This window comes from Geotrypetes seraphini, chromosome 3 (genome assembly GCF_902459505.1).
Source record: "Geotrypetes seraphini chromosome 3, aGeoSer1.1, whole genome shotgun sequence".
In the NCBI taxonomy this organism is placed as follows: Eukaryota; Metazoa; Chordata; class Amphibia; order Gymnophiona; family Dermophiidae; genus Geotrypetes; species Geotrypetes seraphini.
The window spans coordinates 168,048,330-168,170,225 of NC_047086.1; the positions used below are offsets into that span (position 1 = coordinate 168,048,330).

General features: G+C 43.6%; 2 protein-coding genes across 3 annotated transcripts; both read right to left on the reverse strand.

Annotated features, from left to right (window-relative positions):
• Positions 1-46,916: 46,916 nt before the first annotated feature.
• FBXO5 (F-box protein 5) lies at positions 46,917-68,828 on the reverse strand. Its single transcript, XM_033939141.1, has 4 exons — positions 68,566-68,828; positions 58,433-59,153; positions 50,808-50,892; positions 46,917-47,554 (listed from the first exon to the last, which is right to left on the reverse strand). Exons 2-4 carry the CDS (start codon positions 59,113-59,115, stop codon positions 47,318-47,320), a joined length of 1,005 nt encoding a protein of 334 aa, XP_033795032.1. The 5' UTR covers positions 59,116-59,153; positions 68,566-68,828; the 3' UTR covers positions 46,917-47,317.
• A 10,563-nt stretch (positions 68,829-79,391) lies between these two features.
• MTRF1L (mitochondrial translational release factor 1 like) lies at positions 79,392-110,637 on the reverse strand. 2 transcript variants are annotated; one of them, XM_033939776.1, is made up of 7 exons: positions 110,272-110,637; positions 106,801-106,880; positions 102,692-102,875; positions 99,782-99,945; positions 93,178-93,295; positions 87,410-87,546; positions 79,392-81,305 (listed from the first exon to the last, which is right to left on the reverse strand). In XM_033939776.1, exons 1-7 carry the CDS (start codon positions 110,603-110,605, stop codon positions 81,102-81,104), a joined length of 1,221 nt encoding a protein of 406 aa, XP_033795667.1. In that variant the 5' UTR covers positions 110,606-110,637; the 3' UTR covers positions 79,392-81,101. The 2 variants fall into 2 exon arrangements, with proteins under 2 accessions (XP_033795667.1, XP_033795668.1); XM_033939777.1 differs by lacking the exon at positions 110,272-110,637 and adding an exon at positions 110,203-110,241.
• Between the last annotated feature and the right edge of the window lie 11,259 nt (positions 110,638-121,896).

Here is a 121,896-nt window from a genome sequence, read left to right on the forward strand (position 1 = left end):
CTTGCCATGCTCACGCCCTCACTTACCTGCACACACACACCTCGTACAAGAAGCTACTCTGGCCTGCTGCTCGCACCGACCTGGCTCCCGCTGAAATCACTTTTGGGTCACAGGGCTAGGAAGTGACGTCAGAGAGAAGGTCAGTGCCAACGCGAGCAGCAAGCATGAGAAGCTATTCATGCTGAAAATTTAAGGAGGCACGGGAGTGAGAACGTAGGGTGTAAGTGTGGCGAGGGGGGTGCAGAATGAGCAGGGGCACAGAGGAGGGCACAGGAGGGTGCCACCGCCCTGGGCATCTCCTACCCTCACTGTGCCACTGATCCACTGCACTAACCAGGAGGCTATTCTTCAATCCTGCTTTTTGATTTGTTAAGAATGCTTATAATTAGGGTTACCAAATTTTCCTTTCATAAAATCCAGACCCCTGGACCCGCCCCCAGTTCCACCCATCCCTGTCCCATTACGCCCAGCCCTGACCCAGGCCCAATCCTCGTTGTCTGCTCTCATCAGGCATGCGCGGATGCCTGCTCTCGCCGTGCATGTGCGGATGCCCTTCTGCCCGATGCAATTTCGAGGAATCTTTTCAAAACCCAGGCAAAGTGCCGGGTTTTGAAAAGCCGTCCGGATCCTTGAAAAGGAGGAGATATCCGGGGAAATCTGGACATCTGGTAACCCTTCTTATAATGAACAAAAGACAAAGAAAGGTACCGCAGACAAATGGAGGAAATATTTTTTCACTCAGAGAATAGTTAAGCTTTGGAATACATTGCCAGAGGTTATGGTAAGAGCGGATAGCACAGCTGGTTTTAAGAAAAGTTTGGACAAGTTTCTGGAGGAAAAGCCCATAGGCTGTTATTGAGAAAGACATGGAGGAAGCCACTGCTTGCCCTGGATCAGTAGCATGGAATGTTGCTACTCCTTGGGTTTTGTGACCTGGATTGGCCACCATGAGAACGGGCTACTGGGCTTGATGGACCATTGGTCTGACCCAATAAGGCTATTCTAATGTTCCTATGAACAAACTAGATTTTAGTCAGGTTATGGACAGGAATCCCACATTTTCTTTGATATTCATTGTTATTTATAATCAGTGGTCTCAAACTCAAACCCTTTGCAGGGCCACATTTTGGATTTGTAGGTACTTGGAGGGCCTCAGAAAAAATAGTTAATGTCTTATTAAAGAAATGACAATTTTGCATGAAGTGAAACTCTTTATAGTTTACTAGCTGATGCCCCGGCGTTGCACGGGTATTTAATTATAGCAATAACACTGTAAATGGATTCAAATAAAGATACTTTATAGTGGTGAAAGAAATTATTTTTTACAGCTTTATAAAAAGTACAATATTCAAATAATAATGTGAAATATTTGACAAAATGAATAAAATACAACTAACACAAAACTTGATTATAAACAACATTTTTAGTTTCACCTCCAGAAGCAAGAACATATACATTCTTGGGTGAACCCACCCTTGAGCAAGCAACATAGAGTTGTCCATGGGAAAAACAGGGGGATCTTAAATCCACTCCACAGTATGTAATAGTCTGTCCTTGTGATTTGTTGATTGTGATAGAGAATGCAAGTCTCACTGGAATTTGCAATCTCTTAAACTGAAAAGGAAGATCTGTTGGAATAAGTGGTATCCGCGGGATAAATACGGTTTCACCTTGTCCCTTTCCGGTTAAGATAGTCGCTTCAATTACATTGGACAGTAACCTCTTTACACAAAGCCTTGTGCCATTGCAAAGTTTTGGTGGGTCAAGGTTGCTAAATAAAATAACTGGAGATCCCACAGCTTTTTACATTTTTTCCATTGACATGAATGGGTGAAATATGATTTTATGTTTGTAGCTCCGCCCACGTGTGCAGGTGGGCCGCAAGACCCCCAGAACATATCACCCCAGGTAGTGAGGGATCTGCATATCAAGTTTCGTTCAAATCGATCCCACAGCTTTTTACATTTTTCCCATTGACTTGAATGGGTGAAATCAGATTTTCTGTTTGTAGCTCCGCCCATGTGTGCAGGTGGGCCGCGAGACCCCCAGAACATATCACCCCAGGTAGTGAGGGATCTGCATACCAAGTTTCATTCAAATCGGTCCCACAGCTTTTTACATTTTTTCCATTGACTTGAATGGGTGAAATCTGATTTTCTGTTTGTAGCTCTGCCCATGTGTGCAGGTGGGCCGCGAGACCCCCAGAACATATCACCCCAGGTAGTGAGGGATCTGCATACCAAGTTTCGTTCAAATCGGTCCCACAGCTTTTTACATTTTTTCCATTGACTTGAATGGGTGAAATCAGAATTTCTGTTTGTAGCTCCGCCCACGTGTGCAGGTGGGCCGCAAGACCCCCAGAACATATCACCCCAGGTAGTGAGGGATCTGCATACCAAGTTTCGTTCAAATCGGTCCCACAGCTTTTTACATTTTTTCCATTGACTTGAATGGATGAAATCTGATTTTCTGTTTGTAGCTCCGCCCACGTGTGCAGGTGGGCAGCGAGACCCCCAGAACATATCACCCCAGGTAGTGAGGGATCTGCATACCAAGTTTCGTTCAAATCGGTCCCACAGCTTTTTACATTTTTTCCATTGACTTGAATGGGTGAAATCAGATTTTCTGTTTGTAGCTCCGCCCATGTGTGTAGGTGGACCGCGAGACCCACAGAACATATCACCCCAGGTAGTGAGGGATCAGCATAGCAAGTTTCGTTCAAATCGGGCAAGCCATTTTTGCGTTGGCAGCTTTTTACATTTTTTCCATTGACATGGATGGGTGAAATCTGATTTTCTGTTTGTAGCTCCACCCATGTGTGCAGGTGGGCCACGAGACCCCCAGAACATATCATCCCAGGTAGTGAGGGATCTGCATACCAAGTTTCGTTCAAATCGGTCAAGCCGTTTTTGCATGATCGCGGCACATACACACATACACCCACACATACACACATACATACCTCCGATTTTATATATATAGATAAATCTTTCCTTTTGGTTAAGTGTTATTAATAATATTGTAATTTATAGCTAAAGAGACATATAATCAAGAAACTGTTTTATTTTACTTTTGTGATTATGATAAACATACCGAAGGCCTCAAAATAGTACCTGGCGGGCCGCATGTGGTCCCCGGGCCACGAGTTTGAGAGCACTGCTTATAATCATGTTACTGATTAAACTAACAGCAGTGATTTGCAAAGAGAGAAAATCAATAATTGTTATGGTTCGGATGGAAATCCCACAGCCAGACACATTCATGACCAGTTTGTAATCCTAAGATATTTACAACCAATTCATCCCTAAGGCTCAAGGCAGAGCAGCATAAAACCTCTGATCCTCTTGTGTGAAATGTATACTATCTGTCTATAAAGATATGACAAAAACCTTTTTGTGATGTTCATATCTTACCTTGGGAAGCTGAAGGCGAGGGGCAAGAGGCACATTAGCCAGCATGATACAGAATTATTCATTGTCATGAGATACTGTTTTATGGCTATCAAAGTGCTATAATTTATCCTATGTTCACAACATGCTTCAACATACTATGGAAACTACACACGCTAAAACCTTTCTTCGACTTCACATCATTCAGACTGCTAGTCCAATCCCTCATCCTAGGATCACTTGATTACTGCAATATCATCTATCAAGGATCCTACAAAAAAGCCCATCAAGAAACTGTGGATAATCCAAAACACGGCGGTGCGACTGATCTTTGGCATGAAAAAATCTGACCATATCACCCCTTATCTCAAGAAACTTCACTGGCTACCGACTGAGGCCAGAATCATATTCAAATTTGGCTGTCTATGCTACAAGACATTATTTGGCACAGCTCCCACCTACCTCCTGAGTCATTTCACTCATACAGGACAAACCCCGCTCCTCCCGCATAACACTACTATTCGCATTCCAAACACCAAGGGGTTGCCACTATAAGAAATTCCTTGACAGGACACTATCCTTTCAAGCAGGAATCTGGAACAACACCCTAAGCGGCCTTCTCCTAAACTCCCTGTCTTACCACTCATTCAGAAAAGCACTAAAATCCCATTTATTCGACAAATTCTCTTAATAGCCCAAGCCACCACATTGTGTCTTTTCATGCATACCCCTCACACTCCCCTCAGCTCATATGTTCCCTCCCCAAATTTTACATTGTTATACTGCAATATCCAACTGTATGCTCTCACTCTAAATTATTGCTGTAAACTTTATGCATACCAATTCTCACTGTAATCTCGATGTACCGTAATTTTTGGACCATAAGATGCACTTTTTCTACCAGTCAGCCAATCACTGAGCGGTGCGGGACCAGGCAGGAAGCGCAAAGGTTGGGCTCCTGCGTAGCACCACTCTGCTTCCAAAGAGAGCCGTCCCACAGGAGAGCACTGCAACTTTAAAAAGGTGCCGGGGCTCCTTTGAGCTGGCTCCTTTGGTTATGAGTGGCTTCTGACTGTCGGCTGTGGACGGTTTGCTTTGGCTGCTGGTGGCTTCGGGTGTGGGCAGATTCTGGCTGTGGACTGCGGGTGAGCTGCTTCAGGTGCGGGCTGCAGGCGGACTGCTTCAGGCTGTATAGCACCAGATGCACCAGACCATCAGACGCTCTCCCCTGTAGAGGAGGAATTTTTGTCCTTGATTTTTCCTCCTCTACAGGGGGGTGTCTTATGGACGGGTGCGTCTTATAGACCGAAAAATACGGTAATCCTCTATTATTGTACACTGTCTTGAACTGCAAAGATATGACGGGATATAAACAAAGCTAAATTTAAAAAAAAAAAAAAATATGTGAGGATGCTTCAGAGACATTGCTAACATTTATCTAAAACCTGGCAGCTTTCTTTTTAATGGAGTTCTTTGTTAAGTAATTTGTCTGTACACAAAAGTCCAATGACAATAAGCTGCTTAATTAGTGGCTCAGCTTGCCTGTAGTCACGTGGGCATCCCTCCTGCTGATTTTCGCTAGCAGGGGGGGGGGGGGAAATTCCTGGTGCCACATTTGTCGGGGGTCATTGGGGAAGGCCATTATTTTTTTTAATAGGGCAGATATTGTATGTGTGTAACTCTTTTTGAATTGACCAAATATTGGAACGGAGCAGACCCACATGGTCTTACTGATTCTCTTTAGTGCGCATAGCCCTTGGGAAGGACAATTTACAAAACAGACTAGACACATTACAATGAATTAATGTGCCTAGATTAGCCCTTCTGAAAACTGGTTTCCTCTAGGTGGCTGTAAGTATTCCAAGTGGTCATGTTTAGGTAAGGAGAGGAAAATAGCTTCCTTGCATTACCTTTTTAAAAAGTGCATACTGTCCTTTACACTTCTCAAGTACCTGCACAAAGTTGCACCATTGCTTTTCCTCTTACTGACACTGGAATGTGTTTAGGTTTAACTTACATCTATTACTCATGCTGTCCTGAACAGAGGAAAAAGATTATGGCCTTCAAAGATCAATCAAACAATGTACGAGTTAGTCCAATATAAAGATGTAGCATCATTTGTTTATTTCTATGTATTAAGTTTTGAAGTGTGGGGAAGCAGCAAGGCAGACGGTCCACTAGGGCTAGGCATGTGGGATCTCTCAGAGAGAGAAAGAGATAATGGTTACTGTGGATGGGCAGACTAGATGGGCCATTTGGCCTTTTCTGCTGTCATGTTTCTAGGTAGACCAAACGAGGATGATTCTAGGTAGACCAACGATGATGATTAAATTTACTGAATATGCTCCCAGGAGCAGCGCCCGACACATTTCGCCAGTGCGGCTTCTTCGGGGGGGGGGGGGGGCGAGGAGGGACGGAGACCTAAGTAACTGAAGTTAAAAACCAAATCAATTCAGTTAGTGGCATAAGATGGACATTAAACAGAATAGATGACAGTATGAATGTTTGTGGTACCCCCCATAGGTCAAAACCCAATGTGGTGATAAACTGCTGCCCAACAATATTGACTGTCAGAAAGGATTTGAACCAGACATATACTTTGCCACTAATACCTTTTTTCTATCGACCATGTTAGAATTGTGGTCTAGTGTCAAAGTAGCTTAGAACAGTGTTTCTCAATCTCAACTCCGTCCTGAAATACCCCCTTGCCAGTCAGGTTTTCAGGATATCCACAATGAATATGCATGAAAGAAATTTGCATACACTGCCTCCGTTATATGCAAATTTCTTTCATGCATATTCACTATGGATATCCTGAAAACCTGACTGGCAAGGGGGTACTCTAGGACCGAGTTGAGAAACACTAGCTTAGAAGGTTCTGCAGCACTAGCACTGAGGCAGACCTCTTGTCATGACTTCTCGGAGATCATTTAGGAAGGATATGAGGGCTATTTCCTTTCCATAACCAGGTCTGAACCTGAGTTGGCACTGATCCATCCAGTGTCTGCCTCCTAGCCAATTGCTGAGTTATAAACAAGTTTGATAATCTTGCCCTTCACAAAACAATTCACAGAGTGCGTGATGCTTTATCCAACGAGCACAGAATAGTGCCCTCGTAATTATGTCTAATAATAAGAATATAAGAATACAATACCAGCGAGTCTGGGGATTTTTCCCTTTATCTTGCCAAGTTATCAGTGATGAAAACAATATACGTGTAGGCTGTTCCCCTGCTAATATCCCTCCTCTTTCCCCAACTGGTGATTAATCCATTCTGTGCTTCCTACATTGTCATCTGTTTCAACAACATTAAATTTCAATTTGATGAGTGGCACAGGACATCTGGTCCTGCACAAATCAAATAAGCAGGCATTTGACAATGAAGTTGCTTGCTGCATGCCAAACAAGTGCCAGATTTTATTAGCTGTTTCTTAAACTGAAAGAAATTTATTTCGGTGGGGTTATTGGCTCATGGGCATCCGTAAATAATGACCTGTAAAAGGCGTTTTTTTTTCTCCATTGCAAAAGATAATCTTAGCTGCCCGGTTTATAAGATGTTCGCTCTTATTGGCTTTAGCAGTTAGTGCCAAGTATTTGGGGTCTAATATTCAAAAATGCTGACCATCGCAGCATTAATATTGCAGGGTTAGGTCCTTAAACATATGTGATGCATGAGCATCAAGTTTTCAGAATTCCCCTCCCCCCCCTGTGAAAATAAATCACTTGAATTTACGCTCAATGGGGCTGATATTCAGACAATGGGAGGCAGGCTGGCTAATGCCCATGGTCGGCTCTGACCGTAGATATTCAATTCTGGGCCATTTCTGGTGACCGGCAAGAAATATAGGTTATCTGGCTAAGTCAATATTCAGCACTGACAAGTTTATTGCAGTCAAAGTTTATAGGGTAGCTATTTATACAGTTTGATATGGGCACAACTCTTAGCTGCTGAGCGTTGAATTTTGCTAGTTATTGCATGATATAGTCGGTAAACTTTTAGCCGCCAGTTGAAAAAACTAGCTATCTCATGATGAATATTTATATTTAACCAGTTTAGCACTATTTAACCAGTCAGTGCCGTTTTTGGCCAGTTAAATAGTGCTGAATACCAGTCGGAATGAAATTAAACATTATACACTTCAGTGCAAGGACTTTATTTACTAATGTTTGTTAATATGTTAATGTAATTTAACATAAACCCCGTTATTTCCAGTGAGGTTTGTTTGCTACGCTCTTGAATTAATACACATTAATGCAGATTAATAAATAGAGCCCTTAGGAATCCTTTTACTAAGTGGCAGGAAACTTTAGCATGCTCAGGCATCCCGTGGTAAGTTTGAGATCAGCATGTGCTAACCATGCAAAAAAACAAACTTTTTTTTTTTTAGTTTTATAAAGAAAAGGCATGTGTGGGGATGGAGAGCACAGTATTAGCCCGTGAATCTTTACTACCTACAAAACAGGTATTTAGACGGACGTAATTTTAAATCGTGGTAAATTTGCAAAGAGGACAATTTAAAAGCATATGGTTCAAAGTTAGGAATCAATCTGTCTGGAAAATTGACCTGTGGGGTATATAAAGCTCTTGCAGACATGGGCCCTCTTTTACTAAGCCGCAGTAGAGGTTTCTACTAAGGCCTGGAACAATAAATGCTCCGATACTGCTCCGACGCTCATAGGAATTCAATGAGTGTCAGAACAGCTTTGGAGCATGTAGCACTCTGGGCCACAGTAGAAACCTCTACCATGGCTTAATAAAAGGGGGGGGGGGGGAGAGTGAGGTTATTTTCCAGCTAATACATTTTAGTTTCCTGTCAAATGGGATACTGGTTGGGATGAACTGTGTTTTGATTTAAGGACATCATTTTAAAGAAGGATTGAATGGCTTTTGCACATGTTAGTAGCAGGTTTACACATGTAAATGGCCCAGTATGTCTCAGTGGTAATCCTAGAAAAACTACTACCTATGTATATTACCGCAGCATGCGCAATATTTGGATTCATTAAAAATCTAGACATTAATATTTCTACATACTCTAAAGCACGTTATTGCACTATGAATGCTTTTCCTGATCGCAACAGGTATGGAGAACTTCTGATAAAGAGAAAATGATCCATGACTTGTCCAGGAATAGGCCATAGCATGCTTCAGAGTAGAGTCTTATTATAATCATCAGTCCCTCAGATAAGCAATTTCAATCACTTCTATGAGAAATGAGATGTCAATTTGGTTCAATTGAGAAAGCTTTATTTGATCAAGAATTTCCAGGCCTGCTCCCGTTCTTAAATGGCAAATATGTGATGCAATTAAAGGCTGAAATACTATTAGTAGCTTGAAATAAGTTAAACTATCCTACATACAGTAGCAAGGATAGGATGACAGTGATATAATTAAGGCTAGTTGTGGCCAAATTTTACTTTCAGGTACTGCAAAATATCTTGAGTAAGGCTATCAAAACTAATATAATAGCTATTAAGTGACCATCTGTCTCCATCCCTTTCTTTTTTTCCCTTACAGTCATAAACAGAATTAAAATGCTTTCTATGACAAAGGACAACCATAGAAATAAAGAAGAAATATTCAGAAAAAAAAAAAAATTGAAACAGAAACTAACCTATACACTAAATTGGAAAATTAATCAATGAGGATCAGACACTACAATGAGCCTTTTTTTTTTTCTTAACTTTCCTCTAGTTTTGTTCTTGCTCTTAACCTCACAAATTCTACTGAAGCAGATTAGATAGATACAATTCTCCACCAATAAAAATAACACTAAAGAAAGGGATAATACTATATATATATATATATAAAACATAGATATCAATTTGGAAAATACACTACCTGTTTAAAACTTAGATCTGGGTGATATTTAAGAGCAGAAAATTAGAGCATTTGAGAGGAACTAGAATTTTATTTTTATGGAGCAAAGTTTAATTACAAGATTACGCAGGCCATGCTGTAAATTTATAATTTAGGGATCTTTAAACAAGGGAAATTTGCCACAAGTTAAAATATTGTTAGAGAAACAGAATGATTAATTTAAGCTAGATTGAAAGCAATTCACTCTGATACAAGCCCTTGCTGGAAGAATTCTTCAGTTGCAGATTAGCTGGGAGCACATGGCATCTTGATTGTAGAGGAGAGATTACAGCACAGTGTGACCAGTGATGATCCCAAGAGGAGGAGCTTCAGTGAATCTCCCTTTTTATGGACTCTAGGGACTTGAAGTCCAGTCCAATCACCAGGTCAGGAACTCAGGAGCAATGTACAATCACAATGCAGGAGTTGTGGTCAATCATGACACAGGAGTTCAATTCAAACTTGTTCCTGTTCTAGTTGGATGATGTCATCTGGTTTACTTTCTGGTTGTGCAGAGCCTGACTGAATTTTGATAGGGTCTTTTTCTGAAAATGTCCAGTGGCTTTGTCTTGTCCCCACCTCTGATAGCTAAGTTTTAAATAGAGCATTGTTCTTTGAGTTTCAGGTCCCGAACTTCTGATTAGTAAGCATTGTCCATGTAGACTGGGGTAGTTAACGCTTCTGTACTTTCTTTTATGGTGATATGATGTAACACTGATACCAAACCCCAGCTGTCTTTTATATTCACTGAAACGGGGTACTTATCACCTTTAGAAGATAGAAGACCTGGGGTTTCTCAAAGGCCAGGTCAGAAAACACACTTTATTTCAAGCCATATTTTATAATAGCTAAATCCAGCAAAAATTAATCTTTTCGTGCTACAGATAGATATTTCAAAAAACAGATGCAAGGATGAAGGTAGTAAAAGATAATCAGTCATTTTTTGCTTTGAATAATTAAAATGTGTTTACTTTATGCATTTTTCACTGATTAACATATTTTGAACACTTTATAGAAGAGGGTTATTTTTTTTTTTTTTTGCCTATAATTGAATAAATACTGAGCAATATCAATTATAAACTCAGTCTAGGTTGTAAGGCTTTTTCTTTCATGAATATTAATTTGAGTCAATTTTCTTCTTATTGGCATCTTGAGTTGGAGTATTTATTAGTTGGGCATTAGGAGAATCTTGCCATGAAAGTGTTACCCCCATTGCTGAGGAGTCTACATTGGCTTTCAATTGTAGTGCAAGTCAAATTTAAAATTATTATTGTGAATTTTCTTGCATTAAAAGAAGGACATTAAAGTCCAATGCGGTGGTCCAGAAATCACAGACTAAAGCAAACCAAAAATAAGAATGAATGAAAAACCTAACATGACCATGTTTCACACCCATACAGCCGCATCAGAGTTAATAATGAAGCATAAACAGTAAACACAAACAAATATAACAATGTAAATATAGAATTCATAAAAGGATATAATAAATGATCAAATAATATGTACATAAAATTTTTTCATAAAACATTTCAAACACAAGAAAAACACAATTAAACATGGCAGCAACTGTCTACTAAAAGTTTCTACTATTAAAGACTTTCAGGTGGTTTAGAGGCGAGCAAGGACGTTTTCAATGACAGCATTAATATGGTCATAAACCAACCCCACAGGGGGTTATATCAAGATTCTGGGGCAGGCAAATACTTCAAAAATAACATATATGGTCAAAACCCCTCTTCAACACACTCCCATAGTGTTATATATGATCATCTCACTCTCAATCAATAGAGCCTCAGAAGCAGCTTAATTGATGGGAAAACTCACCCGATAGTTTTTAAAGGCCGCAAGTTTCCTCACCGGCTCAACTTAATAGCCTTGAGACATATTAATTTAAATATTTTCATCAATAAATATAAAGTGCTCATAATAGATTAAACTTATCTTTGAACTTGCCTTTAGATATAAGCCCCCATGCCGACATGCATGTTTCGCAATCTGTGTCAGGGCAGAGGTCAATAGATATTCCCCATGGCCATTTTGCATTTCTATGTATGAGCAGACATGGGGAAAATCCATTGACCTCTGCCCTGACACAGATTGCGAAACATGCATGTCAGCATGGGGGCTTATATCTAAAGACAAGTTAAAAGATAAGTTTAATCTATTATGAGCACTTTATATTTATTGATGAAAATATTTAAAGTAATATGTCTCAAGGCTACTAAGTTGAACCAGTGAGGAAGCTTGCGGCCTTTAAAAACTATTGGGTGATTTTTCCTGTCAATTAAGCCACTTCTGAGACTCTATTGATTGAGAGTGAGATGATCATATATAACACTATGAGAGTGTGCTGAAGAGGGGTTTTGGCTATATGTGTTATTTTTGAAGCATTAATATGGTCGTCATACAGAAATACCCTAAGGGAGTACTCATAGACCTTGGCGGTACTGCTGTGTGAATAATACTTTCACACACAGCATATATGCACCAAAATGGTCATCAGTCTCAAAAATTATTTATATCTATACTTTTAAACAACTTTTATTATAATTTAGTATAAATTAAATACTCATCTTAGTCAATGCGGCTGGACAGTGTTCTGACATAGGGCTATGTTTCGCCAAGAGGCTGTATCAAGGAAATCCCCCCTTAGTCTGCCGGTTCCATGTTTCCCGTGTTACTACATTCAATCTGAACACGAGAAACATGGAACCGGCAGACTAAGGGGGATTTCCTTGATACAGCCTCTTGGCGAAACATAGCTCTATGTTGATTACGATGAGCCGCCTTGATCAAGATAGCCGCGTTAATTAAGATGAGTATTTAATGTATAAAATCAGCCCCTAAGGGGTCCTTTTACTACGGTGCGCTAGCGTTTTTAGCGCGCGCTAAAGATTAGCGCACGCTAACCCCACGCTACACGAAAAATACTAACGCAAGCTCTATGGAGGCGTGTAACGTGTGCTAAAACCGCTAGCGCACCTTAGTAAAAGGAGCCCTAAGTGTTCATGTGCTAATGGCCATTTGCTGATGGGGAAATCAATGCCTAACCATTAAAAGGCAAAATGGAAAATGGGGCAATTTTACCGCCACACTGAATGTGGCCTCAGTGCATGGGAAAAACCTGCGCTGAGGATAGCACTGGCTACATCTTAGCATGTTTTAGTGAAAAGGTCCCTTAGATGGGTGCCAAGTTGCTGATTGGTGACAGTTGTTCTCTGCCTATTGGTATGGACATTCAGTTTCTGTTTTGTTGGGCGATTGAAGAATTGTTGACTGATTAATTATGTATGTTTTACTGGAAACCACATTGAACAAGCTGGTATCTGTCTAAGCAGTATACTGTATACATTTTTAAATAAAATAATTTTCACAACACAATTATTTAAAGGCAAATGAAGATTCTTTACTTGTGCTTTGGCTGTACTTTCTAATGAGCCTTGGGAAATCTGCTGTGAACTTCGTGAATGATGTATGCAAGGCGTGTGCAGGAATGCAGCTGCTAGCTAAATGGAAACCAATTTCTTTATTATTTGCACTCTGAAGGAAAGCAGACCTGGCATTTTCTACATTATCTTCAATAAAAATCTGTTTTCCCATATCATTAGCTTGTGATTATCTTCTGCTCTTCTTCTCCGCTAGCCTTCTATTTCACCCTAGACTGGTATGATGTTTATGAAGAGAAACAAGAAGAAATGAACTTCAGCATTAGAGATCTGAAAAAGTGTTACCTGAGATTATGATTCAAAACCCTGCCCCAAAAGAGAGATATTTTATATTAAGAATGAGGGGCCGCTGAAAAGTTCTCAGCCCAGCCAAGAAGAGAATGATATGGAGCCATGAAACCTGCAAGTTGTTCCGCACTTTTCTTGTTACTTATCGTTTCAATGATATGAAATGAAACAAAAAGTGTCAAGAAAAGTGTGGAATAACTTGTAAATTTCATGGTTCCACAGCGTTCTCTTTTTGGTTGGGCTGAGAACTTTTCAGCGGCCCCTTGCAGGGTGCTGTATTACAATCTTAAATCAGAAGAAATTAATCTGATAATTTCTTGTGGAGGGGGATCATTTTAGGGTCTTTTTAAATTTATATATTTTATTAGATTATTTCTGACCAGCCTCAGATTAAATATAATTTAATCATTTTACTACCAACTTTAAAATCAGAGTGAATTACAAAGGAACAAAGTTACATAAACACAATGGAGCTAATTCTATAAATGGGTGCTCCTGATTGTAAGCAGTGGTAGGTGTCTTACCATCATTTGGCAGCCAATCAGAGCGCACGTTTAAAAAAAAAACAAATAAAACCCCAACCCTGAGGCAGGCTGCCTACACTGTAGACCAGGGGTGTCAAAGTCTCTCCTCGAGGGCTGCAATCCAGTCGGGTTTTCAGGATTTCCCCAATGAATATGCATGAGATCTATTAGCATACAATGAAAGCAGTGCATGCAAATAGATCTCATGCATATTCGTTGGGGAAATCCTGAAAACCCGACTGGATTGCGGCCCTCGAGGAGGGACTTTGACACCCCTGCTGTAGACGCTTGTTGCAGTTGCAGAGAGACTCCTAGGGACACTTAAGCTAACCCAAGGCTGGGTGTGGGTGTAGTTTCTCCCAGAAGTGGCCTTGGGTGAGCTTAAGCAGCCCTAGGAGTCTCCCTAGGGCAGGGGTAGGCAATTCCGGTCCTCGAGAGCCGGAGTCAGGTCAGGTTTTCAGGATATCCACCATGAATATGTATGAGATGGATTTGCATGCACTGCCTCCTTGAGATTCAAATCTACCTCATGCATATTTATTGTGGATATCCTGAAAACCTGACCTGGCTCTGGCTCTCGAGGACTGGAATTGCCTACTTCTGCCCTAGGGCCATGACAGGCAACTTAAATATAGGTCAGCAAAATGCTGGCCTACATTTCAAAAACTAAAACTAGATGGGGCCAGCCAAAATGATTGCAGCAAGGGAATCCCTGACCAGCTGAGCTGGCCAGCCTTCCTGAAACCATAGCTTTGGGGAGTCTTGCCATCTCAGCTGATCAGGGGGAAAATACCCCTGCCGCGATCAGCTGAGTGGCTGCAGCAAGGGACCTCCCAACATGGGCAGGAGGGATGCCCACTCCTTCCTGCCAGAACCCCCAACCCTTCCTGTAAAGCCCCCTGGCAAGAGGAACCCCCAAAGCCCCTCCCTCCCAAGTCTCCCAGCAAGAGGGATACCCATTCCCTCTTGCCAGAATCTCCAACCCCCCAACCCGGTATTTTTTTGTTATTGGGGGAGATATTGTGTGTGTGTGTGTGTAACATATACACAACTTCTGTGCCATAAAAAATAAAAAAGCCCCAACAGCTGAGTGGCAGGAGGCTTCTTTGGGGCTTCCCCTGCCACTCAGCTGTTCAGGCTTTCCCAAACTGGCTCTGCGCATGTGTCAAAGTTGCTCTCATAGTGACTGGTCAGATAGGATTACGGCAAACCTCCATGCAAATCATTTGCATGGAAACTTGTTGGAACATCAATCGCTGTTCCAGTGTCGGCCAAAAATTTAGCCAACAGTGACACATACGGTCTTAACGACCATGTTTTGTGCATCTAGCCCTCAGTGCTTCCTGTCACAGCTACAATGTACTGTACTTGCAAATACTGGGCTGCAGCACAACAGCAATTCATATCATAAAAACACAGAAATACTGTATGACAGCAGATAAAGAAATGACAAATGGCTCATGCACACCATGACTATCTCCTCCTTTCCCTAGGAGATTATACATGCTTGTCCCATGCTTTCTTGAATTCAGATGCACTCCACTGGAAGGCTTTTCCACAAATGCCCTTTCTATTTTTTAAAAAAAGTTTTGATTAGATTTCTCCTGAATCTGAAACCTTTTAACTTCATCCTAAATCCTCTCGTTCCAGAGTTTTTCTTCAACTGAAATAAACTCACCTCCTGTATATTAATGCCACAGAGATACAGCATGTCTCTATTATATCCCCTTTCTTCTACATATTGAGGTTCTCAAACACTTTTAAGATGGAGACCACTGACCAATTTTGTAGCCACCTTCTAAACCAGGGATATCAAAATCCCTCCTTGAGGGCCGCAATCCAGTCGGGTTTTCAGGATTTCCCCAATGAATATGCATTGAAAGCGGTGCATGCACGTAGATCTCATGCATATTCATTGGGGAAATCCTGAAAACCCGACTGGATTGCGGCCCTCAAGGAGGGACTTTGAGACCCCTGTTCTAAACTGACTCTATCCTGTTTATATCTTTTTAAAGGTGCAGACTCCAGAATTGTACACATTATTCTAATTGGGATCTCACCTGAGACTTATACAAAGGCTCAATCGCCTGTCTTTTTCCTTCTGGCCATTCCTTTCCCTAGGCACCTGAGCATCCTGCTGGCTTTGCCCCTCGCCTTTTCTACTTGTTGAAGAATGAGATGTACCCACTTGAATCATTGTTCCTAATCCCTTCATCAGTTCCCCTCCTCCTGGAATGCACTTGTTTTAAGGGATTATCACACAGTCCCAACTTAGTTGTATCCATGGGCAGCGGAATGCTGTCCTGTTTGGGAAGGGCCCAGGAGCTCTGCCCTGGCCCCAGCGAAATCTTGCGGCATCTCTCCTGATTCACCCATCCATCTCCTCCTGGCCCTGTAGTTTTAAATTTTTGGGCAGCTGCTGCACAGTGTCAAGGAGCAGGCCTGCCCCCGGAAATAGAATGACGGGTTCCGGGGCAGGCCTGCTCATTAACGCTGCACAGTGGATGCCCAAAGATTTAAGGTAGAACTCAGGGACATGGAAGGGTGGGCGGGCACCAAATTTTTGAGAAGGCCATGGCCCCTGTGGCCTCCCCTATTCCAACAACTATGGTTGTACCGATCATCATTCTCAGGCATGAAGTCTCAACACTATAGTTGGGCTTCATGTATAAATTAGGATATGTACAAGCATAGGTGTAGCCAGAAGTCCATTTTGGTGTGGTGGGGGCAAATTTGGATTGAGGAAGCCAGGTGTGTTCTCTCTCCCCTCCCCCCCCACAGCCCACCACCACATTAAAACATACCTCTGCTGGCAGAGATGCCAAGCCCTGCCAACCGAAGAGGTCCTCTGCGTGAATCTCCGCAAGTGCTGCCAGAGCAGCACTCAAGTCAGCAGTGTACTTTAACCACACACGCTCAGTTCTGTTGCATGCGCAAGCATGAGAGAAACAGCATCAATGGCTGAAGCATGCCTGCTGATGTAAATGCTGATCAGACAGCACAGGAGACCTCTTCAGCTGATGGGGCTTGGCATCCCCACCAGCCATTAATAAAGAGAATGCCAGGGTCCTCGCTGACTCCCCACCCCAATGGCTATGCTACTATACAAGCAGATTTTCCTTGTAGCTCTAAAATCAAGTTTTAACAAATTAGTCCTTTTGCAGTGACAGAGGCTCTCTCTCACTACGAGTAAATACCAAATGCTAACCAGCTATGTGATCATCCTTTTGTGTTTTTGCTGCATATTGTTTGGAGTAAGCCTCAACCAAGCACAGTGCCTTTTATCAAGTGCATACTCAACCATGTAGACTGCTGAAAAGCCTAACACAGTTCAAGGCTGAGTAGCCCTAAGCTTCGGAATCACCCATTTGGGCACCTAAGGCAGTCCTGTTTAATCATGAAAAAAGCAATATTGCTTACCATTAACAGGTGTCTCTTGGACAGTGGAATTCACAAGGCACATAATCCCACTCACTTCTTTCTACAGCTTTTGGACCACCAAAGGAGTGGAGGAGTAGCCTAATGGTTAACACAGCAGACTGAGATCCTGGGGAATGGGGTTCAGTTCCCACTGCAGCTCTTTGTGACCCTGGGCAAGTCACATAACCATCCAATACACTTAGATTGTGAGCCCACTGGGAACAGAAAAAGTACCCGCTTATTAGTAAATGTAAAGTGCTTTGGTTGTGCCCATAGAAAGGTAGTTTATCAAATCCATTTACCTTTACCCTAGTTGAGGAGACTGTGGGGGAGCTTTACAATAAGTTCAGAGTCGCGGGAGAGCAATTTCATCTTGACACCACCTGATGATATCACCTACTTGTTTGCCAAGTTTCCAAGTTTGTTCTATACTTGATATACTGTTTATCAACTTGTACCCAGATGGTCTACAATACTAAAAAAAAATTTTTAAGAAGGTAATAAATAAATAAATATATATATATATGTGTTCAATAGACGAGACATGAGCACTGAAACAAGAGGATCAAGGGTTAGGCAAGAGTAAAATACATTGAGATAAAATAAATTAAAAAGAGTGGTAAGAGGGCAAAGAGAAAACAAAGGAGGAGGGGATGACATTTTTTAAAAGCAGAGTGTGTAGGTTAGATGAATCGCCCATTCTCATGTTAGAAATGTGCCCCTAAATAAGAAAGTTTTTAGGTTGGTCTTAAATTTGTCCAATCCGATATCCAATGGGAGAGCATTCCATAAGGTGGGGGCTCTGACAGAGAATATAGTATTACATGCAGTATCGTAAAATAGCTCCCTAAAGGATGGAATACTTAATAAGTTCTGATTGTTAGATCGTAGTGCTCATCAGTCCTGCTGTCTATGGCAAATACCTGTAACAGGTACAAAACTTAAGACTACAAGGGGGTGCTGAAAAGTTTTCAGCCCAACCAAGAAGAGAATGACATGGATATGGTTCAATCAATGACCTGAAACAATGTCAAAACATAGAATTTTGTTTCTGCAAATGGGCATTTAACGAAATAAGATAACACTCTTTTCAGCCACTGTGGCCAAATAACACTCAAAATTTAGAAAGTTGGTTGGTTGGGTTGAGAGCTTTTCAGCACCCCTCTCGTACCTCTCTATGCGTGCAATAGAGCAAAATTGGGACTAACCAGCCCCTGTGAACTGTTCTGGGTAAGGTAGCCAAATTCAATCATTAAAGAAATAATGAGTCACCCTAAACTTGAAACTATAATCTTTGAGCATTTATAGCTGACTTTTTGGTATTTGCAAACCAGCTCCAAGATAGTGCACAGGCCTGATTTCCAGTTTACTGGCACTAGCTTACGGAGACAGTCAGGAAAATTGCATCCTTTTTGATGCAAGTAATTCTGGTAAATCCCAGTTTATTTAGTTATCATTACATTCAAAATGTAAACATAAAAATAAATTTAGTTTAATTAAACTAGAGAGTTTTCCTTAAGAATATAAGAATTGCCGCTGCTGGGTCAGACCTGTGGTACATCGTGCCCAGCAGTCCGCTCCCACGGCAGCCCTTAGGTCAAAGACCAGTGCCCTAACTGAGTCTAGCTTTACCTGCGTACATTCTGGTTTAGCAGGAACTTGTCTAACTTTGGCTTGAATCCCTGGAGGGTGATTTCTCCTATAACAGCCTCCGGAAGAGCGTTCCAGTTTTCCATCTCTCTTCTTATTGTTATATCAACACCTGGTCTCCTTCAGGAAGAACTGTGTAATTGCAGTTGGTTAGAGAGAGCTAATGTCTATTCTCATTATTCAAAGAATTTGGAGATATATGCTAGTAATGTGAATGATTTTTAACATTAATTCACTCTGCATTATTTTTTGAGAGCAGCAGGTGTTTACAAAATAGTACTGTGGATGCAACAGATACGGTCTTTCCTAAATCAGTATCCTGAGACAACCATGAAAATCGATGTCTAAATGTAAATTGGAACACCTGTATGTAAATTGTGACATAAAATTTTTAAAAAGCTATCAAAGTAACATTAAGCATACAAGGTGCTTTACTATACAATCTATGTTATGAGTCATGCATTATCCATCAACTTCTCTAATGAGCTCTCCTAGGATATGGCTGCATTGGTTTATTTTGCCATCTAGTGTTCAGTAGGGGGAATTACAAGCACAGAATTCAAAATCAGAGCAAAGGTCTCAGATTTCAGCCTGGGAAAAGCATAAGCCTGGATTTCCAGAAGTAATGTGGGCCATAGACATGTATATGCAGGGTCACCATATGGCTCCAGAAACAGGAGGGTAGATTGAGACATCCAGATTTTACTTCCATTGGAAGTAAAACCCAGATGTCTGTCTGATCTCCTTACTTCCATTGCTTTCAATGGAAAATCTGGATGTCTCAATCTGTCCTTTTCAGCAGAAAGAGAAGTGAGAGAACAGAAACGGAAAGACATGTGAGCTATTTTGCCTGCATCAATCAGGGTCTTCTAAAGAAGCTGATTGCGAAACGCGTCAGGACCTGAGACCCATTTGTACTTATTCACACATTTACATGTAGCTAAATTTATTTATTTATTTTTTTACTTTTTGATGTGGTGAATTGACTTTTTTGTCTTTCCATTTAAATATATTATACAATTTGTTAAAAAGCACCTTATACACTCAGGCCCAGATTCTCTAAAAGTGCGTCCCGATTTTAAGCAGCTGTAGGCGTCCTACAGCTGTCTAATCAGCCAATCGGGATGCACGTTTTTTTAAAAAAAATGCTCCCCAGGCAGGCCTGAAGGCGCCTCCGGGAGCCTAGGGAGACCCGCAAGATGCCTAAGCTCGTCTAAGGGCCTTAGGCTGAACCTAGGCGGCCTTACGCGTCTCCCTAGTAGATGAGAAGCTTAAAAATGTAGGCCAGCAAAATGCTGGTCTACATTGTAAGTAAACGTGGCCGCTATACTTATCGCGGCAAGGGATCTCTCTGCCGCTATAAGTATAGGGGGCCGTGGCCCCTGACCGATCACTGGCAGGAGGGTGCCCAAACCCTCCTGCCCGAAGAGCACCCCCCCCCCCGACACTACCGACCGATCCCCCCCCCCGACAATATCGGTCGCTGGCAGGAGGGTGCCCAATCCCTCCTGCCCGAAGACGCACCCCCCCCCGGCGCTAACAACCCCCACTCCACCAAACCTGTTCTTACAGATGGGTCTTGCACGTCGAGCAAGCAGGCACGCCTCATCGAAATGAGGCGGGCCCGCCCCTTCCCGGCCCATCCCGCCGAAGCCTAAGGTCTGATTGGCCCAGGCTCTAGAAGCCTGGACCAATCAGGCCTTAGGAATAGCGGGTCCGCCCATCCCTACTAAGTCTAAGGTCTGATTGGTAGGGATGGGCGGACCCGCTATTCCTAAGGCCCGCTATTCCTAAGGCCTGATTGGTCCAGGCTTCTAGAGCCTGGGCCAATCAGACCTTAGGCTTCGGCGGGATGGGCCGGGAAGGGGCGGGCCCGCCTCATTTCGACGAGGTGTGCCTGCTTGCTCGACGTGCAAGACCCATCTGTAAGAACAGGTTTGGTGGAGTGGGGGTTGTTAGCGCCGGGGGGGGGGGGGTGCGTCTTCGGGCAGGAGGGATTGGGCACCCTCCTGCCAGCGACCGATATTGTCGGGGGGGATCGGTAATGTCGGGGGGGGGGGGGCGGTCGGTAGTGTCGGGGGGGGATGCGTCTTCGGGCAGGAGGGTTTGGGCACCCTCCTGCCAGTGATCGGTCAGGGGCCACGGCCCGCTATACTTATAGCGGCAGAGAGATCCCTCGCCGTGATAAGTGTAGCGGGCCGTGTCTAATCTAACCCGATTCTCTAACCCGCGTCTGTAACATGGACGCCGGTTACAGAATCGGGGTTTAGTTTAGGCCGATTCTGAATAGGACGCCTCTCCCGGGTGTCCTATACAGAATCAGGGCCTAGGTGTCTTGCGGGCCTCGCCTTCAATATAGGCGGCCTGCCTGGGGAGCATTTTTTTTTTTAAAACGTGCATCCCGATTGGCTGATTAGATAGCTGTAGGACGCCTACAGCTGCCTAAAATCGGGACGCACTTTTAGAGAATCTGGGCCTCATTGTTGTACAATGATTGAGAACTTGAGCCATTTTCAAAGGTGGGCTTTCTAGGTCACTGACAGGGTGACTTAGTAAATGCTGTGAATATTTTGATATATGCCCAGAGTGTATTCACTTGATCTCTTCTTTTTCTAGAGCCATATGGTAACCCGATGTACAGTATATGATAAAAACATCCAAATCAATATTTTGAAACAGAATAATGGTAAGCTCAACAGTTTATTAAGTGCAATGATATTGCCAGGGAAATGAAAAGTAGATCATTCTATAAAAAATGTAACTGGCAGTCTCTGTTAAGGAACACCGTGATCCTAGGAAGACAGATTCCTCTGAAACATGTTGATTGAAGAGTGGCTATGCCCCACTTCTTCTTCTTTTTTTTTTTTTTTCCAGAGTTCTCTTGCAAGTCTATGATTACTTTTCAGGGGAATCATTTTGCTTTTCTTGATCCTGTTTATTTGGGAAACATTTTTCCCAAAGAATCAGATGTGACAAAGATCTTAGGTGAGTGATGACATGTAAGGGAATACATTTTTGCATTCAGCAGTAAAATAGATTGCTTTCATATGAAGCAGCTATCCGGGACTCCGTTCTCCATGGACTATTTTTTTGCTTCCACGTCATATATGAATTTTAGAAAATAATTAAAAATCTTATTTGTATGATAGATTTTTATAATTGACAATTCCTTTTATAATTCGCTGACAGATGTCCAGTTTTTCTTAATTGACTGTTAACTGCATGGATCCATATGGTTTTGCGGTATATAAATGTTTTTGTTGTGTTATGTAAAATGTACCGATAGGTTGGAGGTTTTCTTCAATGTGCAAATTAACTTCATGTGCTCTCATTGTTGTGGACTTGTTTATTGATAATTCTTACAGTATTATCTATTGTTTTTGTTTCTATTTCTCGTATATTCCTGGTTTCTTATGAAACATTAATAAAGAATTATTTAAACAAAAACAAAGAAGAGTGGCCATGCCCAATTCAAAGTCAGTTAAAACTAATCCAGGAGAATCTACTCAGATTGTAGCAGGGTAGGCTTGCACAAGGATTTGCTAGAAAAGTCCTTGAGAATACATTGGCCCATATTCACTAAGCAAACCGATCATGTACCGATCAGTTTGCGAGCCCTTTGCGACCAAATTTCCCTCCAACCCCATTCACTAAAGCCTGTAGCGATCCTCCCATGCAAATTAACAAAACCCCATGCAAATTAGCCAAGCGACTGATTCACTAACAATTGCCTGGCTATTTTGAATCTGGTTTTACTATTAGCAAACCCAACTGCTGCAGACCTGTCAGTAACTGAGTTACCTTCAGGCCTGCAGGTTTTTTTTCGCAAGGGAATCTAAGATCAGCTATCATAAGTGGACTAAGTAGTGATTCTTGTGTGTATTTGCTCTATGCTGGTATTTGCTATCATATAGAAACATAGAAAGATAACGGCAGATAAGGGCTATAGCCCATCAAGTCTGCCCACTCTCTTGACCCACCCCTTGGAGTCAACTGACCCCTTTAATTATACTGCCACTTTACTTTACCCTAGTGACCCTATTCCTGGACTTGACCCCCGTAGGGATCCCACATAGGTATTCTTAAAGTCAGGGATACTGCTGGCCTTGATCACCTGCACTGGAAGCTTGTTCCACTGCTCAATCACTCTTTCTGTGAAGAAGTATTTCCTTGCGTCTCCACGAAACTTCCCCCCCCCCCCCCGAGTTTGAGCGGATGCCCTCTTGTGGTCGTGGGTCCTTTGAGAGGAAAGATGTCGTCTTCCACCTCGACGCGTCCCGTGATGTACTTAAATGTCTCAATCATGTCTCCCCTCTCCCTACGTTCTTCGAGAGTGTAGAGCCGCAATTTGTTCAGTCTTTCCTCGTACGAGAAGCCCCCGAGCCCTGAGACCATCCTGGTGGCCATCCGCTGAACTGATTCTATTCTGAGCACATCTTTACAGTAATGTGGTCTCCAGAATTGCACACAGTATTCCAGATGAGGTCTGACCATGGCTCTGTACAATGGCATTATGACTTCAGCCTTCCTGATGACGAAGCCTCTCTTGATACAACCTATCATCTGCCGTGCCTTCTCCACTTGAGTGGCAGATTTCATGTCTGCACTGATGATCACTCCTAAGTCTCGTTCTGCTGTAGTCCTGGTTAAAGTTTCTCCATTCAAGGTGTAAGCTCTGCATGGATTACCGCTTCCGAGGTGCATGACCTTACATTTTTTGGCGTTGAAGCCCAATTGCCAGGTTGAGGACCATCTTTCTAATGTACGCAGGTCCTGCGTCATCGTATCCTGAAGATTGCTGTCGCTTACTATGTTGCATAGTTTGGCGTCATCAGCGAATAGGGTTACCTTACCTTGAAGCCCTTGAGTCAGATCCCCAAAGAATATGTTGAAGAGGAGCGGGCCCAGGACTGAGCCCTGCAGCACTCCGCTGGTCACCTCCGATGTTTCAGAGAGGGTACCGTTAACCACCACCCTCTGAAGTCTGCCACTTAGCCAATCATTAACCCATGCAGTTAGTGTCTTTCCTAACCCCATCGATTCCATCTTGTTCAGCAGTCTGCGGTGTGGGACGCTGTCAAAAGCCTTGCTGAAGTCCAGGTACACGACGTCCAAGGACTCTCCTAAGTCCAGCCTTCTTGTAACCCAGTCAAAGAAGCTGATGAGATTGGATTGGCATGACCTACCCTTGGTGAATCCATGTTGACTGGGATCCCGGAGACTCCCTTCATTCAAGATTGTATCTAATTTATACTTAATTAGTGTTTCCATGAGTTTACACACTATTGAAGTAAGACTCACCGGTCTATAGTTTGCAGCCTCTGCCTTGCAACTCTTTTTATGCAGAGGGACGACGTTAGCTGCTTTCCAGTCCAAGGGAACTTCCCCGGTACTTAGTGAGAGATTGAAGAGCGTGGCCAACGGTTCCACCAGAACATCTCTCAATTCTCTGAGCACTCTCGGGTGTAAATTGTCTGGTCCCATAGCTTTGTTCACCTTGAGCCTTGTTAGTTCGTTGTAGACGTCACTTGGTGTGAACTCAAAATTCTGAAACGGGTCTTCTGCGTTTTGTTCTGCCTTTAACTGAGGTCCGTGTCCTGGTGCCTCGCAGGTGAATACTGAGCAGAAGTATTCATTTAGTAGTTCGGCTTTTTCGGAATCTGCTACTGCGTAGTTTCCGTCCGGACGTCTAAGGCGTACTATCCCGTCCGTGTTTCTTTTCCTATCACTAATATACCTGAAAAAGGATTTGTCCCCTTTCTTAATGTTTTTTGCCAGAGTTTCTTCCACTCGAAGTTTGGTCTCTCTAACTGCCGTTTTGACTGCTGCAGACTTGGTCTTATGTTCTACTTTAGCTTCTCCTTTCTAAGACCAAGTCTGCAGTGGTCAAAACAGCAGTTAGAGAGGCCAAACTTCGAGTGGAAGAAACTCTGGCAAAAAAACATTAAGAAAGGGGACAAATTTCAACTTTCTAGTGCAGAGAGCCGCACTGAATGGCCCGCACTGCTCCCGACGCTCATAGGAACTCTGTGAGTGGCAGGAGCAGTGTGGGCCATTCAGCACGGCTCCCCATGCTAGAAACTGCTAGTGAAGTTTAATAGAAGAGGCTCTAATTGATTCTTGTGTAAATGTGTATTTCCTGTGCTGGTATCTTTTTTGTCTTGCTGAATTGAATCATTCAAAAAAAATAAAAAATCAGACTCCAATTCAGGCTTGCTCTTGGTCTTTTTCTCTGTCTCAGACGGGGAGAATGGCAGGAAGAGAATAAAGATGCATTGCCAGGCCCTGAGGTGGGGGAAGACATAGTGACAGATAGACCCCTGGAACAAAGGGGAGACAGAAGAGTGGGTGGCAAATGTTAAACTTGGGGGCGTCTACTGTCTAGAGATAGAGAGATGGAAAGATTCTGGACCAAGGAGGGATGAAGGAAGGAGAGAGAGGCAGAAAAAGACCTGGAACAAAGGAGAACAAATGCTGGATTTAATTTTTTTTTTTTTTTTAGGGGGGGGGTCAGGACTATGGGAGGAGCAGACAGAGGGGGAGAGACCCTGACGAAGATGATAATAGAGCAGGGAGACCAGGAAGGATCCCTGGAACAAAGGTGGTGGTAGTTGGTTACAGTAGTGGCTATGGTACCACTACCTACAAGGTGGAAAAGGGAAATGACACTGGATCTTGGGAAAAATTGTATGAAAAATGACTTTATTTTCAATTTAGTGATCAAAATGTGTCAGTTTTGAGAATTTATATCAGTTGTCTATATTTTGCACTATATTTGTCTATTTTTCTGTAGTTGTTTCTGAGGTGACATTGCATATTTTAAAGTCATCTGCCTTGACCTCTTTGAAAAATAAAACAAATATTAATGATTAATATTTTCTCTGCATACAGTGTGTGTAAATGTGCTTTGTGTTTCTTTTAATTTTGTGGTTTACCATAATGAATTAATATTATATTGTGTGTAGTGTACATGAAAAATGAATGGAAGAAATTGCATTACAATTAGTACTATTATGATGGGGATGGGGGTCAGGGGTGGAGATACTCGGTTGAAAAACACTGGTCTATGAATGCTGCGGGGACGGTGACTGGGCGGTGAATGGGATGGCGGTGAAGGGAATGGCGGTGACAGGGCAGTGAAGAGGACGGTGGGCCGGGCACGGGGCCAGATTTTTTTCCCCGTGTCATTCTCTACGCTAGACCTTAACACCAGCATTGAGCTGGCGTTAGTTTTAGAAGCGTAGAATGCGGTAATTTCCTGCGTGCGCTAAAAATGCTAGCACACCTCAGTAAAAGGAGCCTTTAGTCTTGTTAACCATCCCATTTTTAATCATTCCTAACATCTCGTTTGCTTTTTTTTGGCCACCGCCACACATTAGGCGGAAGGTTTCATTGTACTGTCTATGATGGCACCCAGATCCTTTTCTCGGGCGCTAACCCCCAAGGTGGACCCTAGTATCCGGTAACTTTTACAGTTACTTCCAGGTCTCGATACAGAAATGCTTTTAAAAGTTTTCTGAACCTGGGCTATTGGTACCCCCACAATCCTGATCCTGAACTTGACCTGCCCACTACCTGTCCTCTTGATAGAACTGCAGTTTGTTACATTTTTATTTATTTTTAAGAACCAGGATAAAAGGGGCAGCAGCCCATTTAAAGATATAGGACCTCCTCAGCAAAGCAAATATCTGTGATAGCTGTTTAAGCTACAGCTGGAGTCCAGGCCACGTTTACAGTATTGTCAATAAGGATACAGCAAAGACGGACATTCAGACCTATGTGACCAGAAGTTCAGTTAGAGAAAAAAAGACAAGACAGAAGCTATACTCTAAACACACAAATCATGTTAAAGTAACTTTTTTTTTCCTCCCTGAGTTTGTAATGGAATTGGCTCTTGCACTGGCAAGGTTCTGTCTTGTATATACAGTATATGTTCCAAGATTGCCATCTTCTGGCTGGATAGTGCAGTTTTTATTTATTTAGGTGATATCTTTGAGAAAATAAAACAAATACAGCATTAACATGTACAGAGAGAAAAAAACAGTCAAATACAGATAATATTCTATTCTATTCGAGTACTTTATATACTGCCCTATATACTAAATTTAAGAGCAGTTTACATTCAGTTAAGACTGTATACAGTCAAACGCTAATAAAATCCCTGAACGTGGGTGATAGAGGGGCATTTTCAATACGACATCCAAATTCGAGTTAGGATGTTTTGCAGTAGGTACACAAAAATCCAGTAGCAAACATGACCAGTTTTGACACAGAAAAACATCTACCTTTTTGTTTTGAAAATGGTCAAATGGGCTTGTCCTCAGTGCACCTATCTTTTTGAAACATTTTTGGGAAAACACAACTCACATTCAAAAGAAAAACACACGAAACAAGCCATTGGGATGTAGGAGGGGCCAATATTTTTAGTAGACTGGCCACACAGACATCCCAGCAGAGTAATGGGGCACCTTAGGGGGGCATTGCAGTGAACGTCACATAAAAAGGCCCAGGTACACAACTCACCCTAACAACCCCCCCTCCCTCCAGTACCTTCTGTAGTTTGGCTGGCCAGAAGGATGCCTACTTCCTCCAAGCGCCCAGCCCGCCCTTCACAATGGCAGGCCTACCCCTTCCCGGTGCATCCTGTATGTGATGAAACTATATGCGAGGGAGGAGTTGCTGTTGAAATGCACAATCTAAGGAAGGACTTAGTCTATGTCTACTGGATATCTGTGTTTAACCTCCTTGGGGCTTAAGTGCCCCACTTATAAATTAATCTCTGCTCTTTATGCAACAGACTCAGGGAGGTATTATTACCCCGGGGTACATACACTTGCTGCAAAACCACAAAATTAAAATCTGTTTTCAATAAGCTGCTTGCATCCTGTGTTCAGTTAAAGGTCATTTTGAATGCAACTTAAATGTTCCACTATCCTCAACTTGATTGCTCTGCTTGTTTGCCCTATATAAAACTTCATGCAGGGACAGATCATACAGTATACTACATTGTTTGAATTACAATAAAAATGTCCCCTTAGGGCAAACTGGAGACCTGTACTGGGAATCTGGATGCTTGAAGATTGTTTCACATGTGCACAAAGTTCACAATGCCCACATGCAAATTGGCTCACACTCTGGGTGTTCTGCTCCTCTTGTATCCTTCTTTGAGATATTTCCCTCATGTTTTGCCCCCTTTTGTATGAAAATTTGGGGTATCGAGATACTACAGCTATCCTCTACTAGATTCATCAATGCAGCAATCACAACCTCTATCCTTGTTAAAACTGGATAAACAAACAAAATATCCAGGTGCCCCAGCACATTCAAGGCAATAAGCAGGCAAATGAACATAGTAAGCTTCAGGAATAGTGTCTGTTTACCAGAAAGATTTCTAATGCAAGACTCTATTCTTGAACCTATGGGACATATCAAAGCAGTCCCTCAAGTTTAGGGTTAAACAAATGAGACTAATAACAGAACAGATTATCTGAATGTAGAATCCTGTTTGGCCGCCATGTCCACCCTGTAAAACTTTGTGAACGTATGGAGAAGACAAAGTGGCCTCTCTACAGATTTCTTCTGCCAAAGATTCTGCCCATGAGGAAGCAACACTTCTAGTGGAATGCGCCTTCACAGATTATAAGCAGACGCTTTTCACTTCTGCTATTGACTGAGAAATGGTCATATGAATCCATCTGGAAATGGACGCTTTCGAGGCTGATCAGCCTTTACAGGAAGCTCCCGCCACTAAAAATGATCCAACAGTCAAAATTCATTTATAACCTCTAGCTATTGCAGTAAGTCTGAACACATGTAGCAATTTCAATATCCAAGCATTCTTTCTTTCTTTCTTGAGCCCGAGGGAGTGAAAGCAGGCAAGCGTACTTCTTGGTTGTTGAGGAAGCTAGAAACCACTTTTGGTAAGAAAGATGGGACTACGCCTGAATCTGAAATTTTGAGGATGGCTTCTCTGCATGACAAAGCCTATACTTCTGAAACTCATAGAGCTAAGGCAATTGCCACTAAAAAAAGAAAAAAAAAAAAACCCAAGCCACATCATCTCGATAGTAGTGTCCAACAGAGAAGCTTGCTAATGCCTGAAGGACCAAATTAAGACTCCATACAGGAAAAGGTTGTTGCATTGGAAGACAGGGGTGTAAGAGCCCTTCAAAAACCTATCCACATCTGGATGTGTGGCTACAGTGCTCTTATTAATCCTAGGCCAAAGATGCAAGAGCCCCGCAATCTGAATTTTCAGGGAGCCAATCACTAGGCCATTTTCTAGACCTTCCTCTAGGGAGGAAAGCACCAGAGATTGGTGGAAGCTTAGGACCTCACTCTTCTGAGTATTTCTAAGCTTGGAAGCACTTCCAAGCTTTCACACATGCTCCTATAGTTGCCTTCTTCCTACATCTTTAAAGGGTGGAGACCACTCAATTTGAATAACCTTTACACACTAGCACCACACACTCAAGAGCTATACCGTAAGGCCTTTGAGAAGGTAACCAGTGTCCCTGAACTGGTTGCCTTTTGTAATGTGACTCCCAGCCATATAGGCTGGCGTCCATAGTATCACCCACACAGAGATGCAAAGGAGAACTCAATCTGGTGAGAGACTGGGGCTCTAACTACTATGCTAGGCTACAACAAGTGTCCAAGGCAGCTGCTGCTGAAGCACATTACTCTGCAGGCACCATCAGGAGAGGAGAACATCCTGGAGTGGACAAGAGGGTGCCCTTGCCCAGGGGAACTACATCCATAGTCACAACCATTGATCTCAGCATTTGCAAATAATGCCAGGCCATTGGAGCAGTCTCGCTCCAAAACTCCCATATCTGATGCAGAAGCTTCTCTCTGCAGGCTTCTGGGAGGAACAGTTTTCTCTTGTGTCGAACTAGACTCTCAAATACTCAAGATCTGCGTCAGCTCCAGGTGGCTTTTCCACAAATTGAGAAAGACAGGCGAATGTGAGAGGATACCACCGAAGCAGCCTTTATGCATAAATTAGCTGCATCAATAAGTCTCGAGGACACAGCTATCCTGCATATTTTTAAAGCACCACACCACCTTCACTCAGTAGAGAGGTGCATTTAGTCACCTGCGCAACTAAAGAATCCACCCTAGAATGACCAAGAAGCTGCTGGCACTCCTGTGCCAGAGGATATAAGCAAGATACAGCTCTTGCTATCTTGAGCACCTTCTGGAGAGTCATACTGCTCCAAGACATGAATGCTCATATCAGGGTGCCAGGGGAAGGTAGCAGACTGCGAGCGCACACCAGAAAGCCAGGAAGTAGATGGAGCTGGCTGAGTGACTAAATTCAACTCCTGCAAAGACTCCAAAATAAGTTCTGGTAAAGCCATAGACTTAAATAAATGCAGAACTATGGTATCATCCCCAGGTTCCAAATATCCAGCGGGATCTGCAGATCCAGCACAGTCCATGAACTCCTATCCCAGGAATCACTGCACCTGTAAATAAGGTGTCTGCAAGCTGGTCATTACCATCAGGATTCCCCAGATCAGAATCAGGCAGTGCAAGAACAGAGGCTGATTGAGCCGAGGATGTGTCCATAGAAGCAATGCCACTGAGACACATTGAAGGTGGAGTGGGACTGTGCAGGGGAAGAACATCAGTTTTGAAACTCATTCCACAACTGTTTCATAAATTCAGAGAAAGCCTCTGGCTCATGGGGCATACCCTTTGATGACTTAACTTTGCATTTCTTAGGCTGTGGATGATCTGCAACCAGGCACACGGAACTAGCAGCTGTGCCCAAGCCCCAAAAATAATGAAGGCCGCTCCACAGGGCTAGCCGAGCGTTTTGTCAACTGCTTCAGCACTGGAAAAGGTTAAGCTGGACGCTGCCACCTTTCCTAGATGTGTCACATGGTGCAAGGATTCTCTTGAAGTGCTTAATTTGCACAATCCTGGCAAGAATTCATATTGGGTAAAAGAACACAGGGGTACATGTAGAAACTCTGAAAACTTTGAATTTCAAACCTTTCCCGATTCACTTCACAGGCTGAGACAGCCTTTACGCAATGTGCTGCAACCCTCAGCTCATTTACAGTAGCTGAAATCAGAAAAAAAAACCCCACTGCCTCATACTGGGAATACCTTTGCAATGCTGATCTTTGGGCTGCCAGTCAGACCCAATGCCTGACTGCACCTCCACATCTACGGCCTGATGGATGGGCGAAGGTGAGAAGATGCAGCTATCAACTTTCAAGACACCATAGAGTCTCCAACTGATGTCAAATAGCCTGTGTTTGAACCTTTGTTTGGTAACAGGAGAAAGAGGGATAGCTCCAAGCTCCTGTGAAGCAAATCCAGGGGTTGGTCTGTCAGCTGCAGACCAAAGTCTGTGATCTCCATGCAGGTAGAACGGAATAATTGCTCTGAACACCAGAAACCCCAACAATGGGACAAAAAGGAAAAAATAAACTGTAGAGAGCAGAACACACTCCTGTTTGTATGCATGTAGAAGGGAAAAATTGTAGGTGGAGCTAAGGAGCCCAGTGAAGTACAACAGAGACATAGAAAAAAAAATCCCAAATGGATTCCTTCTGCAGATGGTACACAGCAATAGGGACACTATGCATCTGTCTAGAATATCTCACTTATTGCACTGGGAAAAAAGCAGTTACTTACCGTAACAGGTGTTATCCAGGGACAGCAGGCAGATATTCTCTACATGTGGCTTTTCAAGCAAAACTTAATTGAAGATTTCAAATTTGCTGGTGCTGCACCACACATGTGTACACCTTCCTGCTCCACTAGAGGGCGCATCCCCTCCTCATGGTCTTCAGTTTTTAGCTAGCAAAGAAGCCAACCCCAGGGAGGTGGGAGGGTTGCGAGAATATCTGCCTGCTTTCCCTGGATAACACCTGTTACGGTAAGTAACTGTGCTTCATCCCAGGACAAGCAGGCAGCATATTCTTTACATGTGGATGACCTCCAAGCTAACCAAAAAAGGGACGGAGGGAAGTTGGTAATTTAGGAAAAAAAAAGCATTACACAAAACCGACTGGCCAAACCGGCCATCGCTCCTGGACAAAGTATCCAGACAGTAGTGTGAGGTGAAGGTATGAACCGAAGACCAAGTGGCAACCTTGCAGATCTCCTCAATCGGCGTGGACCCGAGGAAAGCGACAGAAGCCGCCATCGCTCAGACTTTGTTCTGTGACCCGACCATGTAGTGAGAGACCAGCCTGAGCGTAGCAGAAGGAAATACAATCAGCCAACCAGTTGGACAAGGTGCGCTTGGAAACAGGACGTCCCAACCGATTAGGATCAAGAGACAAGAAAAGTTGAGGAACCTTCCGATGAGACTGGGTTTGTTGGAGATAAAGCCAACGCCCGTTTACAGAATGTGGCTTAGGGAAGAACACCAGAAGGACAATGGACTGATTAAGGTGAAAATCAGACACCACCTTAGGCAAGAACTTGGGATGAGTGCGTAGAACTACCTTGTCATGATGAAAAACAGTAAAAGGTGGGTCCGCAACCAAAGCCTGCAGCTCACTAACCCTGTGAGCAGACGTGAGGGCAAGCAGGAAGATCACGTTCCAAGTAAGGAACTTCAGATGAGTTTTATCCATGGGCTCAAAGGGGGGTTTCATTAATTGAGCGAGAACCACATTGAGATACCAAACCACAGGGGGAGGCTTAAGAGGAGGATGAACATTCAAGAGACCCCGCATGAAACGAGAAACCAAGGGGTGGACAGAAAGCGACTTCCCATCAAGCTGCCGCTGGAAGGCAGCAATCGCACTAAGATGTACACAAACAGAATTGGTCTTGAGGCCAGACCTAGACAAATGAAGCAAATAATTCAAAACTGTTAAAGAAGCAGACGAGGGTTCCACCCGATTCGAAGCACACCACGTAGCGAATCTAGTCCACTTTGGGCATAATACTGTCTAGTGGAAGCTTTCTTAGAAGCTTCCAGAACATCCCTCACCAACTGGGACAACTCAAGGGAAGGAGTCAGGTGGAAAGGAACCAAGCCGTCAGATGCAGAGACTGCAGATTGGGATGCAACAGCGAACCCCGACTAAGACAGCAGAGAAGGAAACAGGCAGAAGCAGAGGATCCCTGATACCGAGTTGAAGAAGCAGGGAAAACCCACGGCTGTCGAGGCCGAGGAGCGATCAGAATCATGGTGGCGTGGGTCAACTTGGACAAGCGTCCTCAGAATCAACGGAAAGGGAGGAAATGTATACAGGGGAGAACACCCTGGAGCAGAAAAGAGGCAACTTGTGATTGAGGGGGCGAGGCGAAGAGATCTATCTGCGGAGTCCCCCACCGAAGAAGCACCTGACGCAGAGTTTGGGAATGGAGAGACCATTCGTGCGGCTGCAGGAGGCAACTTAACTTGTCCGCCAGGCAGTTGTGTTCGCCCTGGATGTAGACCGCACGAAGAAAGATGTTGTGGCGGAACGCCCAATTCCAAAGGCGAAGAGCCTCCTTGCAGAGAGACAGGGAACCCGTACCCCCTTTCTTGTTTACGTAATACATTGCCACCTGGTTGTCCGTGCGTACCAGGACCACCTGATCCCGAAGCAAATGGCGGAAGGCCGCCTTGGCATTGTAAATGGCCCGAAGCTCCAACAAGTTGATGTGGCAACGACGGTCCGCACTCGACCAAAGGCCCTGCGTACGCAGCCCGTCAAGATGTGCCCCCCAAGCATACACCGAGGAGTCCGTCGTCAGAACCCTGTGATGCGGAGGAGCGAGAAAGAGCAACCCTCTGGAAAGATTGGAAGAGTTGGTCCACCAACGGAGCGAGCGTGTTAAGGAAGGAGTCACCGCAATGAGATGAGAAGCAGGATTCCAATCCTGTCGCCACTGAGAGGCCAGAGTCCACTGAGGGACCCTCAGATGCAGCCTCACGAACAGCGTGACCTGCACGGTGGAGGCCAGGTGCCCCAAGAGGACCATCATCTACTTGGCCGAGACCAAAGCCCGCAGGGAAACCTGCCGGCTCATCCGCATGAGCATGGCCTGCCGAGAGGGAGGCAGGAACGACCGGAGGCGAACCATGTCCAGCACGGCCCCGATGAACTGTAGAGACTGAGAGGGACACAACTGGGAGTTTGGGAAGTTTACCTCGAACCCCAGACTTTGAAGGAATGTAATAGTCCGACGGGTCGCTGAAATGAACCCCTCCCTCGACGGGGCTTTGATCAGCCAGTCGTCGAGGTACGAGAAGACTTGGAGACCCTGGGACCGCAGCCACCACCACGAGATACTTCGTGAAGACTCAAGGGGAAGAAGCCAGCCCAAACGGGAGGACCCAGTATTGAAGATACAGGTCCCCCACCTGAAAGCGAAGGAACCGGCAACAAGCTGGATACACCGGAACGTGAGTGTAAGCTTCCTTCAGATCGAGGGAACATAACCAGTCCCCCTCGTCCAGCAAGGGATACAGAACGGGAAACGAGAGCATCCGGAACTTCCCCCGAACAAGAAATTTGTTCAGCTTCCTGAGGTCCAGGATAGGCCAGAGGTCCCTGGTCTTTTTGGGGACCAAGAAGTACCGGGAGTAAAAACCCTGCCCCTGCTGACAAGGGGGAACCTCCTCCACCGCTTGAAGGCGAAGGAGAGCCTGAGCCTCCAGAAGGAGCAAGGGAAGCTGCGCACGATTCAAAAGAGACCCACCGGGAGGACTGTCTGCGGAAACTCCCGGAAGTTCAGTGAATGCACCTCTCTAATAATGGTGAGGACCCAAGCGTCCGAGGTTATGCGGGTCCAACTTGGGTAGAAGGCCCCGAGACGGCCTCCGATAGGCAGAGGGACATCCAGCGTGGAGGGGGCCAGCCCCCATCCGCTCAGCCCGTCAAAAAGACGGCGCAAGCTTAGACAACCGCAAGGGGCTGATAGTTTGGGAGGAGCCTGCTGCTGCTGGCGGCGAGGAGGCGGGTGAGAAAAGGCCAGTGTAGACTTCTGCGGGTACCGCCGGGGCAGCAGCCGATAAGCCTTAGGAGGAGTGGGCTTTGGCCACACCAAAGAAGGGAAGGATTGCTCATGCTCCAAGAGGCGCTTGGTGGCTGCCTCGATCGAGTCGTCAAACAGTTCATTCCCCAAACAGGGAAGATTGGCCAGACGATCCTAGAGGTTAGGGTCCATGTCCACAATACAGAGCCACGCCAAACAGCGCATGGCTACCGCAAAGGCAGAGACCCGGGAGGACAGTTCAAAAGCATCGTAAGCCGCGTGGAACAGGTGCATACAAAGCTGCAAAAGCGAGTCCACCAGGCGCCCAAAATCCGCCTGACGGGAGGCGGGCAAAGTCACCCTGGAAGGTGGGTTAGGACTTGATCAGAACCTTAAGGTACGAGGTAAAGGTGAAGTTATAGTTCAAGACCTGATTGGCCATCATAGAATTTTGGTAGAGACGCGTGCCAAATTTGTCCATCCCCTCCCGGCCAGGCAGGATCGCCGCAGAGACCCTGGAGGGGTGAGACTTCTTCAGGGAAGATTCCACCAGCAAGGACTGGTGGGAAAGATGCGCCTTCTCAAACCCCGGGCAAAGGACGGTGCAGTACTTGACTCCATTTTGGATGGAATGGCCGGGACCGCATAGGGGGGTCTCAATTCCAGATGAAAGCCTGGCGCAGAACCGGATTCAATGGGAGCTGCAGGGACTCCTGAGGAGGACAAGGCTGGTCAACTCCTCCAAGAACTCCTTTGTGTATTTGGAGTCAGACTGGAGGTTGATGTGGAGCGCCTTCCCCATGTCCTGCACGAACTTCGTGAAAGAGGAGGGACGACTATCCAACCGACCCTCACGGGGGGTAGTCTAATGAGACCGAGGCGCTGCCGAGAAGGACGGAGAAGCCTCCCTAGAGTAATTGCGGAGGCCAGATCAGTGTCCCCCCTGCCCTGAGCCCCAGGACACTCCACTAAAGGAACGCGGCGGGGTCGAGGAACGCACGGCGCCACGAGGACGCCCGAAGCGAGGACCCCTGGGGTCCGAGGCCCCCTGCGCTGAGGAGACATGCCTCAGAAAAAAGGGGACCTACCAACCCGAAACTGAGGCCTCCTGGAACGGCAACATTGAACAACCGAGGGTTGGACCAAGGACAACTCTGAGGCACGGATAACCTCGGTAAAGCGAGCGCCCGGGGACCGGCCCCAGCCTCAGAGGGGTATCCCAGGGTCGCTTTGACAAGCGGCGAGACGGGATTCGAGGGCTCACGCTCTGAACGGCGCTTCGACTTCGGGCGGCCTGAAGGCAAGGAACACCTCGAGGTCCAAGGCGAAGAACAAGAGGAAGAACGCCTCGACCGCGCACCTTGCCCCGAGGGGCCTCGACGCGACACTCAGGCTGGTCCATCGCTCTGCAGAGGTCGATGCCGGAGTCAAGTTAGCCACACGCTCGATGAAAAGCTTCCAAGGATATCAAGGCCAAGAAGCATACCTGGTACTCCGGCGCTAGAAAGACCACAGCGCGGGCATGTCAGGCGCAGCAGTGCATTCCACCGAGGGCAGACCTCGAGGATGGAGTAATCCCTTGAGGCGGAAGCACGCTTGGACGTGCTTAGACTGTTTTGAGCGAGGCCGGAGGAAGAGCACTCTCACCATGGAACGGCCGGAGAGCTCAGAGGATGGCTTCCTCGCCAGCGCCAGAAAGAAGAGGGGGACGTACCCGACGCCAGGCCCTTGAGGCAGAGGCGGAGCTCTTCGAGGCCGCAGGCCTGCTTAGTCGGAGCCGAGGTCTTTGAGGCCGACATTGAGGCCGAGGCCGAAACCAGGGGCCTGCTCCACAGCAAAAACACTCAGCCATGCAGGCCCGTCGACGACGCAAGGCGCGTTTCTGGAAAGTGGCACACCGGGGGCAAGAATCGTAGGATGATCCGCCCCTAGGCACAAAATGCACCAATGATGCGGGTCTGTAATTGACAGAAGCCGGACCGCACTTGGGTGCACTTTTTAAACCACCGGTAAGGGGCCGGGACATAGATAAACACAGCTGCGGCAAAGGCAAACTGGGAACCCCCAGAATGCCGAACTATGATCGGTAATAGCACAAAACAACAAAAATAAAGAAAAACCACACAGCGACTTCCCGAGAAAAATAACCCAAAAGAAGCCGCGGTGCTAGAAAGGCACTAAACACGGAGAGAAAAAAACGACAGGGCTTTCTGGCTCCATGGAAAACTAAGAACTGAAGACCACGAGGAGGGGATGCGCCCTCTACTGGAGCGGGAAGGCACACAACAAGTTTGCTTGAAAAAGCTGTCGGCGTCGGGGCTACTGTGGATGACGTCACCCACATGTAGAGAATATGCTGCCTGCTTGTCCTGGGATAAAGGCAGTATATACAAATCCTATTCCATCCTATCCTCTTTTCCCTGTAACATGCAATGGGTACCAGAATGGAACTTGCAATGTCAAACCTGCGCTCTCCGATACAGAATTTTATAGTCAACTAAAAACACACACAAAGTACAAGTGTTTCAATAATTTATTATTTCATGTGGTGCAAAACAAATATTGCATACTGAAAAAGGTCAAAATTGAACATATTAAACATTTTATTACAGTACAAAAGACAGACGTTTTCAGAGATATTTACTAGGTATATACAAACACACACATCTTTTACAAAACACTTGAAAGAGTCCACAGTAATTTCTGCACACAAGCAACTCATTATTTAACAGTTTTCTACAAAGAAACTGACTCATTGTAGCCCATAAATGCTTTAATTTTTTGGAACATTAAGTGAAATGGAACCCAAAAATTGTTACAAAATTCTTAATATAAATTGTTCAAATATGACAAGTAGCAAGCAATTCAATCACAAAGGGCTCCTTTTACGAAGCTGCAACTAGCACCGGATTAGTGCGCACTGGCCGAAAATCTACCGTCTGCTCAAAAGATGGCGGTAGCAGCTAGCGCTTGCTATTCTGCGCGTTAAGGCCCTAGCGCGGCTTTTTAAAGGAATACCCAAAGTGTGCCAAAAGCTTAAAAAAAGGCCTTCTATCAGTTCAGAATTAGATCCATAAAGATGTTAACCATTTTCCTACAATAATTTTTGTTCAGATAAGCAGTCAAAAATAACAAAAAAAAATTTTTTTTTTAAAAAAAAGGTTTTCCCACCATGGCAATATAACTGAATAAAGATTTAAGTTTTCAGATATCCACTCTTAAAACATGCTCCATGGAGTAATTCAGAGAATGATGCAATAGCAAGGTTGGATTAAATATACTTAAAACATCTAACTTGCTTAGGACTGGCTGGAATCTTATTGTCTCGGGCACAATTTAGCATTAAATGATTTTTTGATGCAAAGCAACAGCGGCAAGTGTGCTGGTGGAAATTGCTTATCATTTTCCACAAGAAATCTGAAAATGAAGCTATGCAGATTTCAAGACACACAAATAGTTATATAAACTCCAGTAAAAACTGAATATGGTGCCTTAATGTTTCCCTTGAAGGAGGAAAAGGGCCCTCAGAAGCTGAGGGAGACAACGCTGCCCTGAAGCTGTGAAGGAGAGATCTGTCGGAAGTACTAGCTCCCCATCACACTTCTATCATTGGCCAATCAAAACACACCACCCTCCTGAAACAGAGCATCATGTCCAATACTGAAAAACAGTGACCTATAGAAATGGTTGTCAGACTGTGGGCCACCGGTCGGCTGCATTAAGTACAGATTGAATTAAGCACAGTATGTGGTAAAAGCAGGCCGGTTCCAAACGGGACACTACACAGATAAGCGCTTTTCTATTCCTTCAATAGCTAGTGCAACTGCAATATACAATTTGAAAAAAGTTTCAGTTTTTTTTATTTTTGGGATTGGCCAATGATAGAAGTGGGATGGGGAGCTAGTACTTCTGACAGATCTCTCCTTCACAGCTTCAGGACAGCGTATGTCTCCCTCAGCTTCTGAGGCCATTTTCCTCCTTCAAGGGGAAACATTAAGCAACCAAATTCAGTTTTTGCCTGGAGTTATAACTGTTTTGTTTATATACATTATACTCCAGCTCCTCCTAGAGGATTAAAATATTTCAAAGGCACAGCCACATCTGATTTTAAATATATTCAGACTTTTGAGAATGTGTATAACAGTTTAAAATTTTTTCCTCAATTAACCTTGTTGGGGGGGGAAGCTTCTTGGGGGGGGAAGCTTTTGAGAGTCTGTATTTATCAACATTTGTATTTTCTTTTATCTTTTATACACTTTTAACACATTAAACACATTTTTATGTAGTTTATCCATCTTTATGATATAATTTTGACCTTATGCTGACTGGTCAAAGGCTTTTGTGCATAGTGAGGATCTCACATGTTAATGAAATAATGTTTTGTTCAAATAGGTTTTAGGTTCCATTTCTCTTATTTTGGAATCAGAGGAGCAAGGGCTGTTCAGAATAATCCTGTTTTGGATTGTTTATATATTACTGTATATATTTTAATGTGACAGCAGCTTTCATTCTTATGTTGACAGAGGGGTTTACAAGTAAAACAGGCTATAAAAGGTAGAGGGCAAAAGCCCAAATTATAAATGCAAGTTTGTTAAAAGTATACTTTGGAAGGGATTTCTAGAAGAAGTACTTACTCTAAAAGCAAAGATTAAACTCCTAAAATTGTTTAAATCCAATTGAAAAAAAAAAAAAAACCCCACCCAAAAACAAATCTACTCGAGCAATTTTCTGGAAACAGTCTCTCACCATCAAAAGTATTTTAAAGTGGTTTGCAAATCGATAACACATTCAATTAAAAAATGGTAAAAACTGTTTCAAACAAATTCAGGTCCCGCTAACTTCTTTATGCCAAGAGAGAATTGATTTAAAAACACACATTCAACATGTTTAAAGATGTTACCGATGTCCACTTTAAAAAAAAATTAAAACTCCCCCAAACATTGCTTTTCCACTGTGTACTGGTCACTGTGCTTGCGTGAAAAGTGATCATAACCTCCTTAAGTTCTGTTTGCTTTTTCCTGCTTCCAGGAAGTGGTCCCAGCATGGTACCACGATTTAGTAAAGTTGGGTACTTGTACACATTTCTAGAGAAGTGATAGTCGCATAGACATCTAGTGCAAAAATCAAACCCACAACTCTCCCCGTACTACACACTGCTCTTTGAAGGTAAGAATTAAATTTTGCAGGGTAGCCACAATGACCGCAGAGACTTTGAGACTACTCATCATTCTTCAACGTTTTTGGCGACCTGTTAAGCAAATAAAATGGTAAATTTTAAAATGGAAGTAAAAACTAACCCACTGCTGGACACAAATTTAATCATACCCAAGACTATACTAATTGTGTGCACAAATATAGGGTTTAATACCCTGAAAATCATTTCAATCGATTCAAGGAGTAATTTTTGGAAGCTTAAACGTCACCCAAAAAAATTACAAAACGCATGCCACCATTTTGCCCAAAAGTATAGCATGACAAATTTGTACACCATTCCCATCCCCGTTGGATAACCATTCCATGTCATTCTTTAGGTTTTCCTCTCAACCTCAGTCCTTCATACACCATGCATATCTTAATGCAAGGCTTGAGGTTCAGTTGCTTTGCCCAGGCCAATTCATACAATGATCCTTCCTCCACTCCTTAAAGAATGACATGGGGATGGTTTCCCGTGGTGACGCGAGAACAGTGATAAAATTTTGTTACTGTGTCATTCTCTACCCAAAGAATAAGATCTATGCTTACATATGAAGTCAAATGCTTTTAAAATGTATTATAGTAAGGCACCAGCAAGCATTAAGCCTCCTTATGTAAAAAATACAAGTGAACATAATGCCAAGGAGTCCTATTGTCAGATCCTTTGGATGCCACTTCTAGTAACATACATGATATTTTTAAGACGGAGAGATTTGGATTTAGCTATTAAGGGAAGGAAATAGAGTCCTGCCAGACCAGTTCAGATGAGTAGGTATATCCCCCTGATCTAGCAATCTGACTTCAAATCCCCTTATAAAAAAAGAGCTAGTGCAGTTTTCAGCTCTTCAGTATCCTATGTCAAAGATAAAGAACCAAAAAGGCAAGTCTTATTTTAAGATTTTTAATTCAACTCTCAAAGCCAAAACCTGCAGTAGTTAGATCATCAGTTTCCATCATTGAGCAGGAACAAGATATCCATTCTTAAAAGTGTGGTATATGGAATTTTACAGAATACCCCGTTTCCTCCCTCGCATCCAGAGATCAAGTTGTTAACAGATCAATGAGATGCTCCCAAGAGGGACCCTTGAATAGCTAAGTCCATGACTAACCTTTTCCCAAATGGATGCTGAATTCCAGCAGTGGCTTGCTAAGACTAAAGTGGGTTCACTGGTGGCACAGGTTATGAAGCAAACGTCAATCTGTAGTGAAGGGGGGGGGGGGTGGTAGTCCTCAAGGACACACAGGACTGCAAGATTTACTAGATGCTTCCTTGAGGAAGTGCATGTACAGAATTTGGAAGTTTGCCGGAGTAACAGGCATGGCGGCAGATACCATATGGGTAGCGACATCTTCAAGGACCTGCCAATAATAAAAACAGAGCCCCACTGAATGGGATACAACCAAAAGAACAGGGAATTCTGGGACTTCCATGTCAAAAGACAGGTTAAGAGCCTTCCAAGAATTGGTTGTTCTGTTAGGTTTTTCCCTTTTGGATAATGCTATCTTCTCTCCGCTTCCGATTGTACATATCTAAGACATTGCCTTTTGCCCAGTCCCAGTTAGTGATGTGAAGGTTTTTGGAACCCTTCGGCCTACAAAGTTTTAATTGCAGAGATGCTATAGGAGACCTGATCCCTAACCTAAAGAGACCTTTGAGAAATGATTTAAGGACTCCACCTGGATTTTCCCCATAGGCTGCAATAGCCTTACTCACTATTAGTGCTGCCCGTATCAGGGAAAAAAAAAATTAGATTCGAGTCAACCTATTGAATCAAATTTTCAATTTGATTTTCCTGCCCAATTGGGTGTGTTTTCCAAACATCCTGGTGGTGCTATTTTATAGCCTCGTCACCACCCTATTGCCCACGATCCTATCCACAACTGGTGCAGTGTGTAAACAAAATACACTTCCCCCCTCCGTATTCATGAATTCCATAGCTAAGGATTTGCGGTTTTAAATAAAAAAAAGCATTTTCAATTTTCAGGCTATTTTAAGGCTCCCCCCCCTTAAGCCTTACCCGGTGGTCTAGCGGGTTTTCCGGTGGCAGGAGCAATCTATCCACGTTCCTGCCCCGTACAGATCGCTCACAGGAAATGGGCTCGAGATACTACGGGAGTTCAAGGCAGCCCATTTCCTGTGAGCGATCTGCACAGGGCAGGAGTGTGGGAAAATTGCTCACTACCTGAAAACCCGCTAAACCATCAGGTAAGGCTTAAGGGGGGGCTTTCAGGCTTAAAATAACCGGGGGAAGCAGGGGTTAGAGGTAGAACCGGAACAAATATTATTCACAGTTTTTTAAATATCGCAGGCTGGCTCTGCCCCTTGACCCCTATGAGTCCCATCTATGTGATTCGCTGAACCATGTCTCTGTAATAGCGACAATATCTAGATCTGCCTCTAACATCAGGGCTTGCAGATCATGAACATCAGTCTAAGCAACAAAGTTCATGATCTGCAAGCCCTGATAGTTAGAGGCAGATCTAGATATTGTCGCTATCACAGAGACATGGTTCAGTGAAATCACATGGATGGGATGCAAACATACCAGAAATATAATCTTTTTAGGAAGGAAAGAGATGGTCAAAAAGGTGGAGAGTAGCTCTCTATGTAAAGATCAATATCCAAGCGACTGAAATGCAAAGGGACCATGGGGAGAGGAAGAAGCGATATGGATTGCTCTGAAAAGAAAAGATGGAACTATCTATCTACGTGGGTGTAGTCTACAGACCTACCGACTCAAATCGCAGCAAATTGATAAGGATCCGATTGTGGATATCCAAAAGTTTGGAAGGAAAGAGGAGGGTTCTGCTGTTGGGAGATTTCAACCTGCCGGATGCAGACTGGAATGTTACCGTCTGCGGAATCAGAAAGAAGTAGGGAGATTGTGGATGCCTTTCAAGAGGCTCTTGCTCAGAAAAATGGTGACGGAACCCACAAGGAAAAAAGTGATATTGGATCTGGTCCTCACAAATGGAGAGAGTATCTCTAATGTTCGAGTGGGTGCTCACCTGGGAAGTACTGATCAAATGGTTTGGTTTGATATAACGGCTAAAGTGGAGAGCGACCGCACGATACTTAAAGTCCCTAAATTTCAAAACGTACGGACTTTAATGCAATGGAGAACACCTGAAGAAAGAGCTGTTAGGATGGGAGGACATAAGAGAAGTGGAAAGACAATGGTCTAAGCTGAAAGGAGCGATAAAAATGGCTACGGATCTTTATGTGAAGAAAATCAATAAAAAACAAGAGAAAAAGGAAGCCAATATGGTTCTCCAACCTAGTGGCTGAGAAAATAAAGGCGAAAGAGTTGGGCGTTCGTGAAAATATAAAAAACCAAGAAGAGGAGAGCAGAAAGGACTACAGGGTGAAACGAAAGAAGCCAAGAGAGATCGTCTGGCGAAAGCACAGGCAGAAGAACAAATGTCTAAAAATGTAAAAAAGGGAGATAAAAATTTTCCAGAATATATTAGTGAAAGGAGGAAGATGAAAAATGGAATTGCTAGGCTAAAAGATGCTGGGAGTACCAATATGTGGAGTGATGAGGAGAAAGCAATGTGCTAAACAAATACTTCTATTCTGTGTTCACAGAAGAAAATCCTGAAGAAGGACCGAGATTGTCTGGCAAAGTTACACGAGAAAATGGAGTAGATTCTGCGCCTTGAAAAACTGAAGGTGGACAAAGCAATGGGACCAGACGGGATCCATCCCAGGATACTAAGGGAGCTCAGAGAGGTATCTGGAGAGTCCTATAAAGACATTGTTCAACAAATCTCTGGAGACGGGAGTGATTCCTGGGGATTGGAGGAGAGCGGATGTGGTCCTATTCATAAAAAGTGGTCACAGGGATGAATCAGGAAACTACAGGCCAGTGAGCCTCACTTCAGTTGTTGGAAAAATAATGGAAGTGTTGCTGAAAAAAAGGATAGTGTACTTCCTTGAATCTAATGGGTTACAGGATCCGAGGCAACATGGCTTTACAAAAGGTAAATCGTGCCAAACGAACCTGATTGAATTTTTTGATTGGGTGACCAGAGAGCTGGATCGAGGACATATGCTAGATGTAATTTACTTGGATTTCAGCAAAGCCTTTGATACAGTTCCTCATAGGAGGCTGTTGAACAAACTTGAAGGGCTGAAGTTAGGACCCAAAGTGGTGAACTGGTCAGAAACTAGCTATCAGACAGACCCCAGAGGGTGGTGGTTAATGGAAGTCGCTCGAAGGAAGGAAAGGTGGGTAGTGGAGTCCTTCAGGGTTCGGTGCTGGGGCCAATCCTGTTCAATATGTTTGTGAGTGACATTGCTGAAGAGTTAGAAGGAAAAGTGTGCCTTTTTGCAGATAACCAAAATTTGTAACAGAGTAGACACCGAAGAGGGAGTGGAAAATATGAAAAAGGATCTGCAAAAGTTAGAGGAATGGTCTAATGCCTGGCAACTAAAATTCAATGCAAAGAAATGCATAGTAATGCATTTGGGGATTAATAATAGGAAGGAACCGTATATGCTGGGAGGAGAGAATCTGATATGCACGTACGGGGAGAGGGACCTTGGGGTGATAGTGTCCGAAGATCTAAAGGCGAAAAAACAGTGACAAGGCAGTGGCTGCTGCCAGAAGGATGCTGGACTGTATAAAGAGAGGCATAGTCAGTAGAAGGAAGGTGGTGTTGATGCCCCTGTACAGGTCATTGGTGAGGCCCCACTTGGAGTATTGTGTTCAGTTTTGGAGACCGTATCTGGCGAAAGACGTAAAACGACTTGAGGCGGTCCAGAGAAGGGCGACGAAAATGATAGGCTTGCGCCAGAAGATGTATGAGGAGAGACTGGAAGCCCTGAATATGTATACCCTAGAGGAAAGGAGAGACAGGGGAGATATGATTCAGACGTTCAAATACTTGAAGGGTATTAACGTAGAACAAAATCTTTTCCAGAAAAAGGAAAATGGTAAAACCAGAGGACACAATTTGAGGTTGAGGGGTGGCAGATTCAGGGGCAATATTAGGAAATTCTACTTTACGGAGAGGGTAGTGGATGCCTGGAATGCGTTTCTGAGAGAGGTGGTGGAGAGTAAAACTGACTGAATTCAAAGAAGCGTGGGATGAACACAGAGGATTTAGAATCGGAAAATATTAAATATTGAACTAAGGCCAGTACTGGGCAGACTTGCACAGTCTGTGTCTGTATATGGCCGTTTGGTGGAGGATGGGCTGGGGAGGGCTACAATGGCTGGGAGGGTGTAGATGGGCTGGAGTAAATCTGAACAGAGATCTCGGCATTTGGAACACAAGCACAGTACTGGGTAAAGCTTTGGATTCTTGCCCAGAAATAGCTAAGAAGAAAAAAATTAAAAAATTAAAAATTTAATCAGTTTGGGCAGACTGGATGGACCATTTGGGTCTTTAATTCTGCCGTCATCTACTATGTAATACAGAGGGGAAAGTGTAAACAAAAAAGACTTTTCCTCTCTTTGTTAAATCCTAGCTCACGTTCGTCGTCTAACACCATCTCTGGCATATTGTAATCACAAAACTGAAATTAAATTAATTTTCTACCTTCTGTTGTCTGGTCATTATTCAAATCAGGTTGGTCCCAGGGCTCTGGTTGGTCTCTGATAATTTGCTTGACAGGGTCTTCTGCACCATTTGTTTGTTTTCTTATCTCTCGGGTGCTAACCATCCATCTTCCATCTCTGTCCTCCTCCCCTTCCGTTTCCCCTTCCCTCCCCTGGAGGTCTGGCATCTTTACTTTTTTGGTCTCCATCTGTGCAGCTGCAATGGACCCCCACCATCCCCAGATCTACTATCGCTCCTTTTCTAGACTAATCCTTTCATGCAGCATCTCTCCCTCCTTCCCCATCACCCCAACATCCACCAGCTCTCCCTTTCCTCTGCCCAACTACCCTCCTATCCAATATCGCTATTTCCCCCTCCATACTATCCCTTGTATCCAACTTCTCTCCCCCCCATTGTTCATCATCTCCTCTGTTTCTAGACCCATTATTTCTTCCCACCTCCCCCCCCTGTCCGGTATATGCACGTCTACTTTTAACACCCCCCTTCCTTCATGTACTTCTACACCAGGGCCCTCCCGAAGGCCCTGAATCGGGCAGCACTAGTTGTCAGCAGTTAAGAGTGAACCTGCCTTCCAACTCCTCCCCTGTTCCATGCCCCTCATGCTCCATTTCCAGCTTATCCAAACTTCCTCCCACCAGCTTACCCTCTGGCCTCCCACTCATACCTTCAGATACCGGTAATTACAGCAGCCTGAGGAGAGAATCGCTGGTGCTGTAGTGATCCTTGCAGGCTATCACGGCCTACGAAGCATGTTTCCTCTGCCACCGGTCCAGTCCCTCCTCCGAGGTCAGGGGCAGGATCGCGGCAGAGAAAACGTGCTGCTGAGGATGACGGAACCCTGCAAGGATCACTATAACACCAGCGATCCTCTCCAGGCTGCCGTAATTACTGGTATCTGAAGGTAATGGCGGGAGCCAAGAGGGAAACCGGAGGACACTGCAGCACTTTCTGAATGACTCTCTCCCCTAAAGCAGGAGTGGCAGCGGATGGCCAGCAAGAGGCAGCGCTGCCGCATCCTGCTTAGGAGACCTGAAGGCATGGGGAGGAGGGGTTGGGCACCAAAATCGGCAAAGACGATTTTTTAAAAAATACGAATCGATTCACTTTGGGTGAATCGATTCAAATTGGAAATCAGGCAGCATTACTCACTATGACATGCTTCTGTGCTAGAACTGCATAGGGAAACCTCTTATCAGAGGGAAAAGAAGATTTCTGTCTTAGACAAGCCTGAAGTCCAGCAGATTGACTGTTTCTTCAGACTGCCATCCAGTTCCCAACTTGGAACTGGACCCTCAGACCCCTACTGAACCAGAGGATGTCATAGGGGGTGGGGAAGAATGCAGCAGGCCACAATCTTGAATAAAACCACCCAATTGGGTGATTTTTCCAAACATCCTGGTGGGTTTATTTTATAGCCTCGTCACCCCCTTGGCATCTCCTATCCACACTGGTGCTATGGTGTAAACAAAACAAAACAAAGACTGCTCAGTCTGTGCTCAAGCCAATGTGAACAGAACCTGGGATGAGCCACTCAAGCCCACTGCAAATGATGAGATTGCTCCTAAATACACAGACCCTGAGCTCTGAGAACTATTGATGTAAACTGGCCACACAGGAGTCATGCGAGGCATGTACCTGTGGACTAGACCTCAGCCCTGAGAGTCTGTATCTTCTTGCAGTCAGATACCCCAGGATGACCCAGATCTTCTGCAACACTGAAAGCCTCCGACCAGATAATTAAAAAAAAATACTACTAAACTCAAGCAGAACAGACAGGCTCCCTACTCCTCTCGTTTGTAACGGAGTAAGACTGAGGGGGCGGAGTTCTTCTCAGAGCAATGGGAGAGGAGAACATGAAAACAGTGGCCTCTACAACTCTTGCAGTTGGTAAGGGTTTTAACTCCCTGGTGAAGACTACCTGTCCAGTTGCACAAGCATGCTCAATACCAACAGTCCAGCATTTAGTTCATCTTCCAAACTCAGTCTTATCATTAAAAATACCTACATGGGAACCACCCCTTTGATCAGGACATTTCACTAGTTACTGCATGTGCTGACATAAGTTGTGAACCAACACATTAAAGCAAGCCTTGCCTCTGTAAATTCCGCATGGCGACTGCGAGGTGCAATTTCTTCCTTTAGATGGTTAGGTGCCTTGGTTGCCTTTTTGGATGAGCCTGGAACTGGACTGGCTGCTTTCTGAATGGAAGCCAAGTTTTTTCGGCGGAGCACATGTTCTCTCATGGCAACACAGGATGGTCTTGCTTCCAGGTCCTTTGTGGTGATTTTTTTTTTGGGGGGGGAAGAAAAGATATAAAGGAAAAGGAACACATACTATATTAAATAACTTCAAGGTATTAAGATCACACAAAAACTATGCATTTTGGAAGAAGTTAAAAAGCAGACTAGTTTTGTAACTAAAAATGCACATAAATGCTGGTGGTTTAGTGACTTATGCACATAGATCTTACAAAAAAAAAAAAAAAAAAACCCAGACACCAGACTAGTATTAAAGTACTTGCATATGTTTACAATTACACATCATGAATGTGGACATGCACATACATGGTGTTTGAGTGAATTCAGCATTCTATAGTTTAATGTTTATTAAAATTTGATATCCCGCAGAAGCTTACAACCATTCTCTGTGGCTAACAATTAAAACATATTCAAATAGAGGTTAGAAAGAACCTCCATGACATAAAGGGGAAAGACCTATGCAATCATACAAGAGGAACCCCCCCAACCCAATAAACTGTTATCTTAATAAATATGCTCATTTTGAGGAATAACAGACCCAAAGGCATATTGGAAAAAGTAAGTCTTTAATGGTGTCTTGAAAAGCTTTGAAATTCTGTATCAAGATTAATATTATTAGGAACTCTGTTCCAAGAACTTGGCGCAAGATTAAAAAAAAACCTTTACATCTGGTACATTTCCAATTTGTTCTTTTGGGTGATTGCAGAACTAATCTATTGTCTTGTAAGGACCTAAGCACTCGTGAAGGAACATATGGAATAGTTAAGGAGTTCAGATAAAGCCTTTCATATGCTTGAACCCAGTTATGTGTTAACATTTTAAATCGAATGATATGAAAATCGGTAACCAGTGATATTGCAAGAGTGTGACGTGATCAAATTTACTTATGTCCTAAGAACTTAATTGCAGTATTTTGCAAATGTTTTGAGGTCGAAGATCAACAGAAGAGATACCAGCATAGATAACATTGTAGTAATCACTCTTTGAAGTAAAGAACGCATGAATCAAAGTATGAAAGTTCTTATTATTAAACAGACGTCTTACAGCTCTTAAAGACTTCAAAGAGAAAAAAAAACCCACTTGATTTAAGTCTGAAACTTGATCAGTGAATGTTGAGAATCGACAATTAAGACCAGCTCCAGGACTCACCCAAATATTAAGTGGTCGTGCCTACATGTATATACTCTTCTGCATCCACATTGGTATTTTTATAAATTAGAAGGTACTTGCTTATCTCCAAGTGCCCATTTTAATAAAGTCACTCAATAGGCATGACTTAATTTATCCTCAAAAAGTACCTCTAAAATTGTTTAATATTAATGACAGCTAGTTTAATATTAATGAAAACTTTGCAAAAAACACACACAACTCTGTTGATGAAGATAACTCTGTTGTTCAATTACTCTATTGTCTAACTTAAGGGTTTTCATTTTGGGGTACCTTTTTATTTGGCTAATATCACTATTCCATATACTCCGTCTAGACCAGTGGTCTCAAACGCAAACCCTTTGCAGGGCCACATTTTGGATTTGTAGGTACTTGGAGGGCCTCAGAAAAAAAATAGTTAATGTCTTATTAAAGAAATGACAATTTTGCATGAGGTAAAACTCTTTATAGTTTTATAAATCTTTCCTTTTGGCTAAATCTTAATAATATTGTAATTTAAGCTAAAAGAGACATATGATCAAGAAACTGTTTTATTTTACTTTTGTGATTATGATAAACATACAGAGGGACCTCAAAATAGTACTTGGCGAGCCCCGTGTGGCCCCTGGGCTGCGAGTTTGAGACCACTGGTCTAGACAGTTGTGTTAAAATGGATTCACATACTGTAGATTAAGAAGAGAGAAGAACCAATGTGCTCACTATGAATCTACTCGAACAGCTGCATACTTTTTCTAAGCACCTATGCTTTGGAAAAGCTTACCTCCATATTTATGGTCTCAATTGCTTTAGCCTAAAATTTAAAGCATTACTTGAAGCTTATTTTTTTTCAAATCACATTTAAATGTTAACACGTCTTAGTAACATTATCTGACAGACTGGTTTGGCTGTCTGGGACTAAATGCATAGTTTTGAATTCTGTTTTTATTTGCAAATAGCTTGGAATATTTGGCCTTGTAATGAATTATTTTTTCTCTCTTTCCTAATATTTGGCATTCCTTATTAATTTAGCATTTTATATTTTATTGTAAGCCAATTTGACTTTTTGTAATGGTGGGATATCAGATATTTTAAACATCAGAACAAAACATTTTAAAATGTACGATAGAGTATTAGCTATCCTACAGCAATTCAGGGTTGTATGCTGTCTATCACAGACACACAATGCCAGAAACCTACCACCAGGTCTGAGGCAGTGTATAGTTTTAACAGTTTAGATCAGCCTCATCTCGTTCTCCTCTGCTCTACCAAATTTAAAATAAAAATCCCTATAGCATCCCTCCTCCCAACTTATAAAAACGGAAAAATTCCCCAATATCTAGTGATGCCTTTTCCCTCCGACCTCACTCCCTGATTTCTCAGGACCATGACTTAAATGAATCAGGAGAGATGCCCAAAGGAATTAAAAAAAAAAAAAAAAACCAATTTGGTGGGGAGGAGGTTCAAGAGAGGCTGTTGAGAACATTTTTTCTTAGTGTCATCCTTTCTGTTAGTGCCTGAGCTAATCACCACTCAGGCACCGACAGGCAAAGTACAGAAACAAAACAGGAGAGTAAACACCCCCCCCCCACTCCAAGTCAATATCAAGCAAACAGTGGAGATGTCCAAAGACACTGGCATGCTCGATTTAGTTCAATAACGCTGCTTTGATTCAATGACTTGACACACATATGTTTCGGTCAACAAGGCCTGCCTCAGGAGTCCTGTAGAATCTTACACTAGGTAATGCAGAGCACAATGTCATAAATGGGAGCATCAAAATATAAAAAAGGCAGGTGGCTGTTGCTCAGAGCAAGTGGACATTACCTAGTGTAAGATTCTACAGGACTCCTGAGGCAGGCCTTGTTGACCGAAACACATGCGTGTCAAGTCATTGAATCAATAAAGCAGAGTTATTCAATTAAATCGATCATGCCAGTGTCTCTGGACATCTCCACTGTTTGACAGATGGGAAAGGTGACCATTCACAATGAACTGTGGATTCCTGCCACAATTTTAAATACAGCAGATCTTTATTTTGCAGTAGAATTGGCTCTATGAGGCTTTTTGCCATCAACCCCTTGGTCAGAACAAAATAAAAAAACAAAAAACAAAACACACTTACAGATCTCAATGCAGTGCTGTACATCTGGAAAGCCCATCTGTCTTTTTCTATGATCTTCTTCCATGTTTTGCTTACTCTTGCGACACTGTTTTAAAAAGAAGCCAATTGCATAAGTTTTTACTCCTCTTTTAGCTGGACTTCAACTTGGTAGAGCTTCTTCTGAAGCACTTCTACATCTAAATCAGGAGCGGGTAACATTTATACAGAGGGCTGCATGAACGTCAATACTATTACTGGCAGGCTGCACACAGGAGATTAACAAATACACCATATAATACATTGCCAACAAAAAACTCAGGAGTCCTTTTACTAAGGCACGCTAACTGATTAGAACAGGGGTAGGGAACTCCGGGCCTCAAGAGCCGTATTACAGTTGGGTTTTCAGGATTTCCCCAATGAATATGCATGAGAACTGGAATACGGCTCTTGAGGACTGGAGTTCCCTACCCCTGATTAGAACGTCTTAGTAAAAGAGCCCCTCAATGAGATAACTGAATCAACAAGTTGTTAAAATGTTGCTTCCATGTACTCCTCTTTCCAAATAGTTGCTAACAGCATCAAACAATTCTTGTCCTACAGTACCAGTGATAACTTGTTAATGACATTTGTATGGGTTGTTTTCTGAGTATACTTCCTATAGTCTCATGGGCCACAAAGTTCAATGGCAGGCTGCACGTTACCCACTAGAGCCACCCAATTCAAAATCAATTCACTTCAGCTGAATTGATTTGAATCAATTCATACTTGGAAAAAACTGGAGTCACTGATTCAGTGCAGGCCTATAAGGGGGCGCTCCGAGGGCTGGCGTCGGGCCTTCCTCTCTGCTGGATCCTGCCTTTGTGGAAATAGGCAGGACCTGGCAGAAAGGAAGGTCCAACACCTGCAAGAGCAAGTTGTGAAGGCTGTGCTGCCGACTGTGGGTGTGGGTGTGTGACAAAAAGAACAAGCAAGGGAGGGAGGGGAGTTATCAAGCCTCGGGAGGATGGATGGTGCCGGATCTCGGGGGTGAGAGAGGAAAAAACCAATGCCTTACTACAGGGCAGGCAGAGAAGGGATGGCCTGGAGAGAAGATAGATTAGATACCGTATATACTCTAAATATAGGATGAGATTTTTGGGCCAAAAAAATGGCCCAAAAATGGGGGTCTCATCCTATATTCGTGTCATCCCCCAGTGACCACCCGACACCCTCCTGGACTTCCTGCAGGACTGCCATTAGGCAGAGGAATGAAGCTAAATCTACAAATGGAGGGAAAATAAAGGGATATGCTTGCCTTGGGATGAAGACACAGAGACAGAGAGAGATGGAAAGAGTGAAGAGGATAATTAAGCAGAAACCACAAAAGGTAGGAAAGTTTGTTGTTTTTTTTTTGTTGGCTGTATTATAGCTGTATTGACCTGAAGAATGAGGTTTTGGCCTCTGAAAGCTAACTCAAAAATGGATTAGTCCTCTGGGAAAATTTGCATTATGAATAATAACTAGAAAAGAAGAAGGAAGGTAAGGAAGGTAAAGGAAAGCAAACAGAAAATAGATGTTCTGTAACTGAAAAACTTTAAATTAAACTTCTTGAACTTAAAAAAAAAATGGATTAGTCCAATAAAATGGTATTTTCCATTTTTGTTTAATATCTACTAGTTAATTTGTAAAGTGGTGATAGTTGTCGTTTTTTTCGAAATTTACATCTGCTACCTTTATATTTTGCACAGTATTAGGCAACATGCTTTACTGTTTCTGTGGTGTTGCATCATATGCAAAGTCAAAAAACAAAAACAGCCAACCAATCCGCAGTAGTGATGTAAGGAAGAAACCAAAAAGGAAAACTACGAATAGATGCTCGTGATGCTGGATTTATTAAAGCATACAAAAATCTGCGACACTCTATACCAGCCCTGCGCAACATGCGGCTCGATATGGCTGTCACTGCGGCCCTTACGAGGTTGTAGGTCTCTCACTTCTGTGCCTCCCTCCAGTGAGTGTTTAGTTTCTGGCCGACTCCCTTGCTGCAGTTTTTCCATTCAAAGCCACAGGCGGTGGCTCCTCACCCAAACTGCACCTGCGTCGGAAGCCTTCTCTCCGACGTTGTGACTTCAGAGAGAACGCTTCCAACGCAGCTGAGGATTGTGCGAGGAGCTGCTTCCCGTGGCTTTGAGCGGAAAAACTGCAGCAAGAATGATGACTCTGTATATAAAGCCAAGCCAAGCCAAGCCAGCCGACCAAAAGCTAAACACCCACCGGTGGGAGGCACAGAAGGAAGACAAGGGAGAGGAGGATCAAGAGATGCCAAGTCCATGGGAGGGAGAGAAAGGAGATAACAGACCATGGAGGGGGAGGGATAGATGGTAGGGCATGGGGGGAGGGAAGGAGACAGATGCCAGATCATGGGAAAGGAAGGAAGGGAGAGAAAGGAAGGAGAGGAGATGAAAGATAATGGAGGGGGTAAGGGGAGTTGCAAGGAGAGGAGAGATGCCAGGGCATGGGGGAGGGAAGGGAAACTAAGGAGACAAATCCAGACCAGAGGGAGAGGAGGTGCCAGAGAGACATTGGTTAGGGGAGGGAAGGAGGACTGGAGAAGCTTGCAGAAGGAAGAGAGAAAGAAATGTAGGACTGGTGGAAAGGAAGGAGAAATGTTGGACTGGGGGGGCAGAAAGAAGGAAGGGATGGGAGATGGACTGCATGCGGTTGGAAGGAGGAAGGGAGAGAGAAATGTTATACTGGGGGGGGGGTGATGACTAAAGAAAGGGAGAGATACCAGACCATGGAATGGAAGGAGGGGAGTCAGGTAGTGCTATAGAAATAATAATAGTACTGGTAGTAGTAGAGTGAGAGGCCAGATTATGGGAAGGAGAGGAGAGAAATGCCAGACTGGGAAGGGGGAAGAAAGGAAGGATAGAGATGTTGGACTACTGGGGAGGGGGAAAGGAGAGATGTCAGACCATGGAAATTGGGAGGGAAGGAGAGAGAGACAGGAAGGGAAGGCAAGACATGAAAAAGTAGATTTTGAGAAGAAAGCAGAAAAATTGAATGTTAAGTTAATATAAAAAATGGATGCAGGGCAGACAGTGAAGGAGAGAAAAACAGTGGATAAGAAGGCCCTGGAAACAGTTAAAAGCACTTTTTGCCTTGCATCCATATTTGGCATTAACAGCACTTTTTGCCTTGCATCCATATTTGGCATTAACTTAACATTCAATTTTTCTGCTTCTCAAAATCTACTTTTCCATGTCTTCCCTTCCTATCTCTCTCCTTTCCTCCCTATTTCCAAAGTCTTGACATCTCTCCTTCCTTCCTTCCCCCTGGTTTGGCATCTGTCTCCTTCCCTTTCCCCCCATGCCCTTGCATCTCCCTCCTCCTCCATGATCTGGTATCTCCTTTCCTTCTTTCCTTTCCCTCCCTCGGACTTGGCATCTCTTGTTCCTCTCCTTTGTCTTCCTTCTCCATCTCTCCAATTGGGAGCAGCAGCATTTCTTTTCCCCTTCCCTCCTCTTCCCTGTGCAGCAGCAGCATTTCTGGCCAGCTCTCTTGCTGCAGTCGGTTGTTCTGTTCAAAGCCATAGGTGGCGGCTCCTCGTGATCTCAGAGAGGCTTCCGACGAAGGTGCGGATCGCGTGAGGAGTGGCCACGGCTTTGGACGGAACAACCAACTGCAGCAAGGGAGCACTATCATCGGGTTCAGACCGCGGGCCGCAAAATAGCACCTGGAGGGCCGCTTACGAGTTTGAGACTGCTGCTCTAGGGGCATGAGGTTTGCTGTTTGGAAGTTTTAGGTCGATGTCTGCCACACTGACCTTAAAGGGGAGCCTGCTTAAGAGTGGCTTTCAAAGCTGAAATCTTCTGCCCATTGCTGGATCCAAAGCATTCTGCAGGCAGACAGAGTAAACGGGCACCTTGCTCAAGACTCTAATAATTCATATGGGGGCATCCTCTCCCCATTACCAGCTGGGAGTAGACGTAATCAACAGGAATCTGATAGATTCTTATGACAGGTGCATGCCATGGAAGAGGCCGCTGATGTTACTAATTGCCAAGACTAAGTTTTCAAATTGGTGCTCAAGGCCTATATCCACACTGCAGTCCTGTACATTCTTTAACATTACTCCCCCTTCACAAGAGAAATAAATACGTTTGGTAACCTGTGCTATCAGAAAAGCCACCTACTGAATAGACAATTGTATTCTGCCATACCTGTTTGACATCTACACTCAGTCTGTGCTATGTATTACTTTCTGTTTGTCAGGAGGAGGGGGGTGTCTTTCTGCGGGGGAAGGGGGAGGTTATTGTTGGTAGTGGCCGTGGAGGACATAAGAGTCTAGTCCTCTGTGGTGGTTCGATCTTATTGTAAACCTTGTTTCCTGCTATTGTTGTTGCTGCTTTGGTCTGTTTCATAATAAGATTTAACCATAACTGAAATTCAGGAGCCATAGGGTAAAGCTTTGTCATCGTCTTAGCAACCCTTAGTGAGTCCTCTGGGTGTCTCCCAATGCTCCGTAATTAAGTGAGATCAGGATGCGAGGGGGAGAAAAAGTCAGAATCTGGGAAGCACTCATAACAGAGCCCTATGTATCAGATCCTTGTGGAGAATCCAGTTTTAATTCTCGCTGCATCTCAGTAATAAACTCAAACAAGGCTGTTGACCTAAACAGACTGCGTACCATCAGGTCCTCCCCCTGGTCAAGTGCTACTACTCCCTCTAGACTCACTGTCTCTGCCTGGGCCTCCACATCTCCCACAAGGGAAGATTCACTCTGGGACAGCAAAGACATAGATTCAAACTCCTAGTCCTTATCTGACTAGGACTTTGGATCCTGCCCGGGAACATCTTCTGAAGGGTGTGCATGTCAGGCAAAAACCCTTGTGCAGCTACCGGCACTTCTTCTGCTGAACCCTGTGAACCTTGACAATTTAATAGGCCTTCCACATTAAGCTTACAAACCTGAGGCCCTCTAATCAGGGTTTTACCCCTGAGGACCCCTTCAGGGTTTCCCATGGTCTCCTCTTGGGCCCCGTTTTGTGCATTCACCTACACTTCACCCAATTGCTATCCAAAGGTTCTGGAGGAGGTATTTTCCCAGACAAAAGGAGCCTATCTGTGATCCCCAGCCCTGAAGGTATCAGGATAAGCTAAGTCTAAGGTTCCCACCCCTCCCTCATGTGCCTCGCTGCACTCAGATGCTTCTCAGCCAACCATCCTGCACAATCTGGCATGACATGGGTCCCATCCCATGTGATTTTTTTTTTTTTTTTTGTAAAATGAAAAGGTTTTAAAGACGATGGAGGCTTTTAAACAAAAACTAGGAAATCCAAGATGGCCGCCATGCCAGCATGATCACACCAAAAACATCTCAGGAAAACCAAAATTCTGGTCAAAAAATTCTGGCGAGAGGTTTTTGGAGGTGGGGGACCTATCCAGCTCCAGAAATACTTAAAGCATGCAATTTCAGCCATCCCTCGGATTTTCCCATAGGCTACAATAGCCTTACTTACAGTCTGTGCTGTTAGCCTGCTTCAGCTATCACAGATGCTGGAATTGGAGAAGACACTGCTGCGATCTTCGGGATGCCAGTTGGACAGACCTCAACACCCACAGATCAACATGACAAGGGGGAGGGAAAATACAGCTGGCACCCACCAAAGCCCACCTGGACTGCCACAGGGGCAAACAGCTTGCACTCAAGCATCTGTTAAATTAGGTTGCCAGCTAGCCTCTAAGGGAACAGATCACTAACTCCACAAGCACTATTGCAGGTTAGCTAGACAGGTACCCCGAGGGTTTCCCTGCTAACTGCAGACTTATTTCCTAGAGTCTGCATCATCCTCCCAGGCAGATGTGTCCTAGGGTCACTGGGAACCTCTTGAGCATCTCAAAACCTCCCGATTCATATAAAAACCCAAAAAATAAGAAAAAATGATCAGAGCAGATCGAACACCATTCTCAACTCAATTGCTAAAGAAAAAACTGAAGATGCCACTACAGTCACTGGAGAAGAAGGCAGAGTTGAAAAATGTAAATTTCATCCTTCTGAAGCACAACTCAAGATTTGTGGGATATTACCTATAGTCAGGACTCCTAGATACATTGCACCAGAACAGCTATTACAATTTTAAAAACAAAAAATGTACCATATTTTTTGCTCCATAAGACGCACCTCCCCCTAAAAAAAAGTGTGGTTGGAAATAAGGGAGCGTCTTATGGAGCAAATATCGCCCCCACCCCAGTGGTACCTTTAAATTGTGGTGGTTGCTGGATGGCTGCCTCATTATGTCAGGGCCAGTGACGCACAAGCGTGCCACTGGTCCAGACAATGCGGTGGCAGCCATCCAATGACTACCACAATCAGGAAGTGGTGCACAATCAGGAAGTAGCCGGGACTGGCCCACAGCACCCCACAATCTGCTCATCAGGGAGGAAGAGAGGCAGCGCTCAGATCTGGAGAAGACAATGCCTGACTCAGGACCGGTTTTGGAGGGAGGATCCAGATTGGAGGAAACCACGACTGGTTTGTGATTGGTGCTGGCTCAGTTCCGACGTGGGCTCCCGCAGCTCCTTCCTTCCCTCTTTCAGCCTCTATAGCTAATGGCTAAGTCGGTAGCAGCCCCTGCCTTGCTCCTTCCCCTCTCTCTACCCAGAGAAGCTTAGCACTCCGTCAAATATTCCAGTAAAACAAGCTCTTTTGTCTATTTTTACTAAATAGACTTAGTAGATAAAGACAGACTGTTCACACTCTCCGAGGTAGGGAGAACGAGAGGGCGCTCTCTAAAGTTGAAAGGGGATAGATTCTGTACAAACGTAAGGAAGTTCTTCACCCAGAGAGTGGTGGAGAACTGGAACGCTCTTCTGGAGCGTGTTGTAGGGGAAAAACACCCTCCAGGGTTTCAAGACTAAGCTGGACAAGTTTCTGCTAAACTGGGACGTACATAGGTGAGGCTGGACTCATTTTAGAGCACCGTGTGAGCGGACTGCTGGGCACGACAGACCACTGGTCTGACCCAGCAGCGGCAATTCTTATGTTCTTAGTAGCCTTTGTAAGGTCCAACTTCATGTGTATTTTAAACAGATTTCAGTTAGCAAAATGATGTAGAAGGGAGGGGGGACAGGGTGCAGAGCCTGGTATATATTAGTACACAATTTGGTTCAGAATGTTTTTTTCCTCCTCTAAATTTAGGGTGCGTCTTATGGTCAGGTGCGTCTTATAGTGCAAAAATACGCTATATACATTTTGACTTGCCTAAAAGTCTAGGCCCTTTCACAAACTAAGGACTTAAATTACTGATCTTCAAAATACATAGTAAATTAAAGCAGATGGCTTTCCAGATTATGTAGAACTCACTGTGTGACCTTGAGATAAATCTCAAATATTTGAGACTATTTCTCTAAACAAAGTTTCAGAAATACAGTACTCCCATAGTTCAGCATTGGAGTCATGGCACCACCTCCCCTATATAAAGGCTAGAACAGGATCCTTTCAATATCTTCTCTATAACACATCAGCTACCCCATTTTTGTTCTCCGAGTAGTGTCTAACAGTTTAGAAAAGATTGCATGAACCAAAAAAACATTTAGATATGCCTACAGTACTAAGAAAAAAAAAAAGTCAGAATCTTCTTAACTGTAAATGGATTTACACTCACTTGATCAAGTCTTTGTCACCAAAATGTCTTAAAATTTTTGCCAAGAGGTGTCTGAACGATCTTTGGAAAAGTTCACCTAGAATATCTAGTCTGTCCAGACCCATTCGTCTGCCAATTAGATTGTGAAGTGGAAAGGTTTTTTTTACTGTGTCTACTATATTTCGACACACTTTTGAATTTCTCTTGGCACTCTTCTTCAAAGTAGAACAAACAACTTCTTCAAAACAGAGAACAGGTTGTAGAGACTTTTTTTCTATTTGCAATAGATCTTGGCTTTCTAATGAAAACCCTATTGGTGATTCACAAATTATTAGGTCACCATGCTGTTCAGATTCATAGACAGATTGTCGGTTTAGCATGGGAGAGAAGTATCCACTGTCTTCCTGGAGTTCACTGTCTTGCAAGTTCTGTACCTCACGGTCCCAGGCAGTAAGTCTTGGCGACATATTGTCATTTTCCTTATTATGTGTGGATCCATCTTCAGTTTTACAGTGCACATTTCCTATGTTTGTAATTTGCAAATTACTGTGTGGGGATGGTATCTGCTGTCCTTTCAAGCAGCCTTTGCACAACTCATCCTCATACTTTGGGGTACAGTGGTCTTTCAATTGCATTTTTGCTAATTCATGTTTTGACATCGATAAACTGGAACTGGCCTGTTTACATTCAAAGTGAGACTTCATTTTGGCAGCACAAAGAATTCTGTTTTACATATATGCCCCTGAATAGAAAAAAAAGAAAAATTAAATAGTTACATCAAAACCAGCAGAAATAACTATTACAACACTTGACCAGTGGTTCTCAAACCAGTCCTTGGGACAAACCCAGCAGTTAGGTTTTAAGGATATCCACAATGAATATGCTTGAAATAAGTGTGCATACAATAAAGGCAGAGTCTGGATATGCCTAATGTGACCATACGTCCCGTTTTTAGATCCCCTGTCCCGTTGTCCCCACGCACAGCTTTGGGACGCTGAAATGTCCCGTTTTCAGAGTGTCCCAAAGCTTTGCGTGGAGACAATGGGACAGGCGATCGCATAGCCTGGGCTCTTTCCCTGCTTCCCCGCCGATGCAGCAACAGGGCCAGGCGAGGCGAATGCAGCAACTTCACAATGGCTGGCCAGAAGCCTTCTCCCCGATGTCAGTTCTGATGTCGGAGAGGAAGCTCTGGGCCAGCCAAGCAATGATTGGCTGGCCCGGAACTTCCTTTCTGACGTCAGAATTGACGTTGGGGAGAAGACTTCTGGGTGGCCGTTGTGTAGTCGCTGCACTCGCCCTCGCCTGGCCCTGTTGCTGCATCGGCAGCGGGGAAGCAGGCACTGATAGGAAAGGTAACACTTAAGATTGATTCAGTCTGCATGGGCTTCCTAACACAACCCATACTCTGACCAATCACTCCCAACTTAACACACATCCCTGGTATCTAATGACCCACATCCCCTATCCTTTGTCTTTCCCAACATTTAAAATATGAATTTAGTTTTTATATAAATATCCTGTGTTTGGGGCAGTCATCCTTCCCATGTTTTACATTGGCAGGCCTAGTGCCCTTCAACCCTCCCTCAGGTCATAATTTCTGCCTTCAGCACTGCCATCTTGAAAAACGGCAGTGCCCAGCCCCAGGTGCATCCTGGTATGTGCTGGGGCAGTCTGCCATTTAAATGAAAGATTAGGTTCTTACCTGGATAATAATCTTTCAGTTAATCTACTATGGATTCCATATGTGTGCGATTTATCCCTTCCCATGAACTGACTTGCAGAGAGAATACTTACTGCTTTGAGCACCTCCCCTATAGAGGCGGAGCCCCAGTTCACACCTCAGTTTAGTCCCAAAGCAATCAAGCTCCACTGGAACAAAAAAGACAAGAGAAGGGGAATGGGGAAATGCCCCACAAACAAGCGATTCTGGTCTGCTCTGTAACTTTTATAAACAAGGGTTAGAAAAAAACCATAACATTTGAAACAACCACAGAGAAACAACCTGCTGTACGCAACTGACACTAACATTAAGGGAACCAGAGGCTGAGGAATACACTTATACATACTGGGTTTCTCAGCTTTTAGCCACAGGAGAAAAACTGCAGGCCTGGAACACAGAAATATCCAAGGCAGATCACAGGCGATACAGGAAACAGAAGATAGACCATATGGAATCCATAGTTGATTACCTGAAAGAAGAATATCCAGGTAAGAACCTAATTTTTCATTCAATTTCATCTACTCCGGATTCCTTACGTGTGGCGACATACCAAAGCAGTGGCTGACATCTAGGAAAGGGCAGAAGAGCCTGCCCGCAAGACCAAAGACCCATAAGCAGCATTCTCCAAGCCACTATGTAAAATTTGGAAAAGGTATGGAGAGTAGACCAAGTAGCTGTCCCAATAGACCTCTGCAGAAGGGATTGCCAGAGACTTCATCCAAGAAGAGACAAGGCTCCTGGTCGAGTGTGCTTTGCGAGAGACTGGTGGTTGATTTCCCACAGGCAATATACACTGAAGAGATCGCCATTTGAATCTATCTAGCAATGGAGACTTCAGACTTTGGCCTGCCAAGTCAGGAGTGGCTGGTAAGCACAAAGAGGTGGTCAGAAAAGTGAAAGTCATTTGTCCTTTCCAAGTACTGGAGCAAAGCTCTGAAGATGTCCAGTTTCTTCAAAACTATCTTGTTTGTCAGACCCTGTGGACTGAAAGGCAGGTAGATAAGCTTCCTAGTTGATGTGAAAATCCAACATCACCTTTGGAAGAAAGGAGGGCACAGCATGGAGACACCCTCATCTTTGATTGAGGAAAGGTTCTCTGCAGGAAAGTGCCTGCAGCTCCGAGATTAGTCACACTAAAACAATCACCACCAGAAACAGTGTGTTACTGCGAGGTCCAAAAGGGATGCCACCTTGAGGGGCTCAGCCTTAGAGAGACCTTTCAGAACAATGTTAAGGTTACAGGTTGGAAAGGGACATCACAGAGAAGGCCTTAAACAAAGAACTCACTGGCGGAATCTGGTTACATCAGAATGAGCTGTCTGAGAGGACCTGCAATTGTAAGTCAGGAAGCAAGAGAGACCAGCCACCTGCACCTTAAGAGAAGCTAGGCCTTTCTCCAGCCCAGCCTGAAGGAAAGCCAGAATGACTGAAATGGGTGCCCGACGCAGTTCCACCTGGTCATTAGCACACCACTGCTGAAAAGTCCATCAGAGCTTCGCATAAGCCCTTAGGGTAGAGGGCTTCTTTGCCTGAAGCATGTCGGAATATCCCTTACAAACTAGCTTTGAGCACTCAAGAGCTATGCTGTAAGACCAAACAGTTGTGGATTATCCATGGGGACTGGCCCCTGACTGAGAAGGCTGCAATGAAGAGGCAGCCAGCAACCTTTGTCCTGCTGAAGACCTACCAGGTCTGCATACCAAAGCTGGTGTGATCAATCTAGAGCCACTGGGATAACAGGGCTAAGATACAATTCGGCAGATGACCCTGCTCACTATGGGCCAAGGAGGTAAGATGTAAAGGAGACCGACCGGTGGTAAGGGTTGGACCAATGCATCCAATCTCAAGCTTCCCGGTTCCACTTTTCAACTGAATCATCTGGCCTTCACATCAAGTCCATTACTTGTCTGCCCCAGTGCTGCACAATCAGATCGAATGCCCTGTGCGAGAGTGACCATTCCTCCGGGTCCAGGAACTGTCAACTTAGAAAGTTGGCCTGATCATTTTCCACTCCGGCCACATGAGCTGCTGTAAAAACCTGAAGGAGAACTTCCACTCACCAAAAGAGCTTCCAGAAAGGGGCACACCTTGTGGCCCCCCTGCCTGTTCACATATGCTACTGCTTTGGCATTGTCAGAGAACACTCTTACAGCTTTTACCTCTAGGAAACTTTCTGAAGCATGCAGAGCTAGATGAATGGCTCTGAGCTTCAGATGATTTATGGATCACTTATTAGGGGGAGTCCACTGAGCGATTCCTGCTGAGGCTGGCATTGGTCTTTAGAATTATCCATTCTGAGATACGAAAAGGCAAGCCCTTCACAAGGGTACATCCTGAGGCTACCAGCGGAAGCTGAATCTCACAGTTCCAGTCCAGCTGCAGCTGAAGAAGATGTTTCTGAGGAGACCACCAGGACAGAAGAGAGTCCTGTAGATGTCACATGTGGGCTCTGGCCTAGGGAACAACTGCAGCATGGCTGCCATGAAGCCCAGCAGCTGAAGGTAATGCCAAGCAGTTGGAAATTGCATTTCCAAGAAGACCAGATCTGGGTCTGGAGCTTCCGTTTGCTTGGGAATTAACATGCAGCTGAAAGCCGTGTCAAAGAGAATGCCCAGGTACTCCAGTCGTTGGGTGGGTTCCAGATGGCTCTTCCTGAAGTTGACAATCCAGTCCAAACGCTGGAGCTGGTCCACTACTTGACACATTGCCAGTTCACATGCCTGTCTGGATGGGGCCCTGATTAACAGGTCATCTAGATAGGGATGAACCTGAATCCTCATGCGCTGAAGGTGAGCTACAACTACCACCGCCAAAACTTTGGTTTACATGAGGGAGGCTGTTACCAGACCAAACAAGAGAGCCGTAAACTGGAAATGCTGTTGAAGTACATGTAACTAGAGAATGACATGGGGGGAGGAGGAATTAATCCATCTCCGCAAGCTTAGTCCCTGTCCCATCCCCGCAGACTGTAATCCCATCCGCACAAGCCCTAATGTTCAGCATCTCCCTTCTCTATATCTCCTATACGTCCCTTTCTAGTATTTCCCCTGTGGCCATCTCTCTGCCTTCATCTCGCTATTCTATAATCCCCTCCCCCTATGTACAGGAGTGGGGGAAGAGAGATATCCAAGGTGCATCTCTCCTACTCCCTCTACTGCCACATCCAACATTTCTCCCTCTATCATCCCCTTGATCATGTGTAACATTTTTCACCATTGCCCACCAGCCTCATGCTCAACATTTTTCCTTATCATCCCTTTCCAGCACTATGCCACATCTCTCCCTCCATCACAATATCCAACATTTCTCCCCCTTGCATCCCTTTCAATCTGTCCCTCTCCACCACCATATCCAACATTTCTCTCTCTCATCCTTCTCTTCCTCATGTATATGCACCTCACTCCTCTCTATTCCCAACAATTTTCCTTTCTTCCTTTCCACATGTGCACCATCTCTTTCCCTCACTTACACACATGACCAACTCCATTTATATTCCCTCGTGTCCCAAGTTCATGTGTCCCCCTCTCTTCCTTCTCTGTCCCTCCTTCCAGCCTTTGTCCCAATGCACTCCTTACCCCCTTTCTCCCACATTATCGCCTCTCTCCCTTACTTGTTCTCTTCATGGCCGTCAAGCTGGACATGCCCCCCCTCTATTGTAAGAGCCGACATCAGAGGGGAGCCTTTCTGGTCAGCCGTGGATCCATTACCTCAACCATCCTCCTTCCAGTTTGGCTACTCCTTCTTGTCTTCAGCGGCAATTGTTTGCCGAGACAACGTGCAAGAGCCACTGCACACTGTCTTAGCAAACAAGTGCCATTGAAGATAAGGAGCAGCCAAGCTGGAAGGAGGAAGGTTGAGATAAATGGGATCCCCGCCTTACCAGAAAGGCTCCCCTCCGACGTCAACTCTGACAGCAGAGGGAAGCCCTCATGTCGGCTTCAGGCCTATTTATAAATTGAATCCCCAGCAGCAAACACATTGGGTGCAAAGGTAGAGGACTGTTCCACTCGCAATAGGGAGGGAGGGTGGCTGCTGGACTCGTGAGGGGGAGGGGGCTGCTGTTGCACCCACGATCAAGGGAAGTTGCTGATCTGGAGGAGAAGGAAGGGAGCAACTCAGCAGATCCTTTAAGGCAGGGCCAAGGTCATTCTCTATGGGACAACCTGCAGAAACCAGTTAATTGTTTCCCCCGTTCTGGCGGGTTACCTGTGACTAGCCGCGGGTAACAATCACCGTGTCATTCTCCATGTGGAACTGCAGATATTTTCTGTGGTCCAGAAATTGGGAACATGCAGATTTGCTTCTGTGATGTCCAGAGGCTAGAAACTCTCCTGGAGTCACAGCCACAATGACCGATTGGGCTGTCTCCATGTGGAAACGTGGGACCCTCAAATGCATTCACTGCCTCAAGATCTAAAATGGGTCTCCAGTCCTCTGTGACTTTCTTTGGCACGATGAAGTATCTGAGTATCTACCTGAGCCTGAGTCAGGTTCTATGGTCTGAATATCTAAAAGCCTCTGGAGAGTGGCTCAGTCCCTGATCATCTTCTCCAGCTGTCTGGCAGGAGAATCGAGGAACAGATCCATGGAAGGGTGATAAAACAATCTTGTGACCCTCTTGGATGATTTCCATTGGTCCGAGAAGATTTTCTCCCATTCTTCCAGAAATGCCAACAACCACCACCCAATATATGGGAGCAGGGCCAGCAGCCTGTGTCACTGAGTCTTTTTTAGAGGGGTTGAGGTAGGACCCAGTAGACTGCTGGCGCCTGGAATTACTAAAAAGCTGCCAGTAATCTTGAACAGACCTCTGTGCAAATAAACTCTGGTAGTACTGTCGAGAGCAGCGGGAGGGATGAAAAGTACCACCACTCCCACGAGGTGGCCGGAGAGGCCTGTTTTCCAGCAGGGATTTGGGGTGGAGATCCACCACACTGGCCATAAGATCAAGGTCCTTACCAACAATCATCTGCCCCTTAAAGGGCAGTCTGCTCAAGGTAGCCGTGGACTCAAGAGTCGCCCATCCATTGCTGGATCAAGCATCCTGCGAGCCAAAACTGCATAAGCAGACACCTTGCTCATGACTCTGATAAGGTTGTAGAAAGCATCTGCCATATAATACATATCTTTCCTTATGAGGGCAGGCGTCATCAGTCTCGAAAGGGTCCAGCGCAGCTTGGTGTGGTAGGCCCTCGCAGCAAGAAGTGACAGCCCTGATCCCCAGGGCCTCAAATTGTTTAAGCACCATGCCCACCCTGTGGTCCTGTTCAACCTTCAGCATAATACCGCCTTCACTTGGGAGAGCAGTACACTTAGTGAACTGAACAACTGCCAAATCTACCTTCGACTGGGTAAAGAGCTGCTGAACTCAGGCGCCATGGGATAAAGTTTAGCCACTGCCTTAGCAACCCACAATAACCACTCTGGGATCTCCCACTGTTCCTTGACCAGGGCAGTAATATCCAGATGAGCTGGAAAGGAGATTGGGTCGTTCATGCCACACGTGACTATGCATTTGGAAGTGGAAGGCTGTGTTCCAAATTTCAACTCTGACACCACATCAGAAATAGAGATGAACAGACAAAGACCCGAAATGATGGCAAACACAAAGATCATCCCTTTGGTTAAGAGCCAGGGAGGCCTCATGTCTGTAGGGCCAAAAAAGGAACCAGAGTCATCCAGGATTGAATCAGAATCCTGGGATAAATAGGCATGAAGTCCGACACGCAGGCATACCCCGTTGATATCCGAAAGGACACTGGAGTCAGGGGCTGGCTTGCTTCCACAAGAAGCAGACACTGGAGAAGACACTCCCTGGGTCAAAGGCTGCATGCCCTGTCCTTGATGTGTTAGAAAGGCTCACCTCATAAGATTTATGAATTCTAGAGAGAAGCCTGGTGCAGGGGAAGTAAATGATGCCTGCATGTCCTCCGGATGGGCACTCACAGGGTCTCCAGACACCACGCATCTCCACTTTGGATTAACACATGAAAAAGGTCTTAAACAATATTTTCTAACCATTTCTCGTACCTATAGCAGCTCACAGCTCTGGAGAACAAGGATGAGGCTCCCGCCCCTCCCTCACGTGCGTTATGGCATGCGGTATGGCATGAGGTACACGGATGCTCTTCCGTCAGTAACTTGATACAAATTCGACCGCGTCCTCACTCCCCGGGAAGTTCAGCCCAAGTGATAGGGAGCAAAATCCAGGGGAGGGGGGCCACACAGGGGTTAGGCAGATAGACTTCCAGCTTTTTTTTTTTTCAAAAGCCTCGATAAGCCACCACCAGTAAAATTGTGCCAAAAACAGCCCTTGGAGACTTTTTTTTAAGAGTACAAAAGCACAGAAATAGGGGCTTTGGAGGTGGGAGACCTGAACTAACTGTAGGAACCCTCAAAATTGTATAGGAACCCTCAAATTGTGATTTTCTGACCCATTCCGACCCATTCCAATTCTCCCATAGGGTTTTTTTTATTGTTGCCTCCTCCAGACCATGCAAGCTGGACAGATTTACCTCCAACCACCACCACCCCCTCCCCTGGGACCTTGGTATGCGGCAGGGCTGGGTATACACGCAGTCAGCGCCCTGATACCCTGAGGGTTCTTAATCAGGGCGCCCACAGAAGCCACTGAGGTGGTGAGCCGGCTCCCAGGGGAAAAAGACCCTGAGCCCCAGAAGAAAAACAAAGCAGGCTAGCTCGCAGGACCTCACGGCAGCCATTCAGATAATGGCTGTATATGGGGCAGGAGCGCAGGATGAGCGCTCCTGCCCCAGTTCACTGCTGGTCCACCAGGTATTTTAAAAAGTACGCTTTTTACCAAATTGAGGAAATAGAAGGGAGGTGAGAGTTGTTAAGAATCGGCTGGGACAGGAGGGATTCTTCCTGTCCCGGCCCACCAGGTCTTACTAGCAGACCTGGTGGAGGCCTACAACATGTCCAGGAGGGAGGCAGACAGGTGAGTGCTGACCCAAATATAAACTGAGACTCTCATTTTTTTCTTGGTTATATTCAACTATACAGTATATGGTAGGTCCAGCGTTCAGTTTGGGCTATGCTGCTCTGGTCAAGTTTTTCACTGTACCTGCACATTAGAAGCCCTCCATTTTTTCCCCTCAGTATTATAACGGCCTATTTCACTGCACTTAGTACCATGTCTTCTGCTTGAAATAATATGCATGCTCAACTCCTCTTTGCATTGCTCAGCTAGTAACATCCCATGGTAGCTTTCTGAATCCACCCTTCTGTGTCAGATCCCAAACTATTAAACCTCTTAGTGCTCAAACCTAGATAAAAGTACTTTAGGATAGGAAGCATGTTAGTAGTCGAACATACATGCAATATAATTCATGACTACTAAGAATATAAAAATGTATTAATTTAGCAACCACTTAAAAATAAAAGCATTAGACATGAAAAGCAGCATAGATTGCGTTATAAACTAGCCTCACTTTTTCACATCCTTTTGGGCGATTAGAGTTCACTTTTTAACAGGCATATCGGGATAACTTAAAACATATACCCATAAAAGAATAAACATAAAAGAATTAACAGTGCTGTGGTGTAGTCACAAACAAATATATAGTTATCATTCAGATGTATTATATACACAAATGTTAAATCATTTCAGTTCCATGATTTTCGGTTTAAACTCGGAATATCCGAGTTTGTACATTTCCAAAACACCATGCTCTTTCACTACCCACCTCCTATGACCTACTCTCAAAGATTATAACTACAAACTCGGCTGGATAGCTGGCTATCTTTACATTGCCGCCCCCGCCATTTGTGCAGGCCATACGCTCACAGACTGTTCCCCTCATTTAGGCAGACTGAATAAGGCGCCCTATAAGCTCCCGCCAAGCAGCACCCGGAAAGTGAAGAAAACCTTCTCAGGACATTCGCCTTATACCGCAGCAGAAAGAGAAAAATAAACCGTGAAGTAAACCGACTCCCTCTCGCCTAAGAGGATGAAGAACCACAGCTCCCTCCCAAAGCCATTTTCCAGCTCCCGATCTAGCCATTCTTTTCCTATATCCGAGACGCGGGGATTTCAGCAGCTACTATAGTTTGGGGGCACGGATAGAAGGGTTCCTTACACACATCATGGCTACTTTTGGCGGGTCCTTAAAACCCGGGGTCAAGGTGTTAAAGTTTCCAAAAAACGGGTTAAAGGACACCGATGTAAGTTAAAGTTACTCGTTTTGGGATGAGGCGGGGGGGGGGGGGGGCACAAAGCCCCTGCCACATTACTGGATTACGAATCCCTCTGGAACTTGCAAAAAGTGCCATCTCTGCAATCTCTCTCTTATCATGCAGGTACTTTCTTCCCTCCCCCCCCCTCCCTCACTAATCTACTTGATTATAGTAGACAAATTTAAGTCTGGTTTCCCAATCATATCACGATTTCCCTTTTAGACTACAGAGCACTTACTTTCTTCAAGCAGCAGCACTGGTAAAGTTTCCCGGCAACTCCTCGGATTGAAACATTGACTTATATTTTTTCTTTGTGAACTACTATGCTTCCCACACCGCCTTTCGTTAAAAACTTCCCCTTGTTTCGCTCTTCCTTTTCAGGTCGATGAATATTACAGCACATAATAGCCACAGTTATCCACAGACAACCATTTTTTTACAAGACTGACTCAAGCAAAGGGCGCCAGCTGAGGGCTTTTTAAAACACTTTGAATTTCGTATCCAAATTTCTTCCAGCCAATCCTGAACCAGCTGCCGGCCTGAAGTCACCAAGAGAAAAATATCAACCAATCAGCGGCCAGCGTGCCACTACCTACGTCTACAGCCGCCGCTCCGTGCCTGGCGCAACTGGAAGGGGGAGGGGTGCGCAGCGCGCTAGAGGGGAAGCTCGGTGCAAGCCACAAGCGAGGTGTAATTTTATTTCTACAGTCGGTAAATATAGCAGTAGTATATTTTGGGTAGTTCTGAACAAGCGAGTTGAAAGACCAGATGTTGCGTTTTTCAAGCACACAAGGCTAAAAGGGAGCTCCATGGGGGTTTTTTTTAATTATTTTTTTTTTTTTTGCTAAGGTCAATAGGACTTTGCGACTATGGGTACAATTTGAGGAAGGTGGCAAACCTGATAAATGTCATAATATTGACCGGGGGAAGGGCAATTCAGCATGAGTAATCGCAATAACGGAGGTGCCCCCCTCCACCATGCTCTACTCCAAACTTGCTTAGTGTCGGTCGCTACAGTCATTTCTCCTTTCTAAAATATTCTTTGTAATTTAAACCTTTAAACGCGCGTTATTCCGATCACCCTTCCTCTTTTTTTAAATCTTGAGCAGAGCCACTGTTAAGACATCCCGCCACATTTTCTCCAGCCTTGCGCCAAAGCTTACCAATAGCAGCTGAGAACTCCCTATTTTTCCTATACCGCAGGGTTAGTAGAGCTAGAAGATTTCGCTTGCTTTTCACACAGGAATTTGCATACACCTTTATCTCAAAATAGAAAAATTAGGAGGAAAGAAAATGTGGCAAAAAAACCCCCCACAAAAAACAGCCTAGCAGAGATATAGGAGGTATTAAATTCCTATGGTTCTTTCAAGTGCTCACATTTAAACCCATTGTCATACTAAAATAACATTCATTAGTAACATGAAAGTGGTAGTGCTTTATAGAGAACCAATTTAGGGAGAAAGATACAGTGTATAGTGAATGCAAAGAAAAATGCAGAGAAGGGTATGATAATGTCATTATAATAAGAGAAAGTAGGCCTAACACTTATGTCCCTACTGAAGCCTGGGTCAAAGGTGTTAAGATTTTTGAATCAATCAAGCTGACATATGCCTTTAAATTTCTAGATACAATGGTATGGAAGGTAGAGTTATATGGTCATTTTTCTCAATGGAGGATGGTAAATAGCAGAGTGCTATTTAACATATTTATAAATAATCTGGAAACCGGAAAGACAAGTAAGGTGATTAAAGGCCCCTTTTACAAAGCTGCAGTAGGAATTCTCTCAGAGCCAATGCACTAAAACTGATAGGAATTGAATGGGCCACAGGAGAATCACTATTGTGGCTTTGTAAAAGGGGCCCTAAATTTGTGGATGGCACTAAACTATTAAAAGTTATTAAAACATGCAGACTGTAAAAACTTGCAGGAAGTTAGAAGACAGGGCATCCAAATGGCAGATGAAACAATGTGGACAAATACGCAGTGATGTACATTGGGAAGAATCAGGGCTAGCTTAGGCTGTGGTACCCTGGATCATTTTTTTTTTTTTTTTGTGGCCCCTGCCCCCTTTCCTCTAGGATCAAATACAATTCAATAATTGAAATGTTTCTCTCAACCCAGTCCCAAGAATATAATTTGGCATTCTGGTTTTCAGGATATCCATGAATGTACATGAAAGGTTTGCATATAACAAAGGCAATGAATGCAAACCTTTCATTCGTGATAGATAAGAGTCCCAAGCCCTAAGTGAGGAAAAGATCAGAATGAAATCCCTCCTCCCCCCCCGTTTCTCAACTTCACTCTGCATAGCAGCATCTATCCCTCTGCTCTGTAAAAATCTCCCTCACAATCTGCCACAGCATCCCATTCATACATCCTCCACTCAGATATTCAGTTTTCATCTTTTATCGTACAGTGCAGAACAGCCACTGCACCAACTCAAAAATCAAAGAAGGCAAGGTATGCTGGGATTGGACCAGAGTTTCTAGGGCGACAAACACATTATTCCTGACCTGTGTGTAGTCAATCCTTTCTCATGAGAACTCTTCTACAGAGCCTCATGTCTCCTCTCCAGTTCCTCAGTTGTCTCGCTACAAGCAAGATGGTAGGAACTTGTCATTTCTGCTCATGTATTTTTCTATTAAATTCAGTTTTTACTTATCATTTGCAAGGCTTTTCAGTGCTGTAAGGATCCTAAATTAGGGGGGGGGGGCATCTCTGGCTGTGGGAGAGCACAGACTCTGAGGTAGAGGGTCTGCTTCTAAGGGGCAGACCTCTTTGCAGTACACTCACTTGGATAGACTGCATTAAAAGCTCAGGGACCAAGGCTTGCCCCAGTTTCATCCACAGTGGGTTTGAGTGCAGGCTGAATGTCTCCGTGGTGGTTTTTCCAGGATCGGGGCCAACTGCTTTCCTTCCCCCGTTTGCGTGCACGAGGTATGGTGGGGGTTGAGATCTTTGGCCAGTTCACTGTGCCTGAGTGGCAATCTGAAGACACAAGCAGTCCAGATTCCAGGCTTGTTGAGACAGAAGTTCTCCCTATAAGCTGTTTGCAGCGCTCAGCACACAGTGGAAACTGAGAACCATAAGATCATATTTTGACATAAACTCATTTCGATTGCTAGTGCACGCTTTGGTTTTGAGCCAACTTCACTATTGCAACATCATGCATCTTGATGGAGCACAAACAAATCTGCAGAAACTGCCATTATTTAGAATGCAGTGGTTCATTTGATCTATAATCTGAAGTAGTATGATCATATTAGACCTTAATATCTTCAATTGCATTGGCTACCGATTGATGCGCGGATTAAGTTTGGATGTTTCTGTTTTACAGTATTGGCAGGCTTAATCCCAGAATATCTCTTGGAATCATTTACATTTAATAATTCCAAACATTCCAAGTAATCACACGTACTATTCTCTTTTCCATCTGCTAAGGGTTGTAAATTTTAAAAAATTTCAACGTCTGCTGTCCTTTCAAGCGGCACTATGGGTTAAGGATTTGAATTTCTTAATTATGTTGGCTGATTCTTATCCACAATTTCAACATGCTTTAAAAACGTATCTTTTTACTGAACTCTTTGAAAATTAGGCATGCTCAGCCTTTCTTGCTCATCTTTTGAACTCGTAACCTTTTGTGGACTGCATAGAACTTAGCAGTAATTGCGGTATAAAAGTGAGTTTTTATATTATGTTAAAATCACTGCCTTGGCTGCCATCTTGGATTTCCCAATTTGAAAATAAAAGCCTCTATCTGCCTCAAAACACCTCGATTTTGCTTATAAACAGGTATGATGAACTCAAACCAGGATACCTTAGATTCAAGCCAAATTTGTGATGGATAGTTGACTGACTGTCCCACATGCCACACGGTGCATGAAGGGGGTGGGAGCCGCTGGCTTAGCCTCCTCTAGTTTATTGGGGGAGGGGGGTTAGTGCCAGCTTAAAAACAGGTATGATGAACTCAGGCCAGGATACCTTAGATTCAAGCCAAATTTGTGATAGCTGACTGATTGTCCGCATCCCACATGCCATGCGGTGCGTGAAGGGGGGTGGGAGCCACTGGCTTAGCCTCCTCTAGTTCCTTGTTGGAGGAGGGGGGGGGGTTAGTTCCAGATGATGCCTGGGCCAGGGAAAAAGTCCAGGTTTGAGCCAAGGAGCAGTGCAAGTGCATCCATGGCACTGCCGCAAAACCCCAGAAAGGAGCTTAGCGTTCACAGGGGCCATCTGGATGTCCTGGACAGGGGTTTCCTCCCTTAATTCATCAATATGATATTTGAAGTGTACATGATTAATAAGGGCCGCATCGAATTCTTGGGGATCATGGCCATGCTGGCATTGGGGATTCCTCACCCACAAAGAGTGCATCTACCCAGCAACAGTGCCATGTACAGGACAGGGAGGTCCAGTCTGAGGATGAAGAGGGCTCTATTTCAATGCCTTTACTTTCTCAGTCAGGGTCCTTGTAGTAGGAGATGCTGCTTCATATCTAGTGTGCCCAGATCTGGTGGAGGCTCCTGAACTCGGAGAGGACCCGACTGTGCTGTTCAAATTTTTTGTGCTTTTGGAGGTGATCACAGAATCCCTCCAAGAATTAAAGATAGAAACTCCACAGTCCTCTATACAATGCTTATGAGCAGCATAAAATCACAGACCTGCTCTCCCTCTCAAGATATTACAAAAATGCTCACGGACCATTGGGATGTCTTGGAGAGGCCCCTTTGGGTAGCCAAAGCTATGGCAACTCTACCCGATGAATGCTTTCTTGGAATTCCTCTAACCCTAATACCACCAGATCCTCCCACAAATTAAAACTATCCTTCCCCTCGCTAAAAGGCATTTCACACACTGGAAAGCTAGGGACCTCCCTTCTCTTTAAAATCACTGAGCTTTGGAACAACCTTACCTCCCCTCTTTGGAACTTGAGCTCTCTCCCAGTTTTCCGCAAACATCTGAAAACCTGGCTTTTCTCAAATATGTAAGTCTCCCTCCAACTTAGGAATCAAGGATACTCTTATATCTTGGCATCCCAAGTCCCCAAATTTTCTTCACACTTTTATCTTTAACCCTCTATTGTAGTTCCTATTTCTTCTAATGTAAACCGCGCCGAGCTCTACGAATGTGGAGATGATGCGGTATACAAACCTAAGGATTAGATTAGATTTTAACCAGCTCTTTGTTCCACTGAAAGTAGATTCCCTGGTGGTGCAGATTATTAAGTGTACCTCCCTTCCCAGTGAAGGCAGCCTGGTATTAAAAGATACCCAGGACCACAGGCTGGATTTTGTTCATAAGAAGCTCTTCGAGGTCACGGCCTCAGATTTAAAAGTAGCGTCTTTTGTCGCCTGGGTTTACTACTTCAAATTGTGCTGTAACTCGGAGGCAATTTCTGGGTGTGACCACCAGTTTCTCATGTCTGGAGTGGATTATGTAGCTGATGCTCTTTATGATCTTTTCAGAGTCATGGGCAAAATCTCTGCTTATTCCAGTTCTGCCTGCAGAATGCTATGGATCAGAGAGTGGTGGTGGTGGGGGAATTCTTCTTCCAAAGTGACCGTGAGTAAATTCCCATTTAAGAGACATTTACTCTTTGGGAAAGGTCTGGATGATCTTATGGCCAAGTGTGCAGGATCGCAAGCGAACGTTTTTACCAGACAGACCTCGAGCCCCTGCGGTTGGGTCGCAATAATTTCGGACCATCAAATGATTTTGCCAGTTCTGAGGCTTTTCGGGTAAGAGATCTTTTCAAGGCTCCAAAGATTTGGAGGGGCCAGGTGCTCCAATTTTCAGGATCCCACTCCACCACAACTACCAAGAAGCAGTTATGACACCAAGCCATAAGCCGAGTCTCCATGCATTGGCGGGAGGTTATCAGCCTTTTGGGAAGAATTGGCAGATATCACTACATACCACTGGGTGCTAGACAATATATAGGAGGAGCACAATATATGGTGATTTAGTGTAGGATGGGTTGGGGAGGGCAATGGGAACTCCACTAACTTGGAACATGAGGAAATTACTGGCCAAACTTTATGGTAGGGATCCTGCAAATAATGGGATGGTTGGACAGGCTGGAATGAGCTTGGACGGCAACTCCAGCAGTTGGAACCTAGAACAATACCAGGTGAATTTTATGGTCTATGGCCCAGAAATATCAAAGAAAAAAGGCAAGTTAATTTAATCATGAATTTATAATGTGCTTAACTAATGGACAGACTGCTTGGATCGTGCAGGTCTTTATCTGCCATCATTTACTATGTTACAAGCTTGAGTTCTTTCGTCCCCTCCCGGACCTTTTTCTGGACTCACTGGCTGGGAAGCCATAGAAAGCAGTCAAAGTCTGACCAACAGTGCAGTGGCTGCTGGATCTGGAAGCCATAAAGCCTGTACCAGAGGAAGATTTGGGCTCCAGCCAATACTCTATATACTTCATGATGCCCAAAAAAGACTCAGAAGACTGGATGCCGATTCTAAATCTCAAAGTGGTAAATGCGGCCCTCAAGATACCCCATTGCTGGATGTGGTCAGTGATTGTTTTAGTGGTGCTAGAGGAATTTCTCACCTCACTGGATCTGATGGAGGCCTATGCACATTCCCATTTTTCCAGAGTAAAGGAAGTTTTTATGCTACCCTTTGGGCTGGCTACAGTGCCATGGACCTTCACCAAGGTGATAGTTGTAGTTGAAGCACATCTGCGCAGAGTAAGTATACAAGTACAGTACATCCATATATGGATGATTGGCTGATAAAAGCCAGTCCGAATCAGAAGGTATGCTAGCTGTTCAGTGATTCAGATGCTGCAGAAGCTGGGCTGGGTGGTCAACTTTCTGAAAAGCCACCTGGAGCTGATAAAGATCTTGGAATATTTGGGAGTGTGGTTCAACACAAGGGAGAACAAGGTGTTCCTCCCGGAAGCCCACAGAGAGAAGCTTCAATGTCAGATATGGGAGTTTTGGATCGAGACAGCTCCAACGGCCTAGCATTATTTGCAGGTGCTGTGATCAATTGTTGCGACCATGGGCATGGTCCCCTGGGCAAAGGCACACTTGCGTCTGCTCAAAAATGCACTCCTCTCCCACTGGTACCTGCAGCAGATACCTTGGACAGTGGAAACACATCGCAGTCTAGCCTGATAGTTGGAGCTTCAGTACCTCAACATAGGAGTTCCCCTTCACATCGCTGCATGGGTCACCCTGATGACAGATTCTAGTCTATACGGCTGGGGTGCATACTGCGAAAGGCGACAGGTACAGGGACACTGGTCCCCTTCTCACAGGAAGTAGTCAATCAACCGTTTGTAACTTCAAGCTATCCGCCTGGTGCTTTAGGCATTCAGGAGCATGCTGCAAAGCGGTTTGAGTTTTCTCAGACAACACAACAGCGGTAGCCTATGTCAACCACCAGGACGGCACCAAGAATGCTTGGAAGCACAGATGCTGTTTCAATGGGTGAAGGCCCAGCACTTGGTAGCACATGTGGCAGCCATGGACAATGTGCAAGTGGATTTTCTCAGTTGGAAGACCCTGGATCCTGGGGCATGGTCACTGTCACAGGAAACGTTCATCTGCATCGTGAGTTGGGGGTGGCACCCAACATTCAATCTGATGGCATCAGTGGCCAACAAGGTGGATCAGTTCCTTGTCTGAAGATACGAGCCAGGAAGTGAAGATCTGGAAGCACTGGTGTAACATTGACCAACAGCAGGACTTCTTTACGTCTTCCCTCCATGATAGGCAGACTACAGCACAGGATTATGACACACCAAGAGCTGATGATTCTTGTAGCACTAGATTAGCCAAGACGACTATGGTATGCAGACCTAGTCTTCCCTTTCATCAGCGATTGCTCACACAAGGTCCAATTGGTCTTACGTCATGGCTCTTGCACGCACAGCGCTAATACGTTATGGCTATTTGGACGGAGATGTAGGAAGAAAATGACTCTAGGTGCACATGCAAAAGCCTGGAAGTGCTTCCACTTTTGGTGCACTCAGAGGAGGACCTGAGCTCAACACTAATATTGATGGTGCTTGCTGCCTTGCAGGAAGGTATAAAAAGCCTAGCGGTTGGCACCCCGAACGTTTGGATTGCGGGGATCTCATGTTTTGGGCCTAAGGTTAATGAGAGCACCATAGCCGTACATCCAGATCTGGGCAGGTTTTTGAAGGGCGCGTTATGTCTCTGTCCTTAGGTGCATCAGCCTTTTCCGGCATGGAGTCTTAATCTGGTCCTATGAACCTCTAGAGCAGAGGTGCCAAATTTGGCCTGTGAGAAAATACCGTTCTTTCCCTTCCTCCATCTCATTGTCCACCATCTCTCTCCCGCGTTCCCAGTCTCACCTTTAAAGCAGCCTGCAGAGGATTGCTGGTCGGCTATAACGATCTTAGCAGGCTGCCGTAGCCTCCACAGCATGTTCCTGTACGTCAGAGAAGGGGTGGGAACATGGCAGAGGAAACATGCTGCAGAGGCTGACGGTAGCCTGCTAGGATTGCTATAGCTGACCGGCATTCCTCTGGAGGCTGCTTTGAAGGTGAGATCAGGAAGCCGGAAGATGCTAGAAAGAAGGGGGCAAAACATGCAGGCCATCGGGGGGCAGGCCCTGATGTAGAATTACATGGAGGGAGGGAGGGAAGGAGGGGTCCAAAGACACGTGCATATGCTGGACTGAGGATGGGGGAGGGGAAGAAATAATGGGTCTAAAACAGAGGAGAGATGGTGGACAATGGGATGGAGGGAGTGAAGGAATAGAAAGGAAAAGAAGCTGGACACAAGGGATGGTGTGGGGGTGATAGCGATATTGGATAGGAGGGTAGTTGAGAAGAGAAAGGGAGAGCTGGTGGACACTGGGGAAGGAGGGAGAGATGCTCAATGAAAGGGTAGTTGAGAAAAAGAGAGATGGTGGGTTCCATCGCTGCAGCTGTGGGGATGGAGCCGAAATAAAAGAAAGATGTCAGACCTCCGGGGGAGGGAAGAGAAACGGAAGGGGAGGACAGAGATGGAAGATAGATGGTTAGCATGGAGAAAGAAGGAAATGACAAATGGGCAGGAGGCCCTGGCATGCGAGTTATCAGAAGACAACCAGAGCCTGGGACCATGATTTGAATAATGACTAAACAATAAAAAGTAGAAAAAATAATTTGTGATTACAATATGTCAGATTTGAAATGTGTATCCTGCCAGAGCTGGTGTTCGACAGCAAGCATGAACTAGGACCTAAAAGAGAGAGGAAAAGTCTATTTATTTTGTTTACATCACACAGCCGGCATGGGGTTGGAGAGGTTGTAACCCTATACTTCTAAGACTAAGAGGTCCTTTTATTAAGGTGTGCATTTAGCGTGTGCTAATCTTTAGCACATGCTAAATCGGTTAGCGTACCTTAATTAAAGGCCCCCTAAGTAGCTTAATAAAAAAATGTGGCCTGCAACTTAGCTTATGTGTTAAATTTCGGCCCCTTATGTAATTGAATTTGTCACCCTTGCTCTAGAGCAGGGGTAGGGAACTCCGGTCCTCGAGAGCCGTATTTTCAGGATTTCCCCAATGAATATGCATGAGATCTATTTGCATGCACTGCTTTCAATGCATATACATTGGGGAAACCCTGAAAACCCAACTGGAATACGGCTCTCGAGGACTGGAGTTCCCTAGCCCTGCTCTAGAGCAATGTTCTCTGATGGATCTTACAATCCAGTGGTTCCCAAACCTGTCCTGGGGGACCCCCAGCCAGTCAGGTTTTCAAGATATCCCTAATGAATATGCATGAGAGAGATTTGCATATAATGGAAGTGACAGGTATGCAAATCTCTCTCATGCATATTCATTAGGGATATCTTGAAAACCTGACTGGCTGGGGGTCCCCCAGGACAGTTTTGGGAACCACTGTTACAATCAAAAGTGTTTTTGCTGGCAATTACAGCAGCCTGACGAATGTCAGAACTGCAGTCATCATCATGCAGATCCCTTCCTCAGGATTTTGGATTCAGGCATGGTCCTGCATATAGTCATCTTTCTTACTGAAAGTAGTTTCCAGCTTCCATATCAACCAAGAAGTGTGCTTGCCTGCCTTAATTCCCTTGGGATCGAGGAAGAGTGATAAGATGCTGAAACTTTTGGATGGGTGCAGAGTTTAACTGCAGTATCTAGAAATTATGAACAAATTTTACCTATGGGATCATCTTTTTGTATCTGCGGGGGGCTGCCCATAAAGGACGACCAGCCTAAAAAATACCATTTCACGATGGATCTGTATGATCATTTCTTCAGCCTATATCAGAAGTGGAAAGTGTCTTCCTATATCTGTCAAGGCACACTCCACTAGAATGTGGCTTCCTCGTGAGTGGGATCTTCAGTGATAACCCCGTAAGAAATCTAAAGGATGGCCACACGGTCCTCTCTAAATACATTCATGAAGTTTTACAGAATGGACTTAGCAGACAGAAAGGACTCCACATTTGGATAATCTGTCCTGCCCTAAACTCGCGGCACTGCTTTGATACATCACACATGTTAGGAATAAAGTGTCTGTCGCACTAGAAGACAAGATTAGGTTATTATCTTGGTAATCTTCTTTCTAGTCTAATCTTATTCCTGAAGCTCGCCCTTCAGTGGACCATTTCCCTATTGCTTTCCACAGATAGAGGGAGAGTAAGCTGTCATTAGCTCCTGTTGCATGCCCCACAAAGGGTGAAAACCCACTGAGGACTACCAAGTACTGGACTCATTGCTAGAGGAACTCAAGACCTCCACCTCCAACTGAGTTGATCCCAGTGAAGGAGAGAAATCAGCTCCAAAGGATTACTGCTTGGAGTACCCTTAGATTCTTTATAGGAACCTGTACCCATAGCCTTCCTGGGAGCAGCCTACTTGGAGTTGCTGCATTAGGTCACGTGACTGTTCCATCAGCCAAAGATAGAGACCTACTGAGGAGCTGAAAGTAGTACAATCCCCCTAAAAGGAGAGTGAAGACAGATTTGAGCTTTTTTTCTGTCTCCATCTGCTGGTAGGGGGATGTAACTCAGTCATCTGGCATGAATAATAAGGTGTGTTTTCTCAAATTCTTTTCATATCATGTTGTGCAGATGTCTTTATTAAATTGTTCAACAAACACATTTAAGGCTTGATATTCAGCAAGCAGTGATCAGTGTTTTGCTGACTGTTGCCAGCATTATACCTGAAAATTCAATGTCGGGTCCTCTTTGGGCTCCAGCACTGAATTTCTAGGTATGTAGAGCTGGCAAAAACATAGCTGGTTAAGTACAATATTTGGCTATGAACTACACAAATATAGGACTGTGTTTTATGCAGTCCTATTTATGTCTTTATTTTATCCATTTAAGTGCTGAAAATATATTCTTAACTGGCTACGTGCCGACTCTTTCCCAGAACACCCCAAAATAGCTGGTTTCAGGTTGGGCACTATTTGGGTAAGTAGCACTGAAAATACCCAGTTAACACTAGACAGACAATTAACAGCCACGAGTCACTCCTGGTTATTTAAATTGTTTTGAATACTAGGCCCTTAATTTCTATACACATATTATATTGTTACTCAAGTTTTATTGATTTTATTTATTTATATACCACTTATATCCAATTAGTGTTGCACAATTTTCTCATTTCTTCTATTTTTTCCCTGTTTTGTTTTTCTCTTAACTCAAAACTTCCAGGGAATTATCATTTCTAGATTTATGTGTCTTGATATAACTGAAATTCTTCAATTATCTGTTTGGTGAACATGTGTCACATTTACTGCTTACTGAAAAATTGCAGGATGAAAAAAAGGTTTAGAGAAGTAAAAAAACAAAACAAATTACTTGCCTTGGCTTGAGCTGTGTCCCAGATGAATTCACTTGCTAAAGAAAACATTATCGTACCTTTTCTCATATAATGTCTCTGTAGAAAGTTTTTTATGTTGATGTTTCATATCAGAACAAAAATCAGACTGAGCTCTGCTGAAATTAAAGGGGTTCTGGCATAAAAATGTCCCTTTGGAATAGCAAAAATGCTGGTACAATCAAAGTAAGATGTCCACAGATATTAAAAAAGAGAAAAAAGCCTAGGAAAAAATATTTAACTGCATGAAGGAGATACACACAATTCTAATATGTATAAACTACTGAAATTAAGTTGATGCTATTTTTAATAAATTTCTATAGCAGATTGTTTAGCACAAACATGTGTGTTTTCATAGTTAATTTCTCATGTTCATTTCCCAAAACTGCTATAACAGTTCATTTCCACAAAGGCCGGCTGTTAAATTTAAAATTTTTTTTACTTGTACCAAAATATTAATTCTTCAAAAAAGACTTGACATATAGTAATCATTTCTTAATTGCAATGGTCTTACAATTGTTTCATAGCTGTCTTGCTGGGAAGTTCTTGCTCAAGATTCTCTTTAACTTTCTGTACTCCAGAAATGTCAGCATCTCTTAGTGGCCTCTATGTGTTGTCCTAGGGCTAGAGTAATATTGCAGTCAACAAATCTCTGAAGATTCCAGTTGCAAAAAATGAGTATCTGTTGATTATAATCTTGCAGCTACTAAGGATTTAAAAAAAAAAAAAAAAGCTTTAAACATCTACTAACAGCAGGCATTCCTTAATAGCACTGGGCCTTTAAATATTTCTTCCAGACTTGAAAAATACATGTATAAATTATTAAATCCTGTGTGTTGTAACCATCAGCTATTTTCTGCCACAATTCTGGTGGATTTTTTTCTCCTTTCTTAGATAAAATGTGTGTATTTCAACAAGTTCCCCAAACACAAGAGGTCAGAAATCAGTCTGCATTTTCTGAAAGAACTTCTATTAGAGATTCATAATCTGCACACTCTTTCAAACACTGTATTAATTCATGTAGTAACTCTTCCCCATACATGAATCGGTTAATGTCGTGCAAGGAGAAGCCAATTCTGTGGTCAGTGATCCGGCCCTGAGGAAAGTTGTACGTCCTGATCTTCTCAGATCTTCCTTTGCTTCCAATCTGTCAAACATGCAATAAAAATGGTGATTTACAACACTGAAGAATTACAAACTCTTGCAAATTCACAAAATGCCAAATGGCCATCCTTGACTTGAGATAAGGGAAGATTAGGTTCGTACCTCAATAATCTTTTAGTAGAAAGGCATACGAGTCATGAACCAATGGGTTATTCACCTCTAATTGTGAGTTGTGTAGAAGGCATCATGTAATTTTTTTCAGCTCCACCTCCTGTAACTCTGGGCTGTGTTGTAGCTCCTCAGTTTGTATAAGAGGAGGACTAAAAAAAAAAAAAGATGGGCATGGGGAAACTCCCTGCCAAAGCCAATCTGCCCTGCTCTTAACAAATGCAATCCACGAAAGCAATGTCAATAGGAACATAACAGAAAATAAGGTGGAACAGAATTATCCACCAACCTGAGTGCAACCAATACCAACACTGATGTAGTTCTCACAAGCTCTCATTTTTGTTTTAGCAATAGAGTTATCTCATTACTCTTTAGAACTGTTTGACAACAGCAGGATAAACATCTCAAAATGCATACATGTCTGAGACAGTTAAGTAGACTGCACTGAAACTTGAAAGGGTGGGCCCTCAAGACTCCTATGCCTTTCTACTAGAAAGATGATTATCGATACTGTAAAAGGCATAGGAGTCTTGACCAAGTGGGACGTATCAAAGCAGAGACCCCTGAGTCTAAGATAGGGTAGAAGAGGCTGCTGCTAGCACTAAGGACCCAAAAGTAGCATCCAGATGTGCCACTATATCCACCATATAAAACTTTGTTAAATTATGGAGGATGGTACATGTAGCTGCCCTACAAACCTCCTTGGGTGGCACTGTCCAGGACTCCACCCATGAAGAAGCTATACTCTTTGTAGAGTGTGCTATCAAAGAAATCAGTGATTGCTTACCAAACTCTATATACACTGAAGAAACATCCATGCACTTTTATCTTGAAATGGAAGCCAACTTTGTCCTTTTTAACCCATGGCATGGATTGCGGGCAGTTGGACTTTCCGATTTATGTGGAAGGCCAAGAGTAAATCTGAGGAAAGGCTCTCCGCATGACAGCCTGGAGCGCCGAGACCCTTCTCACTGAGGAAATAGCTACTACAAAAGCCATCTTAACAGTAAGATCCATCAGCAACACCTCTTGTAAGGGCTCACAAGACAATGTTAAGAGTCCACGTCAGGAACAGCTGTGACACAGGAGGATGCAGCCACAATGCTCCCTACAAAAATCTGGCTACATTAGGATGGGAAGCCAAAGAAATTATCTCCACTTGAGCCCTAATGCACAAGTGGCCTACCACCTGCACTTTAAGGGAATCAATTGCCAGGCCATCATCAAGCCTATCCTGAAGAAAAGCTAGGGCTATCATTAATCCATGCTTACATATATGTTCTGTTATGTTCTGTCATTTTGTTCTTTATAATAATCTCTACCATTTTTACTGGCACCAACGTCAGACTCACCGGTCAATAATTTTCTGGATCACCTCTGGAACTCTTTTAAAAAATTGGTATCAAATTGGCCACCCTCTAGTCTTCCTGTATTATGCTGGTATTTAAATAAAAATTACAAATGACTAACAGCTCTGCAACTTCATTTTTCAATTCTATCAGCACGCTGGGATGTATACCATCCGGTCCAGGTGATTTGCTACTGTTCAGTTTGTCAAATTGACCCATTACATCATCCAGTGTTACAGAGATTTGTACAAGTTTCTCTGATTCATCAGAATTGAATACAATTTCTGGCACCAGTATCTCCCCCACATCTTCCTCAGTGAAGACCAAGGCAAATAATTCATTTAATCTCTCCACTATGTACATTTTCCCCGAGAGCCCCTTTTATCCCTTGGTTGTTTAGCGGCCTGAGTCTCTTCCCTCCCCTGGTGCATTCCTGAAGGGTGAAGGCCCACCATTTTGGTGTGGTGAGCCTACCAGCTGCAGGAGTATGCATCCCTCCAGCTGAACTTTCACCTTAAAAAGGTACAAGGGTGTGGAGGACTCAGTAGCAGGAGGGAGTGGGCATCCCTTCTACCAGGGGATTTGTCAGGGGGCTTGGAGGTGGCAGCATGAAGGAATGGGCATCTCTTGCCATGGACATTCGCAAGGGGCTTCTGGGGTGGTGACAAGAGGGAGTAGACATCCCTGCTGTCACAGACATTTGCAGGAGGGTTCGGGGCTGGTGGCAGGAGGTAGCGAGCTGCTGACTTTGCGGTTAAAGTTCTTTTTTCCCTGCTGCAGCCATCAGCTGATTGCAACAGGGAGATATCCTTGCTGCAATCAGCTCTGCATCTGTGTCTATTTGAAATGTAGGCTGCCATTTTGTTACTTCTGGGTGAAACCATGTCCACGCCCAGCCTTAGGTGAGCTTAAGTGTCCCGATGCGTCTCTCTGCACCCATGCAGACTCCTACGGTGCATCCCAATTGGCTAGTTAGACAGCAGTAGGATGCTTACCGCTGCCTACAATCGAGATGCTGTTTATAGAATTTGCCCCAAAGTATATATGTCATTCAATTCAGCTAAGTTAATTTCATGTGCTGAAGGTGATACCAAGAACAATGAATTCATGATATCAGAAACCTATTGGTTTGCTCACAGTTCCATTCGCCAGTTGAAATACAAGAGACTATTCGAATACATTAAAAGTTGGCGAAGAACCACTTAAGATTTTGAAGTTGTCAGACACTCTTTGGCTGTCTTTAGTCCCTGCATTGAGTCCTTAATCAATATGTCGAACTGAAGCATCATTTTCAGACCGTCAAAGACGAGCTGCGTGACATCACTGATCTACTGTATCAGATGTTCAGTTTAGCAAAGACTAAACTTTATTTGCTGTTTTTACGTCCCCATATTACAGGAACTGAATAGCATGACAAATTATTCAAGTCGGACAAAACGAGTCCTGTTAAGTTGCTGACTGAACTTTAACTAGGTGTCAAAACATGATTCAACGAATTGTGCAACCAACCACATTTACGTTGTGGGGAGCAACAATGGCTTTTGATCTAGAAAACAGATCTAACCTTCTAACCCTAGCAGCTATTAATTTTTGGCATTGAATTCCGCTTACTGTTGCACGATTCTAAAATTGAGCGCTTTTCGGAAGAGCAAATAAAGGAGCACTGTTGTGATTTTTTGTTGGAATTCCTAAGGGAACTGCATCAAAAATTGCCAGCAAATGTCTTCCTTGGGGCAAAGAAGCCTTAGCCTTAACCTTCAAAATTGTCATTTTGTACAATGGGAATTTTTGAGATCTGTAGTAGTGCTGCCCGATTCAGGAAAAAAAAAATTTGATTCGATTCAGCCTATTGAATTGATTTTTCGATGTGATTTTCCTGCCCAATTGGGTGTTTTTTTCAAACATCCTGGTGGGTTTATTTTATAGCCTTTTCACCCCCTTTGCCTTCTCCTAACTACACTGGCACTGTCGTGTAAATGAAATAAACAAAAAAGACTTTTCCTCTCTCTTAAATCCTAGCTCACGTTTACGGTCTAACACCAGCTCTGGCAGGATACACATTTCAAATCCGACATATTATAATCACAAAACAGAAAATAAAATGATTTTTTTCTACCTTTTGTTGTCTGGTCATTATTCAAATCTTGTTGGTCCCAGGCTCTGGCTGTCTTCTGACAACTTGCTTGCCAGGGCCTCCTTCTTTCTTCTTTCTCCATGGTTACCATCCATCTTCTATCTCTGTCCTCCCTTCCGTTTCCCTTCCCTCCCCCGGAGGTCTGGCATCTTTCCTTTTTTCGTCTCCATCCACAGATCCACCTTTCATCCAGCATCTCTCCTTCCTTCCCCACCATCCCACAGTCCCCACCATCTCTCTTTCTTTTCCCAACTACCCTCCTATCCAGTATCTCTATCCCCCCTCCACAATCATCCCTTGTGTCTAACTTCTCTCCCTTTCTGTTCCTTCCCTCCCTAAATCCCATTGTCCATCTCTCTCCCTCTCCTCTGTTTAGACCCATTATTTCTTCCCCCACAAAGTCCGGCATATGCACGTCTCTTTGAACCCACTTTCCTCCCTCTGTGTACTTCTACACCAGGGCCCCCCTCCCCTGAAGGTCTGTCCCCCCCCTCCCGAATGCCTGCCTGTTCCCCCTGAAGGCCTGCACCCCACCCCTGAAAGCCTGCACCACAATCCCTAAGGCCTGCACCCCCCCCCCCCCGGAAGGCCTGCATGTTCCCCCTGGCCTTCCGCACATTCATTTACCTAATATCAGCAGCCTGCAAAGAAGATCGCCAGTGCTAGCGATCTTAGCAAGCTGCCATAAGTCTTCGGAGCTGTTTCCTCTGCCGCAGTCCCGCCCTTCTTCTGACATTAGAGGCAGGATCGTGGCAGAGGAAACAGCTCCGAAGGCCTATGGCAGCTTGGAAAGATCGCTAGCACCGGCGATCTTCTCTGCAGGCTGCTGATATTAGGTAAATGAATGCGCGGGAGGCCAGGGGGAAAGTCGGACAGCAGCGGGAGGCCAGGGGGGAAGCCAGACACCAGAACTTCCCGACTGACCCACCCCCTCGCCCTCTAAAGCAGGTGTGGCAGCAGCCGGCCAGCAAGGTTATCTAGGTGGTTTACAATCAGGTAATCAAGCATTTTCCCTACCTGTCCCGGTGGTCTCACAATCTATCTAATGTACCTGGGGCAATGGAGGATTGAGCGACTTGCCCAGGGTCACAAGGAGCAGCATGGGATTTGAACCCACAACCTCAGGGTTATGAGGCTATAGCTCTAACCACTACTTAGTGTTTCCTAGTTAGGAGGCAGTAAGTGGTCAAACACTAACTGCACATTAACACACTGCACTTCCTCTGGAGTGGTAGGTAGTGCCTACTCTTCAATAGATGCGATAAGGAAGAGCTCCTTTTCATACACTGGACCCACTGAACAGAACAAGCTGCCTCTGGCTCTTAATCATTAAGCAGACATTCACACTTAAGAAACTGTTAAAGCACCATTTGTTTTGCTTGATGAAAGCAACTTTGAGTTACTTGCTTTCAGAATTGATTTGTTTCTCTTGTGGAAGCTGCTGTGTGCAAGTGTTCGTTTTTAATTGTGTGTGTTTTTTGAAATCTCCCTAGGTTTAAGGCAGAATAGAAATAATAAACTATAAACTTGCTGCATGCTAAGTGCCAAACACTGTCTGTGCCTCCTCTGCACCCAAGCCCCAAATTGTCCCTTAATGTGACTAACAGTAAAAAAATATTGCTTAAGTTAACACGTTTGTGTGTTACTTGTTAATATGTGCTAACCTGTGCATTAATAGCCTAACATGATTTAATAAAAGGGCCCCCATACAACTGAAACTACAATCTTCAGGTTATCCTGCCCAATCCTACCTCTGGATATGCTAAACTAAACTAAAACTTAACCTTATATACCGGATCTTCAACCAAAGGAAGATCGACGTGATTAACAATAAATTTTTTTAAAAAGTAAACTGAAATACAAGAGTTAGCGAATAAAATGTTTTTAGAAATGGCCAGAAGTATGCATCTTTCAAAACATATCTATATTTAGCTGTGGTGAGGAAAAAGCAATATTTTGCATGTGTAAAAATGCTACTCAACTACATAATCACTTTATGAAATTGTCCACAATATTTAATGTAAGAACCTATCAATCCCTTCCACAAATCGATGCTGGAACAAAAGTATGTTCAAAACCCACCTCCTAAATGTTTTCCCCACTTGCTTTGTTTTCTTAAGTACTATCTATTTCTAACAATTCAACTTCCTAACTTATGGATCGTTTTATGTGCTAATTCACAGCAAATTTGAGTTTTAAGAATGGGACCCATTAACAAAATTTTGTTTGACTTGATGATTAGTATTACCCTTTATTTTCTCTATGAGTGTTGAACACATCCAGGAGGGGGGGGAAGGGAGGGGGGTGGTAATATATACTTATTATTATATTTGAATGTAATGAGTGCTGTTTTTTGAAATATTTGTTCATTATCTGTTGCACTTTATGTTGGCTTGAAAAGGAATAAAGAATATAAAGAGAAAAAAAAAAAAAGAATGGAAGGTTCTCCTGGTCATTAATATGACAGCACTAAATTATATGTATAAGGATTCTTACCTGTATCTTTCTAGCATTCTCTCTTCTGCTCGTTTCTTCTTCAAGTTTGATGCTGTACAGTCTGGCATGTAGAATCTTCAGAGCCTTCTCCCTGTTCTTAAGCTGTGATCTCTCTTGTTGACACTCAGATACTACACCTGATTATCATGCCAAAGAACATTACATTGGTTTTAAAATTTATAGCACTAAAGCAGTCCTCCAATACAAGATTGCACATCAGACCCATGCATAAAATACTGTGCCTCTGCCAGGTATTTGTGACCTGAATTGGTCACTGTTGGAAAAAGGACACTGAGTGAGATTGAAAGATTAGGTTCTTACCTTTGCTAATCTTTTTGTGTAAATTCACACACTATTCCTGGACTAGTGGGTTATTTTCCTATGGTCGCCAGACAGCTTTGTAGGGAGTCTCATTATATAGAGTCTTGAGCTCCTCCCCTCTTACCTCAGGACTGCCCCTCAGGAATCCAGTTCATGACAAAAGCACCCAGAAATACCTGTAGAGGACAGGCAAAAGAGAGGGATATGGGGATACTCCCCGACAAATAAGTCAAATCTGCTCATCACATGAAATCAGAACAATCATGAATAGAAACAGGTAAACATTAAAACATTAGGAACCTAAACACCACAAAAAACCCCCAGAGAGACAGCCTGCACTGACAGAAGGGGGTGCCAGGATAAGGGACCCCCAAGACAGAGTGCTAAGCACATGCAAATGGAACTCTTACAAAAGCTGGTCAAAAACTCAGAAAACCAGCTTACTAGTACTTGCAAAGGCATACATTCAGCAAATCAGCAACTCCCAGGCGGATTCCAGGAAAAGAGTTGATTTGCAAGAAAGAAGATTAGTAAAGGTAAGAACCTACTCTTTCGTTCTTGTACAATTCCACTCTATTCCTGGACTAGTGGGACGTAACAGAGCAGCCAAAAACGGAGGAACCAAAAGCAGTATCCTGCTTGGCTGCCACCTCGATCTGGAAAAAAAAAAAAAAAAAGGTGAAAGTATGCAAGGAAGAACAGATAGCAGCTCTGCAAATCTCTTCTAATGAGATTGCCGAGGACTCAGTCCAAGAGGAAGAAATGCCTCCAGTAGAAGGAGCCCACACCAAAATGGGAGGCTTCTTACTGGTCGCTATGTAAGCAGAGGAAATAGCCTATAAAATTAATTTTGAAATGGTGGCCTTGGAAGCCAGCTTGCCCCAGTGGGCAGGACCCACCAGGACAAACAGGTGGACAGAAAGACAAACTCATTTGTGACCTCCAGATACCACAAATGAGCCTGCGCACATCCATGGACCGCAACATCCAGTCCTGCTCCCTCGAACTGGATGGAGGAAAGGAAGGCGAAGCCAGACATCCTAAGTAACATGGAAGGCAAAGCTCACCTTTGAAAGAAAGGAGGGAGCAGTGTGCAGAGCCACTCCGGAATCCGAGATATGCAGAAAGGATCCAGACAGGAAAGAGTCTGAAGTTCAGAAAGCCCAAGGATGGAGGTAAGGGCTATAATGGGTAAAACAACCCATGAAAATGCTGTCAACCAGCAGAAGACAGGCATAAACCACTGAATAGCCAAAGAAAGCTAGTTTGAATAAGGAACTGGAAAACTGCTATTAAGTAGTCTGTAAGGTTCCAGACCCAAAATAGGATAGACGCATGCTATGTCAGTGTAACATCCACAAGAGTAGCCCTAGGTCCTTAAGAAACTAGCAGCTACCTGCCAGTTTCAGGGAAGATGGACTTATGCTACTATAAGGTTTGCCACCCAAAAACCAGACATCAAAGTACTCAGAATAAAGCCACCATCATACAGAGCAGAGGAAGGCAGCAGTCCAAAACAAAGGGAATGGAAATCATGCAACTGAAAAAGGGATACAAACCCCTGACCTTGTGAGCCAGAGACTGGAAACTTACAGCTAATCCACAGTGACCACTCCACCATACCACAAAAGCTCAGTTCTATGAGAGATGTACACCACTGGACCTACAGGACATCTTACACCAGCATGGGATCAGCACTATTGAAGAACAACAACTACACAAAGCAACCTAAAATTTATAGACACTAACCAAATAAATTGAGGCAAATACAGCCACTACAGCTCTACTTGGAATGTTGCTAATGATCAAGCAGCCTGGGCAGACTTCTAAGACACCTGCTGCCTAAGAAGACAGGCCAAAATATATAGAGCTGACAGAGGCCAGAATAGCCAGACTAAAGACAGAAGAAAAGCACTGGAACTGTGTTAGCACTGAGAGAAGGGACTTGAGCAGAGACATTTTATTTTTCCCCCCTTTTAAACATTTTGGAGTGGCAGCATTAAGCATAAGTGGAAAAGGGTAAAGGTAAAGAGTAGTATAGCGCTTTTTCTGTGTGGTTTACACAATCAAAGCAGTTTACATATTTTAGACAGGTACTTATTTTGTTATCTGGGGCAATGAAGTGTTAAAGTGACTTGCTCAGAGAAATAATGAGCTGCAGTGGGAATCAAACTCGTAACCTCAGGGTGCTGAGGCAGCTGCTCTAACCACTAGGCCACTCCAAGACAGACAATATATGCCACATTTGAAAGGTGGCTGACCATTAGAACATAAGAATACAATCTTCTCAGGCAGTTGCCACCAAAATGAAAGAAAAGGATAGAAGGATGGAGCGACAGCCATATTAGCAAGAGCATTTAGCTCTCAAAAAGGGGCTCTGTATGAGGAGGCTACGAGTTGTTGTTTTTTTTTTTTATATATATTTTATTGAGCAAATCAAGAAAAAACACAGAACACAACAAAAGGCAGCCGGGCCAAAAGAGCAATAATACACCACGGCTTTTTTAACTACAGATATGAGCCCTAGACTTTTAGGAGATAGAGAGATACTGTTCTGATAAGCCGCGGCAGGCAACATTCTCAGCACAGGAAATAAAGTAATAAAATTACCTTTGTAACAGCAAAATAACTAGAAACCATATACAGGCAGTCCCTGAGTTACAGATGCCCGACTTAAGTACGACTCATACTTAAGAACGTGGCTGCAGCTTCATTTGATTTCACTGAGCAGCATTTCTAGTGGCATAGACTCCTACACTTCTCCTGTAGCAGATTCAGGAAAAATGCATGGCCACATTAAAAACAGTGATTGTGCATGCTGTACCTTAGAGGGAACACTGGGTAGGGACAGTTGTCCCTTTTATGAGCTGGGAGCAGAGGTAAGCAGCAAGAATCTTAAAATCTGCAAGTTCTGAGTTACATACAAATCCAACTTAAAAACAGCTTTAAAAACATAACTCGTTCTTAACCCGGGGACTGCCTGTACTTGCTTTGAACCATATGTTCTACCAGAAATCCTCCTGAATGCACAAAATGTCAGCCTCGGAACACTTCCCAAAGTCACCACACCAGACAGGAGTGGAGCTGGAAGGTGGAGGGATGAGGGAATCAGTAACCACCAGTGTTGCCCAAGCTGAGGAATGAGGGACCCAGGTATCATCCATTTCCAACAGGATTCTCTAGATAACCAGCTATAACCCCCTGCTCAACTGACACCTAGATAAACCTGGTCAGGAGCTGCAAGCCAAGCACCCGACAGAAGCTGTACAATCCTTCCACTATCTGCTAGGAGACAGATAATAGTGAACATTTCAGGCTGCATGATATCTTTAAGGGTAGAGTACATGAAACTATTTTGTTTCTCTGTCTCCTTAACTCATTGGACTTAACTCGTTAGTCTGGACTGGCCTGGTATAGATGAAAAGGAATAGATACTTAAATACTCAAAAGATATTAATAAACATTTTTTTTCAGAGATGGGGAAACTGTAGAACTAGAGGACATGAATTGTAATTGAAAAGAGGACATGAATTGTAATTGAAAAGAGGTAAATTTAAAGGAAATATTTTTCACAAAAGAGTGGTAGAGGGTCTGGAATGCCCTCCCAATGGAGCTGATGGAGATAAAAACCATGACGGAATTCAATAGGGCATAGGGTAAGAATAGAAGATCCCTATATAGCAAAAGGATAGAATCAAATGTAAAGCATCAATTACTTCACTTTATAAAGCGTGGAGTGGTATAACCTGCAAGGAGTAGAAGATACAAGCCCAAACAAGGACATATTTTTTTAGAATTGTTAAGTCACATTGAACTATTAAAGACTAATGTAGGTTATAAGTGTTAATAAATATAAATGCACGTAAGAGCAGGTACGATTTTACAATAACCACCATACTGCTCTTTATCTACCATCATTTTCAATGTTACTGTATTTAAAAGAAATTGGAGAAAATATATATGTTCCTCATTGCATAATTACATTCTAGAATTAATTGTCCGAGGATGTAGTAAAAAGTTCTTAGCCTAGCTCATATTAAACAAAGGTTCCAACAAGCTCCTAGAGAAAATGTCTAGAAAGTCCAGTATATGTTCAGTGCTGCACTTTGTAGCCTTCCGATTTCATACTTGGCCTAATGTAAATTTTTCATAAAACATAGAAGTACTGAGTGCTGTGTTCAAAAGTATCTCATGATAGCCAGCCATTTTGTTTTACTGGTAAAGCTTTTTTGTTAAATGTAATTTGGTTTATTTTTCAAAAACCCTGCTTATAAAACTAATCACCAAGATTTTCCTATTCTTTGAACTCGGAAGGAAGGAAGGAGGAGAGCCTCCTGTTTAGTTTAATTACAACCTGTATGTTAGATAATTTATAAATGTACAAGCGATATATCAAATAGGGGAATGCGTGGCGCAGTGGTTAAAGCTACAGCCTCAGCACCCTGAGGTTGTGGGTTCAAACCTACGCTGCTCCTTGTGACCCTGGGCAAGTCACTTAATCCCCTCCCCCCCATTGCCCCAGGTACATTAGATAGATTGTGAACCTGCCAGGACAGACAGGGAAAAATGCTCAAGTACCTGATTAAATTCATGCAAACTGTTCTGAGCTTCCCTGGGAGAACGGTATAGAAAACTGAATAAATAAATAAAATATAATAAATACATTACAGTCTAATCATACAAAGAGGATAATTGGGGTAGGGAATTAGAAGATGTGATAAAACAGACATGGGTACTTTACAAGTGGAGTGGCCTAGTGGACCAAACTGCTGCCCCAGCACCGCTCCCTGTGACCCTGGGCAAGTCACTTAACCCTCCACTGCCCCAGTGTGAGCCCGTTGGGATAGATAGGGAAAATACTAGTTTGTGAACTACTCAAAATGGCCGTGTTGACGGGCAGTATATCAAATAAAAAATAAAATTAGAAACTATTGCAATGCGATTGTCCACCCTAGATCAAAATACTACAGAGTGGATCACTGACCATTAACTGAATACTTCCAGAGCAATGTATTAAGTTAGATGTGAATTAGAGAATGACAGGGGGACAAATTTTTTCCTGTCCCTGCAGGAACTCATTTTCCCGTCCTGTCCCCACCCCATTCCCGCAAGCTCCGTCCTCATCTGTACAAGCCTCAAAATCATAAGGGTTCGAGGCTTCTATGGTTAAAGCAGAGCTTGTAGGAATGGGGCAGGGACAGGAAAAGAACTTGCGTGTCATTCTCTAATGTGAATATAAAGAGGAATGGGGGATGACTGCAGCTATATTAGACAAGGAACATACCAAAGTGATTTCTACATATGAGGGAAATCTAGGGGCCTTCTTTGCCAACTCTACAGTAAAATGTGAGCATCCTGAACTGAAAACTGAAGCCTCACTGCTGCCTACTGCATTGTGTACAAACAACAAAGGAAGAATAAAAGCGAGAGGGTAGGGTAGGTGTTACCTGTTGGAATGTGAGTGATCCGCACTGCACTATCTGTGGTATTCACATGCTGGCCTCCAGCTCCACTAGCTTTTTTGGTTTCAATTCGCAAGTCACTGGGGTTAATTTTTAAATTAATCTAGCAAAGATAAAAAAATGAAATGATAGAAAGCAGACTAAAAGTAAAGAAAAATAAGACGGTCAATATCAATAGTAGATTAGCATGTGTCCCACTTTATGGGCACATTTTTATCAGTCAGTGTCTAGCCCAAAATATGAAAAATCCTAGGTAATACAGAAGGCAATTATATAAAATATTTTCTTCTTGTAAACCATGTTTTACATGTGATAAATTACTTCAATTACACAAACACCCCCCTAATTCTATAATCTTACATTTAGGCACTAAAGGCCATTTGTGTGCTAAGATTATAGAATACTAGAACTTATGCATATGAATGTAACATTCATACATGTGACAACTGGCAGCTAAGTGATATTCTACAAGCTTAGCATGCAACCCCCATAAGCACACAAAGGCAAGGGGGGGCGTACATGTGGACAGAACATGGAGGGGGGTCCAACCTATGCAGTCCAGTGCGCTTCTCTCCTTTCCCTCCTCCCCACAGTCCAGCATCTCTTTTTACTGTCCCCTTCTCTTCAGAGAGAAAGCTTCCAGGTCAGCTAGAGGCGAGTCTGCCTTGAAAGAACCGATGCCGGAGAACTGCAGCAGCAATGTGCGAGATAGGGAGAAGGGGAAGACACCTGACTGCGGGGAGGAAAGAAAGGAGAGACACCAGACCATAGGAGGTGGGAAAGGGGACACAAGCGCATGGGGAGAGCGGAAGAGAGGATAAATATGTTGCACTACCAGCCTACCCCTTCCCCTCTAAATTGGAGTTGATACAGGAAGTGAGGGCAGAGATGGCACAAGATGACAAGCAGTGACTTTCCTCTGAATCACCAACTTAGAGAGACGGTAAGAAAAATGTACAAATATGCACATCAGGATGTGAAACTCACTAAGCGATAAATATCTGATAATGGAGAGCATTATAGAACAAGGTGTTTTTAGACAGATGGGAAGATTATGTATCTTACCCTGTTAATCTTTCTAGGAGATAGGAGCATCGGTCTTTAACCACTGGGTTTATGCACTTTCACCGGCAGGATGTATAGAGAGCCTCATTTGCAATTTTTCACTCTAACTCCCTTCTTCCTGGGCTGTCCTATACTCCTCAATTTGTATCAAAGTGGTCAGCCCTGGAGAGGGAGAGGTAAATAGACTCCCCCCCCAAAAAAAAAAAAATACAAGTCTGTTCTGCTTATTACATAACAATAACATTAATAATGAACACTTTATAACCCATCTCGAGGCAAAACATAGGCCACCTACTTGAGTGCAAGCTGCACTAACAGTCAAGGGGTTCTATTGAGTAGCTCCTGTTTTTATTGAGATAGGTGAACTCTTATCTCTGCTCTTGCTAGAAGCCAAGGGAAGAATCAAACTGTCTGGTACTATAAACAAGTCTGAGACAGAAAGGCAGGCTAGGAATCATCTGACAGGGTGGGCATCAAGACTGACGTTCCCATCTACTAGAAAGAAAATTAACAAAATAGGTACATAATCTTCCCTTCTAGTTCAATAGGAACGTCAGACTTGAACCATTGGGACGTATCAAAGCAGTCTCTGAAATCTAAGGTGGGACAGATGACTGCACTGATAGCTCCGAAGCTCAGACAGCACTGACGCTCCAAAAGTGGTCTCCAATCTTGCCGCTACATCCACCCTATAAAATTTTGTAAAAGTATGGAGAGAGGACCAAGTGGCTGCTCTACAAATCTCTTCTGTGGACACTACTTGGGACTTCACCCAGGAGAAAGCTAAACTCCTAGTGGAGTGGGCCTTCAGGGAAGTCAGAGGTATCTTATCGCTCTTGATATAAGCTGATGAAATAACCTTTCAAATCTATCTGGAAATGGTCACTTTCAAATTAAGATGTCCCTGGTTGCTATTGCCCAATAATACAAAGCGATGATCTGACAGCTGAAACTCATTAGTCACTTCTAGGTAATGCAGCAATACTCTACGCATGTCTAGCAGCTTCATGATCCTATCCAACTTCTTGGATCCAGAAGGCATAAACACTGGTAACCGGACTTCCTGGTTGACATGAAAGCTGGATATTACTGTATGCAGTACTATTCCTGTCTCCAAAATGCTGAGGAAAAGTTCTAAGTTCTGATACTCGTCATGCATATTTGATGGCCTGAAAAAAAAGCTGCTTTCACTGTTAACATCCATTATTCTTGTTCCTCAGTTACCATCAGATCGAAAGTTGGATGATCACATCGAAGAACAATGGACTGGAACGCTGCTGAACATAACGTCAATTCTCCTGAGTCTAAGGTCTGCCTGCTGAGATAATCGGCATGAACATTGTCCACTACCGCTACATGTACTGCAAAAATAAGTCTGTAGGTGTAGTTATGCCCAAGGAACAATAAGTTGGCTTCTAGGCTCAGCTGCACACTCTTGGTGCCTTCTTGGTGACTGACATAAGCCACCAATGTTGCATTGTCTGAGAAAACTCATACCGCCTGTCCTTCCAGACTCTTCTCCAGCATCCCATGCTTCTCTCTAGTCCTGAACTTCTCCTGTATAAGCTCATTTTAGGTCTGCAGACACATCTGCTCAAGAGTATTAATGTCCATTATGACAGAAACATGGAGTTTCTCACTGTCCTCTCTAGGAGGCTTACATCTTTATACTCATCTTCACTGTCCTCTTCCTCTGCCTCCTTTCATAAGATCATAAGAATAGCTTTTCTGGGTCAGACCAAAGGACCATCAAGCCCAGTAGTCCATTCTCACGGTGGCCAATCCAGGTCACTAGTACCTGGCCAAAACCCAAAGAGAACCAATATTCCATGCTACCAATCCAGGGCAAGCTGTGGCTTGCCCCATGTCTTTCTCAATAACAGACTGGATTTTTCCTCCAGGAAATTGTCCAAGCCCTTTTTAAAACCAGCTACACTATCTTCTCTTACCACAACCTCTAGCAATGTGTTCCAGAGCTTAACTATTCTCGGAATGAAAAAATATTTCCTCCTATTGGATTTACAAGTATTTCCCCGTAACTTCATCAACCCCGACCAGCCCATCGGCCCCACAGCCTCACCCACAACCAGCCCACCCCAGGTCGGGCCAGGCGGCCATGCCCGGCGTACCTTATTAATCGTTGGCAGCAGGAGGGGTGCCCGGTCCCTCTTGCTCTTTAGGCCTCCCCATGCACATCTTCAGGAGCAGGAGGAAAAGCAAAGTCCTCCTGCTACTCCTAAGGCCGCTACGCCATAGCGGCCTTAGGCCACGCCCAAGCGCATCATCTAATGTGCGGGGAGGGGGGCCTAAGGCCCTGACTGCATCGGGGCATGGCCTAAGGCCGCACTCGGCGAAGGAGGCATGGAGCAGGAGGGACTGAGCACCCCTCCTGCTCCCAACAATATTAAGGTACGGGGAGGAAGGTGGGCCTTTCCTAGTCTTCCTACTGGCCTCAGAGGAGGCCTGGAGCAGGAGGGGCTGAGCACCCCTCCTGCTCCCAACGATTTTGAAAGCGGGTGGGCTGGGCCAGTCAGCAGGCCTGCCTAGGTTAAAGTATAGGGAGGGAGGTTGGCTGGGCATCCCTCCTGCCTTTTGTGGGGCATCACAGGCGGGGGGGGGGGAATCGACTTAGGGTGGGTGGCATGTGTCTGCCCCGACTTTTTTTAAAAAAAATTTTTTTTACTTTAGGCCGGGAGCCCGGCTTAGATTTTTTTTTTTTCTTTTGTTAACGTTAGAAGCCTGTGGTTTTAACCTGCTTAAAAGCCCACAAGTTAAAACCACAGGCTTGCACTGCGGGGAAGGATGGGAGTCGAGGCAGGCAGGCAATCAGGGCAGGCAGGCAGGCATTCGGGAGAGTCAGAGCTGCAGGAGGTTTTTGGACTGTGACTTGTTTTTTGCTTTTTTCAACGGGGTGGCGGGCAGGAGAAGAGTCGGAAAGATGTTTTCGACTGCTCCCCAGCAATCACTTCTTGGGTTGATCAGCCAGCCCAGTCGGTTTTAAATTATTGGTTGATGTATCGTGTCGTTGTCCAATTTTCATGCGTTTCTCCTCATTTGCAGGCACGGATTTGAAGTGGATTGCAGGAGAGGTAAGCGAATCAGGCCCGAGGGAAATTTGCTCATTAAGGGGGTCTCAAATCGATCGGTTTGCTTAGTGAATCTAGCCCCTTAACTCTCTACTTAGCACAGAACTAGAACTGTCCACAGGTGAGAGACTAAAGATAGAAAATTCCTCCAAACTACTGGAAGTTACACTAGACTTGAACTTAACCTTCAACACACATATCAACTCTCTGGTGAAAAAATTCCTCTTTAAGATGAGACAACTTAGGTCAATAAGATCAGTCCTGACCCAGGCCAGTTTCAGGACAGTAGCACAATCTGTCCTATTACCATACCTGGACTATTGTAACTCATATGTTGATATACTGGAAAAGAACTCAAGAGACTACAACTAAGGGGAAGTTAAGCATGAAGCTCTCGATCCCTCTTCACGTACTGCGTAGCACGTGACGCAAAAGCGTTCCTCCAGCATTCATCCAGCGCAAAACTGGGATGAATTAGGGATAAAAGAGCCAGATAACTCTATTCCTGCCAGTTCTGAAGCAAAACAAGGTGATTTAAAGGATATGGAGAACTTAAAAAAATTTTTTTTTTTGAGAAATCCAAGATGGATACGGCGCAGCATTTTAGCACCAAAAAAACGCTAAAAATGGTTTAACTAAAAGTAAAACCAGGATTTTAGAGGTGAGAGACCCTTTAGAATGTAGCAGAAACCCACAAAAACAGGTTTTTCATACCCCACCCCCCATTTTGCCCATAGGCTGTAACAGCCTTACTTACTCTTGACATGTGCTCTGTAGGTGCTCCAGCCTGCCTCAGCTCTTAAGAAGCACTAAATGCTCCAATGCTCATAGGAAAAAAGTTTCTAGCAACTGAAAAAATACAGTCTCCAAATGTACCACTCTGAGGCAGGAAGTGTCTAAATTACAGGCTGGTTCAGGAGCTCCCTCATGCTCAAAATTCCCTCATATGCAGCAATGAATATAAATTCACAAATAATTTTTTAAGAAAAAAGAAGGGTAAAGCAACCCTGATGGTGCCAAATTATTATTTTAGGGTAGGGACTTGGACTCCTCCAGGCATACCCCAAGGAAAGGACACCCTGAATTCCTCTCTGTTTGCAAAAAGTTCAACTGGGTGATCAGTCTGCCAACTTCTCTCACCAGCCCAGTCCTTAGCTGCATGGAATGCTCATCACAATTTGCTGTATACAGAAAATACTAATGTGCAGTGCCTTTTATAGTGCAGAGCTTGCAGCTCACAGAGTTCTGTCTTCATCTGATGGCCGATGAGCATAATCTATATTGGACTGATCAGGTTAGGATGAAAAAAAAAAAAAAATGTGCAAGTTTTCTTATATGCCTAACAAAATCCTTTTTAGGATACAATTCTCTTAGTCTTGCCTAGGGTTACCAGAGGTCCTGATTTCCCCAGACATGTCCTCCTTTTCAAAACCCAGCACGAGAGCAGGCAGCGGGGGAGGGGGGTGGAACTGGGCGGGCATGTGGGTGGGTCTTGATTTTACTAAAGTAAAATCTGGTAATCCTAGTCTTGCCTCCTCCAGTCCAAATACCTCAGTCGGTACTCTCCTTTCTGTATCTTCCCAGCTCTTTCACTTCCCTCTCCACAATCTTTCTCAATGAAACAAACCCACTTTAACTCTCTCTGATTACCACTGTTTTTACCTTCTCTCCTTGCAGCCAGCACTGTCAAAGTGCTCCTTCCCAGTTCACCCAATTGGCCAGTCAAGAAGATGCTTGCTAAATAAACAACTGATTGGTTACAGAATATGAAGGACAGGCCAGAAATAAGTCAACTGCATGGAACCACCTTCTGCAGTTTTCCATGTCCTCCCATACCCCAAAAGAGGACACCAATATCTCACCCGACTGGGAAAAAATCCAGTCAAGCAGCTTTTCCAAATCTTGGCAATTACAAAAAAATATTTCAGACACATGGCATCTGCCTTAGAAATAACAACAGAACAGTAAACACTGCTGTCAAAAATAGATTCTGTTTGAAGGTTGGTTGAATGCTGCATTTGGAGTTTGAGTCATATGTCTTAAAGCAGTGTTTCCAAGTCGGTCCTGGAGTAATCCCTTGCCAGTCAGTTTTCCATGATATCCGCAATGAGTATCCATGGAACTGATTTGCATACACCACTTCCCTATTTGCAGATCTCCTTCATGCATATTGTAGATATCTTGAAAACCTGACTGGCAAAGGGGTACTCCAGGATTGACTTAAGGGTAGCAGAGAAGAGAGAGCTCTGGAAGAAGTAGGAGAGGGGGGTTCAAAATAAATATACATAGGTATAAATTTATTCCGCTGTCTTTAATTGTTGCTTATTTTAAATAAAAATATAAAAATAAATATGTAAAAGAACAGACAATTAAAATTTTCTCAGTCAGAGTCCCAAAAATTCAGAGTTGTGGTTTACAAACTGAATATAGTGCCTTACCTCATTGGGTTGGGGAAGTATTGCTACAGTCATTGTACTGGTGTGAACACGGCCTTGCTTTTCAGTTTTTGGCACTCGCTGAACACGATGAACTCCCCCCTCATATTTCAAGTTCTTATAGGCTTCCAAGCCTGCTATACTAGCAGCAGCTCGCCGCAAACCACCTATGTACAAAATGACCCAAAGGAAAATTTTCACCTGTAATATTTTTTTAATTAGTATAATGCAAACACTGTTTGGAAATAACTACATCAGAAAAAAAAAGTCCTATATCAGGGAAGGGACGGATGGAAAGAAGGGAGGTCCCACCCCCAACCACATACAAATTAGAAACATCTAGCAGACATGCAGAGAGCTATTGGGGCGCCTATTAGAAGCATATTATATAAAATGAAAAGTAGGTACCTACTTTTCTTTATTCAAAAGTACCATAACTGGGTATATATAAAGGGACATTTTCAATATGACATCTAAATCAGCGTTTAGACGTTTTGCGGAACATGCACGCAAATCCAGCAGCAAACATGACCATTTTCAAAATTGCAAAACAACTATCTTGTTTTTCCAAAAATGGATGTCTGTGCTTTTGCATCTATCTTTCTGGCTGTCAGCATTTTGATGACCTCTGCCAATTTTATCCCCCGATATTCAATTCTGTGCCTTGTCCGAGCACTGGAACTGAATATCTGGGCATATGCGGCCAGATAAAATTTATCTGGTTCAGTGCTTAACCGGTTAAAGCGAACCACAAGAAGACAGAACTGTGTTTTATGTGATCCTGTTTATACCGTTATCTGATCCGGTTAAGTGCTGAAGATTGGCACTTCACCACATGTGCTGACTCTTGCCACCAGACCAACCACAAAATAGCCAGTTACAGCTTAAGCGGAGAGTGCTGCTGAATATCTATGGTTAGCCCTGGACAAGCGATTTAAACAACCAGGAGCTGTTTCTGGCCATTTAAATTATTTTGAAAATCAACTCTATGTGCATACTTGCCATGCAAACATTAATGCCTTCTTTAAAGAATTACCCCCAAGGTACATACAGATGCATATTTTATAAAGGACTTGAGCATGCAAGTTTCCAAGTTTCCAAGTTTATTAGGATTTTATATACCGCCTATCAAGGTTATCTAAGTGGTTTTACAATCAGGTACTCAAGCATTTTCCCTATCTGTCCCGGCGGGCTCACAATCTATCTAACGTACCTGGGGCTATGGAGGATTAAGTGACTTGCCCAGGGTCACAAGGAGCAGCGCGGGATTTGAACCTACAACCTCAGGGTGCTGAGGCTGTAGCTTCATCCACCGGGCCACACACTCCTCCTCCACCGTGCCACACACTCCTCCTGCAGAACTATGTTTGTTATACAGGTGTTATATAATTGCCAAGAGGCATATACATGTTAAAAGCACGCATACACAAACTATCCTCTGCTGAACATAAGAAGGAAGAATTATCAAGTGTGTATGTGTTTATCTAAAAAAGGAAGGACAGCATATAAAGGCTGCAAAGTGAGAATTAGTGCAACAGCTGTGGGCCATAAAGGATGCAGCTTCAAGGATACAGGCCCTGAACCAAGTCCTAGGGACCTGTTTTTAATAAATCAGGTCTACCCCATCTTCTGGAAGTATATTGGTGATGTCAATGGAATAGTTCAGTATCTCTACCCACTGAGAGTCATTGATAATTTCAACCAGCTACTTCACTTTCTAACTTTTGCTTTCCTGATTGCTTGTCTGTGGCAATCCTTCCTCCAACAAAGATGTCAGGTTGGAGCCAAGAACTCTTTTTTTTAAAAAATTAAATTTAATTAAATTTACAATAGAAGTACAAAATGAATCTTAACCTATAAGAAATAAATAACAGTAATAAAAGCAAGCGGCTGCATTCTTAGTTGTTACATAGCTCAAATTATGATAAAAATTAAATATCAAAGTAAACTCTATAGTATATGAAGTTCACAAATGTTATAAAAGGGTAATATTGTCTAATGGGCTGATCTAGATTGGGAACAATATGTATCTAGAACACTCCAACCTCTAAGAAATGACGATATATGACTGTGCTTTAATGCAATGATTTCTTCATATTTTCTATAGGCACATAATGTATTCTATCATTCTTGGTAGGAAATTCTTGAATTGTTTTTCCAATAAGTGACAATAATATATATGCAAGGCTAAAGCAATCATAAAATCAAATAATCTAGAATAGGCTGGCTTTAAATCAAGATTAGGATCGGACATCGAAGTATAAGTGTTCTATAAGTTAAAGGACTAGTTATAGTAAACACATTAGAAATGATATCCCAAATTCGAGACCAATATTGCAATAAGTTGTTACAAGAAAAGATCATATGTGATAATGATCCAGGTGAAGTATTGCAGTACCAAGATCAAGTAGTTCACATGAAAGTTTTGCAAGTTTTGAAGAGTCCAATAAGATTTATGTAAAATAAAATATGAAGATTGTAAAATAGCTGCGGATAAGGAAGGTTGAATAGATTTAGTCTGAAAGTTTTTCCATTCTGGGGTGGCGAGTTTTATTCCAGTACTGGGGTTGTGATTTGTGTATTCCAGTACTGATTAATCATAGATGGTTTCTTAGAGGATTGAAAAATTGTATATACAATGCATGCTGATTTTGTTGATTGTAGAAGCGCAGAGCAAATAGAGGTTATATGAGGATAGTTAGAAACATCTGTCGTATTATTTGGAAAATTACCTTTACAATGAATTAACATATTGCAAAGTTGACACTTGTCCAGTGTTTAAACCACAAGAACTCTTTTACTTTGGAACATATTACAAAGCTCAATGTATATTTGACTCACTTGCTACCCAGTGTCTGCTTGAATTCATCTTTCACATCCAACTTTAAATCATGCTAATTCCGATTTACTGACCTTGTTCACTGGGAAAATATTCCAGGATCTCGAAGTTCCAATTTCTGTAAGCAGCATATCGTTCATACATGGTGAACATTTCTGCAGTGAAGAGCATGGCTTCCTGTCCTCCCACTCCAGCAGTCAACTCCATGATCAAATCACTGTCATCAGCTTCATCAGGAGGGATCAAAAGTGAGATGATCTAGGCATGCACAAAATGACAAAGTGGAGGCTTTATACAGACCCTGCATAACTAAAATATGGCATTCTTATGCATTATGATGGCCATTATATAAATAGGCGCCTCCTTTTAGGCACTTCAATGCCCGACAGCCTATTCTATAAGAATACCTGGACAACCAGACTCCATTATGGAATTTGAGCATAAATGGGCATCAATGTACCTTACATTTAGGTACCTGCAGCTATACCATATATATGCATAACTTGCAGCATCTTGTAAGTTATGCACCAAACTGGGAGCCTTACCTACGTTCCTCCCAAGTATACAGTATACCCAACGTTAAGTTTTGTGCTATAGCACTTATATGTACTTTTACAGAATAGCACTTAGAAAACATAGAAAACTGATGGCAGATAAAGGCCAAATAGCCCATCCAGTCTGCCCATCTGCAGCATCAACTAAGAGATTCCACGTGTCTGCCCCATATTTTCTTGAATTCAGACTCAGTCCTTGTCTCCACCACCTCTACTGGGAAGCCATTCCATGAATCTACCACCTTTTCTGTAAAAAAGTATTTCCTTAGATTACTCCTGAGCCTATCACCTCTTAACCATCCTATGCCTTGTCATTCCAGAGCTTACTTTCAAATGAAAGAGAAATGCCTCATGCCACGTAGGTCTCTATCTTATCTTCCCTCCAAAGTCAGTTCAGACCTTATAGTCAGCCCTGACACACAGGAAAGCAGTAAACAGTACTTCCACACCTTAGGAATAAGCAACCATATATCAGAAAGTAGTTGAAGCCACCCAGAGCTGCCTATTAGAGAATAACACAGGGAAAAAAATCTGTCCCCGTCACCGGACCACCATCCCCTTCACCGCCCCATCCACGCTTCCCTCTGGCACCCCTCACGAGGTCCGTGCATCTCCCTCCCTCCCCCTTACCTTCATGGCGCGTTTTAAGGTTTCAGTGTTGTTAAAAACCACCGGAGTGTTCATGCACTCGTGTGCATGTGTGGGCGGAAGCTTCTCTTCTGACGCAACCAGAAGTTGCATCAGAGGAGAAGTTTCCGCCCACACACGCATGCAACTGCATGAACACTCCGGCAGCTTTCAACAAGACTGAAACCTTAAAGCACAGCGAAAGTAAGGGGGAGGGAGGGAGATAGATAGATTTGGGTGGGTAGGTAGGAAGGAGGGAGGGGGCCACGCATGATCAGTGACCACGTGCGTTCCCTCCCTTAACTGCAGGGACAAGGATATTCACCGCTCCACGGGGTGGTGGATGGCCTAATCCCCGGACCTGCAGTGAGCACCATTCCCCCCTCCACCGTTTTGGCGGGTTACCCACAGCTACTCGCGGCTAGCTGCGGGTAACATCCACCGTGCCATTCTCTACTGCCTATCCCCAATCTGAGCCTAAGCAGAGCCCTGTTAGGAGAGAAGAGGAAAATCCCAAGCGTGACCACCGAGAGAGCCAGAGAGAGCTGAAGCCCGTTTCCCCCTCAGCTAGGTTTGGATGTGGCCCTACCAAACTTAAGCCTTGCAGAAGCTAAGGAGAGAAGTGCAGGAGCAGTGGCTGAAAAGAGCTCTCCAGACTAAGAGACGGTCACCAGAAGAGGACCCAATGGAATGGCAGGGTCCTGAAGAACCCTAGACTCCGGAGCCATGCTTAGGTGAAAGCACGGAGATTGCTGAGCCAGAGCCAGTTCCTACCCTTACAGAGGAAATGGAGATAAACTTCTGCACGGTTGGCAAGTAACCATTTTGGGGGGGGGTTCTTTGAAGTTAAGGTCTGAAGCCTGTGTTCTTATTTTGCATTGTGCAAACCTTTACTGTTTAAAGACCTATGGCTACTGGCTATGTTCCAACTAGCTGATAGCAAAGAAACTGCTGGAACTGTTTTCTTTTTGGGGGGCATTGCTGGGGAGTATATGAAGTTGGGGTGTGTATGCTGTGTCATCCGGGTGTGGGATATTTCTTTTGTGGGATTCTTTTTCTTGTATGTTATCTGAAGAAGAAGTTATTGATAGGCTACACAACAAACTTTAAGCCCTGCAATTAGCTCTGTGGAGGAAATACCTGCCAATGCTGGTGAGAGGCAGACCATAGAGACTATTAAACAGATTTACCTTGTTGATAAGTTTGTTTGTTAGTGTATACAAGGGCCTTGGTGAAGAGGACTTGGTTTGGACTACTGAAGTCCAGGCACCTTGCTGGCCCTAAGCACAGTTCTAGTGTTTGGACTTTTCTTTTGTGAATTATTTTGTTTTACTGATAATTTGTTCCTGGGCCTGCTTGGAGAGTGAAAGCAGCCCAGAAAGAGCTGAATTCTGTGGGACTTACAAAAGCCTGGCTGAATGGATAGATAGCCAGAGTGGTAGTTTTTTTCTTGTTTCCTGCTGGCATTAATAATGAGGCCTGCTTAAAATAAACTGGCCTGAAAGCCGAGCTTGTCACCCTTGGAAAGGGGATAGAATAAAACTGAAATTATCCTTTAAAAGCCAGAACTGTTTGGGAGTTGTTTTTCTTTACTATTTGAATTTTGTAATGGACCTGATTGATATAGTTTTGGCTATTCTCACCCTGAAGGGACCCATTCTCCTTCTAGAGTGGCATGCATACGTAGGCTTATCACCCATCCCGGCACTACGGCTACCCCAGCGGAGGCCGGGTGGGTGACAACATTGAGATCTTTAAGTCATATGCCTTAGTCACAGCATATGCCTTATGACGAAGACCACTGACCATTTTAGTACCGTGTTTCCCCAAAACTAAGACAGTGGCTTATATTAATGTTGGGTCCAAAAAACGCACTAGGTCTTATTTCCGGGGTAAGTACATGATCATCTTTCCCTTCCTCTCCTTCACCCCAATTCTTCCTCTTTCCTTTCTCACCCCCAAATGTGCAGCATCTTTCCTCCCCTCCTTCCCATCCCCCTGTGCAGCAGAACCCTTGCCCAGCTTCTATCCTTCCCTCCCTCCCATCCCTTGTGCAGCATAACCCTAGAGCACCCCACCCCCGCCACGCAGCCCCCTGACCCTTCATCCTTCTCTCCCGTCCGAACCCTGCCAACGGCAAGCGAGCCCTATATACCTTCATCCAAATCAGTGTCGGGCCGGCAGCACTCTAAACAGGCTGCTTCAGCCTTGTCCGCCGAGGAATTCCCTCTGCCGCATTACTGATGGCATTGCGTGTACCATTAGCACTGGAAACCGGCTGCTACTGTCAATGCTATATTCTGATCTGATGTGGAGCTTTGTGCATCTGCACATGCTCAAAACCTGCCAGCTCCTGCCCCCTCCGAGATTCTAACCCTATCCCCCCCATGCAGTTTCCCCCCATGCAGTTTTCCCACTTACTCCTATCTCCCTTCCTCAAAGTGCAGCTTGCGATCTTCAGGCCACTGGCAGCTTAAATAGACTGCCTTCAGCAGCCCCAGAAGCTTTGCTTCAACTTCCTGTCACCACAAAGGCAGGATGCTACAGCAGACAGATAGCTTCTGGGTTGTTGAAGGCAGTCTGTTTAAGCTGCCGGCAGCCCCAAAGATTGTAAGCTGGGGAAGGGAAAGAGGTTTCCCACTGGGGGAAAGGAAGGTAAGGTGCCGGACTGACAGCTCATTTGCCTGTTCCTCTGCAGCACCCCTGGGTGCCATGGCACACAGTTTGGGAAATATTGTTTTAGACTATTATTTTAGGTCTGGGGTATAAAAATATTTTAAAGGTGCTTTACTTTTAGAAATGCTTTATTTTGCTTTTAGTTTGCTTTATTATTTTGGCCCATTTCTGCAAATATAAGAAACATTCTAACCTGAAAAAGCCAGAAAATATGGCATATCCAAAATTTCCAATTCCTTGCATTATAGAAAAGGTATTGCTGCTTATAGTGGGCACAGCAGCAACAAATCCACACTTGTTTTTTCCCCAATATGTAATATGCTTACTTGCTCTTTCAGTTTGATCATCTCTTCTTGGCAAGATACTTTTTCATCTTCTGCAAGTTTTCTTAAATCCTCACTTTCATCTAAAGGAACATGAACCATCCAATATGTTAACACATGATTAAGAAAACATCTATATTAATACCTCCTAAGGACTGAATTTTATATACTGCGCCTAAAAAATCAGCACTGAACATAGCACTATTCTATAAATCACACTTAAAGATGGGCACGGTTTATAGAATAGCACTTACACCCAAGAACCACAAATAAATTTAGGCGCGGACATTTGCACCAACAAAAATGTGCAAGTGCCTGCGTCTAAATTTAGGTATATATATATATATATTTAATATTTCACTGCCTTCCACGCTTTGTCCCACCCCCATCCCAAAGCCAGCCTGCCTGCCTGTCTACCTCTCTCCCTCCCTCCATGGCCAAAGCCAGCCTGCTTGCCTGCCTACCTCCTTCCCTCCCTGCCCCGCAAGAAAAACAAACAAACAAAAACCTCTACCCTCCTTCCTTTCCCCCTGCTCATTACCGCTCTAATGCTGCTGCTAAAGCCAACAGGATGTCTTCTTTCCCACGTCAATTCTGACGTCAGAAAGACTTCCTGTCAGCTTTAGCAGCAGTGGCAGGGCAATAAGAGAAGGGAACCCAGGGAAAGGGACAGGAAATGATCGCCTGCTCCATTGTCCCCGAGCACAACTTCAGGACAGGAGGGCTGAAAACGGACCTATGGTCACTTTAATTTTGCCGGCCCTGCACAGACCCGCAGAAATTTCATGCGGACCGGTGGTTGAAGAACAGTGAAATAGTCCATCTGCAGTATCCACTATCTCCTCCTCTCCCTAAGAGATCCCACATGCCTGTCCCATACTTTCTTGAATTCAGACACAGTCTTTGTCTCTATCACCTCTACTGGGAGACTATTCCACACATCTACCACCCTGTCTGTAAAAAAGTATTTCCTTAGATTATTCCTGAGCCTATCACCTCAACTTCATCCTTTGCCTTCTCATTCTGGAGCTTCCTTTCAAATTAAAGAGACTCGTCTCATGCATATTTATGCTATGTAGGTATTTAAACATCTCTATCATATCGCCCCTTCTCCCACCTTTCCTCCACAGTATACATAGAGATCTTTAAATCTATCCTCATATGTCATATGACAAAGGCCAACAACCATATTATTAGCCTTCCTCTGGACCAATTCCATCCTGTTTATATCTTTTTGAAGGTGCAGTCATCAGAATTGTACGCAATATTCTAAATGAGTCTTATACAGGGACATCAATACCTCCTTTTCCTACTGGCCATTCCTCTCCCTATGCACCTATGCATCCTTTTACCATTCACCTTAACCTTTTCAATCCGTTTGACCCCCTTAAGATTATAATACACTATTACACCCAAGTTCCGCTCCTCTTTCGTGTATAATTCATGTACAAAAGTTTTTCATTCCCTAAACTGTACTGTTCCCTCAGGTTGTTGAAGCCCAAATGCATGACCTTACATTTTTTAGCATTAAATCTTAAGCTGCCAAATTTCAAACCATTCTTCAAGCTTCGCTAGGTCCTTCTTCATGTCATTCACACCATCAGAGGTGTCTACTCTATTGCAGATTTTGGTATCATCCGCAAAGAGGCAAATCTTACCTGACAGCCCTTCAGCAATATCGCTTACAAAATTATTAAAAAGAACAGGCCCAAGAACTGAACCTTGGGGCCCACCACTGGTAACATCCCTTTCCTCATAGTGATCTCCATGGATTATTACCCTCTGTTGCCTTCAACTTAACCAGTTTCTGACCCAGCTTCAGATAAAGCTACTTAGTATTCAACCAATATTAAGTAACAGTTTCTAACCACATTACCAAATTGCTATGAATAGCCAGCCATATTATGAGGATATTGTAGGACCATGAGCAACCTCTATATTTATCTCAAACTACTTTAAGTTTTAAACCATAATCTTATCTACATGAGGTAGAACATATTCAGACTTATAGAGGTATGTTCTGATAAGGTTGAATTTTAACCATAGTCTTATGGACCACCCTAAATTGGTTCCCATATATTAATGAAAGATCCCAAGCTCTGCACACCATTCTGTTTTTTCACCAATTCTGTGGCTGGTTGGAGGAGGCAAGTCCTTCAGTGATTACCCCACCTCTGAAAGATGATCTGGTATTTAAGTACAGGTATCCATAGGAGCCAACTATTCAAAATGATAGGGATACTAAACCCAAAAGAAATTACCCCTTGTGGACACAGTTAAGCAGTTTGCTTAATATTGGGGGTGCTCAAGCACCCACAAAATTGGCTCCTATGCATACGATTAAAAGTGTATATTATGTATCCCAAATGAGGTCAGGTCAACCTCCCTCCCAAACCCAACTAAATTGCAGATCTGTATATCATGAACAGCTCATTCTTCAAACTGTACTCTTGAGCTTGGCCAAAATTCAGTCACTGCAGCAACGCTTCAGTCTTTCCTGAGGATAGTTACTGCTATAGGAGCTGCGAGTTATTTTAACTTGAAAAATTGTCTGCAGATATTCTTCTTAGGACTCCTGAGAAGATACATGAAAAATCTGGCAAAGCCCACAAAATGAATAATCCATCCTTTACTCTTCATCACTGCAAAGCAGCTATAATATTATGGTAAAACACGGATTTCCTGGAGCCTCTGGATTTCCCCAGATCCTCTATAAATTTTAAAATTTGACAGTTTCTTCTTGACTCTTATAAATATGTAGACTATGGATATATTTTTAATTTTGTTCTTATTTATTCATATGTCAGTAAGGCTGTGCATGACTTTCCTGCATTACCCTGCAATTCCAGTCCTTCAATATGCACCTTAAAAACCATCCCCTTTTTTGGTGAGCCTCGCCTCCCCCCATGTCAGTTTGCATCACAGGTGGGCGTGACTGTCAGTGCCAGTATTCATTTTAAAGCCCCCCTCCCCCAAGGGATCTAGGTGAATGCAGCCCTTCTGAAAGAAAAGAAAGTTAGATCCAGGTGGATGCAGCCCTCCTAGATAAAATAAAAATGCTGGTGGATGCAGCTCTTCTGGAACAAAAGAAAGCTGGATCCAGGTGGATGCAGCCCTCCTGGAAGCAAAGACCTGCTCTATCTTCCTTTGCTTAATCCCACCCTCACAGGTGGAGAATTGCAGGTCAGTGGGGACAGGGCAAAGAAACAGACAAAAGACCAGCATAGGGGCTTGCCTCATACCAAAACCAGCAGTAGCTGCCAAAGGAAAATTACACTCTAGTCTTAAGATGGTGCTTTGAAGAGCCAGAGGATCCTGCTTTTACCTAGGCCCTAAAATTATTCCAAAAGCACCCACAACAGAAAGGTGCACGCTTAAGAGAGATACCAAATACAAGAAACTAACAAGAAATTGAAAAAGACTACTCATCCACCGCGTGCACCACCTAGCTGCAAGCACCTCCTCCAAGCTCACCTGTCTGCATCAGTCCGTCGAGGTCGCGCAGCTCGCGCTCTCTGGCTCTCAACCGGCGGACCAGTAAGAGCAGCTCCTGCAACCGCAGGCGCGAGCCACCGCCGCCCCCTATCCGAGGCCCCGCCTCTTCCAGCTTACTCAAGAAGGTCTGCAGCGGCTCATGCTGGAACGCATCTCCCAAACGGGGCAGACAGCTAGCGCTACAGGGTCGCCTCGAGACCTGATCTGCCGCTGTCCCCACATCCAATGCAAAGCTCGGTACGATACGGACAGGCAGCGTGAAAGCGGTGCACAACCGTCCAGTTACACGAAATGTACTCCGGAACAACCTCATGAGCACTTCTCGATCAGTCTCACAACAACCACTGGGAGGGAGGGGGGGGGGGATAAAAAGGCGCATGCGAGTTCATGTGCGCAGGCTCAGAGGGAACATCCCACGTTCACGTTGGCGGAAGGAACAATACGGAACACGTTGAACGTGTCTGGGGTGTACTCGGCAGGATTACAATTTAGTGTTGTGTTTTTATTGCTGTTGTGGCTAAAAGTTGTTCAGGTAGCGGAAAGCCTCCGTCGCCTATTTTGTAATTATTTTATTAAAAATTTGTCTATTAAGAAAATTCAGTATAGATCTGTATAACGAGCTGGAATGTTTTAGTGTTCTTCATCTGAGGTGCATGTGGGGCTTGTCACGCTTCTGCGATTATAAATTATATCATCTGTAGGTATTTCCAACTCAAATCTTAAAAAAAGTAGTTAGCAAAAAAAGAAAAATCGAAAGGTATTCATTATGCATGGGAAACAATCAAGAGATGGAATTTTGCTACTTATTTTATTTTGTTTGGTGAGATTTATTACCTTTATTAAAGATTCACACAAAGCAGCTGTAAAAACCCCGAATGGTGAGGTGAAGCAATTACATTACCATTTAATTATTACAATTAAATGTATGAGGTGTTATAATCACAGATGTTACAATGGATTTCCCCTTCACGTCACACCAACACATATGTTAAACATTTAAATATCTGTATTTATATGTAACAACTAAAAAAAAAAAACAACAATTGAGGATAAAAGAAAACTAAATCAGATGTTTATACAAGGTAAATGAATAGCAAAGCTAATTTACCATTCACATGTAATCAAGTTTACATTGATTACATCAGGGGTATCAAACTCAATCATATAAGGGGCCAAAATCCAAAAATAGGCTATTAAGATACTTAAGGGGTCCTTTTATTAAGGTACGCTAACCAATTTAGCACACGCTAAATACGCACCTTTATAAAAGGACCCCTTAGTCTTAGTAGAAGTATAGTGTTACAACCTCACCAACCCCACACCAGCTCTGTGATATAAACAAAAAAGATTTTTCCTCTCTTTTAAGTCCTAGTTCACACCTCTTGTCTAACACCAGCTCTGGCAGGATACACATTTCAAATCAGACATATTGTAATCACGAAACAGAAAATAAAATAAAATTATTTTTTTCTACCTTTTGTTGTCTGGTCATTATTCAAATCATGTTGTGATTCCTGGCTCTGGTTGTCTTCTGTATTTTTTGTAAGCTTTGTTGGCTAATACATTAAAACCAATCTCAGACGGGAGCAAATACTGGCATTTAGAAAAGAAACACCAGAGAACAGAAAGAAAAATAGTTTATGCTGTATCTGAACCCTACTGCTAGCATTCAGGCAGAGTTCTATCCCCGTGAGACAAATCACTCATTCCCTAAAAATAACACTAACCTTACCAGCCTTTAGGACTGCCACTTTCCCCTTCCCACTTAAATTTTCATACCATTACTGGCATAGGGGGACTCCGATGTGCCATCCTGAAGGCTTTCCAGGATCTGTCCTTTCCCAATATCGCTGTCTTCAACTAGCAAGAACTTGAATGCATTAGGTTGAACCACACAGGCCACAGCCCGACCAACTTTTCCATTACTTTCCGTTGCATTATCCCGAACAGTATAAAGCAAAGACTCACTGATGCTTTTCTCGTGAGACTACGACTGCGAGATCAACCCCAGAATACAAAGCGTTGTCACATTTGCGCTCTTTTCCTAAATGATATGAGCAAGATGTTGGACCAGCTTAAGTGTAAATGGAATTGTTCGGCGGGCCAGAGTTTGACATGTCTGGATTACATCATTTATAGCTAGTGATAATAGTCAAACCTCAAACAAACATGTCTTACCTTTCAGCTTAATACAGTACCAGCTTTGTTCTAGGATATCCAAACCAACAACAAAACAAACTGGATGGAACACAGTGTTCTTGACCTTCCTTTATTTCTTCAGCCAATGTTAAGAAAAATATCCACATCATTACATTACATTACATTAGTGATTTCTATTCCGCCATTACCTTGCGGTTCAAGGCGGATTACACAAGAGTTGTTGGGTTACAAGAATTGCAACATTACATAAGAACTGTCGTAATTCAGAGTCTGGATTTATAACAGGATTTGCCTGAGTGAGTCATGTGTTAGTCTGCTATAGACAGACCCCTGCGTGCCTTTATATAATAAAACATCCAAATTGCAGATACGCATGTTTATATGAGCTTTGAAGCCGGGTGTAAATCGACCCAGTCCTCAGGACACACCTGGTCAGTCAGGTTTTCAGGATGCCCACGATGAATATTCATGAGATAGATTTGCACAAAATGGGGGAACTACTACCACTATCCAGTTGTGTCCGACCCTTAGGCCAGTCCTCGCCACGATTCCCTGGTTTCCACGGCTTCTTTCAATTGCTTTTCTTTTCAATTCTTTCATCAACCGTATTAAAAACCAATGGACCCGACACGGGCTGTCTTTTGGCTAACAAAGCCTTTCTCAAGGGTCCGGTCGTTAAATAATACACAGATACTGTGGAATTAGTTTCCAAATCACAAATGCCATGTGTAGAATGAAGCCGTCTGGCTGCTAGTACACAGAAACTCTCTGTGAGGAGAGGAATTTCTGTGTACTAGCAGCCAGCCCAGCTTCATTCTACACATGGCCTTTGTGATCAAGATATTTATTACTCATCCTATTTCTGTACATTGGATTACTGCCTATTTTATGTCAGAGCTTTTTCAATCATTGAGCAAGTAATTTATCTGTTGCCTTGTGTTCTATTCCTCTTCAATTGTTGCTATGGTGGATTCTTCTATTTCCATTTCACTTAATTCCAATGTTCAAAATACTAGGGGCTCCTTTTACGAAGCCGCGGTAGCGGTTTAATGCGTGTAATAGTGTGCGCTCAACCGCTGGACACGCTAGCTGCTACTGCCTCCTCTTGAGCAAGTGGTAGTTTTCCAGCTAGTGTGGGAGTTAGCGCATGATGAAAAGTCCACGCACATTAAAGCCACTACTGCGTCTTCGTAAAAGGAGCCCTAGGTAAAAATAAATTGAATTAAAAGTATAGTTAAGAATATATTAAAAAACTACTTAAGTGAAAAAGTTATTTCCTAATACAGTATATACTCGAACATAAACCGGGATTTTTGGGCCAAAAAATTGGACCAAAAATGGGGGTCTCGGTTTATATTTGGGTCATCCCCCAGTGACTACCCGAAACCCTCCTTGACTTCCTGCAGACCTGCCTTAGGCCGGGACAGGAGGGATCCCTCTCGTCTCCTGCCCCAGCCAACACTAATAATTACCACCCTCCCTCATATACCTGTTCCCTGGTGGTCCAGCGTGTATCCCTCGCTGAAATCCTTTGTAAAGGTAGTAGCCAGCGGTGCACCCGTGCCAGCACACAGGAGCGAGTTTTTCATGCTCCCGGCCAGCACTGCACCGCTCCTTGATAGGCTGCTGCGAGAACTCCGAATCCCGTGAGAACTTGCTGCAGCCTATCAAGGAGCGGGAGCAGGGCTGGCAGCAGCAAGAAAAGCTCACTGCTGCGTGCCTGCTTGGGTGCGCTGCTGGCTACTTACCATTACTAAACTTCTGGAGGATTTCAGCGAGGGATACACACTGGACCACCAGGGAACAAACAGGTAAGGAGGGAGGGTGGTAATTGTTAGTGTCGGCCGGGGCAGGAGACGGGAAGGATCCCTTCTGTCCCGGCCCTACCACTAGGTGGTTTAAGTTAAGGAGAATTGTTTACTGGTAATCTGGCTGGGTGTAGAGAGGAGTACGGGACGGTCAAGCCATTGTGACATACACTGATGAGGTTGGCTTCTTTTTAGGGGGAAGAGGGTACAGGGAAGGAAGGTGGGACAGTGTTCAGAGCCTGGCAGAGATGGGGGGAAGTATCCAGAGCCTGGCAGGGAAGGAGGCTTGGTTCACAGCCTGGTATGGAATGGGATTTAGTGCAGGCCAGGGAGGGAAGGGAGCTGGGTGGAGAATTTGACAGGGAGGGGGGCTGAGTGCAGAACCTTGTAGGGGAGTGCGTGATGGAGAGGATACTGGGTGCAGATCCTGGCAGGGCATGGCACTTGAATATTAAGCCTCTGACTTATATTCGAGTCAACCATTTTTCCTTCTTTTTGGGGGGAAAATGGGGGTCTTGACTTATATTCGGATCAACTTATATTAAAGTATATACAGTACTTTCTGAGTAAAAGGTAAAAGTACAGTATAACTTTATCCCAATAACTATTGCTGCACAAGTCAGTCCACTTTGCTTTTAGTAAACCTAAAGTTTGAAAATGACTGTCATTTATGTGAGTACACTTGTGAGTCATTAATCCAGCCTAGCTAAAAGAACATAAGAATTGCCACTGCTGGATCAGATCAGTGGGACATCGTGCTCAGAAGTCCGCTCATGTGGCGGCCCTTAGGTCAAAGATCAGTGCCCTGAGACTAGCCTTATCTGCAGACGTTTTGGTTCAGCAGGAACATGTCTAACTTTGTCCTGAATCCCTGGAGGGTGTTTTCCCCTATAACTAACTTTCTTAGGTTTGTACGGAATCTATCCCCTTTTAACTTTAGAGAGTGCCCTCTTGTTCTTCCTACCTTGGAGAGGGTGAACAACTTATCCTTATCTACTAAGTCTATTCCCTTCATTATCTTGAATGTTTCAATCATGTCCCCTCTCAGTCCCCTCTTTTTAAGGGAGAAGAGGCCCAGTTTCTCTAATCTCTCACTGTACGGCAACTCCTCCAACCCCTTAACCATTTTAGTTGCTCTTCTCTGGACCCTTTCGAGTAGTACCGTGTCCTTCATGTATGGCGACCAATGCTGGATGCTGTATTCCAGATTAGGGCGTACCGTGGCCAGGTACAGAGGCATGATAACCTTCTCCGATCTGTTCGTGATCCCCTTCTTAATCATTCCTAGCATTCTGTTCGCCCTCTTCACCGCCACCACACATTGCGCGGATGGCTTCATTGACTTGTCGACCAGTACTCCCAAGTCTCTTTCCTAGGGGGTCTCTCCAAGTACTGCACCGGACATCCTGTATTCGTGTATAAGATTTTTGTTACCGACATGCTTCACCTTACACTTATCCACGTTAAACCTCATTTGCCATGTCATGGCCCATTTCTCGAGTGTGTTTCTCACGTTGCAGGTCTTCGCAATCCTCCTGCGACTTCACTACTCTGAATAACTTTGTATCATCTGCAAATTTAATCACCTCACTCGTCGTACCAATTTCCAGGTCGTTTATAAATATGTTGAAGAGCATGAGTCCAAGCACCGAACCCTGCGGCACTCCATTTGTGACGCTTTTCCAGTCCGAGTATTGTCCATTTATCCCCACTCTCTGTTTCCTATCCACCAGCCAATTTTTAATCTACATGAGTATTTCACACTTGATTCCATGGCTCGCAATTTTTCGAATTAGTCGTTCTTGCAGAACCTTGTCGAACATCTTCTGAAAATCCAGATATACCTATCTGCCTGTTTACTCCCTCGAAGTAGTGCAGCAAGTTCGTCAAGCAAGGTCTTCCTTTGCTAAAGCTGTGCTGGCTGGTCCTCATCAGATTGTGTCCGTCAAGGTGATAAATGATGCAGTCCTTTATCAGCGCCTCTACCATCTTTCCCGGTACCAAGGTCAGATTCACCCGTTTGTAGTTTCCAGGATCTCCCCTTGAACCTTTCTTGAAGATCAGTGTAACATTTGCCACTTTCCAGTGATCAATGGCTGCACTAGCAGAAAGTGAATTATTCAGTCTGTTAAAAAGTTCCTCCAAATCAGGCCAGGCTTCCATATTGCTGATGTCATCTCACTGGGTGTGCAAGTATTGATCAAAAGAATCAACGTCTGAAACACTTGTCTTCTGTACAGCAAAGAATACTTTGCCATCATTTGTCTCCAACTCATTCAAAATTCAGCAATAAAGCTTTTGACAGGTTTCACTACATCTGATCATGTTACACTACTCCTTAAAAAAAGAACACTGGTTACCAGTTTCATATCATATTACCTTCAAAATACTTGTTAGTATTCAAGACATATCATTCTACCTTACCTCTATCTTCCTCATCATTTAACTCCATATACACTATCCAGATCTTTATGCTCTTCATATTCTTTACAACTATAAGTTCCGTCTCTTTGGCAAATCTTTTATGACTCCACACGTTCAAGTATACTCACAGTATTATAAGACCTACATTATGGAACTTGCTTCCTCTTGAGATAAGATCACTACCATCTTATTTGGAGTTTCATATAGCCTTAAAAACTTACATATTCCGAGATGCATTCAGTAGCTAATACATATACTAGTTTCTTCATACAATATTCACTATCCTTAGCATGGAGGTCCTGTGGGCAACATATTTTCATTAGCAAGATTATTATATTTATTCTTTACACTGCTCTATAACAAATGGAGTTCTACTTTTTACATTTTCTAACTCTACTTATTTTAATGTAACTGCTTAGATGGCTTTGGCCCTGGGGCAGTATATCAAATTTGAAAAAAACTTGAAACTATTAAAAGTAGTGCTGTCTAATTGCACCTTCATCTTTGTTATCATCATGCTAATCAATTACTGAGAATGCTTTCACAAAGATGGAATCATTGTCTGTTGTTGTTCTAACAATTTTTCATTTAATGGTTAACAATGAAGCCCGGATTCTATAGATGTGCCTTAACTTAGGTGCCCTACGAGTGCCTAAATGCAAAATGCCGTTTAAAAGAGGTCTTAAAAGAAAATTCAAGGTGCCTATGGTGCCTAAAAAATGGCATCAGAATCACGCCAAGAGGCACTTTATGACACCTAACAAAACTGTAGGCATGGCTAACACTAGAAGTGGCATTAGGCATCGTAAAGCACCTGTGTAAGCCTTGAAAACCCTGGCTTACATTTCCAGTGCCTACCTTTCCCAAAAGCATGATTCTATAAATGGTGCCATCACTTTACACCCAAACAGGAGATTCTACCTCGTCACGGTAGAACAAAAGGAAACAGAAGAGGCGACCTGTGGTGCTCAATGTCTTTATTCACAATCAAGACCAACACATATGTGTTTCAGCCGTAAGCCCTGCCTCAGGAGTTCAATTCTCAATGTAGAGCGCCTTATCACAACAGTCTTATGATTAAAGTGTTCAAGCCAATTATCACAAGACAATTATCATGCTCTGAGTGTTTACGATCATCTATTTTTCCTATTGTAGAGCCACATGTATGTACACCGGGAATTACAACCAACTTCAGCTTCATCTATGCTTCAGTGATCCAACTGATCATTAATTACATTACATTAGTGATTTCTATTCCACCATTACCGTGCAAGTCAAGGTCTCTTTGGCTGGAGATCAGTAAGAAATTCAACAAACACAGGCAACTGTATTGTTCTCATAGGCCAAGGGTAGGCAATTCCGGTCCTCGAGAGTCACAGGCAGGTCAGGTTTTTAGGATATCCACAATATATATGCATGAGATAGATTTGCATCTCAAGGAGGCAGTGCATGCAAATCCATCTCATACATATTCATTGTGGATATCATGAAAACCTGACCTGCGTGTGGCTCTCGACCGGAATTGCTTACCCCTGTCAAAGGCTAAATTCACTAACTGCAAACTTCAAGATGAGATGATTCACTGTTGGCATGGCACGGTCTGTAAAAGCAAACTTTGTTACAGTTTTTCTTCCTTCATTTGGTTTACCAAAGAATCATCATTTAAGCCTCACTTCCATTTTTACTTTTTACTGTATCAGATGTGACTAGGTAGAAGTAGTAAGAACTGGTGAAAATATTCAGTAAAAACAACAAATTTTTTTCCTGTAGTTCTTTACAAGTAAAATCAACAAAACTCTTAAGTACAGCAATTTATTTGGTTACTATACAACACTGCTTAATTCCTGGTTGTTGAAGAGTAAAACTACAGTGCTTTCTGACTTGTGGTGCACATCCAATTCTAAAGTTTTAATTCTGTTTTAATAGAAACCTGGTTGAGGTCAGGAAAGGAAGGCTTAATATACCATAGTTTCCCTGCTCACTTCTGTTTTTAGTAGAAATTGAGTATCCCACATGCATGAAGGTATGGATATGTATGTAGCTTGCACCCTCTCATCTGTGAAACTTCAGACAGATGACTTTTCTTGCAAGGAAATTCTTATTAAATTGCAAGTTAATGGGATGAATTGAGTCAGACTCAGGTGATTTCAATATACATGTGGACAATGCACAATGATAATACAGTATGACAGACATTTCTTCTACTGAAGACTTAAAGTTTTACTCAACATAACTCTTTATCCTTAGAGAAGCAAGCAGCATATTCTCACATGTGGGTGATGTCATCCACAGAGCCCCGTCACAGACAATGAAAAGTATAGAATCATTTAAAGCTTTAATAAGCTTTTAGACTGTCCACACTTGCGCATGCACCTTCCTGCCCGATGCCAGCTCACAAGGTTATCAGTTTTACGTGGAATGAAGATGTATCTCCTGTTTCTCCATCAAGTTGCCTTCCCGTTTATATTTTTTCAATAAACTTTTCAACTAGCTCAAGTTTCTTCTTTCTGTTTTTTGCTTGTTTTTCAAAAGAAAATAAGTGGAAAGGAATGGACTTTCTTCAAACTCCTTTCGATGTTCAGCGATCTTCAAGCAAATTTCCATCCTTACCTCCCACCATGATCATCGATGGATTTTCAGCCTTGTTTCTACTCTACCTTGGCTCGCTCTCTCCAATTGTATCTGACTCTGGGGCTATAGATTAGAAGAAGATAAACACTACTGATTAATGTCAAAGTTTTTTTCCTTTTTATTTCAACATATAGGTCTGGAGTTGGACTTCCAGTGACTCGGACTTGCTGGTACCAGTAGATATCAATACCTCCATCTACTTGCATCCAAGTTTCCAAGTTTTATTTAAAATTTGGTTAAATCACTTATTCGATTTTTAAGCAATATATACAATAATTAAAATAGGTACAGCGAGTAATACTTACAGATATATTAATAAATACAGTGTACGAATACGAGCAAACAGACTGAAACAATGAGGTGAAAAAAGGGAGAAATACAATAGTAATAGGAAAGTACACATTAAGGTAAAAACTACGGGGTAAGGGAAGAAAAAGATGTAGATGTCCAAAGTGATAAAGACAAAAGGAAGAATGTAGCAGATCAGAACCTACTTACCAGATGTTATAAGGTAAACGCATCTTTAAATAAAAAGCTTTTCAAATTTTCTCTGAATTGGTCTATTGATTTTTCATCTCTTATTTGAGTCTGCAAGGAATTCCAGAGCTTGGGTGCGATAACAGAGAATATATTTTGGTATTGTGCATTATTACTTTCAGTGATGGAATAGACAAGTGTTCATTTGAATGGAGTAAGCGTAATGGGGTGTGGTATGAGATGTTTATCTTTGAAAGATGGGGCTTTGGATACTTGCGTTTTAAATGTCAGCATTGGTAGCATATTAGCATCGAGTATATTTGATGCATGCCTTTCTGCAACTGATGTTTCAGATGCATCACAGTGGATAGTTCCCTGCCAATTAAGCATCGAGTCCATTTGATGCATGACTTTTCAGGCACTCACGCTTCAACACCGATGGCACCTTCGATACCACTTGATGTTACGTGGTCATGGTGTCTCCTTTTCATTGATGAACATTGATACAGATTGTTGTTTGAAGTGCATCGCCTTCTCAGGCTTCCACGATATCGATACCTGTGCTATTAGTGCCTCTTCTTTATGCATCAATCTGCATCAGTACAGATCCATGCTAGGTGTAGCATATCCAACAATGGTACCTTCTTCAGGTTCTTCTTGCATCGTAGTATCGATGATCATTGAGCCTTAATGCAGTCCAGGAATATGGGTGTACATCGAGGAATAACTCTACATTGACACTGGTGTCCTTCTGCAGGTTATCTCTCTTACTGGGGTTGCATCCCCTTTGATGTCTCCCACCCCTTGACACCCTGCGGCACCATCGATACTTGCTCAGTCTCAGGTATTGGTGCAGGATATTTGTTCCAGAGTCAATGACTTTATGCACATTGCTTCACATCATTTACATCGACTATTTACATCGACTATGACCTACTTATTTTTAACAGAGCATCACATCAACTGCAGTTTGAGGGAATATTCCTTTTCATCAGAACGGTACTGAAGATGTTGGGGGTATCATTGTTCTCCCCTTTACATTCATTGTTTCCACTTCAGCCTCTTGTTCGTACATGTTGCTCCGCTTTGAATCAATGTTCCTCAAGTAGACTATGACGCTCATCCTCAGAGCATCCTTCTGCTTTCATAAGTTATAGATGTCATCAACGATCCTCTTCATTAGAGCATCAATCACCAGCGAAACACCAATGTTCTTCACATCGAGGCTCTGCATCGAGGTATCAAAGGTCTTCATCGGGGCACCAAAAGCTTTTTTATTAAAAATACAGCTTAAATTTGAACTTGTCTTAGCCATGGCACAGCATTCCAGCTCTAGTTTCTTAATTTCCAACAGTCTTTGAACTTTATTTTCCTATGGACTCCGCTGCGCAGACTCGCATAAGAAGGGAATTTGATCAAGATTCTGCATTTACATTGATGGCTTTTCATCGGGATTCCTTGAGGCTTCATCTATGTCTCAGAAACCAGCTCAGTCTTTTTGACCTACTTCTAGAGGCTGTTTTCTTTGGAACCGACCCTACCTAAACATAGCATTTTGGAGCTACAAGGTACCGAATCCAATTTCTATCAAGGAATTGAGTCACATTGCGTCCACTTTTCCATACTATTGCAGGAATCCGCCATGGTTGTACAGCCTGTAAGGTGAATTTTCCTGTTGTCTGGATGCTTGAACATAAAAAACATGGATTTTTCTACATAAGGACTAGTGGGGGAATCTAACATGGGTTTGCCTGTTAATTTAGATTCCCTTTCATGGTTAAAAAATAAAAAAAAGTAAGAAGATGAGCGTTTGCTTTGTGTTTCTACACACAGGTGAATTTCTTTCTGGAAGTTCCCTTTCTCCTTATTAACCAATGAAGCGGAAAGTTTGAAATTGCTATGAATGGTTCAGTGCTTTATTCTCTAAGCAGGATCAACCAGGGCTTTTTATTTCATTTTAATATTTATTGAATTTTACATTAATCACAAGAATATTCCTCTTGCACAAGTAAAACAGAAGATAAAAAAAATGAAACAAACTCACATTTAGTGCTTCAAGGAAAATAGTCCTTCTTTCTTAGACCACTAACTCACAGGAGGGAGG

Excerpts from the sequence above, each read along its gene's own strand:
- MTRF1L (XM_033939776.1), bottom strand. The coding sequence starts at position 110,605 with ATGAGGTTGTTCCGGAGTACATTTCGTGTAACTGGACGGTTGTGCACC. Across the intron at positions 106,881-110,271 it reads CGACGGACTGATGCAGACAG|ATGAAAGTGAGGATTTAAGA; the intron begins GTGAGCTTGGAG and ends ATGTTCCTTTAG. Across the intron at positions 93,296-99,781 it reads TACTTCCCCAACCCAATGAG|ATTAATTTAAAAATTAACCC; the intron begins GTAAGGCACTAT and ends TATCTTTGCTAG.
- FBXO5 (XM_033939141.1), bottom strand. The coding sequence starts at position 59,115 with ATGAAGTCTCACTTTGAATGTAAACAGGCCAGTTCCAGTTTATCGATG. Across the intron at positions 50,893-58,432 it reads GGTGACAAAGACTTGATCAA|TGTCGCAAGAGTAAGCAAAA; the intron begins GTGAGTGTAAAT and ends TTTTTAAAACAG. Across the intron at positions 47,555-50,807 it reads ACAGCACTGCATTGAGATCT|GACCTGGAAGCAAGACCATC; the intron begins GTAAGTGTGTTT and ends ATCACCACAAAG.